We start from the raw sequence: 134,008 nt of genomic DNA, 5'->3' as shown, positions 1-134,008 counted from the left end.
ATACATTGAATGTATGCATAAGTGTGATTGGAGTTGAATAAGCAAATGAATAAATAAATATTGTGATGGATGATGGTTTGAATTTTTTTCTATTTCATGTACAGTTTGTGACTCATGTTAAGCCTGACTTTTCGTCCGGCTCTTTACGTAAACAGCCGGGAGATTCCTAATGGAAACGGCACAGAGTCAAAATCCTGACGAGACAACGTTATCAAATAGGAAAAATCATTTACTACAAAAGAACAATCACCAGATGTTAGATTTTCTGAAAAAATATTGAGTTTTTGTTGAAAAAAAATAGTGGAAGACCTGTCATTTTTTTCTTACAAGAAAGTGTTTTTTTTTTTTTTCACGAGAAAGTTAAGGTTTATTTTTCTAAACTGCTTTTCGAGGGTAATTCTTGACCTGAAGACGTAATCTTCCCAGTAACGGGTGATTAAAGAAACATGTATGCACATATGTAGCCAGCAATGTTTGTATAAATAAATTATATATATATATACATATATATATATATATATATATATATATATATATATATATATATATATATATATATATATATATATATATATATATATATATATATTGGGTTTTAAACGAGTAATGTGTTTTACATTTTATAAAACATTTTGTAATGTTAAAGGGTTATGGTTTCCAATTATTCCAAGAATTTGGCGGACCTGAGGAATCTTGCTTCCTCTATAATTATTTTTTATTCTCGTCTTTTTTCAATTTTTTCAACGGATTATTATCGAGTGAACACTATCCTACCATATCATCGAGAAAAATGAAAAAAAGTCAATATTTAAATATTTGTACAGTGTGCTTGCTTTCTAATCTAACGTTCCAGTAAATCAATATCTCAATTTTAGAATCACTCGACGGTTTTAGGCCCAAATTCGCGAATTTAGCATTTTTAAGTAGTTTAGCTTCTTTTTAAATTTAATTTTTTAAAATAAACTCCGAAAAATGCTAAACTGCTTTAAAAGGCTAAATTGGTGAAATTGAGCCTGAAAACGTCGAGTGGTTCTAAAATGGGGGATTGATTTACTAAAATGTTGCAATAGAAACTAAGCACCACTACTCATTTTTCTTGATAATTTGGTAGTGACCATTCGATACTAATCTGCTGAAAAAATTTTAAAAAAAAAGATAAAAATAAAAAAAATTAGAGAGAGGATAAGATTCTTCAGGTCTGCTGAGATTTTTTTTTTTTTTTTTTTTTTTCATTTTCCTAAATTTTGCAGATTTTCTGTTCACGTTGTGATTTACACAATTCACAATTGTAAATTGTCGCCAGTTACCTCGCAGTATGATTGGTTAAGGACCATATCATTTTTCCGTTGTTCATAATAATGCCGACGAAAGTATGTTTTATTATGAATCCCAAACTGTACGTACCACTGTTTTTTTTTTCTCCTTCTCGTTCTTCTATGTTTCCGTTCACTTTTACGTTGATGCTTCTGGTATTTCGCGCGACGATTGCTTGTTAATTGATTGTGTTGTTCTGAGGCTAAGTAATCACTGAATTGTGCCAAAGGTTTGGTTATGAAGAGAGAGAGAGAGAGAGAGAGAGAGAGAGAGAGAGGGGGGGACTATGAATTTTTAAGAACTCTTCTGTTTTAAATCTTCAAAACATTGCATTGATTTTTCTTTATTGTTTGAATAAAGATAATATTTTATATACTAAATTTTTGTCTGCATTTCTATGTTACTGTCACACATTTGGTTATGGGGAAGTGGTTGCTATCACAATGCAAGGGAGGACTCGCAAGAATGATGAAGATAACTCTGTAAATCGATGATGATGGTGATGATGATGATGATGATGATGATGATGTATCTGAATTGTGTGTGTGTGTGTGTGTGTGTGTGTGTGTGTGTGTGTGTGTGTGTGTGTGTGTGTGTGTGTGTGTGTGTGACATGACCGTCCCAGGGGAGATTGTGCTCTCCACGGGGAGAGGGCGAGGTAATGCTGGTGAAGCCGGGCAGACATGATTTCTTTTTATTCTTTAATTATTGTTGGTGTGCCCGGGCGACGGCAACAGCCATGCTGAGGGAAAGACTGGATTGTAATTTTCATTGTTATGAAAATCGTTGACAATATCATTTTTTTTTAATTGTAAATTGTTCTCCGAAAATGGAATGACTCAACATTGAGACTAAGGATATTTATAGTCTGAGTACAATATCCGTGACCCAGAGATCGCGGGAGTGAACTTTTAGGGGCATGAAAGCGTTTTCAGAATCGCAGGTGCAACCGGGGAAGATGGAGCTTCCCCTAGAGGTGATGTAATTAGTTGTGAGTGGTCCAGGAATCAGCCCCGGCTCACCCCTCACCTCACTATATAAACGGGTCCCAGCGTCAGAAGCGTCAGATTGAGCTGAGTTTTGGAGCAGAGTTAAGCACAGTCGAAGAGTCGCCCCTCCCTTCCCGCATCATTCCACCGCAATACAGAGAGAAATTAACCTATTTGGGACTCAGCGGAATCTGTCAAAATCGACATTGAACTACGGACAATTGAATATAACTATATATATTTATATATCTTGAATTTAATCAGTAGAATAGAAATTTCCGTTTGTTCTTTCTTTTGTGTGCATGAGATTGCTTCTTTTTCAGCACGACAGATCGACGAAGAGGCGACATATCAAACCGATCATGAAATCAAGACCAACCAAATCGATTGACGGGTAATGCCACATTGAGATACGATGCTGACCCACGAAGGACGTGTCACATTATCTGGTCCGGGACTCTTATGTGACAAAGGGATCCCCTGGGAAGGGATCGCTTCACAGGTTCATATCTATATCTATCTATCTATCTATCTATCTATATATATATATATATATATATATATATATATATATATATATATATATATATATATATATATATATATTAGGGTGCCAATGAAATGTACATAAAAATATATACTGTATAATATCAATAGTCTTACTCTCTATTTTGTTTATATATTTTTATCTCACTATTTAATGGTAGCTCAATAACTCCCAAAACGGAATTTTGGGAAGCAAGAAGACATATATTACTGACCAACCCTGGAATCATAATAGTCAAAATGTGATTTGAAACCCTAACTTTGACCTCTTTCAGCTACCGCTAAATTTTATTTGATCCTATCAAAATTTTATATGGATAATTTTCCCCTAATAAATGTCAAGCTCTCGCAAGATTTTTTGATTTGCATGATAATCAGAAACTCTCATATAAAGACACTGCTTATGCTACAACATCCGAATTGCTGAATCTGAGCTAAAGCTCGAATATCAACATGACATGACTGCAACATCATTCTCAAACTGAAAGACTTTCATAATTGCTGAAAAAGAATAGTTCCCGCTGAATTTGCAGATTCATTTGATGACATATTCCATGTTGCACATGCTGATATCATGAGTATGATCAAGATGGATGAAGATAAAAAGTTTCTAGAAGCACAGCATGAGAAAGGCAGAAGAGGTTGCATGGGTCCTGTTGATTCAAAGGTACACAAGGTTGAATGTAGACGTCTGGAGAGAAAACATCTTACAGAAATGTTAATGTAGGAGGAGGAACAAAGAAAGAGTTATTCCCCTTGAAACGCATTTTACTGATTATTTTTCCAAAGTGTAAACAAAATATCACAATAATAAATATCAATATTCAACATCCTAAGCTACTAGTATGGAATATAAATTTATTTTATTTTATTTTGTTTTATTTTATCTTATCTTATTTTATTTATTTTATTATACAGAAAACAATTATATTGCAGTAGATTTGTAAGAGCAATAAACTTCACAGGTTAAAATTAAAACCGATATGTAACACCGGAAAAGCAAAAGATACGAAACCTTCTTGTCGGGAGATTAGAACAGAGATTAAACGTGAAATCCAACCAAATTACTTTGAGAAGTTGAGAAACAAATAAAACAAAAAATAATAAATTAAATTAAGAAACTGTTGTAGGGGAATCACCCTCTAAATGGACTGCTCTATCCATTATATAAACCATAAACCTTTTGATCCCAGGTGTGGATTAAACAGCAGGGCGACCCTCGCCTGCTCGGTGACGTTTACTACTCTTTTCAGTTGTAACCTTTTTACGTTGTTGTTCCAGTAATACATTGTTTAAACTCTATTCCGTTGTTCTGTTTTCTTTGTGGCTTATTGCAAGCCATAACACTGGCGACATTCGGAGAACGTACTCACGTTTAAAAACAATGTTCTAAAAAACTAAACACTGACGACATTGGATTCAAGGAGCATACAAAAATCGAAACCAGTAACGACATTGAAAAAAAAAATACTCGCGTTGAAATAGTATTCTGAAAATACGAACGACGTTGGACTCAAATGCTATCAAGCCTAAGGAAGTGTCTAACATAACACTTCCAACTGAAAGGTTCACAGTAACTAAAAAAATAAACGGGATTCTTCGTCAATTGTGGCTCGGGTTCGATCGGCAATCGCCAGATTAAGCCGATGTTAAAATATTGAAACGCTAACTCGACATTTGTTTTTTTGTATGAAAAATGTAATGTTTTAATAACGTTTTTGGTGATGGGAGAGTATTTTTCTATTCATTTGTTGACAAAAAATAATTTGTAAATTTTCTTGTAAAAACTTTTGCTGTAACCTAAAAAGTTACGGTTTTCATAAAAACAACTTCTGTTTACAAAAAAAAAACTAAAAAACGTTTATTGCCAGTTTTCATGAAGAAAGCCCGTCAAAATTTAAGTTTTCTTGAAAAAATGTACTTTCACCTAATAATTTACAATAAAAAATATATTCATCTTTTCTTGAAAATAAAAACAAATATTGTTGATAAAAAAATTGCATAAAATAAAGTAAATAAACAATACAAAATGCAACTTTTCTTGATAAAAAATATATATGCAGTAAATTTACAGTAGATTTTTGTTATTATTTTATTTATTGTATTTCTATTTTTTCCTGTTTGTTTGTTTTGAAATTCGTCTGCGTCTGTTACTTTGCTTGGCTTAATCTGGTGACTGCTGGTCGAGCCTGAAGTATAATTGACGGTAAATCCCGAGGACCCGGGTCAAATTCTGCGAGAGTACCAAAACATAGGGTGCTTCTTCATTATTGTAGCGAAACCCGACAGCCGAAAAGTTGTTTTTTTAATTAAAAAAGCAATGGTAACTACTTGAATTTTTTGTCAATTTCAACAATAAGCAATGTTATCTACCTAATTGTCATGTCACAATTAGTAACCCTTATCCCTGAGTGGCTTCCGGGCCTTGATAAGTGGTGACCACCGTGTAAAAAAAAATTAAAGTTTTCTATGATTCAACAAAAATGATTTTGACTATGTTTTATCAATTATCAACATTTATTGTCGTCCTGTCAAATTTTGCAAAATTATGATTTTAAATAACGCATGAGTGCATTTGGTATGAGAGAAAACAAAAACATAACAACAAAACAAAAAAACTATCAGAATTAAAAAACCAAAACAAAAAAGTAACGAAGAATCGAATCGCTCCATGTTTTTTAATTTTTTTGTTTTGTTTTTATTATTGTTTTTGTATTACTCCAAAAAACATCGTTAAATTAAGAACAAAAAATTTTTTTTGTAATTTACTAATAAATTAAAAGCGAAACATTTTTTTGCCGCGAGAGATGCCATGTGCTAACAATCTCTTGTTAACTCATTTTTAATTTTTTTTAATTTTTACTTAAAAATTCTAAAATCAATCATTAAGAGAAAAAGTAATCACTAAATAAATTTATTAATCAATTTTATTGAAAACTCCGCTATCGTTTATCAAGAATCTTTTTAATTTCATTTTTTTTTGTTGTTGTTTTTCGGAGGGAGATATAGTTTTTACCCCCCTCTCTCTCTCTAAATTATATTTTAAAAAATATTAAAATTTATTATTTTCTTTTTAAAACCAAATCTCCCTCAGTAATTTCTTTAATTTTCTATTTTTTAGCGATTATCAAGACCCCTAAGATGTGATATACCCTCATGTGGGACATTATTTCTCGTTCTCACGTAACACTCGACATGTTTTTTTGTTTGTTTTCTGTGTTTTTTTTTCTTTACCGAATAAACGATTCCAAATAAATTAAACAACAAACAACATAGTCGGCGAGGTAGAAAAATCGATTTTACCCTTTTATAAACAAGAGTAAACAAGTAATTTTTTTTATATTGATATAAAAAAAATATGCGGTCTCGTTTATGAACATAATAAACGCTTTAAAATAAGTGAAACCACTAAGAACTAAGCCAGTTAGGTAGAAAACGGACACTTAGAAAATCGATTTTATTTAAAACAAAAAACAAAAAAAATATTAAACATGTAAAAATATTTTTTAAAAATATTATGGGGGGGGGTTATAGTCAATTTTAAAAAACAATATCTCCTTCAAGAACGATCATAAAATGTGTTTTCAATCGATATTTATTCAATAAGGGACCAGTTTTCCTACCTAGCGAAAGGGGATGAGTTTTCCGGAGCCGAGTTTTCCGGGTACGAGTTTTCCAGAGACGCGTTTTCCCGGGACGAGTTTTCTGGGCACCATATATCTCATACATTTTTTTTTTGTAATCGAGCGTGTATTTTATTTTTTTATTTTTTTATTTCTTTAATTAAATTTGAATCATACGTTGATTTCGTGCTTGTTTTTTATTTTTTTTTTATTTTAGTTTCATTTTATTTTAATTCATTTTTATCATTATATTTTCCACACTAAATATTTTGATTTTTTGTTACATTTATTTTTTCATACATATTCTGTTCGTAGTTCTCGAGAGAGAATAGAGAATTTCCTATTTCATTTCCTATTTCATTCATGTAAATTATTTACAGATAAAATGTTATAAATCAAACAAATAAAAACGTTAAGTTTTAAATATATTTCAAAGAAATAAATTACGACCAGTGCTAAAATATTGAATTCATCGATCGTTTTTGCTAAAAAAAATAAAATAAAGCAAAAAACTGTTGTGAAAAATGCTTCTAACTGTAAAATATTTGGAAATACTCAATGACAATTTTTATTTATTATTAAAAGAATAGGCTTAAAAATATTCTCATGTAAAAATTGTTTGTTTTGCAGTTTAAAAAATAAATTAAATTAAATATTCGACTTCCTTCGATAGAAATAAAAGTTCACAAATATATTTTATTAGATTAAAATTATCCCAATGTGCAATTATATTAACTGCAATTATATAATTATCCAAATGGGGAATTGTTTTTTCTCTTTAGGAGAAGAAAAAACATGCACGTTTGGACTACCTTCATAAAATTACCACATGCACAATCTAAGGTAGCGAAAAATATTTTTATTACCACATAGTTGAACACCGGAAACTTTAGGCACCCTTTACCTACATGTTGATCTCGTAATGACGTCGCGCTGTCATGTTCACCGGACTCCTCTCTCGGTAGCCGTGACTGAGCGCAGAAGCCAGAGATATATTTAGTTGTCGCAGTTCGCAGTTGAGACAAGCAAGTGACACACCTGGACGTACAAGCTTTTGGATTATCGATGACAACCGGTTCTGTATACGTACACTCTCACACACATATACACATAGTGCATCTTCATCACAAACGACCGTTGAAAAGTTAAAATAAGAATGCATGTAACTTTTAAATTGTGTGTGCCTTTTTGTGTGTTCTACTGGAAATTCTCTCACGATGACTGGATGAACAACAACAGCTGAATCTTTGAAAACTTGTTTTAATTTAGGGTTTGATCATACTTTATCCCTATTCGACAAGGTACAGAACTGTTCAATAATGTTATATTAGTTCAAAAAGTAAAACGTATTTAATAAACTGTGGAGTTGTCATTTTTGTTCAGTCGAAATGAAGCAACATGTTTTACGATTAATTTATTCTTTTTATATTCAGATACTCAGAGGATGGCTCAATTGAAGGTTCTCAACATACAAAGCGTTCTACTTTGTTTTCTGTTAACTTTGTTTCTATTAACTTTGTTTTCTATTAATTTGAGCTTTCCTAATTTTTTAATCATGTATTCACAGGAGTGACCACATAGAGGTTGCTAACATTTCTAATAGAAACATTATTTGCTATGGATACGACAAAATTCAAACAACACACAGAGTCGTTCGTGGATTTCAGAGACCCACTTGAGCATCATTATTTCTCTTTCAGTCGGTGAAAAGATCCTTAACAGTATTTTAAAAAAATCACATAGATATGGGGGAGGGCAGCATTTTTGCATAGTTATTTATATCTTAATCCCAACCAAACGAAAAAGCTCGATACATTCACTGACGATAGTAGAGCTTACGATAAATAATAAGAACAGAACTATAAAGTAGAAGTTTACAAAAGTCTTTATTATTCGGCAGAATTCACCGCGGATTGAGGAACACCTAGCTACTAGCTTCAGAGTATTCTGCCGAATAATAAAATTTTTTTGTAAACTTATACTATGTTTCTGTGTGTGCGTCTGTCTGTCGTTTGTCAGTCTGTCTCCATATTTTCAAACTCTATCTCTTCCGAAACTAAAGCCGCAAAGCGGAGCTAGGGGCCTCAAATTATTGGATTTTTTACAGGCCGTTATCTTATGAATCTTTAGCTGGTTAAAATAGTTTTTAATGGGGTCAAAAATGGGTAAAGAAAGTTTAAAAATCGTTAAACATTTTGTACATTCATCCTAATTTACAGAGTGTTTCAAAATAGTTGACCCCATTCTAAATGTCCATTGTTGAGTGGGGCATTTTAGTGGAATAGAGATAAAAATGAACAGGAATTAAAAGGAGGAAAATATGCACACGTGTTGTTGACTGATGAGAAGAACTCTTTATTAAGGAAAAGAACAAAAAAGGGATTATGGGATATGTACAGGAAAAGGGAGGTAATAGAGATACAAGAGTTATCGGACTTTCAACACCCCTTCTTGCTCTTAGAGTGTGAGCGTATTTTATTTATTTATTTATTTTGGTGTTTATAAAAAAAAAAGAATATGCGTATATATAAGAGCATCATATCGGCAAACAGACGAGTTTAAAGTCCGCATAAAAGTGGTTTGAATTTTTCTAGGTTTGCTCGAGTTGGGGGTTTGGCCATGATGTCTGCGAGCATGTCTGTTGTGAGGCAATAGATAATTTTTATGTTGCCGTTGTTCAAAGGTAATAGAGATACAAGAGTTATCCGACTTTCAACATCCATATCTCGGAAACTGCTTGATGGATCTTAATAAAACTAAACACACTTTATGTTGAAGGTCATAAGTTTTATTGCTTAAATTTACCGAGAAAAGTGCAAACATTTATTGGTTCTATGATAGATTTTCATAAATGTTCAATATGAGCGCCGCCTGTGACTCTGCACACGTCGAGTCGGTATTCGAGCTCATGCCAAACCCGCTATAGCATGTCTTCGGTAACAGTTTGAACGTATATACCATTCACTGGACAAAGCAGGAGAGTGCAGAGCGGTAGCTCTAGATATATCTAAGGTTTTTGACATGAGGGTCTCCTCAGGAAAATTAGATCATACGGTATCACTGGTAGAATACTTAACATAATTAAATCCTTCTTAGATAAGAGAAAAATCCAGGTTGTCCTCAAGGTTCGTACATCTAAATAATATAATATAAATGCGGGAGTGCCTCAGGGGTCTATCCTTGGACCTCTATTATTCCTAATATTCATAAATGGCCTCCCCGACAAAATTGCCTCTGAGATGGATTTATATGCTTATGACACCACACTCTATAACAGGCAAGACAGGAAAACAAATGAACATGTAGCTAAAGAAATGGCAAAAACACTAGAGGATGACCTCCAATCTGTAATGAAATGGGGACAAAAATGGATGGTCACATTCAATGCCACCAAGACTAAACTGGTTTCCTTCAATAATTACAAGAAACCTCCTCTGCCACCAATAGCAATGGCCAGTGACTCTTTATCTGAGAGTACATCTTTCAAACTGCTTGGCCTAACGTTCACAGGAAACATGAATTGGAACAATTACATTGAAAGCGTTGCCAGGGCCGCTGCGAAGAAGGTAGGCTCTCTCTACCGTGCTAGAAAACTACTAACACCCGAAAGTATCCTGTACCTCGATACGGCCACCATTCGCCTGACAGGCAGCTAAATCCCACCCCCACACAGTAGAGATACCTAGATGTAAAAGATCTTTCTACTCCAGTAGTTTCTTCCCCAGAACCGCTAAACTCTGGAATTCCATTCCAGGTCCCTGCTCCCCCAATTGTACTGACATGCAGAAGTTCAAGTGTAACGTGAACCGACATCTTGCTGCCCAAATCCCAACATAGTACTCCAGTAGTTGTTGCCCCTGATAGTAGCCTCCTACACCAAAGTGGCAATGTCCCTTGTTTGGGGTGAAAATGTAATAAAAAAAAATAAATTTAAAAAAAAAACAGTTTCCGGTTCAGCTGTAATTCTCTGTGTCAGTTCTTCAATGTAAGCTGAAAGAGGAGGTACGAAGACTAGTCCTTTCACATAACCCCAGAGGAAAAAATCACACGGAGAAAGGTCGGGTTATCGTGGTGGCCATTTCAGAAGCAAATCGTCTCCTTCACTACCTCGACCGATCCATCTCAGGCAGAACCTCATTGAGGTAAGCTCGTACAGTGAGCTTCCAGTGAGGTGGAGTCCCATCCTGCTGAAAAATGAAACGTTCGTCTTCATTTTCTATGAGTTGATCAATTAGCCAATTTTGAAGCATTTGGCGATTTAGGTATACATAAGCAGCCCTTTTCTTGAAATGTTTGGTTCCAAGTCCTGATTTATTTTGTAGTTGGTGTCTTCGCTGCACTGTCTTCGGTAACTGAGTCCGAGCATACTCTAATACGTAAAATGCCTTTTCTTTTGAAGTGAACGGCATTTCTTAACCTGAAAAGATAGAAATGCAAGGGTTACATACAAACACTTGAAACGTTTCTACACAAGCTGTGAAAATTTGAGGTTAGTCCAACGAAAATTATCAAAAATATTGACTTAAGAAATGGAATGGGGTCAAACATTTTGGAACACCCTGTATTTCTAATTTTTAATATTTAACCGGCAATGTGTGTTACGTTGGCACAGTGGTAAACTCACCCACTTTGAATGCTGCATTTTCGATTCTTGCTGATGCCACCGAAACATTTTCTTTTATTTTTTAAATCACGAATCTATAATAATATATACGAAATCTGGACAAATTAAAATATCATATTTAAGCGTATTTTACGCCCTGGCAAAGCCGGCGCCCCCGCTAGTATATATATATATATATATATATATATATATATATATATATATATATATATATATATATATATATATATATATATATATATATATACGAGTTCGAACCGTGTTAAAAAGGTTAGCCATGCTGATGACGGGTAAATCCAGAACGCGTGTCCATGGATAACTTTTATTATTGTAAAAATATTTAACAGATATTTGAATAAAATATTCAAATGTTTTAAAAATAAAATTAATAATAATAACAAAGAAATACGTTCCAAATAAAATGGGCGACGCAAATATAAACAAAGGACAGGTAACTCTCTCAAAACGTTCAGGTGACGTAACAATTAAATAACACATAATCACTAATAAAAAATGAATAAAAATTAACAATAGATCTAATATTTAAAAGCGATAAAAATTGTGCGTTAACTTTGACGTGGTAAACACCGTGCTACTTATCGAGCTAGCATGAGTTCGAACCTTGTTAAGTATCTATATATATATACCTATGAGGATAAAATGCACAATATATCATAAAATTAAATGTTTTGTCAATCAGATGTATGAAACAGACAAAAGGAAAACAAGCTAAAAAATCTTCAAAATCGAGCGATTTACCGTTTTCATTCAGATCAATGAAGGTCTGTGTTTAAATTTGTTTTGCTTTTTATATATATTTACCCCCTATATATATACAGATATATCAACACACACATATCAATATGTTGTAATACATAGCAATAAGCAGTAATATTAGCATGTCTACTCATCTAATACAGGAATAGTGTTAAGAATAGTTAAGGATTCTAAAATCATGCTAGTATTGTCCGCAAATTATTAAGTTGTTTAATGTAAGCAAAGTTCTAAAGTAATAATCAGTTCTAAGTGACAATCTTCTTAAAGGTTGAACGTTCAATCTCAGTGCGAGAAATACTACGAATACAATTACGAATTATTTAATACTTCTACCCAACCATGTCTTAACGGAACGAAAGCAAACTAATCCCGTATATTATATAAAGGTTTCGTTTCGAATTTTCGTATGCATTCCCTAATTCGACATACATATTCTCATATAATCTACATCATCAATCCCCATCTAAATTAATTCTTAAACTTAATAGCAGTTTATTTACTGTTCATTTTAAGTAGTTTGTGTGTATAGGAGAGGGGGGGGGGCTTAATTATTAAAGAGCACAAAACGTGCCTCGTTGCTAAGAACCTGGCTTAGTATGAAGATTCCGGTTAGTATATTTCAAAAATGTAAATGAAACTGATTCGTAAATATTCCTAATCAGCGATCTGTGTTTAACACTGAATTATATTTTAAGCGCGTGTTATTAATAGGCTGGGAATTTTGTTTTTATTCACGTGAGACAGATTTTTTGTTATCGTGTTTATTATCTTTTTGAATGAGAGTAGTTTCTTGCTTTCTCTTCTATTCGCAATAGATGCACGTTGCCAAACAAGGAATGGATCTGTTCTTAATATGCATCCATTTAACCTGCGCGTTTAGCTGTGTAAAATGTACGTAAAGCCATGGCTAATGATACATTACTTGAAAGTACTGCGTTTAAACTTCTCGGCTTAACGTTCACGAGGAACATGAATTAGAACAGATACACTGAAGGCATAGTCAAGGTTGCTGCAAAGTACGTGGGCTCTCTCTCCCATGGTAGAAAGTTAATTACGCCTAATAGTATTTTTGTTTCTACAAGGCCACCCATTCGCCCATATATGGAGTATTGTTGTCTCTCACTTTTAGACAGGGTTCAAAAGAGAGTTGCTAACCTAATAGGTTCCTCACTGTCAGCTAGCCTTCGACCTCTGTCCCATCGACAAAATGGTGCATCTATCTGTCTATTTTACAAGTATTTAATGGTAAATACTCTAACCAGATTATTCGACATTTTTCTGCGGTTTCGTAATCACTTCTTTTTTTTATTCTTTGTCTTTTCTTTTTCTTTCGTTCTTTTTCTTTTCTTTCTTTTTTCTTCCTTTTTTCCTGTGCCAGTCGTCGATTAAGCTTTCCAGTACGCAGACTTTGGACTATACTAAAAAAAAACACACACACACAAAAAAAAAAAAAAAAAAAAAAAAAAGCAGAAGATTTTGTTTAATATTACGGACTTTCACATATCTTTTTTCATACATTAACACTTCAATATACAGTTACATGAACATTTACCATCATTGCTAAGAAATATGGCCCGTTACATACACAGACACTACCATATACAGTTACATTTAAATTGGCCGTCATAGCTAACCAATAGGACTGTAACAGTATTCTGCAAAAGTACAAAATGCTCTGGCTTTGAGCAATACACCACATTCGCCATGTCTGACTTTGAACGAAGATACAAAATTTTTTAGATGAGGATTGATAATCTGTATTATCTGGAGTATTCGAACTACTACTATCAGGTTGGCGACTCTCTTCTGAACCTTGTCCAGGTGTGAGAGACAAGCAGCAGATGCACCAGCCCAAATGTGACAACAGTACTCCATACATGGGCGAATGGTGGCCTTATAGAAGTACAGGACTTTCAGGCGTCAGTAATTTTCTGGCAAGGTAGAGAGAGCCCACCTTCTTTGCCTTCTTTGCCTTGGCAATGCTCTCAATGTATATATTCCAGTTCATGTTCCCTGTAAACGTTAGGCCGAGGAGTTTAAAGGAAGTACTTTCAGGCAGTGTGTTCTTGGCCATTGCTACTGGTGGTAGAAAAGGTTTCTTGTAGTTATTGAAGGAAACAAGCTTAGTCTTGGCAGCATTGAATGTGACCATCCATTTTTTGTCCCAATTTCACTACAGATTGGAGGTCATCCTCTAGCGTTTCTGCCATTTCCTTAGATATGTGTTCATTTGTTTTCCCCTACTGTTGTAATGGATTATAAAAAGGTTTTCGTTCAAAATTCCACATAGATTTCTGAGTTTGATATTAACATTCCTGAGTTATGTAATCTATTTCATCTATTATATTAAGGTCAGTTATATGTGTGTGCGTGTCCAGCTAAAACTAAAACTCTACAAAACAAACAGTTACAATGTTTGTATTTTCTTGATCAGCGTTGCCCTAAATGAATAATTTCTAAAATTCAGAAAAAAAAATTTTCGTCAGGAGGTCGATTTTTCAGAGTTTTTATTCTAAACAAAAATATTCTGATTTTTTTTTATTAAGGAATTGCTTCCCTTATGTCGACTCATTTTAGGGGAAATCTATATATGAAACAGAGTTATCTGCGTGGGTGTGTGTGTGTATGTCCAAAGAGAGAGGATGGGCTGGGTAGAGGAGAAAGAGTAGCAGAATAGAGGTAGGCAAAAACGGGAAGGGTGAAAGGATGAAAAATGATGAGGGGTAAGTAGATAGAAGTTTTGATAGAAATACGTTACACTTTTCTCCTGCTAAGGTCGGGTAACCCTGTTAGTTATCAAATAAAAGAGTTTTAGAAAGTTATGACGATACTAGAAGTGGAAACAAGCTCATCATATAATTATATTGATACATCTGTTTTCATAAGATCACCCAAAAATCACGTTTAGTCTGAGCATTAGCTAGATGGGTGACTATTTGGAAATACCTGTTGTATATAAAAAACAGTTTGAATGATCTTTCAAACTAGTCATCATCATCATCATCATCATCATCATCATCATCATCATCATCATCATCATCATCACCATCATCATCATCATCATCATCATCGATTTAACGTCTGTTTTACATGCTGACATGTCTTGGACGGCTTTTCAAAATTCAAACTTAACTATCGCTGACCAGATCTTCATTTATTCCTCTATCTTTCGAATCTATTTTTATCACTTTGCGCCATGGTTTTCTTGGCCTTCCTCTATGAACTAGACATCTACCTTAACTGTTTTATATCTAGTGATTCAAGGACTCTCATTCATCTTTTCAATGTGAACATACCATAGAAGTCTCCTGGTCTGTACACACTCACCTATTCTGTTCAAATTTAATCTTCTTCTGAGCTCATCATATATAAGCCTGTCTTTAAGACTCCCATAGCACATCCACCACATAATTCTCATATTATTTCTCTCCAAACAACGCATGTCCTTAAATCCCAGTGGCCAGGTTTCACTTCTATAGGTTATCACACTGTATACACGTGTCTGGTAGGCTCTTTCCTTGGTTGATAGTGGTAATGCTCTGCTGGTTAGTAATGAAATAACTTCTATGAACTCATTCTATCAACTCATAACTCTTACAACTATCTGCGCTTTCGTTTTTGATCTGGACCGCCGAAATACTAATCGATGACAGGTTCATTTAAAAAATGAATTTATTTATTTATTAAGCTTTTAAATTATTTATTTATTTTTGTTTTTGTTCAATAATTAATTAATTATTTAATATTTTCTTTGTTCTCTTTTCTGTAGGCAAACTCAATTTGATCCAAAGGCGGTGCAGTAACGGGAGTGTAAACCTGACAAACAACCCTAAAATGCGTTTGCTCAACCCGAAGAGCAATGTCTTGCTCTGTGTCTATGAGAGTTCCTTGATCTGTGGCCGGCTTTGCGACACAGATCTCTGCAACGGACCACAAAATCGATCACTCACTGTCGACGTGAGTTCGAATCTCTTACTATGTTCGATCATTCTAAACTTTTTATTTCTCTTCGATTTCAAACGAACATTGCCAGTGGACACATGAGAAAGAAAAAAAAACATTAAACGCGTGCCGATTCGATTTACGTGTTTAAAGATGGATGAATATCTACAAAGGTGACAATTAGTTGAGTTACATATTAACATATGTGTGTATTGATCTGTGCATGTACATACGCGCGTATGTTGTTTAGAAGAGCAACAACACCGGGTGTGCAATATCAGCATTATTTGCATGTAATGATCATGTGTATATTGATGTGTGAGTTACTTCAAATATATATATATATATATATATATATATATATATATATATATATATATATATATATATATATATACACATAAAGAATAGCTACATTCCAAGATCCAAATATGTATTTCTCTTACCAAACAGCTCTTTCAGTATATTAAAATTTCGGTACATTTTTTTATACATCCGTTTCGTTATGCAGAAACAATCAATATTATTATTACGTCAATACCGAATTTTCTCGTGCATATCCTCATCCGACCTCCCCCCCCCCCCCTTCAGAAATTTTTGCTTAAAAAGAAAAAGTGCATGACACGATAATACCAGAAAAAAGAAAAAAAAAGAAAATTCATATAAGCTTCTTTCTTAGAACCGCCCGCCTGTGGAACTCTCTACCGCTTGCATGTTTCCCTCCTGACTTCAACGTGGATGTCTTCAAGCCCAACATAAACAAATTCCTGATGAACCGGCCCCTTAAATAATGACACTTTGTCAGGTCTCCAACACTAATGGATACAACAACGCTACCCTGTTGATTGCTTGTCCCCGAGTGGTTTCTGGTCCTTGTTGAATAGCGGCCTCCATATGGAGAAAAATAAATAAATAAACAAGTCCAATGTAAACAAATTCTTGATGAGCCATCCCCTTAAGTAATCCAATTTACCTAATTTCCACTACTAACGATTACTACGATATTGTCCCATTGACTACTGAACACTCATTAACCCTTACCCTCGAATGGCCTCCGGACCTTGATAAGTTGTGACTCCTTTGTAAAAAAAAAGACTCATCATCGCTTATTTGTTTAGGTAGCGATTCTGAAACATTTTGCAAATCTATTTCGATCAGTTAACGTTTGAATCAAAAATTTTCTAAAAATGTTCTGGTCTACAAAAAAATTATTTATATTTATCTAATAATATTACTTTATTTTTGTTTATACGCATTGCTTGTGATATGTTAACCTGGTTTATATCTAAAAAGGGTTTACATGGGCAGTAAATACAAAACTTTCAATAATTTGCATTTATTTTTTATGTCAAATAGTTTGGTAATTTACTAATATTTATAAAGTGTAAACACATACACATATATAAGCATAAGTATATATCAAATAAATACATACAGTTTAATTTTAAGTTTATTAGGACCCGATTAAAAAAATAAACTTAAATTAAAATATATTTTAATTTGCTATCAACACTAAAATTAAATATAACAATAGAAATAATATGAACAATAGAAGAAAAAATAGAAGCCGGAAAATTATTTGGTATACACCCGCGTACCATCTGCTAGTTAAATCCAAAATTAGACAAGCATTTCTTAATATTTTCAATCAGAAAATAAACCTATACATAAAGTATTTAATAAAAAACACAGTAAAAGGTACCTACAACTGTACTAATAATATAGAGAAAATAATTAAGAACTATAATAGACAAATACTTAACCGCAATGATAGAACTAGTATACAAATATAATAGATAACTATAACTACAGTAAGGAGTGTAGGTGTAGAAATAAGAATGGATATCCGCTACAGGGAAAATGCTAAAAGTATAGTTTACTTGGAAACTCTAGAAAGATACTACATGTACTGATTTTAAAGCAAGATATAGAAACCACAAAAATCATTCAGTAACGTGGATAGTGGTAGGGGTGCCTCATTATATAAACACACGTTATCTCCCAAGGAAAATAATCTATTACCCGTACTAGGATAGAGTTTTCTGTAGACATTTACTATCTGATTCAGCACAAACCCACAAGTTTTCTTTGTCTCAATAAAAAGTGAGACATTATTACATTTACAGATAAAAATAAATATTATACACATTATCGCTTTAGGAAAATCATATAATACCTGTACAAGGATGGAGTATCCTGGAGACAACTGCAATACCGACGCTTAACAACCCCATCTGTTTTCTTTGTTTTAATGAGAAATTAGCTACATTCACCGATAAAGATAAATTACTTAATTAAAGAGATGAACTAAATATTAACTGTAGGCTCTTGAAACGATTTACTTTGGATAAATATGGTAATAACTAGGGCTATGACAATAGCATATTCTTTTCATTGTTTTGACTCTCGAGTATATATCCGCCACAGACACAGTTAATCAACCAAGAACCACATCACCCTATATAAAAGTATATAAGATATCAACGGATACACACTCGAGAGTAAAAATAATGAAAAGAATATGCTGTTGTCATAGCCCTAGTAATAACCTAGTGAATCCACCATAATATCCCAAAAGAGAACTACTTAAAACTTCAAGTGTTTAGACCCAAAATTGGCGGAGGAGTTTGGTAGTGCCTGCAGCGGTCAACTCTGTAAACATTGACCTCTTGGCAGCCAAATTTTCGCCGGAAAACTGATTAAAAAGCTTGTTGCATATCTTTATATAAAATTTCGAATGTTTAGAGCTAAAATTGGCTGAATAGTTTGTTAGAGACTTCAAAGGACAAATCTTTTTAACTTTGACTTCTTGACAGGCAAATTTTCTGCCAAAAACCGATTAAAAAGCTCGCCCTATGTCTGAGTACCCTCTATGTAAAATTTCAAATATTTAAACCAAAAATTGGCTGAGTAATTTGGTAGAGACCACAGAGGTCAATTTTTTTAAAACTTTGACTCCAATCTTGACCCCTTAAGATTTGTTTTGGGCTCAAATTAAATTTAAAAGTTTGATCTATGTCCAAGTAATCTACATCTAAAATTTCAAGTGTTTACACCCAAAATTTGTAGAGGATTTTGGTAGAGTTTTCAAAGGTTAAATCGTTGAACTTTGACCCCTTGATAGCCAAATTTCTGGCCAAAAATCGATTAAAAAGATTTTTCCAAATCTTAATACCCCTTATATAAAATCTCGAGTCTGTAGACTGAAAATTGACAGAGTAGTTTTGTAAGGGAAATGTACACACACACACACACATACACACACACACACACACACACACACACACACACACACACACAATGTCACTTTTATAGATATATAGATATTTTCTCAACCATTGTCCCTCAACTAATAAATAACCTTCTCAACTAAGGATTTCTATGACAAATAACACTCTACCTGAGATCCTAACATCCAAACACTTCAGCCTTACATACACAGGTAACATGAATCAGAACAACTACATCGAGGACATTGCCAAGGCTGCTGCAAAGAAGTTGGGCTCTCTTTACCATGCTAGAAAACTACCTGCACTAAAGTGTATCTTATATCTCTACAAAGACACCATTAGCCCATGCATAAAATATTCTCACTGCATCTAGGTTGGTGCATCTACTACTAGTTTCTGATTCTTAAACTGAGTCCAAAAAAATCTCAAATTTAATGGGTCCCACCCTGTCGGCTAAGATCCAACCTCTGTCCCATCACTGGAATGTCACATTCCTGTGCCTGTTTTACAAGTACTTTAACGGAATGTGCATTGATGAACTCATAGCATTTGTTTCCCCTTGAAGTACATACCCCTGACTAACCTGACAAGCAGCAAAATCTCACTCCTTCACTGATGAAATCCATAAATGCCAGGTAACCTTCTATTCTAAAATTTCTTTCCTCAGACTGTTAGTCTTTGGAATTCTCTCCCTGTTTCCTGCCTCTATAAATGTATTGACCTGCAGAAGTTTAGATGTAATGTACAAAGTGTTTTCAATAAGTTTCCCGACATTTTTGTACAAGCATTTAAAATTGTTGTAGGCTCTTGAAACTTCAGTATGTTATTGCTATACATCCTATGAGATGACTGACTAATTTTTATGATTTCAGGTTCAAATGAACAGCTACAGAAGGAGTTGGAATACACCCTACGAAAGCCTGATTATCACAGCTGGTGAATTTCAAAAATGCAATCTTGATGTGAGAAAGACTTTAGAAAAACGATATGCAATAAAACTCTTTTTAAACTTGGAAAAATGCCACAGAAATGTATGGAATGCTTCAGACTGCTTTTGGACCATCATACATAAATCGAGCTTTAAATCAGTTTTTGAGTGGCATTGCAGCCGGAGGAGCTTACTTTAAAGGAGACTAGAGTTTCATATGTGTTCTATCAATAAAATTGCCCATACGAAAAAGTCTGAAAACTTATTGAGGGCACCTCATAAAAAGATACTTCCCTGCTCAGCTGCATGTAGTCACTTGTTAGACAGGATCCCAAGTGAAGCCCCTTATGTTCCAAGTGACAATATGGGATGAAAAAGAGTAAAACAAAAGGCAGGGGGGGGGCGATCGTTGAAATAAGTGAATGATTAAATTACGTTATATATAAATGAACCTGGAAAAATGTTTATTAATAAAGCAAACCTACCAAGATAGGAAAGCTCTACCCGGATAAAAGGAGCAATTCATAAATTAATTAAAATAGATAAGGAATAAAGTACCATAGAACTTTATAATATTATCATCCAGAGATTTTGTTGCTAAGCAGGTTTGTTGGGGATTTTACGTCGAGGGAGCACAAGTGCAACGAGTTCATCAGAGCACACACCATTAAAATACTTATAAAACAAGCACAGAGATGCAACATTGTAGTGATGGAACAAGAGTTGGAGCTTATTTTATAAAATGGGACCTATTAGATTGAAGACTCTTTTTTTTGGATCCTATCCAAGAGGGAGAGGCTAGTCGTAGATACATCAGCTAAGATGTGGCAACAATACTTGATGAATGGATGAATCGTGGCCTTGTAGAGGTACAGGATACTCTCAGGTGTGAGTAGTCTTCTAACTCGATAGAAGAAATCACCTTCTTTGCAGCAGTCTTAGCAATGTCCTCAATGTATTTGTTCCAATTCATATTTCCCGCAAATTTTAGGCCAAGGAGTTTGAAGGAAGAATTCTCAGGTAGGGTGTTATTTGTCATGGATATCGGTGGTTGGAGAGGCGTCTTGTAATTGTTAAAGGAGAGCAGTTTAGTCTTACTAGCATTAAATGTTATCATTCATTTGCAACCCATTCCACTAGTCTGGCAGTCATTTTCTAATGATTATGCCATTGTCTTAGATTTATGTACATCCGTTCTTCTCTCATGCATGTTATAGAGCACTGTATTATCAGCAAATATACCCATCTTGGACACAATATTATCATGGAGGTCGTTTATGAATATCAGAAAAAATAAAGTTACACTTCTCCACAAAAAATAAATTGAAAAGTTTAAAGTTGGTAAATATAAAGCATGCGGTGTAAAATTATATTCAATTAAATCTATTAGAGGAGGAATAAAATACGGGTAAAAGATTGTTAATAAGTACATTAGTAAAATGAGAATAAGAGAATGAAGAATTGGAGTATGATTTAAAATGGGATTAAAATTTTAAATTGTAGTTTTCATGCAAAACAGACTTAGCTTAAAGTCTCCAAGCTCAGTAATAGGATTTCTTTGTGGAAAGACCGGTTGGGCTTTACAATAAATTCTGGTAGGCATTCGAGTTTGAATCAATATAAGTATGACGTGGGCTGAGGGTACTTTTGGCGTAGCAATCAAAATTATATATATATATATATATATATATATATATATATATATATATATATTAAAACTTTTATTGAAAAAAAATCAATTCAGGTGATTTGATTATGTAGTAGACTTGTGGGCCGGCGCCGAGTCGAGCGACCACACCCAGGGTCTGCCAGCAGCCACCTGATTGCACCAGGGGATCACCACACTCTTCAGCACATCCAGGTACACTTTGGTGTTGACTTTCAAGTCGACTTCGAAGATGTGAGGTGGCATGATGTGGCCCTCACTTGAAACCACACCAAAGACCATAACCATGGCTGGAAACTTTGTTTTCATCACCCTGGGCACGTCCCTGTAATTCGTGGCAATCCAACAATGCATTTTGAGGATGCTGGCAATGGTCCTGTTGTCATGACTTGGATCGGTAGAGAGCATGAGTTGTACAACGGTACATCTCAGATCTCGCTCGTTGAACATTGTGTCACTTTCAGACATGATAGAAGACTTCTATCGCTCTTGAAATTTGTACACAACTGGTCAACTAATAGATGGTCTGCAACAAAAAAGAAAACGGAAATGGAACCATGTCGTCTTTTCTAAGGCGACAATTTTATTGTTCCACCTTATATAAAAGAAGGACACTTCCTTGTGTGCATGCCTGTCCTTAAATATATAAACATAGGTTTATTCACATGTACAATTTGCATGTGGACATAATAGAAGTAGTTCTGTGTTTCTGCCAGTTAAAAGACAGAATGATAGTTTTCTAATATGTTAAGCTTAAATATAAACATATATCCGAATAGATCGATAGGTAACAACGTGAAGATTGATGTTAAAGTATCTGCAATTTAGCTAGCTCGACTCTTTCTTCTTCTCTGCAACATCTCTTTCACCAACGTCATGTTTTTTTGTTTTTTTTTACATGGGGGTAACCACTTATCAAGGCCCGGAGGCCACTCAGGGATAAGGGTTATTGCGTGTACAGTAATCAATGAGATAGTATTGTAGTAATCATTAGTATTGGGGGTTTTGATAGAGTGTCTTACTTAAGGGGGCGGTTTGTCAGGAGTTTGTTTATGTTGGACTTGAAGGCGTCCAAGTTGTAGTCAGGTGGGAAACAGGCAAGCGGCAGAGAGTTCCACTCGCGTGCAGTTCTAAGAAAGAAGCTTTGCTCATGGAATCTACGTTTGGATTTAGGCACAGATAAAAAGTGGGGAAAATTATTGACAGTAGTTTCAGCCAGACGGGTGCTTCTCGTGAAAGATTGGCGAGGGGGGACGAGAGATTGGAGCTCAGGAAATAACGATAAAACAAAGACAGGCTTGCAACGTCTCTTCTGTGGGAGAGAGGTTTCAGGGAAGAGAAAAGGGCATCCCCCACTAAACCATGAAGTCTATTTTGTACTCTGTCAAGGCAGGATAGGCTGTTTTTAGCAGCTCCTGCCCAGATATGGCAGCAGTACTCCATCCTTGGACGTACTTGGCTTTTATACAGATAGAGAATTGCATCAGCAGTAAGATATCTTCTGGAGCGGTAGAAGGATCCCACCATTTTCCCAGCGTCCTTAGAACAGATTTCATGTACGTGTTCCATTTCAGATCAGGAGTAAAAGTCAAGCCCAGAAGCTTGTCAAAACATGGAGCCTCTCCAAGACGAGAGCCATCCATTTCAATTGATGCCAGATGGGGATCAGAGCGTTGATGATCTAAAGATAGAAGCTTGGTTTTGGATGAATTAAAAGTGACCAGCCATCCCTTCCCCCATTGTACCACGTTCTCAAGATCAGAGGAGAGAGAATTAGAGAGAACTTTGTCATTTACAGCCTTTGATGTGTTGCCATAGATCTCGTGTCATCAGCATAGATGTCAACGAATGATTTAAGTATGTGTTTTGAGAGATCATTGATGTAGATGAGGAAGAAAGTTGGGCCCAGGATGGACCCCTGGGGGACACCATCATTAATACTGTGGGCCGCTGATTTCTGCCCATCAACCGCTACTCTTATGAACCTATCAGAGATAATGATTTAATGATTGAGAAAACATTTCCAGTAATACCGTAGCTGGAAATCTTGTGAAGTAGGCCTTTATGCCATACCTTATCAAGGCCTTCGATATGTCAAGAGCAATTGCCCTGGAAAGGAAACCTTTGTCAAGAGATTCACTAATCCTATGTGATATAACCGTTAGCACATCTGCTGTAGATCTTGCAGAGTGGAAACCATATTGCATGTCACTAAGAAGGTTGGTTCTGTTGAGGTAGTTGACTACTTCTTTATTTAATATGGATTCCAGCAACTTACTCATGACACACAGGAGACTTATTGGCCTGTACTTAGAGGGAGATGACTTTTCACCCGAATTCTTAAATACAGGGCATACTGATGAGGTTTTCCAGGGTGTTGGAAAGCACTTCTTAAGGCAACGCTTAAACAGTTTTGTAAGTATGGGGGCAAGTTCTGGTCGGAGCTTTTTTAGCACTATAACTGGAATGCCATCAGGGCTAGTTGCTTTACTGGAATCAAGGTTCTTGATTAGCTTGCCGACCTCATGCACAGATATTTGTATGTTGTATAGCTTGTTGTCTGTTATAGGAGGAAATACAGGGAGTTGATGGTCAATGTTGCATAGGGTAGAATTAGCTGCAAAGTTCTTGGCAAATAGTCTGGCCTTGTCTGATGTTGTTATTATTAGTCTTTTCTATAGATAGTATTGTGCCATATGTTCTTCAGAAGGGTTTGATCTATTCTCTGCTTCTTTTGTTCCAGCTCGTTTGACTTGTTCATCTAGTGGGCTTCATTAACTCGCCATTTATAATAGCTTCCAGTAGCTTATTCCCAAGAACTGCGGACTTGTGAAACTCTCTTTCTGTTGACCTCGTTTATTCCAAGACCAAGGTTAATAGGCATCTCCTGTCTTTGTGTTCTTATTAGCTCTTTAGATCAAGTGGATTCATATCTTGTCTGGAGCGATTTCCATAAAAACTAATTGCACGTCAATATGATATTGTATATTTTATATGATGTTATCCTACACCCCTGACCCGAGAAACACTGAGTAATCTTGCCAGTTTTAATAAAAATAAATAGACAGTTTCTTTGTTAAAGCTTCACGACTGTAGAACACATTACTGTGGGGTTACTTTATTGTTAACTGCAATTTGATCTTCAAATCCAACATAAACAAATGCTTGCCCTATAAGTGATAATAATTTTGAATTGATCAATGTTAGTACTCCCATAGTGTTCCTCGTCTTTCGGCTGGTAATTATTTTCGTCTCATCCTAGAGTTGCTTTTTGGCCTTGGTGGATAGTGACAAAATAGGATAAAAAAGACACATAAGGCAAGTCTATTAGTTCTAAGTCATTTCTTTTTAACAGCAACAGACACTTTTGCGATGTATTTATGCGTAAATAATACCTATTTGTATTTAGACATTAGATACATTTCATTAAACGCGAGTTATTTTGGATTTTACCTTAGTAACAACTTAGCGCTCATAACTGCCACACTACAACTTATATATATATATATATATATATATATATATATATATATATATATATATATATATATATATATATATATATATAGTTCAAACACTACCGTGTTTGAATATATGGTTTAGTGGCAGTTTTAGTCATTTAGAACTGCTTTAAAGCTTCACCGCTCACTGATTTTTCAACCAAAGTTTAAACAATTGTTACAGTTTATAGATCACCTTCTCAGCTATATTGTGAAAAACTTTTTTCAATTTTCGTTCAGTAAAACAAAAGTTATGAATTTTCTGGTGTTCAAAATCGTAAAAATATGTAAAGAGCAGAACAACGCTTTTTATGAATGGTTTCCATAGAAACCACGTCGCTTCAGCGATTACTGATGCTACTAATTCGAAAAGAAAAGTAACAAGTGAAACAGAGAGAATGAAAACATGAAAGGGAGATAATTGGGGGATTTTATTGAAAGCAGACGAGTGCCGTACATCGTTATTACATATGTGTTTATGGAGGCAAAAAATAAGACTGAAATTTAAACAAAGAACAAGTAAATTTATTGGAAGCTTGGAAAGATCATGGATTATAATAGAAAAATATGAGCATGAAAAGTAATATAGTTAAGGACTAGCTGTTAAAACTGGAAAAGAAAAGGACAAGATATTCTAGTAAAAGATATAATAAATTTATAACTTATATGGCAACATTAAGAATTTTTAAAATTCAATTTATAACATTATGTAATCAATTTTTAATAGTGTAATATTTTAAGTTATAAATTTATTATATTTTTTACTAGAATATCTTGTCCTTTTCTTTTCCAGTTTTAACAACTAGTCTTTTACTTTTCCATGTTTAAGCTTAACCATATTACTTCTCATACTCGCATTTTTCTATTGTAATATATATATATATATATATATATATATATATATATATATATATATATATATATATATATATATATATACTTCAGAATAGTTTTTATTTAACAATCAGTTGTTATGGAAACGTGAGATTGTAGGTTTACAAAATATTACTGGCCGTAATATTCTATAAGTTATCCTATCTAAACAAGAATTGCTCGATATGCAAGATAGAGCAAATAAATTAAATTGTAATTCAATGAATTTCAAAAAACTCTCATTGAAATGAAATGAAGTGGTTGAGTTTCATATCAAAGAATTTTTATTATTCTAAGTAAGACAAAGAATGCTTTAGAAAATTGATCTCCTTAACCTATAGGGTTTCGATGTCTACCATCATATCAAAGGAGAGAAAATATTAGCAAATACTTATAAAGGGTTGAACCCTATTTGCTAAAGTCAGTGAGACATGGAAAGTCAAAATCAAAATAATAAATTTATCAGAAGTCCTGTAGCAGGAGGATTTGCAGAAATATCTACACATATATATCGGATATCTACACAGCTATGCGGATTACCCAATATATAACTTGGACCTTATTACAAAACGGATGTAAAGAACGCATAACATGGATTTTACCAAGCAAGCTGGATCTAAAAAAACTTTCATATCCATTTTCTGCAAATCCTCCTGCTACAGGACTTCTGATAAATTAATTATTTTGACTTTGACTTTCCATGTCTCACTGACTTTAGCAAATAGGGTGCATACCTTTATAAGTATTTGCTAATATTTTCTCTCCTCTGATGAGATGGTAGACATCGAAACCCTATAGGTTAAGAAGATCAATTTTCTAAAGCATTCTTTGTCTTGCTTAGAATAATAAAAATTCTTTGATATGAAACTCAACCACTTCATTTCATTTCAATGAGAGTTTTTTGAAATTCATTGAATTACAATTTTTTATATATATATATATATATATATATATATATATATATATATATATATATATATATATATATATATATATATTAGTGTTGGGGCGATTAATCAGAATAAGAAATCGGAAAAGTCGGAACATTTAGGGGTGACGGAATTGGTATCAGATCGGAAAAATTTAAGCGTATTTTCTGATGCCAAAACAGTCCTTTTGTTTTGTTTTTTATTTGAATGTGTTTAAAGCAAAATCTTCCTTTGTTGGTAATAATCATAAAATAATACATATTTACTGATTTTTAACTACTAGTATAAACTAAAATCGATAGATGATCCCTCACCAGAAAGTATCTCCACAGTTAGCATGCATTTTTACTATAATCGGGGGAAAATAACCATTCTATAGTTAAATATTTAGAGAGTTATAAAGAATCAGAATCAGAATTGGTAATTGTATCAAAATCGGGAATTTAGTACGTAATTGGTAATTGTATCGGAATCGAGAAAAAATTTGGAATCGTGCCATCACTGCTATATATGCTCTCTCTCTCTCTCTCTCTCTCTCTCTCTCTATATATATATATATATATATATATATATATATATATATATATATATATAGAGAGAGAGAGAGAGAGAGAGAGAGAGAGAGAGAGAGAGAGAGAGAGAGAGAAATGTACAAGTTTCACTACACTAGAATGAGAATGTTACGATGTGTAGTTATTAGTAACTAAGATCTTGTCAGACGAAAAGTCTGCTTTTTTTTCATATAGGTGTTCATATTGAAAGAAAGAGGAAAAAGGAAATAAAAACTTTCGGTTAAAAACAGATCATGTGATCCAATTAAAAATTTATTTTAAAAAAGCCGTTTATATTATCATAGCCTTACCGTCGTCACGGCAAACGACGGCGAGATCTACTCAAATAGAATAATGGCACGCAGCGCGTGTGTGCTCTCCAACTGTAAAACCCAGTGCACGCTTGCGGCTGTGTAAACCCACGCCTTTCTACACCCACGCAAATTCTATGGGCATAAAAACTAAAACTTTGCCTTTTCCGCGGACGTATTCCAAAGCGCCTTATATCACAAAGATGTTGTTTTTTTTTGTTTTTTGTTTGCTTTTTCATACAATCAGATTACGAAGAAAGCAATTTTCCAAAATATTTTTTCTGACAGCTTTCGTGGAGCCGGTTTGAAATCACATTTGAGCCCAGCTTTCGTGACTTAGTGAGGGGTGCCCTTTTCTCTTCCCTGCAACCTCTCTCCCACAGAAGAGACGTTGCAAGCCTGTCTTTGTTTTATCGTTATTTCCATGGCAGGTGCTCGTCTGAACTCCAATCTCTGGTCCCCCCTCGCTAATCTTTTACGAAAAATACTCGTCTAGCTGAATCCACTGTCAAAAACTTTCCACACTCTTTATCTATGCCTAAATCAAAACGTAGATTCCATGAACAAAGCTTCTTTCTTAGAACTGCACGCCTGTGGAACGCTGTTCCGTCTGCCTGCTTCCCACCTGACTACAACCTGAATGTCTTTAAGTCCAACGTAAACAAATTCCTGATGAACCGCCCCCTTAAGTAGACACTTTATTAAATCTCCACACTAACGTACTGTACTTACAATAACCCTTATGCCTGAGTGGCTTCCAGGCCTTGACAAGTGGTGACCACCTTGTAAAAAAAAAACAAAAAAAAAGCATGCAGTAAACAAACAACGTCGATTCCGTCGACAGGACGTTAAACGCGTGCGCACCCGATAATTAATTCGCCACGTGGAAACGGACATTTTACCCTTTTCTTATTCTTTGCTTAAGTAAGCAATTGACTGTTATGTTGTTTATTTATTTCTAAAAAAGGACTGGTTATTTTTAACCTAGAACTTTGACTTTTTCTGCTTTATTTCATAAGAACATTTTATTACCTCAGTCGCGGGAATAGATTCTCAATTAAGAAGAAACTTTCCGGTCTTCTCTTTCCACTTATTTACGATTTTGAGAAAATAAATTTTGTATAAATTTTTTTCTTCGCCTTGGTCATCTTTGTTTTGGTTGTTCAACTTCCTTTTATACATCATTTTCATTTTTTTTTTTTTTTTTTCGAGTTTGTGGGACAAACATCGATACTTGTAGTCCCCAACAACATGTTTAAGCTAAAAGGTTAAAAGGTGATAAATTTTTAGCATTGATTTGATGTGTTTTGGTCGCATAAGAAGAAGCGAAATCTATCTATCTATCTATCTATCTATCTATCTATCTCTCTCTCTCTCTCTCTCTCTCTCTCTCTCTCTCTCTATATATATATATATATATATATATATATATATATATATATATAATTGAACGTGTCTGTGTGTGTGTCCGTGTACATTTTCCTACGCAATAACTCTGTCAATTTTCAGTCTACAGACTCGAAATTTAATATACATGGTACTGAGATTTGGGAAAATCTTTGTAATCCATTTTTGGCTAGAAATTTGGCTGTTAAGAGGTCAAAGTTCAACGATTTGACCTTTGAGAACTCTACCAAACTTCTCCGCCAATTTTCGGTCTAAACACTTGAAATCTTATATATCGGTTACTTGGACATGGATCTAATTTAATAACTTGATCTGAGCTCAAAACAATAAAGGTTAAGGGGGTCATAATAGGGGTCAAAGTTTAAAAAATTGACCGCTTTTTTATGCTGAACATACACCTCCAAACACCCGGGCAATGCTGGGCTGAAATGCTAGTATATCTATAAAAGTGAAAGTGTCTGTGTGTGTGTGTGTGTGTGTGTGTGTGTTTGTGTGTCTGTCTGTGTGTCTGTCTGTGTGTCTGTGTACATTTCACTACACAATAACTCTGTCAATTCTCAGTCTACAGACTCGAAATTTGATATACAGGGTATTGATATTTGGGAAAATCTTTGTAATCCGTTTTCGGCCAGAAATTTCGCTGTTAAGAGGTTAAAGTTCAACGATTTGACCTTTGAGAACTCTACCAAACTCCTCCGACAATTTTGGGTCTAAACACTTGAAATTTTAGATATAGGTTCCTTGGACATGGATCTAACTTAATAAGTTGATTTGAGCCCAAAACAATAAATGTTAAGAGGTCATAATAGGGGTCAAAGTTAAAAAAAACATTTGACCTGTGCGATCTCTACCAAATTACTCAGGCAATTTCCGGTCTAAACATTTGAAATTTTACATAAAGGGTATTCAGAGATAGGAAAAGCTTTTTAATCGGCTTGGGTTGAAAATTTGAGCTATCAATATATAAATGTATGTATGTATGTTTGCATGCCTGCTTTGGACAGAGGCAACGGATTTTCACAAGATCAGTATTGTCTGAAGCTCGACCCTTCAGACGACAAATACCGAAAAGTTGGCTAAAAACATTAATTTCTTCACTCTCAACTGGGCACTTTTCTATAGGGAGGGGTCGCTTTTTTCACTGATATTTTCGGAAATCATACCCTCTTTTCGATTGTCTAGCCTTAATTTAAACCTACGTCACTTCCGGTTTGACGGTGGTCGTGACAGCAAAGACGTCACGTTTTTTCCCATTCTTTTCTTCCTTCACGATACGGGTTCGATCCTGCCTTCCTACTACCACTTTTTTTAGGGGGTTCAACACACACCTCCAAAAACCCGGGCAACGCCTGGCACCCATGCTAGTATATATATAAAAGTGTAAATGTCTGCGCATGTGTCTGTGTGTGTACATTTCCCTACCAAATAACTCTTTCAATTTTCAGTCTACAGACTCGAAATTTGACATACAGGGTATTGGATTGGGTTTCGGCCAGAAATTTGGTTGTTAAGGGCTCAAAGTTTAACGATTTGACCTTTTGGAACTCTACCAAACTCCTCCGCCAGTTTTCGGTCTAAGCACTTGAAATTTTATATATTGGTTACTTGGACATGGATCTAACTTAATAACTTGATTTGAGCCCAAAATAGTAAATTTGAAGGGGTCAAAATTGGGGTCAAAGTTCAAATAAATTTGATCTCTGTAGTCGCTAACAAATAACTCAGCCAATTTTTGATCATTTGAAATTTTACATAAAAGATATTCAAACATAGGGCAAGCTTTTTAATCGTTTTTTTTTTTTCTGAAAATTTGGCTTCCAAGGTGTCAAAGTTCAAAAGATTTGACCTTTGCGGTTTCTAGCAAACTATTAAGCCGATTTTGGGGTCTGAACATTTAAAATTTTACATGAAGGGTACTCAGACTTTCGTAAAGCTTTTTAATCAGTTTTTGGGCGAAAATTTGGCTGCCAAGAGGTCAAAGTTTACAGAATTAACCTTTGCAGACTCTAACAAACTCCTCCGACAATTTTAGGTCTAAAAAACTTGAAATTATAGATGTAAGTTTCTTAAACATGGGTTTAACATTTTAATATAATTTGAGCCCAAAACAATAAATGTTAAGGGATCAAAATTGGGGTCAAAGATAAAATTCTTTTTACGTCTGCGGTCTCCACTAACTTTTCTCAATGGTAATTAAGGAAGCCTATTATATAGAAAGGTATTACCGTACTTTTTAATATATACATATGCACATAAAGTTATGAATGGTACATAGGGCCCAAGCAAAGACGGGCGAAACTGCTAGTATATATATATATATATATATATATATATATATATATATATATATATATATATATATATTGGACTTCCAGTTTGTTCCTGTCCTGTCATGGCACTTGGGGGCTGCGACGTTATTTGGCTGTGGAAATATTATATCTATCTATGTATCTATGTATCTATATATATATATATATATATATATATATATATAGCCAGTAGAGTTTAGTTTCCTAGAAGTACATCCAATGAAACAACATGTGTCTACCAAAATAGTGCTCAATGAGTGAACAGAGCAGGTATATTAACGTGGGTGATTACAGAAACATGTATGCACATATGTAGCCATTAATGTTTGTATAAATAAAATTTATATATATATATATATATATATATATATATATATTTCCGTAGAAATATATTTTGTTATAATATATATCAATCCTTATTTAAGAAGCTCAATGTAATTACAGAGCAATATAGTTAATAAATGACAAAAAGTTATATTCCAAAATTCGTGATGTTGACCATCTTATAATTTATTCCTTTAATTCGGTTGACATACAATTCTTGACAGTATCTGAAATGAATCGCTCTCGTCTTGGGGAGGTCCCATGTTTTGACAAGCTTCTGGGCTTGACCTTTACTCCTGATCTTAAATGGAACACGTACATCAAATCTGTTGCCAACGCCGCTGGAAAAATGGTGGGATCCTTCTATCGATCCAGTAGATATCTCACTGCTGATGCAATTCTCTATCTATATAAGAGCCAGGTACGTCTTAGGATGGAGTACTGCTGCCACATCTGGGCAGGAGCTGCTAGGAAGGACTTGTCCTGCCTTGATAGAGTTCAAAATAGACTTCGTAGCCTCGTAGGAGATGTCCTTTTCTCTTCCCTGCAACCTCTATCTCACAGAAGAGATGTTGTGAGTTTGTCTCTGCTTTATCGTTATTTTCATGGTAAGTGTTTGACAGAGCTTCAATCTATGGTCCCCCCTCGCCAAACTTTCACAAGAAACATGTGTCTAGCTGAAAATACTATCAATAATTCCCCCCTCCCACTCTTTATCTGTGCCTAAACCTAAACGTAGATTCCATGAACAAAGCATCTTTCTTAGAACTGCACGCCTGTGGAATTGTCTTCCGTTTTCCTGCTTTCCAGCTGACCACAATATGGTTGTCTTCAAGTCCAACATAAACAGGTTCTTCATGAGCCGTTCCACTTAAGTTAACAGATTTACCGAATTTCCATTACTAACGATTACTTTATTACCCAATTGACTACTGTACATTAACCCTTATCCTCGAGTGGCCTCTTGTAAAAAAAAATCTGTTTCGTAGCGCAAAATCAATCACTTAATTATTATATCAATTAGTGAACCTATTATGCCCTTAACTCATCAGAAGAAATAGCAACAATCAATCCGTCAAAGGAAATGAAGGACATGATTAAAATCCGAAAATTGGAAGAGAAGCTGCAAATTCCTTTATATTTTCCATTGCGCCAGAATTGTATAACTCAACTGAATTAAAGGAATAAATTATAAGATGGTCAACATCACGAATTTTGGAATATAACTTTTTGTCATTTATTCTCTCTCTCTCTCTCCCTCTATCTCTCTCTCTCTCTCTCTCTATATATATATATATATATATATATACATATATATATATATATATAACTACTTCATTTACTCACATAAAATTAATATACGAAAGTATAGATTTATGCGTAAACTTAAAGTATTTACTTCAAAAGTGCTCAATATGTAGGTAGAGCTAGTTAGTAATTTATAAAATATATATGACGATTAAGCTACACTGAATATTCGGCGTTTCATCCACTCTAGGATTCGTCAGGCTTAAGCGCATAAGCCTGACGAATCCTAGAGTGGATGAAATGCCGAATATTCAGTGTAGCTAAATCGCCATATATATTTTATAAATTACTATATATATATATATATATATATATATATATATATATATATATATATATATATATATATATATATATAGGGTGTCCTAAAAAGATGTATACACACTCCTAAACTGGCTTTGTACTTCAACAGTGTTTTCATGCTTCCAGTAGCATGAGAATAATCAGAGCTTTGCCAATGAAAATGGGCTGAATTTGAGAATAGGGAATTTATTATTTTTGGATCAGGGAATGAAAAGTTTATGCTATGTCTATGAGTTTATGATCTAGTTACAAAGGATGCAAGCACAATATCTGTACACTGTATATATTTCCTCCCGGTGTTGAGTGGGTAGGAGGACTTAATATTTAGAGGGAAAAGTAGGAACTATTTGCTTTAAAGATGGTGTGATTGTGATGGTGGTGCTCCTAGGATGAAATGTAGAAATTTGTTATAATGACTAAATGTGTCTAAAATGTCGTTCTAAAGTTACATAAGATAGTGGCTAATAGTCTAGACATAACAAATTTGTATGTGGCATCTGTTATTGCAAACTTAAAGTACTTTAGTCCAGAGGGAAATTCCGGCAATCAAAATATTATATATGGCTATATATATATATATATATATATATATATATATATATATATATATATATATATATATATATATATATATATATATATAAATGATGGACTCGTTCGAAAGATGAGCGTCTCAAAAATCTTATTTCAGTTTCGGTGTTTCTGTCTTTTATAGAACTTGAACTCCGCCAGTTACTTGCAGATGCGACCACAAGCCATGCACGAAAATGTATTCGATGAAATGTCTCTTGGTCTGGCAGCCAATTCTTTTCTCTTGATTCTCTGAGTTTTTGTATTCTTCGTAATTCAAAGACTTTTATGGCATTGTGATATGTCAGTCTACATTGTTTCCTGTCTGAAGCAGTTTGTTCAAAAGTTGACAGTGGAATGTTAGTTGTTGTCAGATTGTGCTTGAGCTGATCCTTGTACAGCAACAGTGGGCAGCCAACATGCCTTTTACCAGTCTGAAGCTTACTGTACAAAAGTGCCTTGAGCATTCTATCATCACTCATTCTGACTACATGTTCGGCCCAATGTAAGTGACACTGTACAAAAAAAGTTTCAATTCCACTGATATCAGACTTTTCAAAGATATCAGCACTGGTCACCTTGTCCTTCAGGGCAAATCCACATATTATGCAAAGGCAGTGTTTGTGAAATGTGTCTAACTGCATGATATGTGAGCGGTAATGGGTCCAAGTCTCGGCACTGTACAAGAGAGTTGTCAGAAAAACAGTCTTGTACACTCTGATTTGAGTTTCTAGCATTATATCTCTGTCATTCCACAAATGATTCCCAAGTTTACCAAAAGCTGTTGTTACCTTCGCTATAGGATTTATAATTTCATCGTAATCCTTATGAATCGTCCGTGTAGCTGCTTCTCTTCCCATTTTTTTTTCTTGTCTTATCTACCTTCTCTTCTTTTTTCTTGTTTGTTTTTTCAGTGTCTTTTGCTGTGGTAATGATTCTATCAGTGTTCTGTATTATGTATTTTTCTAATTCTTTTTTCGTGTTATTTACAGTCTTCTATACAAACCAGCCCTCGTCCTCTGTCTTTTCTTTCCACATAGAGTCGATCAATATCGTCCTTTGGATGTGGTGCATTGTGCATTGTCATGAGTTTCCTAGTCTTCTGGTTGAGATTTCTCAATTCTTTTTAGTCTAACCTATAAGCGGTCCTAAGTACCACACTAGTGACAGTGCCCATGTGTTTATACCTTTAATTATGTTTCTATTATATAGTTTAGTTTCGGGGAGTTTTCTTGTTTTTTTTTAGGTATTCCTTTCTAATTTTCTCTTTCATTTCTGTTACTTTGATGGTGTCTGCTTCCAGAACTCCAAGATATTTGTAGCATCCATGTTCACCTAGTGCACTCATTTCAGTTTGGTTGGGTAATACCATATCTTTCCGTTGTTTCTAGTTTTCCCCTCCTTATGATCAGCAATGCACACTTTTCCATACCGAATTCCATTCGGATATCCTTGCTGAAGATTCTGGTTGTGCTTATTGGCGTCTCTAGTTCTGTCTTTTGTTTTTGCAAACAGTTTCAGGTCATCAATGTATAGTAGCTGGTTCATTTTTTTTGGACTTGTATCTGGCTTGACATTTTCTCAGTATATTGTTCAGGGGCACATGGCTATGATGAAGACTACTGAATATAATATATTATGAGGAATAATTTGCCTGGTGGACTGATTTGCAAAAAAATAATTAAAAAATAATAATGATAATGTCGTTCATCAAAATTCGTCTGTGTTTATTTACAATATCACGTCAGATGATATTTGAGCTTTGCGATGAATGCCATGGGAAATTCACTTCTGATTAATGTTTAGTTTTTAAATATGCAAACGAAGAAATGATTTGCGGCGATTTTAAATGGCACTTCTTCTTATATCGTAAATTGAGTTCATTAAATAAAAAAAGAAAAGAAAATGCCGAGGTACACCCGGAGTTGAACACGGGATCATGTGAACTGTAGTCGAATGTTCTACCACTGAGTTATGTTTCCAGATGTCAACAAATCCGCTTTTTTCTAAGAATAAATTTTTTGTTGAGATTTTATTATCTCCCTTGCCAGTGCAAACTAAAATATTTCCCCATAAAAATTCTTTTTTATCGATAAAAAATATTTCCCTATAAAAATTCTTTTTTATCGATAAAAAATATTTCCCTATAAAAATTCTTTTTTGTCGATAAAAAATGTTTCCCCATAAAAATTCTTTTTTATCGATAAAAAATATTTCCCTATAAAAATTCTTTTTTATCGATAAAAAAGAAAGACTATTTTTAGGATGGAATTTTTCCAATTTTCGATACTTATTAGACAAATTTCTGTACAAAACATATGTAAGAACACTACCAGAAATATAAATTACCTTTCTGTGAAATTTGCAAAAGATAGGCTCAGCCGTTTGGGAACCTATAAGAAAGGAACTCTCTCTTTCACACACACACACACACACACACACACACACACACACACACACAAAGTGACTTTTATATAATAATAGAAGATATGTTTATCTTTATATCTTGGCAGTACTTCACAAACGAAGATTCTATGAAGGGGGTTTTCCATATCGACTGCAGGCATGCTTGTGGCTGACGAGCCCGATGTGGGACAAGCAGGTTTGGCCACAGCGGCTGCAGTCAAAAGTCATGTTAGGTGTGGCTTCTGAGGCTTCCCGAATCTTTCTCCTGCAGCACTTCTCCCGCAAATTTTCTGTGCGGGAGATCTCAAAGGAGTTGCCAGGTAGCACGATCAGCAGCGAGGTAGTCAATGTGGCATTCAGCGAGGGACTTCTTCGGAGAGTCTTTATATTTTTTCTTCAGTGCCTCTCTGTCATGACGTCCAGTAGAGAGTTCGCCATATTGAGGTATCTTGCGCAGGCGATGATCGTCCATTCTGGAGACGTACCCAACCCAGCGTAGCTGTGACTTCAGCAGCATGGCCTCGATGCTGGTGTTTTCCGCCTGCTGAATGACCTCAACATTGGTGACATAGTCACTCCAGTGGACGTTGAGAATGGTGCGGAGACAGTGCTGATGAAAATGCTCGAGGAGTCGTAATTGGTGGCAGTAAATTGTCTAGGACTCAGAGCCATACAGGAGGGTGGAGAGTACAACGGCTCTGTACACACTGATTTTTGTGCAATTTTTTAAACGTCTGTTTTTCTAGACTCTGTTGTACAATTTGCCAAAAGCGCTGTTTGTTTTGGCCAGTCTGTTGTCTATTTCTCTATCGAGTTTGGCATTTAATGCGATTGTACACCCCAGATAGGTAAACTGGTGAATGATCTTCAGCTTAGTCTCGCCAATGGTGATGTGGGGAGGGCGGTACTCTACTCGGGGAGCTGGTTGTTGGAGAACTTCCGTCTTTTTCAAGCTAATCTCGAGTCCGAAGAGCTGTGCATATATATATATATAAAGAGAGAGAGAGAGAAAGAGAGGGAGAAGATAGAGAAGTGAGAAAGAGAAGGGGAAGGAGAGAGAAGCGAAGAGGGAGAAGCGAGATAGAAAGAAGGAGAAACACACATACACACACATTTTCACTTATATATATATGTGTGTGTGTGTGTGTGTGTGTGTGTGTGTGTGTGTGTGTGTGTGTGTGTGTGTGTGTGTGTGCATTTCACTACACAAATAACTCGAGATTAAACATAAGCAGTATTGAGATTTGGGAAAATCTTGGTAATCCGTTTTTGGACAGAAATTTGACTGTCAAAGGGTCAAAGTTCAACGAATTGACCTTTGAAAACTCTATTAAACTCCTCCGTCAATTTTAGGTCTAAACAATTGAAATTGTATATATTGGTTACTTGGACATGGATCAGACTTTATAATTTGATTTGATCCCAAAACAATAAATGTTAAGGGGTCAGAATTGGGGACAAAGTTAAAAAAAATTTGACCTCCGTGGTCTCTACCAAATTACTCAGCTAATTTCTGGTCTAAACATTTGAAATTTTACATAATGGGTATTCAGAAATAGGGCAAGCTTTTTAATCGGTTTGGGTCGAAAATTTGAGCTGCCAAGGGTCAAAGTTCAAAAGATTTGACCTTTGCGGTCTCTAGCAAACTACTCAGCCAATTTTTGGTCTAAACATTTGAAATTTATACATAACGGGTATTCAGACATGTGGCAAGCATTTTTATCAGTTATGGGGCCAAAATTTAGCTGGCAAAAGGTTAAGGTTTAAAGAGTTGACCTTTGCAGATTCTACCGAATTCCTCCGCCAAATTTTGGGTCTAAAGACTTGAAATTTTCGATATAGGTAACTTGGACATGAGTAAAATTTTGTATTTTGATTTGATGTAAAAGGGGACAAAATTGGGGTCAAAGTTAAAAAAAAATTACCTCTGCAGTCTCTACGAAATTACTCAAATTTCTGGTCTAAACATTTGAAATCTTACATAAAGTGTATTCACACGTAGATCAAGTTATGAAGAGTACATAGGACCCGAGCAAAGCCGGACTGAACTGCTAGTATATATATATATATATATATATATATATATATATATATATATATATATATATAAAATGAAAATTACAATTGAAATTACCAAAATGATCCAAGATGGTAAAATTAAAGTAAATTATAAATATTAAAAATTAATATTTATAAAATTATCAGATATAAAAGCTCGATAAAACCAAATAGGAAATAGAGCTTATAATATGAGCAAACAGTTAACAAAATATGCTAAAAAAACACTTTGAAATGAGTTAAAAACATATTTAATCTGAAAAGGAAACATTAGATAAATGGATAGACCTTAATCCGCGGAGTTTCGAAGAAATACTTTCCTTCTCATCAGAGGGTAGGAATTAGCAAAATAAAATAGGAAAGTATTTCTTCGAAACTTCGCGGATTAAGGACTATCAATTGATCTAATGTTTCCTTTTCAGATTAAATATGTTTTTAACTCATTTCAAAGTGTTTTTTAACATATTTTATTAACTGTTTGCTCATATATATATATATCTATATCTATATTTTTATAAAGTAATAGGGTTCGTGTGTTTCTGTCTGTGTGTACAGCTCTCCATCATCAACGAAATATAAAGGAGGTAAGAGGGTAGATCTCTCCGGGTAGAGAAACATTAGAACCCATTTTAGGATGTTTCTGTTATAGGAGATATAAGAATCTTTGCCTAATTTCTTTATATACTAGTCTACAAACCACCCCCGTATCGAATGACTTATGCTCATTTGCATATCACATTATATTAAATCTCTTTAACTAATTACCTCGACCTTATTACATATTGGAAATATTCTAATCATTTCAACTGTACTATTTACAAAATCTATTTAACATTTAATTATTTAATATATTTTCATTTAATTTTATATTCGATTTATTTCACTTTACGTATATTATCAAAACAATTCATTTGCGAGGAAAGCTTTATGTTTTGGGATTGTATTGAAAATGTAATGGAAATTTCAATTTCGTTCCGTTTTAATCTTTTATATTTTACTTGCCAATATTATTGAAAGAATACAATTCAACTATCGTAATTTTATATAAATAAACAAAAACAAATATTTTAAAATAAAACTTTATTAAAAAAGAAATAATTTTATTTTTAAATGAAAAAAATCAATTTAGTAAAATAATTGTATTAAACACCCCCAGCCTTGTCAGCAAACCTGTAAACCTATAAAAGTTAACATTTCGAATGTAAACAGTGATTTTTCGATTTTGTTAGCGCTTGCCGCAATTAAAGACAATTAAAACGGAACTAACTTTATTTCCATTCTATTTTTTAAACAACCCCCAAAACATAACGCTCTCTTCCAGTTATAGCCAATTTTTTTTTAATTAAATAAAACAGGTCAAAATAAACAGATAAGCGCATTTTCTTTTACATTTTTCTTACAACCAACGTTGTCATTTTAACCAACTGCAGGATACCGTTACTTTTGTGGGGTTGTTTTGAAAATGGCACGGAGATTATAATTTCGTTCCAATTTAATCTTTCTGGTCGAGCCTATTTCGAAAGCCTGTCTTATCATAGATTTGAACTACAAATAATTTATTACATTTTGATTATTACTATCTTAAGACTTAAAGCTTATATTTATTTCATTTTTCTATGTATTAGTTATTTCCAGTCTTATTTAAACTTAGTGCTTTCTTTAAACCGGATGAACCTTTTATAAAAATATGAGTTTAACGTAAAGAACACGAACAAGGTTTTATTCAACTGAATTTCTTCCAGTTTACTAACAAAATATATAAATTTAAAAGAGATATAAATAATAAAATAAAAAGGTTATGTAATTTAAAAGAAATACACGTACTCACAAAAGCAGAACTTTTTTACACATTTTTTTCTTTAAAACCATAACAATGAGACTAACAATTACCTAGATCTTAGTAATTATTTGTTTTAATAGAACTGTTTTAATTGTACTGTTTACTTAGTTAACCTAAGTTGGTATTACATTTATTTTACATTTACTTTTTTTTTTTTTAATTATTACTTTTAGACTGTGACGTTTACACCCGGAAGTAATGAGTCACACGTAGGTCGCTTTTATTCATTCCTTTTGGTCAAGATCAAAGTGTAGTATCTGTTCTTCAGATGCTGCACTTCATTTTCTTGTTCTCTTTCGGTGGAGGAGAAATCCTTCACGACTGAGACAATTTTTATTTTTGTACCTTTTCTCCACGTTAAAAAACGACCCTGGTGTCTAACTCTGTCCCGTGGGGAGGCATAGTAAATAGGTACAATATAATTGTTTATAATTGTACTATTCAGAAATATTATTTATAGTTCGTCCATTTCAGTTAGTATACATTTCCTTTACGCTTAATTAATTTACAATCATTAATATCGTTAAACAATTCCGTTTAAAACCGAAATTATGCCACCCAAACGAAGTAGAAACGAAAGTGAGGAAGAAAGAATGGAAAGATTGGAAGCTAATAGACTAAGAGTTGCTGCAGTTCGCTCCAATGAAAACAATCCAGATCGAGAAAGACGTCTAGAACTTAACAGGATACGTCAAAGAGAAAGGAGAGCAAGACTGTCAGATTTGGAAAGAGAAACCCAACGTGAAGCTGACAGAACTAGACATGCTGTAAGGCGGTTAAATTCATCACAAGATGAAATTCAAGAAAGGCAAAGATATGCACTGGAAAGAGAAGCAATATTACGATCGAATGAATTATATGAGGTAAGTAGACGTACACAAGGTCAGTTGAGAGTGGCTCAACGACATCAGAATGAATCGGAAACCCAACGAAGCTTTCGCCTATACCAAGGGCAACAACGAGAGGCTGCATGGAGAGAGAGTATGACTTTGCCCCAGCAATTGACAGAAAACGAGGCAGCTAGACAACGAATGACTGCTTTGAGACACCATGAAATAGAACACTGCAATAGAAAAGGATTGCTCTACAACAAAAATGACTCTCTCACTACAGCTGATATAGGAAAAATGGACAAAGTATGTCAACATTGCTCAGCTGTAAAATTTAAAGGAGAACCCCCTGGTTGTTGTTGTTCTTCTGGCAAAGTTGTGCTTGATAGCTTTCCACCACTGCCTCAGTTGCTTCAAGATTTGCTCTCCGGCAATGGTCCCATCTCTAAAGATTTTCTGCAAAATCTACGCAGTTATAACAATTGTTTGGCAATGACATCATTTGGTCACAAAATTGTGGCAGTACATGGGTGGAATCCTTCTTTTAGAATTCGAGGCCAGGTTTGTCACCAGATTGGGAGTCTTTTACCACCTGAAGATGAAACAGCAAAGTTTATTCAAGTCTACTTCTTGGATAGTCTGGAAGAGGAACTACATAATCGGGGACGTGACAGTAGACTCAATAGAGACATTCTCCAAAGTCTGACTGAATTTTTACATGAGAACAACAGCTTCATTTGTCAGCTGAAAACAACAAAGGAGAGGATTGAAGAAGAACACTTGGTAGAACATAAAGTTGTCATAAGGGAAGACCGAAGGCCGCAAGAAGAGCATCCACGGCGATTCAATGCTCCAACAACAACGTATGAGATTGGAATATTAATGGAGAATGAACCAACAGCTAACCGGGATATTGTCTTGCGTTTTAGAAATGATACATTAAAATGGATCTCCGAACTACATCCCCTCTACGATACTTTAATGTACCCGTTAATGTACCCCTATGGTTCTCCATCTTACAACATCTACATGAAGGCATCCAATGGGCGAAAAGTTACCCAACAGCAATTTTATTCGTACCATTTAATGACTCGGCCTGGAAACTATTTTCTCTGGTACCGAAGGCTATTTCAACAATGGCTGGTGGATGTGTACTGCAAGATTGAAACAGAACGTTTACAGTTCCTGAGGCGTGAGCAACAGACCCTGAGAGCTGACAATTATAGCAACTTGAGAGATTCAATTCTTAGGGAGGATGGGAATCCAGAACAGTTTGGTCAACGAGTTGTTCTTCCGGCAACTTATACAGGAGGCCCTCGATACATGTTTGAGCGTCAAAGTGATGCCATGGCATATGTTCGGCGAATGGGCCGAGCCGACCTCTTCATCACGTTCACAACAAATCCAAAGTGGACAGAAATTACAGAAAATTGTCTTCAAGGGCAAGACCCTCAGGATCGTCCAGATATTGTTGCCAGGGTTTTCAGGCAGAAGCTAAAAAAGTTACTTGAATTTATTAAAAAGGGAGGATTTGGCAGGTTGAGGGCTTTCCTGTACAGTATTGAATATCAAAAAAGAGGACTGCCGCATGCACACATCCTCACCTGGCAGGCCCCAGAGGACAAACTTCTACCAGAAAAAATGGATCTCTGCATATCTGCAGAGATCCCTGACAAAGAGGAAGATCCTGATCTTCATGCTAAAGTGATGGCACATATGGTGCATGGACCTTGTGGACCATTTAATCCAAAGTGTCCATGTACGATTGACAACAAATGTTCCAAAAAATACCCAAAAGAATTTCTTCAGTGTACCGAGCAAGGCCAAGACTCTTACCCCAAGTACAGGCGAAGAAAACCAGAAGATGGAGGCCAGACTGGTACAATAAGGATGAAGAGAAATGGTCGGTATGTTAATCAAGAAATAACAAACCAGTGGATTGTTCCGTACAACAAGGTCCTCCTTCAGCAGTTCAACGCTCACATTAACGTAGAAATTTGCAGCTCGATCCAAAGCATCAAATATGTCCTCAAATACGTGAATAAAGGATGTGATCAAGCAGTGTTTGAACTACAAAGAACTGATGGAGCAGCTAACCAACAAGGCCAAGTACAAAGTCACATTGTGGATGAGATCCAGCAGTTCCAGAATGCAAGGTATGTCGGCAGTTCAGAGGCGGCCTGGAGGATATTGGAACATCCCATCCATGAACATTTCCCCCCAATTGTACAACTTTCTGTTCATCTTGAAAATGGGCAGCATGTCATGTTCTCAGCTGATACTGCTCTGGAACGAGCCCAAGGTCCACCGCCTGCCACAACTTTGACAGCATTTTTTCAACTTTGCCATGAGGATGACTTTGCAAGGGGTCTCAAATACGTAGAAGTCCCTGAGTTTTACACTTGGAACAAATCGACAAAGAAATGGATGAGAAGAATGCGTGGGGTACAAGTTGAAGGTACTGAAAATGATGATGTATGGAAGGCACCATGCATTGGGAGAATCTACACGATTAGTCCAAAAGCAGGGGAGTGTTATTTCTTACGCCTGTTGCTCAATGAGGTTGCTGGTCCAACTTCATTTCAAAATTTGCGAGCATACAATGGTCAGGTGTTTGAAACATACAGAGCAGCGTGCCTTGCTCGAGGCCTTCTAGAAAATGACCATCACTTGCATCAAGCAGTAGGAGAGGCAAGTGCCACTCAATCACCTTCAAATTTGCGAAGCCTATTTGTGATAATTTTAACAGCCTGTGAGCCAAGAAATCCTCTTGAGATCTGGATGGCTTTTCGTGATGTAATATCTGAAGACATTCTTCACAGATACAGGCAAGAAGTTAACAATCCAGAAGCAGATTTTAATGAGGACATCTACAATAAAACTCTTTGTCTAATTGAAGAAAAAGTTCTCCTTATGTGCGGTCAACCATTGGCAAGCTATGGATTACCTGCACCAATGCAAGAGAGAGATGAAAGACTCGCGAGAGAGTATCAACGTGAAGTTACTTATAATCTTGAAGAACTTCCCTACAAGCAGAAAATATGCAAGAAAAACTGACCGATTCTCAAAGAGAAGTTTACAATTCATTCATGGCAATGTTGGAAGCACAAGGTGAAATGAACAAAAACATGATGTTTCTTGATGCTCCAGGTGGTACGGGCAAGACTTTTGTAATCAATTTGATCCTTGCAAAGATTAGATCCATGAGAAAGATTGTGCTTGCAACAGCATCCAGTGGCATTGTTTCTACTCTACTACAAGGTGGCCGCACTCTTCACAGCACTTTTAAAGTACCCTTGGATACTCATCGAATGGATCAGCCAGTTTGCAAAATTACTGGTAACTCAGCCTTGGCAAATGTAATTAGAGACACCTCTGCAATCATTGTAGACGAAGCCCCAATGACGCACAAGAGTGCTTATGAAGCAATTGACCGAACACTGCAAGACATCACAGGAAACAAGAATCCCATGGGTGGCATTCCAACCTTATTTTGCGGTGATTTCCGTCAAATCCTCCCAGTGGTTAAAAATGGCACAAGGGCTAACATTGTCAATGCAAGTTTGAAACAATCCTATCTCTGGAGGCACGTTATAGTGAAGAGACTGACTACTAATATGAGAGCCTATATCTCTGATAACACAGCTACAGCAGACTTCTCAAAATTGCTTCTCCAAATCGGTAATGGTCAGTTTCCTATCACTTCTTCACCTGACACAATTAAGATTCCAACTGCGCTTGGTAAATGTGTCGGTAATCAGAAGCAACTGAAAGACAAAGTGTACCCAGACCTGCAAAACAATGGAAAATCACCGGATTGGCTTGCTGAGAGGGCTATTATTTCGCCATTAAACAGCAATGTGAATCATTTGAACAATTCAATAATGAATGAATTTCCAGGAGACACAAAGCAATACAAGTCAGTTGATTCGGCTACTAATGAATATGAAGCTGTTCACTACCCTGTGGAGTTTTTAAACTCTTTGGAGATATCTGGAATGCCTCCACACATTTTAAATCTCAAAATTGGATCGCCAATCATGATTCTTCGATCCTTGGAACCGCCAAAAACAACAAACGGAACCAGATGTGTTATCACCAGATTGCACACCAATGTACTTGAGGCCACCATTTCCTGTGGTCCCTACAAAGGCGAAACCGTTCTACTGCCAAGGATCCCCTTAGTTCCATCGGACTCAGAACTTCCATTTAAATTCCGGAGACTCCAATTTCCTGTGAAGGTGTGTTTTGCAATGAGCATAAACAAAAGTCAAGGTCAGACATTTAACACCATTGGCGTAGACTTGACATCAGACTGCTTCAGTCACGGTATGTTCTACGTCTCCATCAGCCGGACAGGAAGTTCAGAAAAACTCTATATTCTGGCTCCAAATCAAAGCAGCAGAAATGTAGTTTACCCTGAGGCTCTTCAGTGAAAAGTTCGAGAAATGGATATGAGGAAAAACTGACATGATCTGATTGTGGTAAGTTTTTAGTATTGAATGTGCAAGATAAAATTTAAGCAAGAGTTGAAAATTACTTCAATGAAAAATTTACTATGTAACATCAAGTAACCTTCCTTTTTGATGAAAATGTTTTGTGAAGTTCCTGATTGAATTTCAGTCACTACAAGAGGTAGTTAAAATGTTAATCACCTTATGCAATCGTTGCTCTTACAACATCAACTTACTGGAAAGGTGCCCACAGATTTTGGTACCCGAGTGCGCAACAAAGCTCCGTGCGAAGCACGGGTATCTTTGCTAGTATATATATATATATATATATATATATATATATATATATATATATATATATATATATATATATATGCGTGCGTGTGTGTGTGTGCATGTGTGTGTGTGTGTGTGTGTGTGTGTGTGTAAATTTATATTACAGAGAGTTGAATAAAGAAGGAGGTAGGAAAAAGACATAAATCTGTCAGAAGTCTGATAATTTGTAAATAGACAAAGATATTTATAAATAGAAAGGGAAAAAGTGCATTCGAGTATAAAAAATTACACGGCAGGAAATCTTGCTTAACAAGAATTATAATTAAATCACATCTCACATCTCTAAGACGAACTTTCTCTATGCCCGAGACTTATAGTTTACGCCCAGACGCTAAAAAGCACGTACATACTTAACACCAGAAGTAACACATTTACAAAATAACACGAAAAAACACACGTGTATATTATATATATATATACGTATGCGCATGTATATAGATACATATATTCATATATGTATACATCCAAACTCATTTTTTAAACAAGTTGTCTATTGTAAATGATTAAAAACTACAATTATGAAAGGAACATTATCGGTGTGCATCGTCAGTTTTCTTATACTAATAACAGGTATGTAAACTTTATTTTTATAAAATTACATTAACAGAATATATATATATATATATATATATATATATATATATATATATATATATATATATATATATTATGTTTGGACGATTAATCGAAATTGAGACTCGGATAAAATCGGAATATTCTGGAGTATCAGAATCGGTATCGGAATCGGAAAAAATTGTGTCTATTTTCCGATGCCAACGATTCCTTTAATTATTTCTTTTCTTTTTATTTGATTTTGGTTTAAGAAAAATCTTCCATTGCTTGTAGTAATAATGAAATAATAAATATTTATTGATTTTAACTTCCAGTAAAACTAAAATCTACAGATCACCGCATCTCACAAATGTGTTTTTACATTTGAGAAAATATATGCACACTTAAGGAATTTAGGAAAACTCGTCCCGGGAAAAAAATTTTAATATTTTCTAAAATATAATTTAGAGAGAGAGAGAGGGGGGGGTAAAAACTATATCTCCCTCCGAAAAACAACCAACAAAAAATGAAATTAAAAAGATTCTTGCTAAACGATAGCGGGGTTTTCAAGAAAATTGATTAATAAATTTATTTAGTGATTACTTTTTCTCTTAATGATTGATTTTAGAATTTTGAAGTAAAAATTTTAAAAAATTAAAAATTAGTTAACGAGAGATTGTTAGCACATGGCATCTCTCGCGGCAAAAAAATATTTCGTTTTTAATTTATTAGTTAATTTTTGCAAAATTTGACAGGACGACAATAAATGTTGATAATTGATAAAATTATAATTTTAAATGACGCATGAGTGCATTTGGTATGAGAGAAAACAAAAACATAACAAAAAAACTATCATAATTAAAAAACCAAAACAAAAAAGTAACGAAGAATCGAATCGCTCCCTGTTTTTTAATTTTTTGGTTTTGTTTTTAATTATTGTTTTTATGACTCCAAAAAACATCGTTAAAATAAGAACAAAAAAAAAAAATTTGTAATTAACTTTGTATGAACATAATAAACGCTTTAATATAAGTGAAACCACTAAGAACTTAGCCAGTTAGGTAGAAAACGGACACTTAGAAAATCGATTTTATTTAAAAAAAAAAAAAAAAAAAAAAAAAAACATTAAACAAGTAAAAATATTTTTTTTAAATATTAGAGGGGGGGGCTATAGTCTGTTTTAAAAAATAATATCTCCTTCAAGAATGATCAGAAAATGTGTTTTCAATCGATATTTATTCAATAAGGGACCAGTTTTCCTACCTAGCGAAAGGGGACGAGTTTTACGGAGACAAGTTTTCCGGAGACGAGTTTTCCCGAGACGAGTTTTCCCGGGACGAGTTTTCCGGGCACCCACTTAAGTGGTGTTTTTACCGTAATCGGGACAAAATAAATATTTTATGGTTAAATATTTAGAGATTTATAAAGAATCGGAATCGGATCGGTAATTGTATTGGAATCAGGAATTAAATACGGATTCGGTAATTGTACGCCCTTTTCTCTTTACTAAAATCTCTTTCCCACAGAAGAGACGTTGCGAGCCTATCTCTCATGGCTAGTGCTCGTCTGAGCTCCACTCTCCAGTCTATGTTTCCCTCTTGCCAAACTTTAACAAAAAAAAAAAAAACTAGTCTAGCTGAAACCACTATGAATAATTTCCCCCACCCTGTATCTGTGCCTAAACCTAAACATGGATTCCATGAACAAAGTTTCTTTCTTAGAACTGCCTATGGAACCCTCTTCCGTTTGCCTGCTTTCTAGCTGTCTACAGTATAGTTGTCTTAAAATCCAACGTAAACAACTTCTTGATGAGCCGTCCCCTTAATAGTCCAATTCCCCAAATGTTCACTTCTAACGATGAGTACGATATTGTTCCCTTGGCTACCATACACTCATTAACGCTTATCCTCGAGTAGTGACTCTATCTTTGTATATATATATATATATATATATATATATATATATATATATATATATAAAACATTTTGCTGATTATTTCCCTAAGATGAAAGCTCATTTTTTAAAGTCCACAGAATAAGGAAATAATTAATCTACTCTTATTAATAATAAATTTTGTAAATGTTAATTTGCATTGTAATGTATATATGTAAATGTTAATTTGCATAATTTGATTTTCCTCGTATATTTATTATACAAAAGTCGTATTCTTGTCTGTTTGCTTGATTGTTCACAATTTGATAAGTATGAATAAAAGGTAAACAGCTTGACAAATTAATTTTTATATTGAAGAGATTCTGTTCTCTCCCACTGCAAGAAATTTAACACCAGAGTCAGGAAGTAGGAATGAGAAGTCAGTGTCCTAGAAAGCAAATATATTTTAATAATGCTCTTCATGTTATTAACTGTTTATCGTAATAGAATTGTTTTAATTGTTATGTTTAGAAATATTATTTATAGTTGATTTATTTAATATGTGTTTAAATTTTATTTAAATTCCATTAAATTTATTTTCAATTGCTATAAACCGACACCAGTTGCCTTTAAAAACGAAAGTAAGTTTATTTATTTAAGCTGTTAAAGTTATTTCTAAACTATGAGAGTTTTCCCCGTTTAATTTTCATAGACGAAAATGAATGTTTTCTGCTTCCATAAATCCAAAATGTGGTCTACTTGCAGAAGAATCGTAAGAAGTTAGGATATTAAGTGTATCGTAAATACTGTCACTCAACCTTCTGTCTGCCAATATGTTTCAACCTAGCAACGCCGAGCATATACAGCTAACACACACACACACACATATATATATGTGTGTGTGTGCGTGTGTGTAGAAATATATTTTCTTATAATATATATCAATCCTTATTTAAGAAGCTCAATGTAATTAAATTCTCTCTCTCTCTCTCTCTCTCTCTCTCTCTCTCTCTCTCTCTCTCTATATATATATATATATATATATATATATATATATATATATATATAAATGAACAACAGCATAGTTACATTCCAAGATCTAAATATTTATTTTCATACAAACTCTCCTCCAGCATGTTAAAATTTCGGATATTTTTACAGATCCCTTTCGTTATACAGAAACAAACAGTTAATGTTATACTGCACTTCAATTTTTTATTCTCGGTTAGTAAATAACTCCTTCATGACTGAAACAATAATGTTTGTTTCTATCCAGCTGAATTTACCCAACATTAAAACGACTTTGTGTCTAACTCTTCTCTCGTAAGTAAACTTTGTGTCTAACTCTTCTCTCGTAAGGAAACAAAAAAATTGAAAATTCTTTGCTTAGATAGAAAAACTGCATGACAATATAATACTGCAAGAAAAAAATTAATGTACATTGAGCTTCAAAACAAAAAGGATTGGCAAACTGAAAGACTGGTATAATGAAAATTAAAAGAGTGAAATATACTTAGGAAAAAATATTTTACCAAAAAACATATATATATATGTGTGTGTGTGTGTGTGTGTGTGTGTGTGTGTGTGTGTGTGTGTGTGTGTGTGTGTGTGTGTGTGTGTGTGTACGCGCATGCGTGTGTGTGTGTACATATATGATTAAATATATGTCCTGAAATTATTTTCAAATACTATCCTTTCTCGAATTCACAATGTTATTTCAGGGATAATCAGTTATCTACCGTGAAGCACTGTTTCGAGGATTTATTGTATTGACCAAACACCACCTCTTAATCACAAAAACAAACAAATATTCCGAATATTGGATCTAGTTTATATAATTATCAAATACCTACAGACATCCTTTCGGGAATCATCAGTGCAGGGTGTTATGATTAACACAAGTCGATAGATCTGAATCCCTCGCTTCATTAGCAAGGATCAATTCCACACACACACACACACACACACACACACACACACACACACACACACACACACACACACACACACACACCCATATATATATATATATATATATATATATATATATAATTCTAAGATCTAGTTTATATATATATATATATATATATAATTTTAGGGTCTAGTGTATATATATATATATATATATATATATATATATATATATATATATATATATATAGTACTCATCAGTGCGACTAAACATGCGACTACCTCAAGCCAGGATCGAAACCCAATCGCCCGTACGACAATCAAGTTATCGAACCATTACGCTATTCAGTATGCTGTGCGGGTAGTGAATTAACGATGTTTTGACATCGTCTGAATACCTTAGCTCGATTTGTTTAAATAAAGAGCATCACTTAATACCCTAATGGTATATCGTGTATCACTTCCCAATATTCTCAACTCAAGATAAGGAGCATTATAGTCATCCACATACAGTACTGTTTCGCTGTATCACAGCTCACCAGTGCGGCTAGACAGGCAACTACTTCAAGCCAGGATAGAAACCCAACAGCCCGTACGACAGTCAAGGCTTCAAACCATTACGCTATTCAGTAGCTGCTGTGCGGGTAGGGAATTAACGATGTTTTGACATCGTCTGAGTACCTAAGCTGAATTTGTTCACACAAAGAGCATTGCTTAATACACTAATGGTATATCGTGTATCACTTCCCAATATGCTCAACTTAAGATAAGGAGCATTATAGTCATCCACATGCAGTACAGTTTCACTGTATCACAGCTCATCATATATATATATATATATATATATATATATATATATATACTATATATATATATATATATATATATGATGAGCTGTGATACAGTGAAACAGTACTGCATGTGGATGACTATATATATATATAATTTTAAACAATATAATTCTTTTTATTTTTAATTTTAAACAATATAAATAGTTTTTTTATAATTTATACGGTCTCACCGTTATATATTACTTCATTATTATTTCCCGATATTTTTAAGGTTGTTAACACACAAACACACACACGCAAAAACTAGGGTGGATCTGTACAATGCACACGGTATTTTTTTTTTATTTGTTTTTTTTTTTTTTTTTTTTTTTCATTTTTTTTTTCAACGGATTACACCCGTCTTATATAAAGGATTTTTCAGAATCCTCCCCGCTTTTGTTAACATGAATTCACGTGTAATTACTTTTAAAAAAAGGTACTTGTATCGACTCGCGCTGAAATGATAACGTTAATTTTAGAAACCTATTATTTAACATTGGGAGGTTAGGGTGTTTTGTAACTATTCTGTACTTTCACCTAACAATTTACTGAAAAGAGATATCGTAAAACTTGAATTTAACTTGAAAATACTATTTAAAAATAGCGCGGCAAATGCAGTTTTATTGCAATATTGACTTGCATTAATCGTCACCTTGCACTGATGATTCCCGAAAGAATGAAACACTAGTGTCTGTAAATAATTAAATGCAAAAACACCTTTTAAAATCGTAAATAAATAATAAAAAATGATGACGGAGGGAGGTCAGACCGAACATTTCTGAAAGTGAAAAGTCGCAAAAAATAACAAATAAATAACAATAATTGTCAGGGGGGATGAAGAAGCTAAGGTTAAATCGGTTCTGAAATGGGGGATCGATTTACTAGAACATTGTATGTGAAACTTCCAAATCTTTAAATATTGATTTTTTTCGATTTTTTCTAATCTTGTAGATTCGTGTTATAATAATTCACAGAAATAGTTGAAAAAAGACGGAAAGGGAAAAATTGTAAGGAGTGCCGATTGTTCAGGTGCACCTACATATTTTTAAAAAATATTTTCTCTACCCAAGTTTTGTTGTATTAAAACTAGAAAACGATTTTAAAAAAAACTGTACGTTTTTCATGTCCGAAATTATTTATTTACGATTGTTTTATTTGTATTTTTCATTACAAGTTGGAATTGTTTTGAAAAAAAAAAAAAGAAGCAAAATTGATTTTTCTAATGTAAAAAAAACTACTTGATCAATTTATATATTAAAAATATATTTGGTTATTTTTATGACCTAACACAGCATAATTTACCTCCTAAAAAGAAATAAAAATTTATTTTGGGGGCTAATACGATTCAACGACTTTTAAAGATAATATAAAAAAAGGATTTTTTTATAATTACAATTTAATATTTTAGAGTGGAGGATCACTTTCCTACACAAATTTAACGTAAAATGAGATCACACTTCTTGGAGACGTAGCGAGACATGTAATCATTAGCATTGTTTTCAAGTTTGGTGACGTGGGGTAGAAAGAGGAAATGGGGTGTTGGGGGTGGGGTCATAAGTTCTAGACATTTTAAAATGCGTAGAAACAATTAAAAACGTACGTGTGGGAGGACTTTTTATTTTATTTTTTAAAGATTTGTTTTAAAAAGTTCTCAAAGTTAAATATTACTTAATCAACTAATTATTATTTCCTGATATTTTAAGGCTGTTAACACACAAAAAAAAAAATTAGGGTGAACCTGTACAGTGCACACTCCATCCTTGTATTTTTTCTTTTTTTTTTTTTCAATTTTTTTCAACGGATTAGCCCTCTCTTATATAAAGGATTCTTCATTTAATCCAAGAGCAATGATGTTAAGACCTATATTAACCAATGTCTTCCATATTGTTTTCATTAGTCGTCATGGTTTTTGTGCTTATATGCATTCAATTTTTTTGTGCACGAGCGAAATTGCGTATAGTTTTCACCGGTCGTCACGTTTGCTTTTTGCTCTCACGTGCATTCAATTTTTTTGTGCACGAGCGAAATTGGGTATAGTTTTCACCGGTCGTCACGTTTGCTTTTTGCACTCACGTGCATTCAATTTTTTTGTGCACGAGCGAAATTGCGTATAGTTTTCACTGGTCGTCACGTTTGTTTTTTGCTCTCACGTGCATTCAATTTTTTTGTGCACGAGCGAAATTGCGTATAGTTTTCACCGGTCGTCACGTTTGCTTTTTGCTCTCACGTGCATTCAATTTTTTTGTGCACGAGCGAAATTGCGTATAGTTTTCACTGGTCGTCACGTTTGTTTTTTGCTCTCACGTGCATTCAATTTTTTTGTGCACGAGCGAAATTGCGTATAGTTTTCACTGGTCGTCACGTTTGTTTTTTGCTCTCACGTGCATTCAATTTTTTTGTGCACGAGCGAAATTGCGTATAGTTTTCACTGGTCGTCACGTTTGTTTTTTGCTCTCACGTGCATTCAATTTTTTTGTGCACGAGCGAAATTGCGTATAGTTTTCACTGGTCGTCACGTTTGTTTTTGCTCGCACGTGCATTCAATTTTTTTGTGCACGAGCGAAATTGCGTATAGTTTTCACTGGTCGTCACGTTTGTTTTTGCTCGCACGTGCATTCAATTTTTTTGTGCACGAGCGAAATTGCGTATTGTTTTCACTGGTCGTCACGTTTGTTTTTTGCTCTCACGTGCATTCAATTTTTTTGTGCACGAGCGAAATTGCGTATAGTTTTCACTGGTCGTCACGTTTGTTTTTTGCTCTCACGTGCATTCAATTTTTTTGTGCACGAGCGAAATTGCGTATAGTTTTCACTGGTCGTCACGTTTGTTTTTTGCTCTCACGTGCATTCAATTTTTTTCTTGCACGAGCGAAGTTGCGTATAGTTTTCACTGGTTGTCACGTTTGTTTTTGCTCGCACGTGCATTCAATTTTTTTGTGCACGAGCGAAATTGCGTATAGTTTTCACTGGTCGTCACGTTTGTTTTTTGCTCGCACGTGCATTCAATTTTTTTGTGCACGAGCGAAATTGCGTATTGTTTTCACTGGTCGTCACGTTTTTTTTTTTGCTCTCACGTGCATTCAATTTTTTTGTGCACGAGCGAAATTGCGTATAGTTTTCACTGGTCGTCACGTTTGTTTTTTGCTCTCACGTGCATTCATTTTTTTTTTGTGCACGAGCGAAATTGCGTATAGTTTTCACTGGTCGTCACGTTTGTTTTTGCTCGCACGTACATTCAATTTTTTTGTGCACGAGCGAAATTGCGTATAGTTTTCACTGGTCGTCACGTTTGTTTTTTGCTCTCACGTGCATTCAATTTTTTTGTGCACGAGCGAAATTGCGTATAGTTTTCACTGGTCGTCACGTTTGTTTTTTGCTCTCACGTGCATTCAATTTTTTTGTGCACGAGCGAAATTGCGTATAGTTTTCACTGGTCGTCACGTTTGTTTTTGCTCGCACGTGCATTCAATTTTTTCGTGCACGAGCGAAATTGCGTATAGTTTTCACTGGTCGTCACGTTTGTTTTTGCTCGCACGTGCATTCAATTTTTTTGTGCACGAGCGAAATTGCGTATTGTTTTCACTGGTCGTCACGTTTGTTTTTTGCTCTCACGTGCATTCAATTTTTTTGTGCACGAGCGAAATTGCGTATTGTTTTCACTGGTCGTCACGTTTGTTTTTTGCTCTCACGTGCATTCAATTTTTTTGTGCACGAGCGAAATTGCGTATTGTTTTCACTGGTCGTCACGTTTGTTTTTTGCTCTCACGTGCATTCAATTTTTTTGTGCACGAGCGAAATTGCGTATTGTTTTCACTGGTCGTCACGTTTGTTTTTTGCTCTCACGTGCATTCAATTTTTTTGTGCACGAGCGAAATTGCGTATAGTTTTCACTGGTCGTCACGTTTGTTTTTGCTCGCACGTACATTCAATTTTTTTGTGCACGAGCGAAATTGCGTATAGTTTTCACTGGTCGTCACGTTTGTTTTTTGCTCTCACGTGCATTCAATTTTTTTGTGCACGAGCGAAATTGCGTATAGTTTTCACTGGTCGTCACGTTTGTTTTTTGCTCTCACGTGCATTCAATTTTTTTGTGCACGAGCGAAATTGCGTATAGTTTTCACTGGTCGTCACGTTTGTTTTTGCTCGCACGTGCATTCAATTTTTTTGTGCACGAGCGAAATTGCGTATAGTTTTCACTGGTCGTCACGTTTGTTTTTGCTCGCACGTGCATTCAATTTTTTTGTGCACGAGCGAAATTGCGTATTGTTTTCACTGGTCGTCACGTTTGTTTTTTGCTCTCACGTGCATTCAATTTTTTTGTGCACGAGCGAAATTGCGTATAGTTTTCACTGGTCGTCACGTTTGTTTTTTGCTCTCACGTGCATTCAATTTTTTTGTGCACGAGCGAAATTGCGTATAGTTTTCACTGGTCGTCACGTTTGTTTTTTGCTCTCACGTGCATTCAATTTTTTTCTTGCACGAGCGAAGTTGCGTATAGTTTTCACTGGTTGTCACGTTTGTTTTTGCTCGCACGTGCATTCAATTTTTTTGTGCACGAGCGAAATTGCGTATAGTTTTCACTGGTCGTCACGTTTGTTTTTTGCTCGCACGTGCATTCAATTTTTTTGTGCACGAGCGAAATTGCGTATTGTTTTCACTGGTCGTCACGTTTTTTTTTTGCTCTCACGTGCATTCAATTTTTTTGTGCACGAGCGAAATTGCGTATAGTTTTCACTGGTCGTCACGTTTGTTTTTTGCTCTCACGTGCATTCATTTTTTTTTTGTGCACGAGCGAAATTGCGTATAGTTTTCACTGGTCGTCACGTTTGTTTTTGCTCGCACGTACATTCAATTTTTTTGTGCACGAGCGAAATTGCGTATAGTTTTCACTGGTCGTCACGTTTGTTTTTTGCTCTCACGTGCATTCAATTTTTTTGTGCACGAGCGAAATTGCGTATAGTTTTCACTGGTCGTCACGTTTGTTTTTTGCTCTCACGTGCATTCAATTTTTTTGTGCACGAGCGAAATTGCGTATAGTTTTCACTGGTCGTCACGTTTGTTTTTGCTCGCACGTGCATTCAATTTTTTCGTGCACGAGCGAAATTGCGTATAGTTTTCACTGGTCGTCACGTTTGTTTTTGCTCGCACGTGCATTCAATTTTTTTGTGCACGAGCGAAATTGCGTATTGTTTTCACTGGTCGTCACGTTTGTTTTTTGCTCTCACGTGCATTCAATTTTTTTGTGCACGAGCGAAATTGCGTATAGTTTTCACTGGTCGTCACGTTTGTTTTTTGCTCTCACGTGCATTCAATTTTTTTGTGCACGAGCGAAATTGCGTATAGTTTTCACTGGTCGTCACGTTTGTTTTTTGCTCTCACGTGCATTCAATTTTTTTGTGCACGAGCGAAATTGCGTATAGTTTTCACTGGTCGTCACGTTTGTTTTTTGCTCTCACGTGCATTCAATTTATTTGTGCACGAGCGAAATTGCGTATAGTTTTCACTGGTCGTCACGTTTGTTTTTTCCGCACGTGCATTCAATTTTTTTGTGCACGAGCGAAATTGCGTATAGTTTTCACTGGTCGTCACGTTTGTTTTTGCTCGCACGTGCATTCAATTTTTTTGTGCACGAGCGAAATTGCGTATTGTTTTCACTGGTCGTCACGTTTGTTTTTTGCTCTCACGTGCATTCAATTTTTTTGTGCACGAGCGAAATTGCGTATTGTTTTCACTGGTCGTCACGTTTTTTTTTTTGCTCTCACGTGCATTCAATTTTTTTGTGCACGAGCGAAATTGCGTATAGTTTTCACTGGTCGTCACGTTTGTTTTTTGCTCTCACGTGCATTCATTTTTTTTTGTGCACGAGCGAAATTGCGTATAGTTTTCACTGGTCGTCACGTTTGTTTTTGCTCGCACGTACATTCAATTTTTTTGTGCACGAGCGAAATTGCGTATAGTTTTCACTGGTCGTCACGTTTGTTTTTTGCTCTCACGTGCATTCAATTTTTTTGTGCACGAGCGAAATTGCGTATAGTTTTCACTGGTCGTCACGTTTGTTTTTTGCTCTCACGTGCATTCAATTTTTTTGTGCACGAGCGAAATTGCGTATAGTTTTCACTGGTCGTCACGTTTGTTTTTGCTCGCACGTGCATTCAATTTTTTCGTGCACGAGCGAAATTGCGTATAGTTTTCACTGGTCGTCACGTTTGTTTTTGCTCGCACGTGCATTCAATTTTTTTGTGCACGAGCGAAATTGCGTATTGTTTTCACTGGTCGTCACGTTTGTTTTTTGCTCTCACGTGCATTCAATTTTTTTGTGCACGAGCGAAATTGCGTATTGTTTTCACTGGTCGTCACGTTTGTTTTTTGCTCTCACGTGCATTCAATTTTTTTGTGCACGAGCGAAATTGCGTATTGTTTTCACTGGTCGTCACGTTTGTTTTTTGCTCTCACGTGCATTCAATTTTTTTGTGCACGAGCGAAATTGCGTATTGTTTTCACTGGTCGTCACGTTTGTTTTTTGCTCTCACGTGCATTCAATTTTTTTGTGCACGAGCGAAATTGCGTATAGTTTTCACTGGTCGTCACGTTTGTTTTTGCTCGCACGTACATTCAATTTTTTTGTGCACGAGCGAAATTGCGTATAGTTTTCACTGGTCGTCACGTTTGTTTTTTGCTCTCACGTGCATTCAATTTTTTTGTGCACGAGCGAAATTGCGTATAGTTTTCACTGGTCGTCACGTTTGTTTTTTGCTCTCACGTGCATTCAATTTTTTTGTGCACGAGCGAAATTGCGTATAGTTTTCACTGGTCGTCACGTTTGTTTTTGCTCGCACGTGCATTCAATTTTTTTGTGCACGAGCGAAATTGCGTATAGTTTTCACTGGTCGTCACGTTTGTTTTTGCTCGCACGTGCATTCAATTTTTTTGTGCACGAGCGAAATTGCGTATTGTTTTCACTGGTCGTCACGTTTGTTTTTTGCTCTCACGTGCATTCAATTTTTTTGTGCACGAGCGAAATTGCGTATAGTTTTCACTGGTCGTCACGTTTGTTTTTTGCTCTCACGTGCATTCAATTTTTTTGTGCACGAGCGAAATTGCGTATAGTTTTCACTGGTCGTCACGTTTGTTTTTTGCTCTCACGTGCATTCAATTTTTTTCTTGCACGAGCGAAGTTGCGTATAGTTTTCACTGGTTGTCACGTTTGTTTTTGCTCGCACGTGCATTCAATTTTTTTGTGCACGAGCGAAATTGCGTATAGTTTTCACTGGTCGTCACGTTTGTTTTTTGCTCGCACGTGCATTCAATTTTTTTGTGCACGAGCGAAATTGCGTATTGTTTTCACTGGTCGTCACGTTTTTTTTTTGCTCTCACGTGCATTCAATTTTTTTGTGCACGAGCGAAATTGCGTATAGTTTTCACTGGTCGTCACGTTTGTTTTTTGCTCTCACGTGCATTCATTTTTTTTTTGTGCACGAGCGAAATTGCGTATAGTTTTCACTGGTCGTCACGTTTGTTTTTGCTCGCACGTACATTCAATTTTTTTGTGCACGAGCGAAATTGCGTATAGTTTTCACTGGTCGTCACGTTTGTTTTTTGCTCTCACGTGCATTCAATTTTTTTGTGCACGAGCGAAATTGCGTATAGTTTTCACTGGTCGTCACGTTTGTTTTTTGCTCTCACGTGCATTCAATTTTTTTGTGCACGAGCGAAATTGCGTATAGTTTTCACTGGTCGTCACGTTTGTTTTTGCTCGCACGTGCATTCAATTTTTTCGTGCACGAGCGAAATTGCGTATAGTTTTCACTGGTCGTCACGTTTGTTTTTGCTCGCACGTGCATTCAATTTTTTTGTGCACGAGCGAAATTGCGTATTGTTTTCACTGGTCGTCACGTTTGTTTTTTGCTCTCACGTGCATTCAATTTTTTTGTGCACGAGCGAAATTGCGTATAGTTTTCACTGGTCGTCACGTTTGTTTTTTGCTCTCACGTGCATTCAATTTTTTTGTGCACGAGCGAAATTGCGTATAGTTTTCACTGGTCGTCACGTTTGTTCTTTGCTCTCACGTGCATTCAATTTTTTTGTGCACGAGCGAAATTGCGTATAGTTTTCACTGGTCGTCACGTTTGTTTTTTGCTCTCACGTGCATTCAATTTATTTGTGCACGAGCGAAATTGCGTATAGTTTTCACTGGTCGTCACGTTTGTTTTTTCCGCACGTGCATTCAATTTTTTTGTGCACGAGCGAAATTGCGTATAGTTTTCACTGGTCGTCACGTTTGTTTTTGCTCGCACGTGCATTCAATTTTTTTGTGCACGAGCGAAATTGCGTATTGTTTTCACTGGTCGTCACGTTTGTTTTTTGCTCTCACGTGCATTCAATTTTTTTGTGCACGAGCGAAATTGCGTATAGTTTTCACTGGTCGTCACGTTTGTTTTTTGCTCTCACGTGCATTCATTTTTTTTTTGTGCACGAGCGAAATTGCGTATAGTTTTCACTGGTCGTCACGTTTGTTTTTGCTCGCACGTACATTCAATTTTTTTGTGCACGAGCGAAATTGCGTATAGTTTTCACTGGTCGTCACGTTTGTTTTTTGCTCTCACGTGCATTCAATTTTTTTGTGCACGAGCGAAATTGCGTATAGTTTTCACTGGTCGTCACGTTTGTTTTTTGCTCTCACGTGCATTCAATTTTTTTGTGCACGAGCGAAATTGCGTATAGTTTTCACTGGTCGTCACGTTTGTTTTTGCTCGCACGTGCATTCAATTTTTTCGTGCACGAGCGAAATTGCGTATAGTTTTCACTGGTCGTCACGTTTGTTTTTGCTCGCACGTGCATTCAATTTTTTTGTGCACGAGCGAAATTGCGTATTGTTTTCACTGGTCGTCACGTTTGTTTTTTGCTCTCACGTGCATTCAATTTTTTTGTGCACGAGCGAAATTGCGTATAGTTTTCACTGGTCGTCACGTTTGTTTTTTGCTCTCACGTGCATTCAATTTTTTTGTGCACGAGCGAAATTGCGTATAGTTTTCACTGGTCGTCACGTTTGTTTTTTGCTCTCACGTGCATTCAATTTTTTTGTGCACGAGCGAAATTGCGTATAGTTTTCACTGGTCGTCACGTTTGTTTTTTGCTCTCACGTGCATTCAATTTATTTGTGCACGAGCGAAATTGCGTATAGTTTTCACTGGTCGTCACGTTTGTTTTTTCCGCACGTGCATTCAATTTTTTTGTGCACGAGCGAAATTGCGTATAGTTTTCACTGGTCGTCACGTTTGTTTTTGCTCGCACGTGCATTCAATTTTTTTGTGCACGAGCGAAATTGCGTATTGTTTTCACTGGTCGTCACGTTTGTTTTTTGCTCTCACGTGCATTCAATTTTTTTGTGCACGAGCGAAATTGCGTATAGTTTTCACTGGTCGTCACGTTTGTTTTTTGCTCTCACGTGCATTCATTTTTTTTTTGTGCACGAGCGAAATTGCGTATAGTTTTCACTGGTCGTCACGTTTGTTTTTGCTCGCACGTACATTCAATTTTTTTGTGCACGAGCGAAATTGCGTATAGTTTTCACTGGTCGTCACGTTTGTTTTTTGCTCTCACGTGCATTCAATTTTTTTGTGCACGAGCGAAATTGCGTATAGTTTTCACTGGTCGTCACGTTTGTTTTTTGCTCTCACGTGCATTCAATTTTTTTGTGCACGAGCGAAATTGCGTATAGTTTTCACTGGTCGTCACGTTTGTTTTTGCTCGCACGTGCATTCAATTTTTTCGTGCACGAGCGAAATTGCGTATAGTTTTCACTGGTCGTCACGTTTGTTTTTGCTCGCACGTGCATTCAATTTTTTTGTGCACGAGCGAAATTGCGTATTGTTTTCACTGGTCGTCACGTTTGTTTTTTGCTCTCACGTGCATTCAATTTTTTTGTGCACGAGCGAAATTGCGTATAGTTTTCACTGGTCGTCACGTTTGTTTTTTGCTCTCACGTGCATTCAATTTTTTTGTGCACGAGCGAAATTGCGTATAGTTTTCACTGGTCGTCACGTTTGTTTTTTGCTCTCACGTGCATTCAATTTTTTTGTGCACGAGCGAAATTGCGTATAGTTTTCACTGGTCGTCACGTTTGTTTTTTGCTCTCACGTGCATTCAATTTATTTGTGCACGAGCGAAATTGCGTATAGTTTTCACTGGTCGTCACGTTTGTTTTTTCCGAACGTGCATTCAATTTTTTTGTGCACGAGCGAAATTGCGTATAGTTTTCACTGGTCGTCACGTTTGTTTTTGCTCGCACGTGCATTCAATTTTTTTGTGCACGAGCGAAATTGCGTATTGTTTTCACTGGTCGTCACGTTTGTTTTTTGCTCTCACGTGCATTCAATTTTTTTGTGCACGAGCGAAATTGCGTATAGTTTTCACTGGTCGTCACGTTTGTTTTTTGCTCGCACGTGCATTCAATTTTTTTGTGCACGAGCGAAATTGCGTATAGTTTTCACTGGTCGTCACGTTTGCTTTTGCTCTCACGTGCATTCAATTTTTTTGTGCACGAGCGAAATTGCGTATAGTTTTCACTGGTCGTCACGTTTGTTTTTTGCTCTCACGTGCATTCAATTTTTTTGTGCACGAGCGAAATTGCGTATAGTTTTCACTGGTCGTCACGTTTATTTTTTGCTCTCACGTGCATTCAATTTTTTTGTGCACGAGCGAAATTGCGTATAGTTTTCACTGGTCGTCACGTTTGCTTTTTGCTCTCACGTGCATTCAATTTTTTTGTGCACGAGCGAAATTGCGTATAGTTTTCACCGGTCGTCACGTTTGCTTTTTGCTCTCACGTGCATTCAATGTTTTTGTGCACGAGCGAAATTGCGTATAGTTTTCACTGGTCGTCACGTTTGCTTTTTGCTCTCACGTGCATTCAATTTTTTTGTGCACGAGCGAAATTGCGTATAGTTTTCACTGGTCGTCACGTTTGTTTTTTGCTCTCACGTGCATTCAATTTTTTTGTGCACGAGCGAAATTGCGTATAGTTTTCACTGGTCGTCACGTTTGCTTTTTGCTCTCACGTGCATTCAATTTTTTTGTGCACGAGCGAAATTGCGTATAGTTTTCACTGGTCGTCACGTTTGTTTTTTTGCTCTCACGTGCATTCAATTTTTTTGTGCACGAGCGAAATTGCGTATTGTTTTCACTGGTCGTCACGTTTGTTTTTTGCTCTCACGTGCATTCAATTTTTTTGTGCACGAGCGAAATTGCGTATAGTTTTCACTGGTCGTCACGTTTGCTTTTTGCTCTCACGTGCATTCAATTTTTTTGTGCACGAGCGAAATTGCGTATAGTTTTCACTGGTCGTCACGTTTGTTTTTTGCTCTCACGTGCATTCAATTTTTTTGTGCACGAGCGAAATTGCGTATTGTTTTCACTGGTCGTCACGTTTGTTTTTTGCTCTCCCGTGCATTCAATTTTTTTGTGCACGAGCGAAATTGCGTATAGTTTTCACTGGTCGTCACGTTTGCTTTTTGCTCTCACGTGCATTCAATTTTTTTGTGCACGAGCGAAATTGCGTATAGTTTTCACTGGTCGTCACGTTTGTTTTTTCCGAACGTGCATTCAATTTTTTTGTGCACGAGCGAAATTGCGTATAGTTTTCACTGGTCGTCACGTTTGTTTTTGCTCGCACGTGCATTCAATTTTTTTGTGCACGAGCGAAATTGCGTATTGTTTTCACTGGTCGTCACGTTTGTTTTTTGCTCTCACGTGCATTCAATTTTTTTGTGCACGAGCGAAATTGCGTATAGTTTTCACTGGTCGTCACGTTTGTTTTTTGCTCGCACGTGCATTCAATTTTTTTGTGCACGAGCGAAATTGCGTATAGTTTTCACTGGTCGTCACGTTTGCTTTTGCTCTCACGTGCATTCAATTTTTTTGTGCACGAGCGAAATTGCGTATAGTTTTCACTGGTCGTCACGTTTGTTTTTTGCTCTCACGTGCATTCAATTTTTTTGTGCACGAGCGAAATTGCGTATAGTTTTCACTGGTCGTCACGTTTATTTTTTGCTCTCACGTGCATTCAATTTTTTTGTGCACGAGCGAAATTGCGTATAGTTTTCACTGGTCGTCACGTTTGCTTTTTGCTCTCACGTGCATTCAATTTTTTTGTGCACGAGCGAAATTGCGTATAGTTTTCACCGGTCGTCACGTTTGCTTTTTGCTCTCACGTGCATTCAATGTTTTTGTGCACGAGCGAAATTGCGTATAGTTTTCACTGGTCGTCACGTTTGCTTTTTGCTCTCACGTGCATTCAATTTTTTTGTGCACGAGCGAAATTGCGTATAGTTTTCACTGGTCGTCACGTTTGTTTTTTGCTCTCACGTGCATTCAATTTTTTTGTGCACGAGCGAAATTGCGTATAGTTTTCACTGGTCGTCACGTTTGCTTTTTGCTCTCACGTGCATTCAATTTTTTTGTGCACGAGCGAAATTGCGTATAGTTTTCACTGGTCGTCACGTTTGTTTTTTTGCTCTCACGTGCATTCAATTTTTTTGTGCACGAGCGAAATTGCGTATTGTTTTCACTGGTCGTCACGTTTGTTTTTTGCTCTCACGTGCATTCAATTTTTTTGTGCACGAGCGAAATTGCGTATAGTTTTCACTGGTCGTCACGTTTGCTTTTTGCTCTCACGTGCATTCAATTTTTTTGTGCACGAGCGAAATTGCGTATAGTTTTCACTGGTCGTCACGTTTGTTTTTTGCTCTCACGTGCATTCAATTTTTTTGTGCACGAGCGAAATTGCGTATTGTTTTCACTGGTCGTCACGTTTGTTTTTTGCTCTCCCGTGCATTCAATTTTTTTGTGCACGAGCGAAATTGCGTATAGTTTTCACTGGTCGTCACGTTTGCTTTTTGCTCTCACGTGCATTCAATTTTTTTGTGCACGAGCGAAATTGCGTATAGTTTTCACTGGTCGTCACGTTTGTTTTTTGCTCTCACGTGCATTCAATTTTTTTGTGCACGAGCGAAATTGCGTATTGTTTTCACTGGTCGTCACGTTTGTTTTTTGCTCTCACGTGCATTCAATTATTTTGTGCACGAGCGAAATTGCGTATTGTTTTCACTGGTCGTCACGTTTGTTTTTTGCTCTCACGTGCATTCAATTTTTTTGTGCACGAGCGAAATTTCGTATAGTTTTCACTGGTCGTCACGTTTGCTTTTTGCTCTCACGTGCATTCAATTTTTTTGTGCACGAGCGAAATTGCGTATAGTTTTCACTGGTCGTCACGTTTGTTTTTTGCTCTCACGTGCATTCAATTTTTTTGTGCACGAGCGAAATTGCGTATAGTTTTCACTGGTCGTCACGTTTGTTTTTTGCTCTCACGTGCATTCAATTTTTTTGTGCACGAGCGAAATAGCGTATTGTTTTCACTGGTCGTCACGTTTGCTTTTTGCTCTCACGTGCATTCAATTTTTTTGTGCACGAGCGAAATTGCGTATAGTTTTAACTGGTCGTCACGTTTGTTTTTTGCTCTCACGTGCATTCAATTTTTTTGTGCACGAGCGAAATTGCGTATAGTTTTCACTGGTCGTCACGTTTGCTTTTTGCTCTCACGTGCATTCAATTTTTTTGTGCACGAGCGAAATTGCGTATAGTTTTCACTGGTCGTCACGTTTGTTTTTTGCTCTCACGTGCATTCAATTTTTTTGTGCACGAGCGAAATTGCGTATAGTTTTCACCGGTCGTCACGTTTGTTTTTTGCTCTCACGTGCATTCAATTTTTTTGTGCGCGAGCGAAATTGCGTATAGTTTTCACTGGTCGTCACGTTTGTTTTTTGCTCTCACGTGCATTCAATTTTTTTGTGCACGAGCGAAATTGCGTATAGTTTTCACTGGTCGTCACGTTTGTTTTTTGCTCTCACGTGCATTCAATTTTTTTGTGCACGAGCGAAATTGCGTATTGTTTTCACTGGTCGTCACGTTTGTTTTTTGCTCTCACGTGCATTCAATTTTTTTGTGCACGAGCGAAATTGCGTATAGTTTTCACTGGTCGTCACGTTTGCATTTTGCTCTCACGTGCATTCAATTTTTTTGTGCACGAGCGAAATTGCGTATAGTTTTCACTGGTCGTCACGTTTGTTTTTTGCTCTCACGTGCATTCAATTTTTTTGTGCACGAGCGAAATTGCGTATTGTTTTCACTGGTCGTCACGTTTGTTTTTTGCTCTCCCGTGCATTCAATTTTTTTGTGCACGAGCGAAATTGCGTATAGTTTTCACTGGTCGTCACGTTTGCTTTTTGCTCTCACGTGCATTCAATTTTTTTGTGCACGAGCGAAATTGCGTATAGTTTTCACTGGTCGTCACGTTTGTTTTTTGCTCTCACGTGCATTCAATTTTTTTGTGCACGAGCGAAATTGCGTATTGTTTTCACTGGTCGTCACGTTTGTTTTTTGCTCTCACGTGCATTCAATTTTTTTGTGCACGAGCGAAATTGCGTATTGTTTTCACTGGTCGTCACGTTTGTTTTTTGCTCTCACGTGCATTCAATTTTTTTGTGCACGAGCGAAATTTCGTATAGTTTTCACTGGTCGTCACGTTTGCTTTTTGCTCTCACGTGCATTCAATTTTTTTGTGCACGAGCGAAATTGCGTATAGTTTTCACTGGTCGTCACGTTTGTTTTTTGCTCTCACGTGCATTCAATTTTTTTGTGCACGAGCGAAATTGCGTATAGTTTTCACTGGTCGTCACGTTTGTTTTTTGCTCTCACGTGCATTCAATTTTTTTGTGCACGAGCGAAAGAGCGTATTGTTTTCACTGGTCGTCACGTTTGCTTTTTGCTCTCACGTGCATTCAATTTTTTTGTGCACGAGCGAAATTGCGTATAGTTTTCACTGGTCGTCACGTTTGTTTTTTGCTCTCACGTGCATTCAATTTTTTTGTGCACGAGCGAAATTGCGTATAGTTTTCACTGGTCGTCACGTTTGCTTTTTGCTCTCACGTGCATTCAATTTTTTTGTGCACGAGCGAAATTGCGTATAGTTTTCACTGGTCGTCACGTTTGTTTTTTGCTCTCACGTGCATTCAATTTTTTTGTGCACGAGCGAAATTGCGTATAGTTTTCACCGGTCGTCACGTTTGTTTTTTGCTCTCACGTGCATTCAATTTTTTTGTGCGCGAGCGAAATTGCGTATAGTTTTCACTGGTCGTCACGTTTGTTTTTTGCTCTCACGTGCATTCAATTTTTTTGTGCACGAGCGAAATTGCGTATAGTTTTCACTGGTCGTCACGTTTGTTTTTTGCTCTCACGTGCATTCAATTTTTTTGTGCACGAGCGAAATTGCGTATAGTTTTCACTGGTCGTCACGTTTGTTTTTGCTCGCACGTACATTCAATTTTTTTGTGCACGAGCGAAATTGCGTATAGTTTTCACTGGTCGTCACGTTTGTTTTTTGCTCTCACGTGCATTCAATTTTTTTGTGCACGAGCGAAATTGCGTATAGTTTTCACTGGTCGTCACGTTTGTTTTTTGCTCTCACGTGCATTCAATTTTTTTGTGCACGAGCGAAATTGCGTATAGTTTTCACTGGTCGTCACGTTTGTTTTTGCTCGCACGTACATTCAATTTTTTTGTGCACGAGCGAAATTGCGTATAGTTTTCACTGGTCGTCACGTTTGTTTTTTGCTCTCACGTGCATTCAATTTTTTTGTGCACGAGCGAAATTGCGTATAGTTTTCACTGGTCGTCACGTTTGTTTTTTGCTCTCACGTGCATTCAATTTTTTTGTGCACGAGCGAAATTGCGTATAGTTTTCACTGGTCGTCACGTTTGTTTTTGCTCGCACGTACATTCAATTTTTTTGTGCACGAGCGAAATTGCGTATAGTTTTCACTGGTCGTCACGTTTGTTTTTTGCTCTCACGTGCATTCAATTTTTTTGTGCACGAGCGAAATTGCGTATAGTTTTCACTGGTCGTCACGTTTGTTTTTTGCTCTCACGTGCATTCAATTTTTTTGTGCACGAGCGAAATTGCGTATAGTTTTCACTGGTCGTCACGTTTGTTTTTGCTCGCACGTGCATTCAATTTTTTTGTGCACGAGCGAAATTGCGTATAGTTTTCACTGGTCGTCACGTTTGTTTTTGCTCGCACGTGCATTCAATTTTTTTGTGCACGAGCGAAATTGCGTATTGTTTTCACTGGTCGTCACGTTTGTTTTTTGCTCTCACGTGCATTCAATTTTTTTGTGCACGAGCGAAATTGCGTATAGTTTTCACTGGTCGTCACGTTTGTTTTTTGCTCTCACGTGCATTCAATTTTTTTGTGCACGAGCGAAATTGCGTATAGTTTTCACTGGTCGTCACGTTTGTTTTTTGCTCTCACGTGCATTCAATTTTTTTCTTGCACGAGCGAAATTGCGTATAGTTTTCACTGGTTGTCACGTTTGTTTTTGCTCGCACGTGCATTCAATTTTTTTGTGCACGAGCGAAATTGCGTATAGTTTTCACTGGTCGTCACGTTTGTTTTTTGCTCGCACGTGCATTCAATTTTTTTGTGCACGAGCGAAATTGCGTATAGTTTTCACTGGTCGTCACGTTTGTTTTTGCTCGCACGTGCATTCAATTTTTTTGTGCACGAGCGAAATTGCGTATTGTTTTCACTGGTCGTCACGTTTTTTTTTTGCTCTCACGTGCATTCAATTTTTTTGTGCACGAGCGAAATTGCGTATAGTTTTCACTGGTCGTCACGTTTGTTTTTTGCTCTCACGTGCATTCATTTTTTTTTTGTGCACGAGCGAAATTGCGTATAGTTTTCACTGGTCGTCACGTTTGTTTTTGCTCGCACGTACATTCAATTTTTTTGTGCACGAGCGAAATTGCGTATAGTTTTCACTGGTCGTCACGTTTGTTTTTTGCTCTCACGTGCATTCAATTCTTTTGTGCACGAGCGAAATTGCGTATAGTTTTCACTGGTCGTCACGTTTGTTTTTTGCTCTCACGTGCATTCAATTTTTTTGTGCACGAGCGAAATTGCGTATAGTTTTCACTGGTCGTCACGTTTGTTTTTGCTCGCACGTGCATTCAATTTTTTCGTGCACGAGCGAAATTGCGTATAGTTTTCACTGGTCGTCACGTTTGTTTTTGCTCGCACGTGCATTCAATTTTTTTGTGCACGAGCGAAATTGCGTATTGATTTCACTGGTCGTCACGTTTGTTTTTTGCTCTCACGTGCATTCAATTTTTTTGTGCACGAGCGAAATTGCGTATAGTTTTCACTGGTCGTCACGTTTGTTTTTTGCTCTCACGTGCATTCAATTTTTTTGTGCACGAGCGAAATTGCGTATAGTTTTCACTGGTCGTCACGTTTGTTTTTTGCTCTCACGTGCATTCAATTTTTTTGTGCACGAGCGAAATTGCGTATAGTTTTCACTGGTCGTCACGTTTGTTTTTTGCTCTCACGTGCATTCAATTTATTTGTGCACGAGCGAAATTGCGTATAGTTTTCACTGGTCGTCACGTTTGTTTTTGCTCGCACGTGCATTCAATTTTTTTGTGCACGAGCGAAATTGCGTATAGTTTTCACTGGTCGTCACGTTTGTTTTTTGCTCTCACGTGCATTCAATTTTTTTGTGCACGAGCGAAATTGCGTATAGTTTTCACTGGTCGTCACGTTTGTTTTTTGCTCGCACGTGCATTCAATTTTTTTGTGCACGAGCGAAATTGCGTATAGTTTTCACTGGTCGTCACGTTTGTTTTTTGCTCTCACGTGCATTCAATTTTTTTGTGCACGAGCGAAATTGCGTATAGTTTTCACTGGTCGTCACGTTTGTTTTTGCTCGCACGTGCATTCAATTTTTTCGTGCACGAGCGAAATTGCGTATAGTTTTCACTGGTCGTCACGTTTGTTTTTGCTCGCACGTGCATTCAATTTTTTTGTGCACGAGCGAAATTGCGTATTGTTTTCACTGGTCGTCACGTTTGTTTTTGCTCTCACGTGCATTCAATTTTTTTGTGCACGAGCGAAATTGCGTATAGTTTTCACTGGTCGTCACGTTTGTTTTTTGCCCTCACGTGCATTCAATTTTTTTGTGCACGAGCGAAATTGCGTATAGTTTTCACTGGTCGTCACGTTTGTTTTTTGCTCTCACGTGCATTCAATTTTTTTGTGCACGAGCGAAATTGCGTATAGTTTTCACTGGTCGTCACGTTTGTTTTTTGCTCTCACGTGCATTCAATTTATTTGTGCACGAGCGAAATTGCGTATAGTTTTCACTGGTCGTCACGTTTGTTTTTGCTCGCACGTGCATTCAATTTTTTTGTGCACGAGCGAAATTGCGTATAGTTTTCACTGGTCGTCACGTTTGTTTTTGCTCGCACGTGCATTCAATTTTTTTGTGCACGAGCGAAATTGCGTATTGTTTTCACTGGTCGTCACGTTTGTTTTTTGCTCTCACGTGCATTCAATTTTTTTGTGCACGAGCGAAATTGCGTATAGTTTTCACTGGTCGTCACGTTTGTTTTTTGCTCGCACGTGCATTCAATTTTTTTGTGCACGAGCGAAATTGCGTATAGTTTTCACTGGTCGTCACGTTTGCTTTTGCTCTCACGTGCATTCAATTTTTTTGTGCACGAGCGAAATTGCGTATAGTTTTCACTGGTCGTCACGTTTGTTTTTTGCTCTCACGTGCATTCAATTTTTTTGTGCACGAGCGAAATTGCGTATAGTTTTCACTGGTCGTCACGTTTGTTTTTTGCTCTCACGTGCATTCAATTTTTTTGTGCACGAGCGAAATTGCGTATAGTTTTCACTGGTCGTCACGTTTGCTTTTTGCTCTCACGTGCATTCAATTTTTTTGTGCACGAGCGAAATTGCGTATAGTTTTCACCGGTCGTCACGTTTGCTTTTTGCTCTCACGTGCATTCAATTTTTTTGTGCACGAGCGAAATTGCGTATAGTTTTATCTGGTCGTCACGTTTGCTTTTTGCTCTCACGTGCATTCAATTTTTTTGTGCACGAGCGAAATTGCGTATAGTTTTCACTGGTCGTCACGTTTGTTTTTTGCTCTCACGTGCATTCAATTTTTTTGTGCACGAGCGAAATTGCGTATAGTTTTCACTGGTCGTCACGTTTGCTTTTTGCTCTCACGTGCATTCAATTTTTTTGTGCACGAGCGAAATTGCGTATAGTTTTCACTGGTTGTCACGTTTGTTTTTTTGCTCTCACGTGCATTCAATTTTTTTGTGCACGAGCGAAATTGCGTATTGTTTTCACTGGTCGTCACGTTGGTTTTTTGCTCTCACGTGCATTCAATTTTTTTGTGCACGAGCGAAATTGCGTATAGTTTTCACTGGTCGTCACGTTTGCTTTTTGCTCTCACGTGCATTCAATTTTTTTGTGCACGAGCGAAATTGCGTATAGTTTTCACTGGTCGTCACGTTTGTTTTTTGCTCTCACGTGCATTCAATTTTTTTGTGCACGAGCGAAATTGCGTATTGTTTTCACTGGTCGTCACGTTTGTTTTTTGCTCTCCCGTGCATTCAATTTTTTTGTGCACGAGCGAAATTGCGTATAGTTTTCACTGGTCGTCACGTTTGCTTTTTGCTCTCACGTGCATTCAATTTTTTTGTGCACGAGCGAAATTGCGTATAGTTTTCACTGGTCGTCACGTTTGTTTTTTGCTCTCACGTGCATTCAATTTTTTTGTGCACGAGCGAAATTGCGTATTGTTTTCACTGGTCGTCACGTTTGCTTTTTGCTCTCACGTGCATTCAATTTTTTTGTGCACGAGCGAAATTGCGTATTGTTTTCACTGGTCGTCACGTTTGTTTTTTGCTCTCACGTGCATTCAATTTTTTTGTGCACGAGCGAAATTGCGTATAGTTTTCACTGGTCGTCACGTTTGCTTTTTGCTCTCACGTGCATTCAATTTTTTTGTGCACGAGCGAAATTGCGTATAGTTTTCACTGGTCGTCACGTTTGTTTTTTGCTCTCACGTGCATTCAATTTTTTTGTGCACGAGCGAAATTGCGTATAGTTTTCACTGGTCGTCACGTTTGTTTTTTGCTCTCACGTTCATTCAATTTTTTTGTGCACGAGCGAAATTGCGTATTGTTTTCACTGGTCGTCACGTTTGCTTTTTGCTCTCACGTGCATTCAATTTTTTTGTGCACGAGCGAAATTGCGTATAGTTTTCACTGGTCGTCACGTTTGTTTTTTGCTCTCACGTGCATTCAATTTTTTTGTGCACGAGCGAAATTGCGTATAGTTTTCACTGGTCGTCACGTTTGCTTTTTGCTCTCACGTGCATTCAATTTTTTTGTGCACGAGCGAAATTGCGTATTGTTTTCACCGGTCGTCACGTTTGCTTTTTGCTCTCACGTGCATTCAATTTTTTTGTGCACGAGCGAAATTGCGTATAGTTTTCACTGGTCGTCACGTTTGTTTTTTGCTCTCACGTGCATTCAATTTTTTTGTGCACGAGCGAAATTGCGTATAGTTTTCACCGGTCGTCACGTTTGCTTTTTGCTCTCACGTGCATTCAATTTTTTTGTGCGCGAGCGAAATTGCGTATAGTTTTCACTGGTCGTCACGTTTGTTTTTTGCTCTCACGTGCATTCAATTTTTTTGTGCACGAGCGAAATTGCGTATAGTTTTCACTGGTCGTCACGTTTGCTTTTTGCTCTCACGTGCATTCAATTTTTTTGTGCACGAGCGAAATTGCGTATTGTTTTCACTGGTCGTCACGTTTGTTTTTTGCTCTCACGTGCATTCAATTTTTTTGTGCACGAGCGAAATTGCGTATTGTTTTCACTGGTCGTCACGTTTGTTTTTTGCTCTCACGTGCATTCAATTTTTTTGTGCACGAGCGAAATTGCGTATAGTTTTCACTGGTCGTCACGTTTGTTTTTTGCTCTCACGTGCATTCAATTTTTTTGTGCACGAGCGAAATTGCGTATAGTTTTCACCGGTCGTCACGTTTGCTTTTTGCTCTCACGTGCATTCAATTTTTTTGTGCACGAGCGAAATTGCGTATAGTTTTCACTGGTCGTCACGTTTGTTTTTTGCTCTCACGTGCATTCAATTTTTTTGTGCACGAGCGAAATTGCGTATAGTTTTCACTGGTCGTCACGTTTGCTTTTTGCTCTCACGTGCATTCAATTTTTTTGTGCACGAGCGAAATTGCGTATTGTTTTCACTGGTCGTCACGTTTGTTTTTTGCTCTCACGTGCATTCAATTTTTTTGTGCACGAGCGAAATTGCGTATAGTTTTCACCGGTCGTCACGTTTGTTTTTTGCTCTCACGTGCATTCAATTTTTTTGTGCACGAGCGAAATTGCGTATAGTTTTCACCGGTCGTCACGTTTGCTTTTTGCTCTCACGTGCATTCAATTTTTTTGTGCACGAGCGAAATTGCGTATAGTTTTCACCGGTCGTCACGTTTGCTTTTTGCTCTCACGTGCATTCAATTTTTTTGTGCACGAGCGAAATTGCGTATAGTTTTCACCGGTCGTCACGTTTGCTTTTTGCTCTCACGTGCATTCAATTTTTTTGTGCACGAGCGAAATTGCGTATTGTTTTCACCGGTCGTCACGTTTGCTTTTTGCTCTCACGTGCATTCAATTCTTTTGTGCACGAGCGAAATTGCGTATTGTTTTCACCGGTCGTCACGTTTGCTTTTTGCTCTCACGTGCATTCAATTATTTTGTGCACGAGCGAAATTGCGTATAGTTTTCACCGGTCGTCACGTTTGCTTTTTGCTCTCACATGCATTCAATTTTTTTGTGCACGAGCGAAATTGCGTATAGTTTTCACTGGTCGTCACGTTTGTTTTTTGCTCTCACGTGCATTCAATTTTTTTGTGCACGAGCGAAATTGCGTATAGTTTTCACTGGTCGTCACGTTTGTTTTTTGCTCTCACGTGCATTCAATTTTTTTGTGCACGAGCGAAATTGCGTATAGTTTTCACTGGTCGTCACGTTTGCTTTTTGCTCTCACGTGCATTCAATTTTTTTGTGCACGAGCGAAATTGCGTATAGTTTTCACCGGTCGTCACGTTTGCTTTTTGCTCTCACGTGCATTCAATTTTTTTGTGCACGAGCGAAATTGCGTATAGTTTTCACTGGTCGTCACGTTTGCTTTTTGCTCTCACGTGCATTCAATTTTTTTGTGCACGAGCGAAATTGCGTATAGTTTTCACTGGTCGTCACGTTTGTTTTTTGCTCTCACGTGCATTCAATTTTTTTGTGCACGAGCGAAATTGCGTATAGTTTTCACTGGTCGTCACGTTTGCTTTTTGCTCTCACGTGCATTCAATTTTTTTGTGCACGAGCGAAATTGCGTATAGTTTTCACTGGTTGTCACGTTTGTTTTTTTGCTCTCACGTGCATTCAATTTTTTTGTGCACGAGCGAAATTGCGTATTGTTTTCACTGGTCGTCACGTTGGTTTTTTGCTCTCACGTGCATTCAATTTTTTTGTGCACGAGCGAAATTGCGTATTGTTTTCACTGGTCGTCACGTTGGTTTTTTGCTCTCACGTGCATTCAATTTTTTTGTGCACGAGCGAAATTGCGTATAGTTTTCACTGGTCGTCACGTTTGCTTTTTGCTCTCACGTGCATTCAATTTTTTTGTGCACGAGCGAAATTGCGTATAGTTTTCACTGGTCGTCACGTTTGTTTTTTGCTCTCACGTGCATTCAATTTTTTTGTGCACGAGCGAAATAGCGTATTGTTTTCACTGGTCGTCACGTTTGTTTTTTGCTCTCCCGTGCATTCAATTTTTTTGTGCACGAGCGAAATTGCGTATAGTTTTCACTGGTCGTCACGTTTGCTTTTTGCTCTCACGTGCATTCAATTTTTTTGTGCACGAGCGAAATTGCGTATAGTTTTCACTGGTCGTCACGTTTGTTTTTTGCTCTCACGTGCATTCAATTTTTTTGTGCACGAGCGAAATTGCGTATTGTTTTCACTGGTCGTCACGTTTGTTTTTTGCTCTCACGTGCATTCAATTTTTTTGTGCACGAGCGAAATTGCGTATTGTTTTCACTGGTCGTCACGTTTGTTTTTTGCTCTCACGTGCATTCAATTTTTTTGTGCACGAGCGAAATTGCGTATAGTTTTCACTGGTCGTCACGTTTGCTTTTTGCTCTCACGTGCATTCAATTTTTTTGTGCACGAGCGAAATTGCGTATAGTTTTCACTGGTCGTCACGTTTGTTTTTTGCTCTCACGTGCATTCAATTTTTTTGTGCACGAGCGAAATTGCGTATAGTTTTCACTGGTCGTCACGTTTGTTTTTTGCTCTCACGTTCATTCAATTTTTTTGTGCACGAGCGAAATTGCGTATTGTTTTCACTGGTCGTCACGTTTGCTTTTTGCTCTCACGTGCATTCAATTTTTTTGTGCACGAGCGAAATTGCGTATAGTTTTCACTGGTCGTCACGTTTGTTTTTTGCTCTCACGTGCATTCAATTTTTTTGTGCACGAGCGAAATTGCGTATAGTTTTCACTGGTCGTCACGTTTGCTTTTTGCTCTCACGTGCATTCAATTTTTTTGTGCACGAGCGAAATTGCGTATAGTTTTCACTGGTCGTCACGTTTGCTTTTTGCTCTCACGTGCATTCAATTTTTTTGTGCACGAGCGAAATTGCGTATAGTTTTCACTGGTCGTCACGTTTGTTTTTTGCTCTCACGTGCATTCAATTTTTTTGTGCACGAGCGAAATTGCGTATAGTTTTCACCGGTCGTCACGTTTGCTTTTTGCTCTCACGTGCATTCAATTTTTTTGTGCGCGAGCGAAATTGCGTATAGTTTTCACTGGTCGTCACGTTTGTTTTTTGCTCTCACGTGCATTCAATTTTTTTGTGCACGAGCGAAATTGCGTATAGTTTTCACTGGTCGTCACGTTTGCTTTTTGCTCTCACGTGCATTCAATTTTTTTGTGCACGAGCGAAATTGCGTATTGTTTTCACTGGTCGTCACGTTTGTTTTTTGCTCTCACGTGCATTCAATTTTTTTGTGCACGAGCGAAATTGCGTATTGTTTTCACTGGTCGTCACGTTTGTTTTTTGCTCTCACGTGCATTCAATTTTTTTGTGCACGAGCGAAATTGCGTATAGTTTTCACTGGTCGTCACGTTTGTTTTTTGCTCTCACGTGCATTCAATTTTTTTGTGCACGAGCGAAATTGCGTATAGTTTTCACCGGTCGTCACGTTTGCTTTTTGCTCTCACGTGCATTCAATTTTTTTGTGCACGAGCGAAATTGCGTATAGTTTTCACTGGTCGTCACGTTTGTTTTTTGCTCTCACGTGCATTCAATTTTTTTGTGCACGAGCGAAATTGCGTATAGTTTTCACTGGTCGTCACGTTTGCTTTTTGCTCTCACGTGCATTCAATTTTTTTGTGCACGAGCGAAATTGCGTATTGTTTTCACTGGTCGTCACGTTTGTTTTTTGCTCTCACGTGCATTCAATTTTTTTGTGCACGAGCGAAATTGCGTATAGTTTTCACCGGTCGTCACGTTTGTTTTTTGCTCTCACGTGCATTCAATTTTTTTGTGCACGAGCGAAATTGCGTATAGTTTTCACCGGTCGTCACGTTTGCTTTTTGCTCTCACGTGCATTCAATTTTTTTGTGCACGAGCGAAATTGCGTATAGTTTTCACCGGTCGTCACGTTTGCTTTTTGCTCTCACGTGCATTCAATTTTTTTGTGCACGAGCGAAATTGCGTATAGTTTTCACCGGTCGTCACGTTTGCTTTTTGCTCTCACGTGCATTCAATTTTTTTGTGCACGAGCGAAATTGCGTATTGTTTTCACCGGTCGTCACGTTTTCTTTTTGCTCTCACGTGCATTCAATTTTTTTGTGCACGAGCGAAATTGCGTATAGTTTTCACCGGTCGTCACGTTTGCTTTTTGCTCTCACGTGCATTCAATTTTTTTGTGCACGAGCGAAATTGCGTATAGTTTTCACCGGTCGTCACGTTTGCTTTTTGCTCTCACGTGCATTCAATTTTTTTGTGCACGAGCGAAATTGCGTATAGTTTTCACCGGTCGTCACGTTTGCTTTTTGCTCTCACGTGCATTCAATTTTTTTGTGCACGAGCGAAATTGCGTATAGTTTTCACTGGTCGTCACGTTTGCTTTTTGCTCTCACATGCATTCAATTTTTTTGTGCACGAGCGAAATTGCGTATTGTTTTCACCGGTCGTCACGTTTGCTTTTTGCTCTCACGTGCATTCAATTTTTTTGTGCACGAGCGAAATTGCGTATAGTTTTCACCGGTCGTCACGTTTGCTTTTTGCTCTCACATGCATTCAATTTTTTTGTGCACGAGCGAGATTGCGTATTGTTTTCACCGGTCGTCACGTTTGCTTTTTGCTCTCACGTGCATTCAATTTTTGCACGTTTATACATTATTTCTGTATACTTACTATTCTTTAGCAAGCTATAACATATACTGACCCACCGGTTCACGGGTAGTATAGTATATCTATATAAATCTATATAAATAAAAATGTAAAATGCTTGTCACTAACCGATAATCTAAAAACTACTGAACCGATTGCCTCAACATTTTTCGATAGCGTTTTTATCTGATATTTTATATATATTATATATATATATATATATATATATATATATATATATATATATATATATAGTCATCCACATACTGTAGTGTTTCGCTGTATCACAGCTCATCAGTGCGACTAGGCAAACAACTACCTCAAGTCAAGATCAAAACCTGACTGCCCAAAACGACAGTCAAAACTTCTCACTACTACGCTATTCGACTGCTGCTGTGCAGGTAATGAATTAACGATGTTTTGACATAGTCCAAATGCTTAAGCTGGATTTGTTTATACAAAGAGTATTGATTAATATGCCTAATGGCAATTTGTATATCACTTCTCAATATGCTCAACCCAAGATAGGGAGCATTAGAGTCATCAAGATACAGTATTGTTTCGCTGTATCACAGCTCATTGGTGCTGCTAGACAGGCAACTACCTCAAACCAGGATCGAAACCCGACCGTGTGTGTGATTTTATTTCTGTAGGTTTATAGAATCCAACGAAACTCATGTGTTTATAAAATAGTGCTCAATAGTAAGTAGAGTTGTTCGTACTGTTTGATTTATTCGATCTACTGCTCTCACTTTGAGTGCTATTTTCACAACAGTCAATGTAACCTTCGACCTTATTCAGGTGTATCTTATCCAACTCGAGTATTTTTCTGTCAACAGAATCCTATATTTAACTCATGGGTTTGCATGCTCGCGCCCCGTCGGCCACAACTGGGTAGAACATCTATGTAATTAAAAAATAATCCAAATAATACCAATCATAAATCTTCATCTAAAACATTCAAAAACACAAGTAGAGCGGCATTGTTGCATGATTTTTTTTTTGTTTATATGTACATTATTGGCTAGATATGAGCATATATGTTTCGGTTGTAATTTCTTTCGAAATCTAGCGATATCATATCTTATAGTTTCAATTAGTTTCAAATGAGTTTGAAACCAGTTGAGACTAGAATACTCTCTGTCTCCCTCTCTCTCTCTCCCTCTCTCTTTCTTTCTCTCCCACTCTCTCTCTCTCTCTCTCTCTATATATATATATATATATATATATATATATATATATATATATATATACGAGACAAATTGAAATGATGAAAAAATAAAATTCCTATATATAATAAAAGAGGCACAGTTTTCCCTTATTCCCTTATTGCTGGACTCCTGTTACTGGTCCCCATAAACACCGCAGAGATTTATACACATGGTATGGCGGTTGTGGTTACACCCTTCTTAACTGATTCATAAACTAATAGCCCAAACGTTATATTCCCGTCCGTCTATTCGAAAAATAATAAATTCTCCCTTATAAGGTTTCCGCTATTCTAATTGGCTTAGATCAGACGAATCCCTTATTCCAGAATGCAATTTTGTTAACTAAACCGAATATGCAAGCCGTTATCCAACATAGCGTCTACCGATGCAGGAGGCCGACATTCTAAATGTGTTTAGAGAGAGAGAGAGAGAGAGAGAGAGAGAGAGAGAGAGAGAGAGAGAGAGAGAGAAAGAAAGAAAGAATGAAAGAAAGAAAGAGAGACAGACAGATAGACAGACAAAGACAGAGACAGATCAGAGCGACAGCTATATCTGTTTTGTTTACATTCGACCATTGCACTGGAACGAGAGAGAGAGAAGGGAGAGAGAGAGAGACAGAGATAAAATCATGGTAATGGCATATATATATATATATATATATATATATATATATGAGAGAGAGAGAGAGAGAGAGAGAGAGAGAAATTTACTAATTCACGGATTGGCCTCATTACATTACGGATTGACCTCATTACATTACCATGTCCAGTTATTTGGTTTAAATGGGAAAAAGCACAACGTTAGTTCGATGCGATCGTGGTGGAACAGTCAATAATGGATCTACGTCGCAACCAAGGGGTTGCACGTTCGCACTCATATAATGAAAGTATACTGTTTTTTGTTTTTTTTTCATTTTGAAGTTTTGACATTTAAAAAGCGTTACGCCATGCGATAAATAATATAACTTTTCGCGTTTTTTTCTCCATTTTTCTCAATTATTTATCTTTTTTTTTTTTAATTAAAACATTTTATTGCTTTTTCCCGCTTCTTATTTGTGTATGTGTGTGATTTTTTTTTGTGTGTGTGGTATCGGAATGAAGCGATAAACCTTCATTTATTTTTGGTGTGTTTTCTTTCATTTGTTTTTTGGAGGATATTTTATTTTGGTTTTATTTATTATTTGTTACGGTGATAGGTGAACTATTTGAAACCAAGTACTGCAGTAATTAATAATTGGCAATAAGACTGACTCTGTATTTGTTGTATTAGTCTTTCTTTTCAATGTATTTCATTTCTACTAAATACGGAGTTGTCTTTATTCCGGGCTCTTATCGGTCTACAACATTGACGAAGAGCGTTGTAATATTTTTTCTAATCGAATAAAAGAGTTTATACTTTGCTTGCTCTTTTACGTTAGCAGAGTAATATTTAAACTTCTGAAGTGGTACTTTATCAGACACATTTAAACATGGAAGATTTCAAAGCAACTATGGTAAAACTTGTTAAATAGCAAATGGAATAACAATACAAATTAAAAGAAAAACTTCTAGAAAGGCTACTAAAAACGAAGAAATATTTCAAAATCTTCTTCAGAAGTAACAAAAAAGAAACGAAGAGAGACAGGAAAAAATGACGGCAAAAGTTTACAGAATTAGTAATAGAAACATTTCTTATAAGGATTTAAAATACTCAGAACTAAGATGGGTTTAGGAAAATGCTATTTGGAGTGCAATTGATGATTTCACTTATATCCCAGACGAGGATAAAATCTTTAGTTCATACTTCAGAAGATCTAGAAAAATATTGTTGTTAAAAACGGACAGACTCCATAAAAGTTCACCTATTACTCTGAAAATCACGAACCATTGAACATAAGGAAATAAAAGCCGGGTTAAATCCACAAGAACAGTCGAAGAAGACGACAAAAATATAAGAAAGTATGTAGATGTAAAACTCCTTAATAAAAATGTCAAGTTACAACTAAACTCTGGATTCGACTTATTCGTAATCAGCTTTCATACACGAAAAAAAAATTAAATAAACCAACCATACTAAAATCCGATAAAATATTTAGCTCCGTGATAGGTACAAAAATTAAATTCGAGGGTGAAATTATTGCGGACATTAAAATAGAATTACAAAACATAAAAATTGACGTATTTAAAATTCCAACCCAGTAATTGTTTGGTACAGACTAGATGCAACAGCTTAATCTCTCGAATTTACCAATCAGCATTTTTTACCAGAAAATATAACTTCGGACGATCAAATGAGCAAAACTAAAAACGGAATTGAAAGGAAATTTTCCCGAAGTTTTTTCACCCAGCCTTGATTGATACAAAAATATATTAGAAAATTTTGAACTGAAAGGTAACATCTAACTATTATTATTTTGCACCGATAGGAAAAAATAAACGAGAAACTAATCAGATTAGTACAGGACGGCATGTTATCTAAAGTGGAGTATAGCCAATTGACAGCATCTACTGTCTATTCATAAAAGAAATCTAAAGAAATTAGAGTTTGTACTGATTTTTCAACAGGGTTAAATGCAGCACTTAAGGATTACTATTATGCACTTCCAAGCCCAGAAGTTTTTATGGCGGTAAATGGCACCAGATTCTTCCAGAAACATCGACCTTAATGATGATTACTTCCAAATACCCGCAAAAGAAAGTTCTAAAATACTATATATAAACATATATCGTGAATTATAGAAGATTGAAAGTTATTCCGATTAAAAGGCAAAGAATCTTTTCAGTCGTTCCTCCAAATTTATCGTGACTATGCTTAGCATTTTGAATGACAAGAGATTAGAAAACGAACCTTTGATTTATTTTCGTCAGCCTCGTAATTATTGCTGCCTTTCCCTTGCTTTTTAATCCTCACATACCATAAACGATGTTTCTTATCAAGGGAGAAGAATTGCTGTTTTCTGAGGTGCAATCTATATATTCAACACGCATTGTTGACTAGTTTTTGACCTTGAATAATATTTTATCTCTTTATATCGAGTGGCTTCATGTCCTGTTCGGGTCGATTTTCATGAAAAAACAGTTTTTTTTTTTCGCTCCTTTCCCATCAATTAATTTCGGAAGGGAGAGGGATTATTGGTTCTCTTAATTTTTACGGATAATGACTGGACATTTCATCAAATATTTGTAAAAGCATGAATTGAATAAAGTCTACACATATACATTATATGACCACTTCTCGTGTTGTTGTGCAAATGTGTTTCTCGTTCCTATGTTATTTACATGTTGTTGTTGTTGTTGTTGTTGTTGTTGTTGTTGTTGTTGTTCCTTTTGTCAAATTTTGTGTCTGGCAGTAATTATTGCCATTTTATGCTAATAGGCAGATAATAACAGTACTTTTTGCAAGATTCTGCCAGTTCCCAACATGGTAGTCTTCTGAACCACTCCAACGTTTCAATTGATACCAATTGTATCAATGCACTTGTCATATTCTTTTCTCACACTCCTCAGGGTTCCCATCATAGCAGGTACAACTTTTACCTTCTTCAACTTCCAGAATCTTTTTATTCCCCTTTTCACGTCTTGGTAATTTTCAACCTTTTCCTTTTCTTTTTTCTCCACATTCACATCGGTTGGTACTGCTGTATCAATGATTATTGTCTTACGTTTTTTTTCTAACAAGACTAAATCTGGTCTCCTTGCTGCAATCAAATTATCATATTGGATATTCATATCCACAATAATTTCAGATTATAACTCTCCGCCTCTCGTTCTGGAACATGCTTGTACAAGTTTTCACTACATCCCAACCCTCGTTTCTTACATATATCCGAATGGCCCTTTCTCACAATATTGAGATGACGCCTATTGTACTCCTTTTGGGCTAACATCTCACAACTACTGACAATGTGTTGTATATTCTCACCTTTCTGTCCACACAGTTGACACAGAGGACTTTTAGCAGTTTTATGTGTGATATTTTACATAATTTCTCCCGGGTGCTTGCTCCAGTGCGGCACATATTAGGGCTTCTATACCAACCCTTCAAGCCACATTTTGACAAACATTGCCAGGTTTATTCCCTGTCCACAGCCTCTGGTATATCACGACTGAATTGACGATGCATTTTCTTCTCAAACAACTTGTCTTTCGCTTTTTGTTCATTTATTGCCTTTAAATTCCTTGTTCCTCACTAGGTCACTCTTTTGAATTTTCACACGCCCTTTATAAGCTTTTCCTTACAGTTGGAGATGTAAATTTTTAGAATTTTCTTTCATTTCACGCATCGTTAGTTTTTGTTCTCTCCTTTTTTTCACATATAACCTATCGACATCACTCTTACGGTGAAAAACTCCATTCATTGTCATTGTTTTCCTTTTCATGTTCATATTTTTAGCTCGTTTTATTTTTCAATTGAATAATATCTGTTCCATATCGAAATATAACTGCTGCCCATGTGTTTACTGTAGACATTTTTCCCATTCAATTTTGACTTAAGAAACCATCATAGTTTTCTCTTGTATTCTTTTCCTATTCTTTCATTTCAGCTTTTTTATATATATTTTATCTAATTCCACAATTCCTTAATAGGTGTATCCTTCTCCAAACTCTTTTATCATTTCCCCATTCAATAGTTTTATTTTTTTTACTTCCAACAGTTTCCCTCTCTTCAATTTCATCGCACCACACTTTTTCATGCAAAATTCCATACCTATGTCATCACGGAACACGTGAAAAGTCTTCACAAGTTGGTTTTCATTCTTTGCATACAACTTTAAGGCATCCATAAATAATAAATAGTTTAATAGATACTACTTCTTTCCCCACTCATAACGCATTTACCTTTCGTAATATGAACGACAAGAGTACCATACTCAAAACAAACAATGGCGATAAGCTGTCCTCCTGAAAAAATCTTTTCTTAACATGAACTTTTCCAACATCTTCTCTGCTTGATGTTAACGATACTTTCCATTGTTTCGTGCTTTTTTTTTCAAGAAATCTCGCACATTAGCCACTATTCTAAATATCACTATACATTCCTTAGTCCAGCTATGTTGAACCGTTTCATATGCTTTGCAGTAATCTATTCATGACATGCATAGATTTTGTGAATCTTCTCTTACAATCACGAAATATTGTCCTGTCAATAAGTAATTGATCTTTTGTCCCTTTACTGCCTCGTCTACAACCATTATGTTCCTCCAGTAAGATCTCTTACTATTCCAGATATTTGTAAATCTAATCTGCCAAAATGCCCGTAAGCAGTTTCCACATCAATGGAATGCAGGTGATAGGCCAATAGTTATCAACCACAGTGTTCTTTGATGTATTCTTCTGGCAGAGAACTGTTCATCCATGCATGCTCCATTCAGGAATTACATCTCCTGTCAAAATTTCGTCAATTTGAGATGCAATCCTTTTATGCAAGTTGCTAATATTTTTTTTATTCAATATCCCTGTACATCTGGTCCAGGAGCTTTCTAATTTGGAATTTTCCTACATTTTTTTTAACTTTCTTATTTTGGGTTTGCTTTAACTTACTTTCTATTTCATTCTTCACATCTTTCAGTCACAAAGCACTTCCATTATATTCGTTTAAACACTAAAAATATCGCCCCAAAACTTTGTGCATTCTTCTGAATTTGGTACTTCATTTACAAAAATTATCCTTCATAGAACTTCTGGTCTAAACCAAACAACTTATCCTCTCCAAACTGTTTGTTTCTTTTATCGTAATTCTTCATCTTTGCATATTTTTTTTTTTTTTTTGCTAGTATTCTTTGTTTTATTTCTTATAGGACAGTTTGAACTCCCTTTTTTCCATCCTATACTTTTCGTGCAGTTGTCTAAATTTCTCTATCTTATTCGCACTCAATTGCCCTTTCAACCCTCTTTCAAGCAAGTTCACATCCTGCTTTAATTTTTTTTATATTATCTTTTATTCTTTTCTGCCTCGGTTAATTTCTTCTCTGGCGTCCACCTCTTTTCACTCTAAATTTTTCTATGACCCAAACACTTCCTGCTACGATCAAATTGCTTGTTTGTGTGACGGTCCTGCATTTCACTTATTTCATTGCTTCATTTACTTTGTCTATCTGAACCTTCAAAGTTTTTCTATCTTGTTTCTTAAACATAATTTCATCACTTCTCTTTCCTTCTATTATAATGTCTTTCAGTCTTTCAAAAAATCCTAATCAATTTCCCCATCATTGTCAGTTACCTCGCCTTTTGTTTCCTCTCCATTTCCTGCTGTTCAGCCACTCCATCCTCGGTCTTAATGAGGACATTAACTACATACCTCCTTTGTTTGCCGTGTCATTCCACTCCTCCATTATTTCAACGTTCTCATATCTTTTTATAACCTCCAATTCCAGCTCTGATAACCATCCAATTTTCTGTATTGCTCTTGCCTCGTCACACACGCGTTGTTCCGTTGATTTACCCTTGTGAACTTTAGGTTACGCGAACACCGGGGGGGGGGGGACACCATCTCTAGTGGTATGAAATATATGAAAGTTTTCCTTCTCCTAGATATTTGGTCTTACCAGACGACAGCATCACCTAACCAGAACCACTCGTTTTAAGGCGCTAGTTATTTGTCTAATGCGCCCCTTCCTATCAGTAACAGTAAATCGTCGAATAGATGGTCAATTAAATTGGTTTTAAAATTCTTAGCAAATCCACGTTTACTTAAAAACATTAAAAGTATGGAAGCTATTTTTAGCACACAAAAATTTTATTAAAAGAAATTGAAACCACATTAACTCAAGAACAATTAGTTATAGTTTTATAACAATTGGATTCAATTAATAATTAACAAAATGCCTAAACGATACCATGACAATAAAGTTTAATTTGCAGAATCCTATTTAAAAAAAAAAAAATAGTGGACATACGCCATAGTTAAAAGGAAAAGCGAAGTAAATAAGTGCAAAAAGATAACGATTTTCAAACACCAGCCATATTAATCAATTATTGGCGAAATTTGTGCCATTTTAGCTAATAACGAAGACAATAAAAGGAAGTCTCATTTAAACATTTGAAAAACAACTTTATTTGTCATCTTCGTTAGTAGCGTGTACAAGAGAGAGAAACGGGTTAGTAGGAGAGTTCAGTGTTCATGCGCGCTTGTATTTATAATAGTCGTGAAAAGAGTTTCTGATATTGGGACGTAGATTAAATATCCGACAGGCTTGTTGAAAGAGAGAGAAAAGTGTTTAATGTGTTTACGTGTTGTAGGAGCGTGCGTCCGATAGTAGAGACGGGACAAAGGATTAGTGTCTCGTGGTAGGGAAGAGTACATATGTGAATTGCACGTGGAAGCAAGTTTTGACGATAGCCATGTTGGCTTGTTGTACTCATGTTAGCCTGGGGTCAAAGGCCCAGGCAAATGTCTACTGCCAGCGAAAGCCAAGGAGAAAGAGAAGGAAGAGATGCCGATTTCGCCTTTTATGTACTCGGTCATGTGATTGAGAGCTGGCTTATGTTTGAACAAGCCAGGGATAAAATGGATTTCAAATCTCGAACCGCGAGAATTAACGCCTGCTACTGTGCTTGTTGCAAGTTCGTCTGCTACAAATATCCCCTTGTTGGATTGGTTTTCTTCTGAAAACCAAAAATGTTTATTGAAATAAAAGAAAGGTTCTTTTATGTGTGTAAGTTGTAATTTAGAAAATTCGAAGTAGTGAGGATTTTGAATATGTCCGTCCGTGACAGTTGCTTGTAAAATTTGTTTTTTTTTTGTTTTTGTTTGTTTGTTTGTGTGTGTGTGTGTGTGTGTGTGTGTGTGTGTGTGTGTGTGTGTGTGTGTGTGTGTGTGTGTGTGTGTGTGTGTGTGAACATGAGGTTTGATGCTTGTGACCGTGTTCAAATCTGTTTCGTAGAATTGTATAAAACTTCTTTAAATTTAAATTTAAACTATTTCCGTGTAAAAATAAGTCGTTAAGTTGCTCATTTCTAAACGTCGGTGACAAATTGTTTTGTTGACGAGTTTATTTCGGTGGAGGTTGTGAAAAAATAAAGGTTTCGAGTGTGTTCTTCAGTAAATAGTGTTTTGGGTGGCTAGTCACTAGTAACACGTTTTTGTTGGACTCGAATGTTCAGTGAACAGTTATTTATTTTTTCTGTGGAAAAATAATTGTTGCTTTTCGGTGAAAAGAATTTTTATTTTTTGTGAGATAATTTTGCGAGGTGAGTGTTTCTTATAGCAGAGAATATTTACGCGGCGTGTGTAAATGGAATCGAGTTGACCCATGTTGTTGTTGTTGTGGTGGTGGTTGTTTAAATATCCGAGTTGAGCGTTTAAGGTTTTAATAGAAGAAGGTAGCATGAAAACAAATAAAAGTCAAGTGTTAAGAGTGTTTTCGTACACGAAGAAAGTGTTCACCCTTTTTTTTTTTTGTAGATGAATGCTGAATGTCTGCTGCCGGCGAAAGCCAGGGAGAGAGAGAGAGAAGGAAGAGAAAATGAATTTCAAATCTTGAGGCGCGAGAATTAACTCCTGCTACTGCGTTTGTTGCAAGTTTGTCGGCTACACCATTATCCATTTCTTAATTGTAGTAAATTTTATTAATAAATGAAGCAATGACCATAGCAGAACTCGAGCCTAGCATGCTAAGCTCAAAGTTCGGATTCGTAACTATTACAACACGCAACTCTGTTTCTTTATCTATCTATCTATCTATCTATCTATCTATCTATATTTATAAATATATATGTATATAAGTTAAGTTTGGAAACTATATATGGCAATTAATTGCCATATATATTTTCCAAACTTACTACGTAACTCTACCACCACCACTGAGAGACAAGGCCCGTTAACTGAAAAATGACGCCATGCAAAATAGGCAAAGCAAGGAAGATCTGTCGAGCAGTCAGACTGGCGATAATGAATGAGAGCTTTTTGAAAAACAAAGTATGGAAAAACTTTTTTAAATATACTGAAAAAGAAAAAAATAACGAACACGATTTATACTTAAATTTAACTTTATTCAATATTAATTTAATAAAAAAAAAGAAAAACAAGAACTAATTCAAAAAGAAAAAGTATTTTGTTCCTGCGTAAAAAGATAAACTTCGTTGTTTATCATAGACCCAAAGACAATAATTCGTTTATTATTTTTATTGTGAATAATTTGAAATTTTTTTTTACATATTTATCAAATAAAAACAAAAAATCAAGCAATGACAATTATGTGTGTGTGTGTGTGTTTGTGTGTGTGTGTGTGTGTGTGTGTGTGTGTGTGTGTGTGTGTGTGTGTGTGTGTGTGTGTGTGTGTGTGTGTGTGTGGTTTTCCTTCTCTTAGATGAAACCGAACTTTTGGAAGCTAATCCTTCTTTTTTTTTTTTATTACATTTTCACCCCAAACAAAGCACATTGCCACTTTGGTGTAGGGGGCTACTATCAGGGGCAACAACTACTGGGGTACTATGTAGGGATTTGGGCAACAAGATGTCGGTTCAGGTTGCACTTAAACTTCTGCACGTCAGTACAGTTGGGGAAGCAGGGACCTGGAATGGAATTCCAGAGTCTAGCGGTTCTGGGAAAGAAACTACTGGAGTAGAAAGATCTTTTACATCTAGGGATCTCTACAGTGTGGGGGTGTGATTTAGCAGCTTGTCGGGTTTGTCGAGGGTGTTCACGTCGTGGGGGCACAAGTGCTTGCAGTTTGTCAGAGCATTCACCATTAAAATACTTGTAGAACAGGCAGAGTGCCTTGTGTTTCAACCTGGGGCTGCGAGGTATCCAGTTTCCATGTGTCACAAAGTGCATGTAGGCAGCACATAGGGCTTGCTGACAGAGAGGTTATGTACTTACAGGGTGAACTTACACACATGGCACTCCTTTTTGAGGTGTTGTTAGACAACAGTGAGGGCTGAAACAAGAGGTGACAAGTACACAGGCACTTTGCCAACACGCTAGACACATCTTGTTAGCCATATAATACACATCCATATGACAGCTGTATATATATATATATATTTATATGTGTGTGTGTGTGTGTGTGTGTGTGTGTGTGTGTGTGTGTGTGTGTGTGTGTGTAATGTATGAGTGTGTATATGTATGTGTATATATATGTGTGTGTTTGTGGAAAATATGCTTATTCAATTATATTTCATCCTTTATTCATGCCAATCCTTTAATTTATTCAATTATTTTATTGTTTATTTAAACCGGGATATTTTAAAGCAATTTCAATGTAAACTAATCCATATTTGTATACATGTTTTTACTAATTACTAGTATAATTTTTAATATTTATTATATTCAACTCAATAATTACCTTATATATATATTAAATTAAGAAATCGCAGTTTACTTCAAATTATAATATTTTGTCTAATATAATATATTCAACTCGAATATACAAAATTTCATCCTTATACGTATTTTTGAATACTCAACTTATGTCCAATATATTTACTTATTCAAATTTGTTTTATGAATGTATACCGTTATAACTAAATAATCAATACCAGTTAAACTATCATTATATTTGGATTATTTCGTTTTGGTCCTATTAAGAAATATTTCAACTCACCTCTATCATATTTTTATTTATTTTTATCTTTCTATTGTTTTTTTAAGAAATCTTAAGCCTTATTCAAGGTGAGCTATTATATATTTATATCCGTGTTGTTTGTTAATTCTTTGAAGTCTAACCCTCAAATTTATTATTTTTCCCATGTAATTATTAGGTATAAACACTTCAATCAAAATTTATGATTAGCTTCAAACAAGTATATATTAGTATAATTTATTCCACTTGAATAAATTAAATTCCTACTTGTATTTATTTTTAAATACACTTATCATTTACTATAAATTTCTTATTTTAATTAATTAAGTGTATATATAAATTTGCATCTAAAGATTTAATGCCAACCATTCTATTATTATATTTGGGTTATTTATTTAGTCATTCTAACTAATCCCCATCTGGCATCAATTGTGATGGATGGCTCTCGTCTGGGAGAGGCGCCGTGTTTTGACAAGCTTCTGAGTTTGACCTTTATTCCTGATCTGAAATGGAACACGTACATCAAGTCTGTTGCCAAGGTCGCTGGGAAAATGGTGGGATCCTTCTACCGCTCCAGAAGATATCTCACTACTGATGCAGTTCTCTATCTATATAAAAGCCAAGTACGTCCAAGGATGGAATACTGTTGCCATATCTGGGCAGGAGCTGCAAAAAACAGCCTATCCTGCCTTGACAGAGTACAAAATAGACTTCGTGGCTTAGTGGGGGGTTCCCTTTTCTCTACCCTGCAACCTCTCTCCCACAGAAGAGACGTTGCGAGCCTATCCTTGTTTTATCGTTATTTCTATGGCAGGTGCTCGTCTGAACTCCAATCTCTGGTTCCCCTTCGCCAATCTTTCACGAAAAATACCCGTCTAGCCGAATCCACTGTGAAAAATTTCCCCCACTCTTTATCTGTGCCTAAATCAAAACGTGGATTCCATGAACAAAGCTTCTTTCTTAGAAGTGCACGCCTGTGGAACTCTGTTCCGTCTGCCTGCTTCCCACCGGACTACAACTTGGATATGTTCAAGTCCAATGTTAACAAATTCCTAATGAACCGCCCCCTTAAACACTTCATCAAATCTCCACACTAACGTAATGTACTTGCAATAACCCTTATCCCTGAATGACTTCCGGGCCTTGATAAGTGGTGACCACTGTGTAAAAAAAAAAAAACTTTATATTTCAGTCCCCCACCCCACCCTTCCTATTTTTTTTAATATAAGTTGAAAAATTTATCATTTTCAACTAATAATTATCAGGTCTTCTATAGCAAACCCTACTATCCCCAATGGTTTACGTCTACTTCTGTAGCAGTCATTGCTCAAAGGCAGCATATGTACCGAAGATTTAACTGACATAAGTCCAGTTCTAACAGACAGAAGTTTATAGAAGCTAGAGGTAATTGTAAGAGAGAAATAGCGACAGCTAAGAGAGAATACACTGAAATCACCAGAAAACGCATCAAAGCACAGAAATTAGGAACCCGTGATTTTTGGAAAATCTACAACAGTGTAGTAAATAATGGGCAGTCAATTATTCTCCCATTATCAAACAATCATGATGTTCTTTGCACGGCAACCGAGAAGGTTAACATGCTTGCCAGTTGGTTTGTCTCAAACTCCACATTGGACCCAGCAAACCATTTCCTCCCTGACTTTCCTTTACGAACAGACGCTACACTAGATGATCTGAAAATCATCCCTTCTCAGGTGCATGCTATCATAAGAAAACCTAGACATCTAGACGCCTAGACACCGGGATGAGATTGGGTCCACATGCTTATATGGACCCAGTCTCATCCTGGCTGTACTATTAAAAAATGCTCCGCTGAGGTTGCTCCAATTCTCTCCAAACTTTACAACAAATGCCTTAACGAATTTTGCTTTCCTGACTGTTGGAAAACTGCTTCTGTGGAACCAGTTTTCAAGAATTCTGGCGAAAGAACTGACCCATTAAATTATCAATGGTCGTACATCTAAACAATACGATATAAATGCGGGAGTGCCTCTTTCGTTCCAACTAGCGTGATCCAGCAACAGGATAGGGTCAAGACAGCTGGAGACCAGGTGGCATGCAGGAGTTGCTGGAAGTATGGGCATTATCCTACATACAGCGCTGGACTTCCAAAGTAGTCACCCATCTGATACTGTTCAAGCTCACTGTTGCTTAACTTCGGTGATCTAATGAGAACCGATGTGTCAACGTGATTATGTCATATACATAAGTTTAGTAAAATAAGGTGAGATGGCAAATAAGCTAAATGAACATTTTTTTTTTAATGTGGACAGTTGTGTTTGTCTTGTTTTTGTTTTCTTTAAAAAATATCTTGAATTTTGTCATCAAGATTATGCATGTTTTAAAGTAGGCAGAAACAATTTTTCAATTAAAATGTATTTCTTTAACAAATTCGGAATATCTGCTTTTCCCTGCTACTACGAGCCACCGTACACACACATATTGCTCAGTGCACTGAGGAAGGTCCAAGATAGCTGAAAATTTGTAATGGATTTGTAAATAAATAAAACCATAACAGATAAGATAAAAACTCCCGGGTGAGTCAGGGCAACCCTGTTGTATATAGACGTAATAAAATAATTATTCAGACGAGTCAAGGCACGATTTGTTTCGTTGGCATGTTCTTGGTGTTTACACCATATTTGACAAAGGAGTGGTCTCCTTCAGAAAGTTGTTTAACTATTTAGAAACTTTACAGAAAAAAAACATTATATTGAATAGGATAAGTAGCGATACGTTGTAGTCCATGACTCAGTATCTGCCACCCTAGCACATGAAATGTCACGACACACTCCCAAAAATGTTAGACATTAGACTTGTAATAAAGAGCAGCTTTAAATAAAACGGCAAAGAGACTAACGATAAAACACTGTGTAGATATGTTCGTACCGATTGATAATATGTCCTCGACAATCAGACCGACAGGTTGTATTGTGTGCACACTAATCTTAGTGCACTGACTTTTGAAAACCGCACCTGAACTTGTGTTTAACTTACCCTAGGCAGTAGGAACATAAAATAAAACATGGGAATCCCGAATATGCGTCTATTTAATCTACAAATTTAGCGATAGAAAAATGCCCTTTTTAACTTCAGCAAGAGAAATTCCACTTCAAACTGAAGTGGAATTTCGCCATGGGCATGGAATATGTGCCTACATTAAAGATGGCTTCCCATGTTGCAGGGATATCTCCAGAGAAGACTCTAATTTACCTTATATGTGCTTCTGGGTTGCACTTGCTAACACCACTGCATTTATATTTGCCCTCTATCGCCTCCACAACAGTGGAGTTACTATCGTTAAGAGTATATCTGAGAAAATAAACCACATCCTGTCTGAACATCCCTTGGCTAACATTCACATTTGCGGTGACTTCAATGTCCATAATGTGGAATGGCTGACCCACTCAAATAAGACAGATGATGAGAGGAGGTTCTTTCATGATTTTTCCATTGCATGACCTCACTCAGATTGTTCACGAACCCACCCCTGTGCCCAATACTACCGGTCATTATGCAAGCCTTCTAGACCTTTTTCTTTCAACTTCCCCTGAGCTATGTTCATGTTTCGTTCTATCTCCTCTAGGATCTTCCGACCACTTGGTTGTATCAGTTAAGATAAAAATGTAATGTAATAAGTCCCCAGACGTACCTCTCCACCGTACTGTATACTGATACTCTATGGCTGACTGGGATAGCTTCCGTACATTCATATCTGATCTATCGCTACATTCCATGTTTAAAAAGGATGTGTCCTCTATAGTATGAGACCTGACCGAATGGTTAATTGTAGACATAGATCGAATCATACTATCCAAAAAATTCCAACAAAAACCTCACAGCCAGCCATGGTTCTCCCCAGAATGTGCTGCTGCCATCGCGCACAGAAATCACTTTTTCCATAGCTACCAACGTAATAGATGTACTGAGACTAAAGCTGCTTTCAGGAACTCCAGCAACCACTGTAAAAGAGTAATAAAAAATGCAAGAGAGCTATATGCTCAGTCTGTCAAACCCAAAGTAGCTGAGCAGCAGCTTGGTTCCAACCAGTTTTGGCAAATAACAAATAGGATCCTGAACAGAAGCGTGTGTTCTATCCCAACCATCATCAATGGACCTGAGGTCATCTCGTCAGCATCAGACAAGGCTAAACTATTTGCCAAGAACTTTGCAGCTAATTCTACCCTATGCGATGAAGGCCATCAACTCTCGGTATTTCCTCCTATAACACAGAACACGCGAGGTAATATACAAATATCTGTGCATGAGGTCGCCAAGCTAATCAAGAACCTTGATTCAAGTAAAGCAACTGGCCCTGACAGCATCCCAATTATAGTGTTAAAAAAGCTTCAACCAGAACTTGCCCCCATACTTACAAAACTGTTTAAGCGCTGCCTTAAGGAGAAGTGCTTCCCAACACCCTGGAAAACCTCATCGGTATTCCCTGCATTTAAGAATTCAGGTGATGTCAACTTCCTCTCAGTACAGACCAATAAGTCTCCTGTGTGTCATGAGTAAGTTGTTGGAATACATATTAAATAGAGAAATAGTCAACCACCTCATTAGAAATAACCTTCTTAGTGACATGCAATATGGTTTCCGTTCTGCAAGATCTACAGCAGATGTGCTAACGGTTATATCTCATAGGATTAGCGAATCTTTCGAGAAAGGCTTCATTTCTAGGGCAATTGCTCTTGACATATCAAAGGCCTTTGATAAGGTATGGCATAAAGACCTACTTCACAAGATTTCCAGCTACAGTATAACTGGAAATGTTTTCTCAATTATTAAATCATTTCTCTCTGATAGGCTCATAAGAGTAGTGGTTGATGGACAAAAGTCAGAGGCCCGCAGTATTAATGCTAGAGTCCCTGACGTGTCCATCCTAGGCCCAACTCTCTTCCTGATCTACATCAATGATCTCTCAAAACACATACTTAAATCATTCGTTGACATCTATGTTGATGACACGACCATCTACGGCAACACATCAAAGGCTGTAAATGACAAAGTTCTCTCTGATTCTCTCTCCTCTGATCTCGAGTGTATGGTACAGTGGGGGAAAAGGTGGATGGTCACCTTTAATGCATCTAAAACCAAGCTCTTATCTTTACATCATCAACGCTCTGATCCCCATCTGGCAGTAATTGAAATGGATGGCTTTCATCTAGGGGAGGCCCCATGTTTTGATAAGCTTCTGGGCTTGACCTTTACTCCTGATCTGAAATGGAACACGTACATCAAGTCTGTTGCCAAGGTTGCTGGAAAAATGGTGGGATCCTTCTACCGCTCCAGAAGATATCTCACTGCTGATGCAATTCTTTATCTATATAAAAGCCAAGTACGTCCAAGGATGGAATACTGCTACCACATCTGGGCAGGAGCTGCTAAAAACAGCCTATCCTGCCTTGACAGAGTACAAAATAGACTTTGTGGCTTAGTGGGGGATTCCCTTTTCTCTTCCCTGCAACCTCTCTCTCACAGAAGGGACGTTGTGAGCCTATCTTTGTTTTATTGTTATTTCCATGGCAGGTGCTTGTTTGAGCTCCAATCACTGGTCCCCCCTCGCCAATCTTTCATGATAAACACCCATCTAGCTGAAACCACTGTCAATAATTGTTTCCACTCTTTATCTGTGCTAAATCAAAACGTAGATTCCATGAACAAAGCTTCTTTCTTAGAACTGCACGCCTGTGGAACTTTCTACCGCTTGCCTGTTCCGCTCCTGACTTCAACATGGATGTCTTCAAGTCCAACATAAACAAATTCCTGATGGACCGCCCCCCTAAGTAATCACACTTTATCAACTCTCCAACACTAGTGAATACTGCAACACTATCCCATTGATTACTGTACACAAAATAACCCTTATCCCGAGTGGCTTCTGGGCCTTGGTAAGTGGTGACCTTTATGTAAAAAAAAAAAAATGCGACAGACCTACAGAACGAATATTGGACGCATCTAATGAATGAACACATTATTCAATAAGTTTTTGGCCTAAGTAATAAAACAATTTTTAGGCAAAATTCAACTTTATACACCAGTATAGTCTCCTTCTTACTTGATATATTTGTCCTTTGTAGACAACAGAAAAGTCTAGGTTTTCCGCGATGACCGTACACGTAAACAACAGTCTAGTAATGCAAGTGTACCTTAAGGTTCGATCCTAGCAGCTTTATTATTCTTGGTATTCAAAAACGACCTCCTTGATAAAATTGAGTCTAAGATGGATTGCTGAAGACATCACTCTCTATAATAGACATGAATGAAAAATGAATATACACATATCTAAAGCAATTACAGAAACCCCTAAAAATAACCGCCAGTTCATAATGGAATCAGAAATAAATGACAACATTTAATGCTACTAAGACTAAGCTTATTTACTTGAACAACCACAAAAAACCTTTCCAACCAACGATTGCCATTACAAATAACACCCTACCTGAGAGCTTATCCTTCAAACTCCTCAGCTTAAAATTCGCAGGTAACATAAATTGGACCAGATACATTGAGGACATCGTCAAGGCTGCTACAGAAAAGGTGGAATCCCTCTACTGTGCTAGAAAATTGCTCACACCTGACAGTCTCCTATATCTTTCCAAAGCCACCATTCGTCCATGCATAGAGTATTGTTACAACATCTGAGCTGATGTGTCTGCAATTAATCTCTCACTCTTAGGCAGGGCCCTAAAAATGTTTCCAAATTTAATAGGTCCCGCACTATCAGTGAAGGCCCAATCTCTGTTCTATTGCCGCAATGTTGCATTCCTGTGTCTGTTTAACAAGTACTTTAATGAAATGTGCTCTCATGAACTCATGGCACTTGTGCCCCTCCCTCTCGATGTACATACTCGAAACTAATACAACAATTCAGCAATATCCTACCTCTTCACTGTAAAGATACCTAGATTCATGAAATTCTTATACTAATAGTTTCTTCCCTTGGATCTCTAGATTTTTGAATTCCTTCCCTATTTCCTACTTCCTTAGCTTTACTAACCTGCAGAAGTTTAAATGTAATGTGAACATACATCTCGTTTCCCAACTCCCCACAATTCCATGAGGCTCAATCCACAAATAGTAGCCCCAGTTCCATGAGGCACAGTACACAAAAAAAACATTATATTGAATAGGATAAGTAGCGATACGTTGTAGTCCATGACTCAGTATCTGCCACCCTAGCACATGAAAGGTCACGACACACTCCCAAAAATGTTAGACAACATTTCTAAGTGAAATACACCTGTGGATATGCAGGTAAAAAGAGTATTAAAAAAACTGATTCCAACGATTCTCTAATAATTCTATGTTGACTTTTAAAACGATTCATATTTGGCCTTAAAATATGCCTCAATGGCTGATATCAGTTCTTCAATTGGAGTCAAATCTTTTTTATTGGTGCATCCTTCTGAGGAAGACAAACAGCCAATAGTTGCTGTGGCCAGATCTGGAGAGTAGGTCGAGTGCAAAAGCAATTTGAAGTACAATTTATGAAATTCTGTCATCATTGAGATCGACTTGTGACATGGTGCATTGTCTTTGTGAAATAGCACTTTTCCTTTTCATTTCTAGCCGTTCTTTTTCTTCTTTCTCTTTATTTCTAAATATCTTTTTCCGGGTAGAACGATAAAGTTGTTGCTCTAAAGAAAACAACACTACAGCTTTATTTTAAAACTTTTATTGAAAAAATCAATTCAGGTAACTTGATTATGTAGTAGAGCTGAAATCTAATCAGTGGAGCCGCCTTCAATCACCAGCTTCAATCACCGTCTTGCTATGGGTCCAGAACTGTGAGTATGCCTTTTTCACTAGTGTCGGTGGATAGCAGCGATCAGGCTGGCTTTGATTTTGTGGGAGGTCATGTTGGTGATGTTCTCGCCGTATGACAAAAGGAAGTAGTCCAACAGGTCCAAGTCAGGGGAGGAGGGAGACAGTGAGAGAAGGGTGCAAAGTCGTAGCATCCTTCTGAAGCCAAAACTGGATCTAGTTGGCCTTGTAGGCCGGAACCGTCCTGCTGCCACACCCAGAGTCTGCCAGCGGCCATCTAATAGCATTAGGGGATCACCACGATCTTCGGCACATCCAGGTTACTTTTGGTGTTGACTTTTAAGCAGACTTCGAAGATGTGAGGTGGCATGATGTGGCCCTCACTTGAAACCATACCAAAGACTATAACCATGGCCGGAAACTTTGTTTTCATCATCCTGAGCATGTTCGCGTTATACATGGCAACCCAGCGACGCATTTTGAGGGTGCTAGCAATGGTCCTGTTGTCATAACTTGAATCAGTAAAGAGCATTTGTACAGCAGTGCATCTTCAATCTCAGTCATTGAACATCATGTCACTTTCAGACATGATGTAAGGCTTCTGTCGCTCTTGGAATTTGTACATTACTGGCCAACTAGTAGATGGTCTGCAACAAAAAAGAAAAGTGGTTTTCATGAAACGGAAATGGAATCATGTCACCTTTTATAGGGCGACAATTTTATATCTATACCCTCCTCTCTTCCTCTCGTCCCCTCTGTCGCTTTTTCTCAAGAATTTTTAATCGTGTGTAGTCGACCCGAAATGAGCCAGCCTTATTTTACTTCACAACGTTGATTTAATCACAAATATTTTATGTTGGGGATTACTTTTGGCAATGCTTTATGACTACCATAGATTTTTAACACTTCATGCAATAAATCCCGGGCCTAACAAATAAAACAATAACTTTTAGGCAAGATTCGACTTTATTCATCAACGTAGCCTTCTTTATATACGGCATAATCACGTTGACACACCGATTTTCGTCAGATCACCAAAGTGCAATTCATGTAATTTTGCTATCGTTGCAATTGACTTGTGACACGGTGCATTGTCTTGGTGAAATAGCATTTTTCTTCATTTTTGCAATTTTAGCGATTTCCTTTTTAAATAGAAATCGACGAAACAAGTCATGAAGCCACTTGAAGTAAAAAACTAAAACAATACCATCTCAAGTGAACAACCAACCAACGATAAGTGCTAGATGGATAGATGCAATTCTTCCCACTTTATCAGGAACATCAACTATGGAATCTGAGGACTAAGGGATAAAATAAACGAAACAAAGAAAGTTACAAAACCAATAATGCTATAAAATATTTTCTATTGAAGGTTCTTCATTTCTTAAGATAATCGATGAACAAAATTGAAAAATTCCAAAAAATGGACGCCAAAATTTTGCTTCTGGATGTTTACACTTTTGTTTGGCTTTCACATGCTCAGTGGTCCACCGATTTCACTTCGGATTGAAGTAATGGATGAATAAATACTAAATTCCTAACATCAAGGATGAGAGTTCATAAAGAAACGTTGTTTTAATTTGAATCAAATAAAATACACATCAAGTGCGCACAATTCAAACATTTCAAAATACAACCGCTAGATACAATGCACGGCTCTTTACAAACAGACTTCTTTCTCCAACGTTACAACGTGGCAAGGAAGAAGAAAAGGAAAACAAAGAAACAAAACAACACACTGAAGATTAAGTATACCTCTGGAATATATTTGGGATAAATTTCAAAATATCTGTTTATTTTCCTATTATTACGCTGTGATTTGGCTTTCAAGCGTACTTGATTTGTATTTTATTTAAATTAAATTCCTAACAATTTTAAGGCGGATGTCATAACTGAAAATCGAAACTGAAACCTTGGGAACTTCAGTCTGACATTCTATCACCTGACATATTTGGACTTCTTAAAATATTATCTTAATAAAATAATTATAACTTTGGCGTGATGTCATAGATTTATCATTTACATCATGTTTAAAACCTGAATTCAAATATAAGCGAAAGTATTAGGTTGAGAAGAAAATTATTGCGGAATTTATTATTTTAATTTCAAAGGATATATTTTCAAATAAGTTTTCGTAATAATACCTTCACTTTATATATCATTTTAAAGAGTGTTTGTCGCGCTCTCTAATCGTTTAAATTACAATCGTTTTAAAACGATTATGTCTCTTTTTCAGAACGTTGAATACAAGATGGAAAAAAAAGCAAATTCGCACAATTTACTTATTTAAATTCGAGTTAGGCTTAGAAGTTGCTGAAACAGCTCGCGATATCAAGGAAGCGTTTGGGCCAGGAACCACTACTGAACACAGAACAGAATGGTCGTTTAAGAAATTTCGTGGCGGCCGTGAGAGTCTTGAAGGTGATGAGCATAGTGGTCGGCCATCGGATGTTGACAACGATCAATTAAGAGCTTTAGTCGAAGCTAATCCATACACAACTGTTCGAGAACTTTCTTCTGAATTAGACTAACGTATACGATGATTTCCAACCACTTGAAAGAGATTGGAAAGTGAAAAAAACTTGATAAATGGGTACCTCACGTATTGGACGACAACTAAAAGAAACGCTGTTATGAAGTGTCATCTTCCCTTCATTTACACAATATAAACGAGCCATTTCTCGACCGAGTTATGACCTGCAATGAAAAATGGGTTCTTTACAACAACCGGCAACAATCAACTCAGTGATTAGACATCAATAAAGCTTTACGACACTTCCCGAAAACAGAGTTGCACCAAATAGAAGGTCATTCTCACTGTTTGGTGGCCTGCGACCAATCTTATCTGTTACAGTTTTTTAATACAGGCGAAACCATTTCGGCGGTGAAGTACTCTCAACAAATGGATGAAATGCATCAAAAACTTCGACAACAATGCCCAGCATTAGCCAACAGAAAATGTCCAATTCTCCTCCATGACAATTCCCGACCATACGTTGCTGAACCGACTCTGCAGAATTTGAATGAATCGGACCACGAAACTCTGCCTCATCCGCCATACTCTTCAGACCTCTCACCTACCGACTACCACTTTTTCAAGCATTTCGACAACTTTCTGCATGAGAAATGCTTTAAAAACCTAAATGAAACGCCTTCAGCAACTTCATCGCAATCAGAACGCAAGATTTTTACGTTATTGACAAATACACTTTGCGTTGACAAAAGTGCCTTGATTCTGATTGTGCTTGTTTCGATCAATAAATTGTTGGTTGAGCCGAGATATGTTCACCTGAATTTAAAAGTTAAAAACCGCAAGAACTTTCTTGTCAACCTGATAAAAAAGAAATATATGAATTGGTAACCATTATCAAAAGCGTGGTAAATTAATTTAATAGTCAGAAACAATTGATTCTGCTTTAACTGTGTGTTATGTAATTATTTCACAATTATATAATCCTTCCAGACTAGCAAAACATATTTAACTAGAGGGATAATATATTTACTAGTATTACTACATTTACTCAAAATGAATACATGTGCTTATTAATATGTCTTAACTATTAACTTCATAAAATCTTAAGTAGAACGGGCTTGCCTGAATCCATACTGACGATCAGAAAGAAATTTAGAATTTCCAAGACGGTGGATTAGCGTCAGATTGATTAACAGTTCAAAGATTTTAGCGAAGGAGTATGATAGGGCGATAATTGAGCAGGTTATCTCTGGGCCTGTTTTACAAGTACTTTAATGGGATGATCTCTAATAAACTCATAGCACTCGTGCTCCTTCAACTTTAATAGCCTTGAACTCGACATACATTAAAATCCTACCACTTCACTGTAGATATCTTTAGATGTTAGAAAGCTTTCTACTCGAATAGTTTCTTCTCTTGGACTGTTATACTTTGGAATTCCTTCCCTGCTTTCTGCTTTTCTGACTGTACTGATATGAAGAAATTTAAATGTAATGTGAACAGACATCTCACTGCTCAACTCTTACAACAATCCACCTGTAGATATGGTCCCAAATAGTAGCCTCTCACGTCCGAGTGCCAACATGTTTGTGGTAAGAGGAAAATAAATTAATTTTTGGATTTCATGAACTTAAAAGATTAACATTTTTTTTTTTGTCATTGTAACTGTAACATTTTATGCCTAACGATTTAATGAAGTTGAATATTTTACTTTTTTATTTGTCCTTTTTAACTCAGTTCGACTTTTTATGTCTAACGATTGTATGAAGTTGACTTTTTACGTTTGATTTGTTCTTGTTAGCTCGGTTCGATTTTTATATCTAACGATTTTATGAAGTTGAACTTTTTACATTCTTATTTGTCCTGTTCAACTGTGTATGACGTTTTGTCTAACGGTTTCAAATTCATGCTCGTCCATAATGCCAGTTTTCTTTTTTTTTTCTCCGGGTTGTCTTTCGATTTCTCTTCCTTTCAACTTTCTAATGAAAAAGGATCTTAGAGTAAGCAACGCAGATTACCTAATATGTGTGCATTGTTTTTCAGCCGATTCTGTTTTGGCACTTCACTGTTTCCACTGCACCAGCAATGTACCAAGCTCTGACTGTGAAACTGATGTTAAAGAGTTAAAAGAGGGGGTTTTCTCTAAATACGCCATAAACTGTTCAGATTATAACATCGTCAATCCCGTTTGTGCCATCGAAATACACAAACAACAGGCTACAGGTACGTATCCAGTTTTCTTTTTTCTTTCAAACCACACTCTCTATCTCGCACTAGTAGTTAGGCTTCAACCGTTATACCATAGACAAAATGTTGTTTCACAAGTATTTTGATTCCCTCTCCCAATGTAAACATCCCCGACAAACCTACACGCAACAAAATCCCACCCCTTCACAGTAGAAATCCATAGATGTAATAAAGCCTTCTACTCTAATATTTTCTCATCTAGGATTGCTAGACTTCCGGGTTCCTGCTTCCCTGACTGTACTGACATGCAGAAGTTCAAGTGTAATGTAAACAAAAATCTTGCTGCTCAACTCCCTACTTAGTACTCCTGCAAATTATGTCCCAGATAGTAACCTCCTACATCAAAGTGGCGCTATACCTTGTTTTGGGATGAAAATGCAATAACAAATTGATATGCGAGCCAGACAAACATTTAAAATATGATCGTATCAGCTATCCTCTTTTTGTTGCTTGTTCGACTCATGTTTTTCCTTTTTCATTTCTTTCTTCGGTTCTGAGTGAATGGGGACTCACTAAACATGTATCAGAGCGTGCACAAGCTTATGGCAGCAGCAGTAGTAACCATGTGCAAATGATCAAACTTGTTGCATGATGTGACATCAGCGATAAAAAGGACATGCGCATTTAGAGAAACAGGTATTCGAGACGTGTTTGAAACATAGAGGATTCGAGACGTGTATGAGAGACGAGAGAGCAGAAATAGATGTGTTACACATGTAGCCTGTAAGTAACAGGGACAGACATGTCCTAAACATAGTCAGACAAAGACAGAGTAACATGTGTTTGATACAGCAGAACCTTAAGCACATTGGAGTATGAGAAGACTTTTGAACAGGAGAAAAGGCGTTATTCTGGAATCACCTGTAAATAAATCTCTGTTGTTTCAATTGATTTTTTTCCTTGTCTTTGTTTCTTTGCGACTGTCTGCATGCATACAACGTGTTGGCCCCAAGTGTTGACGTGTAACGTTGTGTGTCATGAGTAAGTTATTGGAATCTGTGTTAAATAGAGAAGTAGTCAACCACCTCATCAAAAATAACCTTCTTAGTGACATGCAATATGGTTTCAGTTCTACAGAAGATGTGCTTACAGTTATATCTCATAGGATTAGTGAATCTTTCGATGGAGGCTTCCTTTCTAGGGAAATTTCTCTTGACATAACAAAGGCCTTTGATAGGGTATAGCATAAAGGTCTACTTCACAAGATCTCCAGCTATGGTATAGCTGGAAATGTCTTCTCAATTATAAATCATTTCTCTCTGATAGGTTCATAAGAGAAGTGGTTGATGGGCATAAATCAGAAGCTCATAGTATTAATGCTGGAGTCCCCCAGGGGTCCACCTGGATCCAACTTTCTTCCTGATCTACATCAATGATCTTCCAAATCACATCCATACATCATTTGTAAACATTTATGCTGATAACATTACCATCTATAGCAACACATCAAAGGCTGTAAACGACCAAGTTCTCTCTAATTCTCTCTCCTCTGATCTTGATCACCTGGTACAATGGGAAAAGAGGTAGCTAGTTACTTTTAATGCATCTAAAACTAAGTTTCTAAGTTTACATCATCCACGCTCTGATCCCTATATGGCATCAATTGAAATAAATGGCTCTCGTCTTGGAGACGCTCCATGTTTTGACAAGCGTCTGAGCTTGACCTTTACTCCTGATCTTAAATAGAACACTTACATAAAATCCGTTGCCAAAGGCGCTAGAAAAATGGTGGGATCTTTCTATCAATCCAGTAGATATTTCACTGCTAATGCAATTCTCTACCTATATAAGAGCCAGGTACGTCCAAGGATGGAGTATTGTTGCGACATTTGGGCAGGAGTTGCTAGAAGCAGCTTATCCTGCCTTGACAGAGTTCAAGATAGATTTCGTAGCCTAGTGGGGGATGCCCTTTTCTCTTCGATGCAACCTCTTTCTCACAGAAGAGATGTTGCAAGCCTGCCTCTGCTTTATCACTATTTTCATGGTAAGTGCTCGTTTGAGCTCCAATCAATGGTTTCCCCCTCGCCAAATTTTCAAGAGAAACACTCGTCTAACTGAAAATACTATCAATAATTTCCCCCACTCTTTATCTGTGCCTAAACCTAACATAGATTCCATGAACAAAGCTTCTTTCTTAGAACTGCACGTCTGTGGAACTCTGTTCCGTTTTCCTGCTTTCCAATTGACTACAATATGATTGTCTTCAAGTCCAATGTAAACAAGTTCCTGAAGAGCCGTTCCCTTTAAGTAATCCAATTTACCAAATTTACACTACTAACAATTACTATGATATCGTCCCATTGATTACTGTACACTCTTTAACCCTTATCCTCGAGTGACCTCTGGGCCTTGATAAGTTGTGACTCCTGCGTAAAAGAAAGAAAAAAACTAATTGCTTTCAACTAGATATGCAGTGAAACTAAAAAACAACAAACCATTATTTGATATAAAATGTTAACTCAACATTTTTGACCAGTAAACATCATCCTGCTCATTTGAAACAATAAAATTTAAAAGCCTGTACAAAAGGGAAAAAATTGAGTAAAACTTCCACTTTGAGTTACACTCAAGGGCAATGTTGCCACATGTGGGCTGGTGCATCTACTGCTAGTCTCTCCCTCTTCGATAGGATCCAAAGAAGTCTCCAATCTAATAGGTCCCACTTTGTCAGCTAAGCTCCAACCCCTGTCCCATCACCGCAATGTTGCATCCATGTGCTTGTTTTACAAGTATTTTAATGGATCTAGTGCTTGATGAACTTATTGCAGTGGTGCCCCTTCAGTGGCTATACTTCCAACAAACCTGCTTAGCAACAAAATCACACTCCTTCATTGTTGAGGTCTCTAAATATCAGAAAGCTTCTACTCTAATAGTTTCTACCCTTGACCATCTAGACTTTGGAATTCCTTTTCTGCTGCCTGCTTTCCTGAATGTACTGATATGTAGAAGTTCAAATGTAATGTAAACCAACGTCCTGTTAACCATTCCTAAATATGATCCCAAATAGTAGCCCCTTACGTCAAAATGGCGATATGCCTTGTTTGGGGTGAACGTGAGTAAAAAAAATGTTGCGTATTTACCGATCTGAATGCGTTCTAGTTTGGAAAGTCATCGAAAGTAAACGGTGGTACGTAATTTGAAGACTCTGTCAAATTATGTTCTTATAACTCATCTGAAAAGTTATTAATGTATCACGATTTTTGTGTCCTTATTATGCCGAATTAAACATGTTTTTTTCGCCAATATGATCAACTGAATTCGGATTTATTATGTAGTGTAATTATGTTTGGAAAAAAACACATTTTCTTTTACTTACGTTTACTCTGTTAAATCTTTTATGTGTGAAAATTCATATGGTCGTTTCTCTTGCCCCCCCCCCAAAAAAAAGAAAAAGTGCCACCTAATTTAACTTTCACTATTCGTTACCTAAATATGCAGTATCTTAGCTGTGATACTAGAGCTATTCTTCCTGAGTGGATGCTATGCTCCGTGCGTTACTTTAATGTCTTCCTATAAATACAAAATACGAATTTACGATCCGCCATGAACTAGTTCTTGTAACTGGAACAAACACCTAACTGCTAGCTACGAAATCCCAATATACATTTTACCTCCAAGACGATTACCTCTGTCTAGCCTGCATGCGCAAAAAAAAAAAAAAAGAAAAAAAGAAAACCTTACCTGCCACTCTAAATCCTAATGTAGATCTGTTTCTTGTAAATTAATAACCCCTATCCCTTGAAGGCTAACTATCTGCTCCTTCCCACCAAACCGAACCGCCACTTAACTCCTACATTTCACTCCGTTTTGTACTGGAATCTTTAACTTCCAGCCCCTAACCCTCACATGCTAACTGCTTAGTCATCACTAAACATCTATATAATTCTACCCTCTAGACATGCATTGGAGTTCATTCCTATTCCAGTTGGTATTAAACAGCCAAAGTACGTACTCGGAAGCAAAGCACACCGCACTGCATTATACAACTATGTCTCCTCTTAGATAGCTTTGCAACGCTAATACGAAACTGAACCAATGCTCCTTGCTATGCTAAATGCCCATAACTCTTACTTGAAAGCTGAAAACATCTTCTCTCAATAATAGAAACTCACCTTGTACCTTCAACTTTATTCGCACCTACTAAAACCAGCCCATATATCTATTTACCAAATTACACATGACTCAAAACTTACTGTTTTACCCGTACTATATTGCACTCGCATCTCATGCCCTGCTGTATAATATATAGTTTGGGCACAACTCGTAGTTCAATTCTTAACACCTACTCACACTTTAATATTATGCTAGACCCAAGCTCATATGAATAAAAAAAAAAGAAAAGAAAAAAAATAATAAAAAATATATATATATATAAAAGAGAAAGCCTCAAACCACATTATCTCCTCCTAACAAGCCTCCTTACAATCATAGTTGCTTACACTGCACTGCTTACACTCAACCCCTTTATCCAGTAACAATGAAATAACAATGTCCCTAATCCACTTTGAGGAGTGTAACTATTTAGCAGATATAACCTCTACAAACTAACCCAATAACATTAACTAACCATGCGGAGTCGCAGAAATACCTGGATTAGAACCCAGGCACGGAGCAAACCCTCTCAGTGGTGACGGAGCCAGTAGATCTTTCCAGATCATCCGTCTAGGAGAAGGAAAACTCTGAAACTAAACCAAAGAGGAGGGAGGCCTCTTCAGTCTTGGATGACAACCTTCCTAGAGCTGGTGACTCAAACAAATTACCAGTTTGCAAACCTAAATTGCTTAAGGAGTAGATAGGTCCTGCCTATCGCCCGGCTTCCATACTCCTTCTTTGCCTATTAGTCAGGCGCAGAGATACTATCACAGTGATTCGACAGAAACACCCATTGGTAGATCTTGTTTCTTGTCTAGGGCAATGAACGCCGTTTCCCCACTCCCGAGACACCCCACCCCTAAAGCTGGGCACTTGAGAATGCTTGTGTACCACATATGCCTGAGCAATTAGATTGGGTTGACTTTCCTCTGATGGGTTGAGGGTACCGGATTGACAGTTACTGGCTGCTGTTTCCGACTGGTAGTACAGGAGTCCTAACTCTTTGGTAGCGCTTAGAGCGCTACCAAAGTAGCGCGTATCAGAGATGCCCCATAGGGAAATATTTTTTCTCTTCCTGCTGAACAGTGTGCAACCGAGACCACTGAATGGTTCAAAACTGCAATCGAAGTGCATGTTCCCATGCGGAAATTCTATAGCAAGCCCCACTCGCCCCAATGGTTTACTTCGACTTGCGCAACTGCCATTGCTCAAAGGCAGCATGCATTCCGCAGGTTTAACCGACATAAGTCCAGTTCAAACAGACAGAAGTACATAGAAGCTAGAAGTAACGTTAAGAAAGAAATAGCGACAGCTAAGAGGGAATTTACGGAAACCACTAAAAAACGCATCGAAGCACAAAAAATAGGAACTCGTGACTTCTGGAAAATCTACAACACTGTAGTAAATAATAGGCAATCAACAATTCCCCCACTAACCAACAATCACGAGGTTCTTTGCTCAGCAACCGAGAAGGCTAACTTGCTTACCAGTCGGTTTTCCTCAAACTTCACACTGGACCCTCTAAACCACCCCCTACCTCAATTTCCTATGCGGACAGACGCCACGCTAGACGATCTGATAATCACCCCTGCTCAGGTGCATGCTATCATAACAAACCTTGACACTTCCAAAGCATGTGGACCCGACCTCATCCCAGCTGTGCTATTAAAAAAGTGCTCAGCCAAAGTAGCTCCAGTTCTCTCCAAACTCTACAACAAATGCCTTAATGAATCTTGCTTTCCGGGCTGTTGGAAAACTGCTTCTGTGGTACCAGTATTCAAGAATTCTGGCGAAAGAACTGACCCATTAAATTATCACCCTATTAGCCTCCTCCCACTTTTTGCCAAAATATTTGAGACCTTAATTAACCATGCTCTAGTCCAGCACCTTACAGATGCTAAACTTCTGACCGACCAACAATATGGATTTAGACAAGCCCGTTCCACGCCAGACATCCTCACTGTAATCTCTGAACGCATATACCATTCACTGGACAAAGCGGGAGAGGGCAGAGCGGTAGCTCTAGATATATCTAAGGCTTTTGACAGGGTATGGCATGAGGGTCTCCTCAGGAAGATTAGATCTTACGGTATCACTGGTAGAATACTTAACATAATTAAATCCTTCTTAGATAAGAGAAAAATCCAGGTTGTCCTCGACGGTCGTACATCTAAACAATATGATATAAATGCGGGAGTGCCCCAGGGATCTATCCTTGGACCTCTGCTGTTCCTGATATTCATAAATGACCTCCTCGACAAAATTGCCTCTGAGATGGGTATATATGCTGATGACACCACACTCTATAGCAGGCACGACAGGAAAACAAATGAACATATATCTAAAGTAATGGCAGAAACACTAGAGGATGACCTCCAATCAGTAGTGGAATGGGACAAAAATGGATGGTAACGTTCAATGCCGCCAAGACAAAACTGGTTTAATTCAATAATTACAAGAAACCTTCTCTACCACCTATAGCAATGGCCAACGACTCTTTATCTGAGAGTACGTCTCTCAAGCTCCTTGGCCTAACGTTCACAGGAAACATGAGTTGGAATAATTACATCGAGGGCATTGCCAGGGCCGCTGCGAGGAAGGTGGGCTCTCTCTACCGAGCTAGAAAACTTCTAACACCCGAAAGTATCCTGTACCTCTATAAGGCCACTATTCGTCCATGTATGGAGTATTGCTGTCATATTTGGGCCGGTGCATCGGCTACTAGTCTCTCGCTCCTTGACAGGGTTCAAAAGAGAGTTGCAAATCTGATAGGCCCTAAACTGGCATCTAAACTTCAGCCTCTGTCCCATCATCGAAACGTTGCATCCCTCTGCCTGTTCTACAAGTATTATAATGGTGAATGCTCTGAAGAACTGCAAGCACTTGTGCCCCCACGACGTGAACACCCTCGACAGACCCGACAAGCTGCAAAATCCCACCCCCACACTGTAGAGATCCCTAGATGTAAAAGATCCTTCTACTCCAGTAGTTTCTTCCCCAGAACTGCTAGACTTTGGAATTCCATTCCAGGTCACTGCTTCCCCAACTGTACTGACATGCATAAGTTCAAGTGCAACGTGAACCAACATCTCGCTGCCCTAATCCCTACATAGTACCCCAGTAGATGTTTCCCCTGATAGTAGCCCCCTACACCAAAGTGGCAATGTGCCTTGTTTGGGGTGAAAATGTAATAAAAAAAATAAAAAATAAATATTTTTAAACTATGTTCAATTAGCATTCGCTTATTTTCTTTTCCACTTATTTAAACACACAAAGTGCCTCAATAAATTTCCAGACTTTTTCATATGGTCACTTTTATTGATAATATACACATAAAACTCAAGTTCCCTTCAAAGTAATCTCCTTCAGCTGCAATGCACTTGTTGTACTGTTCCAACAACTTCTGGAAGGCCCCGTGGAAGTCCTCTTGTGTGAGCGTGTCAATGACCCTCAACACAACCTCTTTCATCTCCTTAATTGTCTCATAACGACAGCCTCTAAAGTTTTCCTTGAGCTTAGGGAATAACCAAAAGTCACAGAGAGCAAGGTCTGGACTATAGGGAGGGTGAGGCACTGTCGTGATGCCCATCTTAGTCATGATAACGTCATTTTTTCTGATCTTCTCTGAACATTCTCAGAACAAACTTTGTGCGAATCTTCTGTATCTGTAGTTTTTCAAAATTAATTATGTGTACAGTTCTCACGCTGACATCAAACTGTGCACTTATTGTCTCTATACACATACGACGGTCCTTATCCATGAAATTCTTTATTTGGCCAATCAACTCTGATGTTCTGACTTCTTTACTCTTTCCACACCTCTTATCATCCCTCACAGATTACCGGCTTTCCTTGAATGTCTATAGCCACTCAAAAACTGATGCTCGATTCATGTAAGATAATCCAAAAGCAGTCTGAAGCATTCCACGCGTTTCTGTGGCATTTTTATCACGTTTAAAATAGAATTTTATTGCATATCGTTATTCTAAAGTGTCCTCACATCCAGATTGTGACACATACTGAATTTTCAAGACGTATATGACAATTTTAAATGCTTATACAAAAATAGTTTGGAAACTTACTGAAGGCATTTAGTACATTCAATTTCTTTTCCATATATTTAGTTTATTTTACTTTTTATATTAAAAAATATTTTACTTTCACTATTATTTCGGTAAAAATGGTTCTATGGTATAGCTGGAAATGTCTTCTCAATTATTAAATTATTTCTCGCTGATAGGTTCATAAGAGAAGTGGTTGATGGGCAGAAATCAGAAGCTCATAGTATTAATGCTGGAGTTCCTCAGGGGTCCATCTGGGTCCAACTCTTTTCCTGATCTACATCAATGATCTTCCAAATCACATCCTTAGATCATCATCTAAGTAATGATACTTTATTGTAATACAGCTCTTTTAATTCTTCTGCATATCAGTAGAATCAGGAAAACAGGAGGCCGGGAGGGAATTCCAAAGTCTAGCAGTCTGATGAAAGAAACTAAGCCTTTCCGGCATCTAGAGATCTCAACAGAAAAGAAGGTGGAGTTTCTACTTGTCAGGTTAGTCGAGAGTATATACGTCAAGAGGGCCACAAATGCTATGAGTTCATCAGTACACACAGTACTCCCTCAACGTACATAGTCCGACAAACATGTCAAGCAGAAAATCTCACCCTTTACTATAGAAGTTTGTAAATGCCGGAAAGTTTCCTACTCTAATAGTTTATTTCCTTGGATTGCTAAATTTTGTAATTCTCTCTCTGCTTACTGCTTCCTGTTACTCTAACTGTACTAACATGCAGTAGTTTAAATGTGATTTGAACAGACATCTCACTCATTTCCTTGCAGAGTCCCCTGTATACATGGTCCAAAATTATAGCGCCTTACGATTAAGTAGCGATATGCCTTTAGGTGTGAACAAGAGTAGAAAAAAAGGAATCACCTAGCTACAATTACAGCAGAGCTCTCTCTCTCTCTCTCTCTCTCTCTCTCTCTCTCTCTCTCTATCTATCTATCTATCTATCTATCTATCTATTCATCTACCTATCTATCTCCATACCAAAGACTAAGCAAAACTGCTATGGATAAATTTATTTCCTAAAGCGTCCTACCTATGGACAAGATATCACACCAACTACATAGTCGAGTTAATACTGATGTTATATTTGAAATGATAAATCTCTGTCCTGTTTAAGAATTCTTGATAAATTGCAGAAACGTATTTGTAATTTTATTGGCTACTCTGCAACCTCTAACTCACGAACGTGTGTTGCTAGTCTCAATATTTTCTATGAATACAGGGTAGAAATATAAAATTGTTGCCCTAGAAAAGACGACATGATTCTATTTTCGTTTGAACAAAACCAGTTTTCTTTTTTTGTTGCAGACCATCAATTAGTTGGCCAGTTGTGTACAAATCCCGAGAGTGATAGGAGCATTCTATTATGTCTAAAAGTGACACAATTTTCAATGAGCGAGATCATAGATGCGCCGCTGTACAACTGATGCTCTCTACTGATCCAATTTATGACAACGGGAACATTGCCAGCATCGTCAAAATCGCATCACTGGATTGCCACGAATAACGGGGATGTGCCAAGGGTGATGAAAACAAAGTTTCCGGCCATAGTTATGGTCTTTGGAATGGTTTGAAGTGAGGGCCACATTATGCCACCTCATATCTTTGGAGTCTGCTTAAAAGTCAACACCAAAGTGTACCTGGATGTGCCGAAGAGTGGGGTGATCTCCTAGTGCAATCAGGTGGCCGTTGGCAGATTCTAGGTGTAGCAGCTGGACGGTGCCGACCTACAAGGCCAAAGAGATCCAGTTTTGGCCTCGGAAGGAGTGCTATGATTTTGTACCCTTCTCTCATTGCCCCCTCCTCCCCTGACTTGAACCTGCTGGACTACTTTGTTTGGTCATACGTCGAGAACATCACCAACATGACCTCTCACAACATCAAAGCCATCCTGATCGCCGCCATCCACTGAGTATTCACCGAGTTCCCGTCGGCGCTTGTGAAAAAGGCATGCTACCATTCTGCATCTGTATCCAGACAGTGATTGAAGCTGAAGGTGGCTACATTGAATAGGTGTCAGCTCTACTACATAATCAAGTTACCTGAATTGTTTTCTTTAGGGCGACACTTTTATCGTTCCATTCTGTGTTATTATGATATGTGTCCTTCGAAATTATTTAATCTATTGCCTGCTTCATTTGTTCCAGCTCGTTTGACTTGTTGGTGTAGCGGTCTCCATCAATTTGTTCCAGCTTGTTTGACTTGTTGGTCTAGCGGTCTCCATCAATTTGCTGTTCTGATATACAGCTTCTTATTCCAGTAGCTTAGGAACTGCAATCTTGTGAAACTCTCTTTCTGATAATTGTTTTTCTCTTACTCACGGCTTAGTCTTTTCAAGAATAAGGTCGGTAGGCATCTTATGTTTTGCGATAATCATTTTTTTATCTTGTTAGCTCCTTACATCAAGTGGTTTCACAACTTGCCCGGGACGATTTTTATAAGAAGGAGAAAATTATTTCGACATTTTTTATTTAATTAAATTTATGTTACTTTTGTTTTGTTTTGATTTTTTTAGACGCTGCCCAGAGAATTTTTCGATCATGCAGTAATGGGAAGGACTTCAATTTTGACCTGAAGCTATCTGCTCTACAAAAATTCTCCCAATTGAACGCCAAAAGCAACGTGACTATTTGCGCCCATTACCAGCACTTGATATGCATTAGCATCTGCGATAAAGACATGTGTAACGGCCCGTTAGGTGCCATAGTGGATTTTAACAGAACAAGTTCGTGTGGAAAAGTGGCCTTCTCAACGATGCCACTTATTATTGGTACTGGGATTACGTTGGCAAATATGAACCCATGAAATAAAAAAATATCTTCTTCTCTTTCTTCCTCACTCTTTCTTTCTCTCTGCACCTTTCTCTTCTTTCCTACCTGTTTCTATGTTTCTTCTTCTTTTCTCTTTCTCTCTCTCTCTTTCTCTCTCTGTGTTTCTTTTCTCTCACTCTCTCTCTCTCTCTCTCTCTATCTATCTATCTCTCTCTGTACATATATATATATATATATATATATATATATATATATATATATATATATATATATATATATATATATATATATGCCCAAGATGGCTGATATATAGCAGCGTGGCGGTAGAATTTCTTTTTCCCCCCGAACACCAGGTTCATCAGTAAAAAATCAACTTTTTGTTGGTAACATCGATTGGAAACATCATCTGACGAATTGGTGACCACTGGATATTTTTATGGGCACATAAATCATAAAATTGCCATCCCATTAACGAAACGGCTGTAATGAAAAAATCCAGGATGAATTAAACAAAAGTTATAAAAAAGAAAGAATGTAAGTCTTTGAATTTCACCAAAGTTTTGAACTATATATATATATATATATATATATATATATATATATATATATATATATATATATATATATATATAAAAAATGTTTATTTTACAAACATTATCGGCTAAATATGTGCATACATGTTTCGGCTGCAATTCCTTTAGAAAACAAGGTCCACCGACCCGGACCTTTCACGATGAAACTAGATTTTTAAATAGTCATTCTTTTATACCATGTCCTTCATTAAAATTTGGTTATCCTTTTTTAAATCCGACCTGATGAGGTGACATTTCTGAACAAATCTGAACAAAAACATGTATACCCATATATATTTAATAACGCTAGTATAAATAAATAAAATAATGTAATAACGCTCTGCTGTCATTTAACACTTTGACAAACAGCGGAATTTCAATAGTTTTATATCTAGCAAACTATAGCGATGCAATCAGTCTGTTTGTTATACAAATATTATTGGTTACATATGTGCATACATGTTTCGGTTGAATCCCTATTTAAAGAGACCAACCTCGTAAGACCAAAGAAGAGTTTCTTTCTTTCATTTGCCGAGGTGGGCCTTTTTAATAGGGAATCCTCCGAAACATATATGCACGTATATAACCAATAATATTTGTATAATCAACAGACTATACATATATACTGTGCCTAAACCTAAACATAGATTCCATGATCAAAGCTTCTTTCTTAGAACTGTACGCCTGTGAAATTGTCTTCCGTTTTCCTGTTTTCCAGCTGTCTATAATATGGTTGTCTTCAAGTCCAACGTGAACAAGTTTCTGATGAGCCGTTCCACTTAAGTTAACAAATTTTTTATTTATTTATTTTTTTTTTTATTACATTTTCACCCCAAACAAGGCACATTGCCACTTTGGTGTAGGGGGCTACTATCAGGGGAAACATCTACTGGGGTTCTATGTAGGGATTAGGGCAGCGAGATGTTGGTTCACGTTGCACTTGAACTTATGCATGTCAGTACAGTTGGGGAAGCAGTGACCTGGAATGGAATTCCAAAGTCTAGCAGTTCTGGGGAAGAAACTACTGGAGTAGAAGGATCTTTTACATCTAGGGATCTCTACAGTGTGGGGGTGGGATTTTGCAGCTTGTCGGGTCTGTCGAGGGTGTTCACGGCATGGGGGCACAAGTGCTTGCAGTTCTTCAGAGCATTCACCATTATAATACTTGTAGAACAGGCAGAGGGATGCAACGTTTCGACGATGGGACAGAGGCTGAAGTTTAGATGCCAGTTTAGGGCCTATCAGATTTGCGACTCTCTTTTGAACCCTGTCAAGGAGCGAGAGACTAGTAGCCGATGCACCGGCCCAAATATGACAGCAATACTCCATACATGGGCGAATAGTGGCCTTATAGAGGTACAGGATACTTTCGGGTGTTAGAAGTTTTCTAGCACGGTAGAGAGAGCCCACCTTCCTCGCAGCGGCCCTGGCAATGCCCTCGATGTAATTATTCCAACTCATGTTTCCTGTGAACGTTAGGCCAAGGAGCTTGAGAGACGTACTCTCAGATAAAGAGTCGTTGGCCATTGCTATAGGTGGTAGAGAAGGTTTCTTGTAATTATTGAATGAAACCAGTTTTGTCTTGGCGGCATTGAACGTTACCATCCATTTTTGTCCCCATTCCACTACTGATTGGAGGTCATCCTCTAGTGTTTCTGCCATTACTTTAGATATATGTTCATTTGTTTTCCTGTCGTGCCTGCTATAGAGTGTGGTGTCATCAGCATATATACCCATCTCAGAGGCAATTTTGTCGGGGAGGTCATTTATGAATATCAGGAACAGCAGAGGTCCAAGGATAGATCCCTGGGGCACTCCCGCATTTATATCATATTGTTTAGCTGTACGACCGTCGAGGACAACCTGGATTTTTCTCTTTTCTAAGAAGGATTTAATTGTGTTTACCGAACTTCCATTACTATCGATTACAATATTGTCCTTTTGACTACTCTACACTCTTTAACCCTTATCCTTGAGTGGCCTATCGGCCTTGATAAGTGGTGACGCCTATGTAAAATATATATATATATATATATATATATATATATATATATATATATATATATTATTCTTTATGTAAATACAGTCATATCTTGCTACGATGTGCAGACTGTTTCGCTCATAATTGATCTCATCAGGCAAGAAGATTTAAAAATTCGCAAATTGAAAAGTGGTTCAAGACCATTTTCAATTTTAGAGGAGAGAAAATATACTTTGTCCTGTCCAACAAAATTGAAAGTACACTTTTTTCTTTTTTTTTTATAGAAGTTGTTTTTCCATAAGAAAATATGAATGATTTTTCTTTATTAAAGAAATTGGGTACTCATGCACTTATTGATCCGTGCTGAAATAAGAACGTTATTATTTAAAAAGCCATTCCTAACATGAGGAGGGGAGGGTGTTTTGTACCTAATCTGTACTTTAACCTTACAATTGAATAAAAAACATATAAAATTTTAATTAAACGTGGAATTACGATTTAAAAATAGTGCGCATCACTCTCTGCATTAGCACCAAATATTATTTAAGCACGTTACCAATCCGTAAATTTCCTTTGAAAAAAAACTATACTTTCACCTAACAATTTATAGTTTTAATAATAAAAAAGGTCATATTTTCTTATATTGAAACAACTGTTTAAAAAAAAATAAACACAAAAACAAAAGCAAAAAAACAAAAAAACAACTCGACTTCAACTTTTATGCTTCAACTCAAACGCAAGTGAGCAAGTTTTTTTTGCCTGATATAATAAAGAAAAAAATGTTAAATTACAAAATTTGGAAGATAAAAATTTAATTTAAAATTTTAAAATAGGGAATATTTTTTTTTTATCGAGTAAACAGAAAATGAAATCTAATTCGCCTCGTCATATCGTGGTGTATGGAATGAATTGAAATGGAAGTCCAGTTCTACCAACAAAAACAGGTCCGCAGTATGGGCTTATGAAAAATATTTTTATTTTATTTAATATTTTTATAATTGGTGATGTTAATTTATTTTAATAGCATAGAAACATCCCTCGACTTTAAAGATGGATTGTCTGAAAATTTCAAATAAATTGGTAATGTAGAAATATGGTTTTATCGACTTTGAACGAACAAAGAATTACAATTTTATATATATATATATATATATATATATATATATATATATATATATATATATATACATATATATATATTGCATGTGCATAAAAGTGCGATTGGAGTTGAATAAGCAAATGAATAAATAAATATTGTGATGGACGATGGTTTGCATTTTGCCTCTTTGATGCAGTTTGTTTACTCGTGTTAAACCCGATTTTTCGTTCGGCTTTTTACGTAAACAACCGGGAGATTTCTAATGTGAAAGTCAAAATCCCGACAAGACGACGTTATTAAACAGGAAAAATCATTTAATGCAAACGAACAGTCACCGTATGCTAGATTTTCTAAAAAAAAAAATATTGATTTTTTTGGTTAAAAAAAAAGTAATTCAAGAACTGTCATAATTGTTTTTTCTTACAAAAAGGCGTTTTTATCCATCTCGAGAATGTTGAAGTTTGTTTAATTATCTTATAGATCGCTTTTTTTTTCTTTTTACTGGTACAACTTTTGAACAAGGCCAACTACTTTAATTTTCTAGGTTAATGTTACGTTGGAAAAAATCAACAGTTTTTTTTTCTTGTTTTTTAAGTCATTTTTAGTGTTAGCGTTAGGATTAGGGTACAAAAAAAAAACAAGTTTATAACATTTTTTAGGGTTAAGGTTCCCTTAAATGTTTTTTGTTTTCAATAATTTTTCAAATTTTTTGTTGGCATTACGATTTACTCAATTCACAATTTAAAATTGCTGCCTGCTGTTTCATCTGATTGACTAAGTCGCATATTGCCACTTTGTTGTAGGGGGCTACTATCAGGGACATGGGCATCAGGGGTACTGTGTAGGAAGTTGGGCAGAACAAAGTGGCAATATGCCTTGTTTGGGGTGAAAATGCAAAAAAATAAATTTTTTTTAATTTTTAAAAAGTGCCAAATTATCTTTCAGTTGTTCACATAAATGATGCTGACGAAAGTAGGTTTGGTGTTTGTTAAAATATGGTCGGCAAATCGATTTTTAAAAATATTACGTACTTAATTGTCATGTCAGAAACACTAATATATCCAAAAATTACAAAAATCCATCGTGTAGAACAACTGCTATCGTGTTTTTAGTAAAAAAAAAAGGGGGGGGGTCTATCGTTATAGACAACAAATAGTGTAGCGTGTATCAGAAACCGCTATTAAAAATCCATGATAAGAACTTGCACAATTCAACTTACTATATTTCGAAGCTTATAACTACTTGAAAAGTGTAATTCAAACCCTAATTTTTTTCAATTAAAGGAGCAAAAACCAAATTTAAAAAAAATAACAGGTTTAATAGCAAATTATGCAATATTTGTTTTTTATCGGTATTCTTTAAAAAATATTTAAAGAAAATCAACGAAATTTTACTTACTTCGATTATAAAAAATATATATAAATTCCAAAAATCACTTATTTATATAAAATACTATTCAATGGGTACTTTCATTGTTCATTATTTATACTTATTTTCCATGTCCTTATTAAATAAAATACTTTTTTAAACAAGGATTCAAAAAAAAAAAAACGCGAACTCAGATGTTTTCCACTGTTCAAATAAAGGGCGATAAACGTCTGCGTTGAGCCTCCTATTGCCTACTTTATAACTTCTAAGAAAAATGCGATTTTACCCAATTTCCCGTAAAAATAATTTTTTATTAGAAATAACTTTCTACTTGATGATTTTTCCTAATTTTTGGATATATTACTATTTTCGGCACGGCAATTATGTACGTAATATTGTGTTTAGCTTAAAACGACATATTAAAAAGATTGTAGGGGACTAGCTATATATAAATACCCCAATCCCGTTACAAGAGAATAATGAAACGAATGAGGAATTGAAGGCTACAAAGGCTCAGTTAATGGATAAGATAAACGTTGTTTATTTGCTATTGAAAGAAATGAACGTTTTAGTTACAATATGTCCGCGCGTATGTGGCCAATGTTCGTTACAGGACTGGTGTTGTTGCAAGAAGGGAAATGTGTTTTCATCTGAAGTTCGGGTCACTATTGTTTGTTCGCGCGTGGGAAGAGAAATAATTGTTGTAGGAAAATTGAGAATAGTAGTCCAGCGTGTGTATGCATTGATAAGGAATTAACTTCTGTGGGGGTAGTATAATTAAACAAAGCGTACTTATCTTTTCAGACGACGGGGGTGGTAAGTGGCGGCCAGCCGTGCTACTTCGGTGATATGTGTCAGGCTTTTAACTGGAGAGCGATGACTACATTTATCAAGCTAGCAGCGCGGCGTTTTTGCCTCCTGTGTTTTTCTTCTTTTTCTTCTTTGGTTTGTGTAAGATAGGCATTGTTAGAATTGAAGGCGTCTCGGCTTATAACGTGAGAGCGGAGTTGGCTTCAGTTCACTGGTGCCTTATTTCTTCTTCTTCTTCTTCATCTCTTTAGGTCGGGTGGAAGAATGTCTGTGCGTTCACTGACGCAGCTAGGCGAATCTCCTTTTCTTTTCTTTTTCTTCTTCATTTCTTTAGGTCGGGTGGAAGACTGTCCGTGCGTTCACTGACGCAGCTAGGCGAATCTCTCCTCTCTTTCTTTCTGGTCCCCTCCTTTTATAGTCGTAAACCGGCTTCCAGCGGCCGTGATAATTTAGGCCTTTATTTTCGGCGGGGAGCTCTGCCATTGGTTCATAATTCTTTTTATGGTTTCTTATTTTTCTTTTTCCAAACGGAAGCGATGCGTGGAGCCATGTGCAAACGACGATTTTTTATTTTATCTCTTATGCTGGAGACGTTAGCATCCGGTTGGCATGTTCCCACACACATCGCCACCCGAAATAGCGGAGCTATTCCGAGAGTGCCCGAGAGGATTTTGGTGGATTGGTTGGTTGGTTGGTTGGGTTGGTTTGTTGGTTGGTTCGTTGGTTTGTTGGTTGGTTGGTTGGTTGGTTGGTTGGTTGGTTGGTTGGTGGGTTGGTTGGTTGGTGGGTTGGTTCGTTGGTTGGTTGGTTGGTTTGTTTGTTGGTTCGTTGGTGGGTTAGTTCGTTGGTTGGTTCAGCATTTATGACTCGGAGGGTTTTTTTTTTTTTTTTTTTTTTTTGGAGGTTGAGGAGGTTTTTTTTTTTTTTTTTTTTTTTTTTTGGATAGTTTCATTTAGAAGAGGTAAAGTGTTCCTAGAATGTTTGTAGGTGTGTATGCATGCTTCGTTCAACCTCATCCATCTCATTTAAATAAAGGGGCGGGGTCACCATATTTGTAGGGGACTAGCTATATATAAATACCCCAATCCCGTTACAAGAGAATAATGAAACGAATGAGGAATTGAAGGAAACAAAGGCTCAGTTAATGGATAAGATAAACGTTGTTTATTTGCTATTGAAAGAAATGAACGTTTTAGTTACAATATGTCCGCGCGTATGTGGCCAATGTTCGTTACAGGACTGGTGTTGTTGCAAGAAGGGAAATGTGTTTTCATCTGAAGTTCGGGTCACTATTGTTTGTTCGCGCGTGGGAAGAGAAATAATTGTTGTAGGAAAATTGAGAATAGTAGTCCAGCGTGTGTATGCATTGATAAGGAATTAACTTCTGTGGGGGTAGTATAATTAAACAAAGCGTACTTATCTTTTCAGACGACGGGGGTGGTAAGTGGCGGCCAGCCGTGCTACTTCGGTGATATGTGTCAGGCTTTTAACTGGAGAGCGATGACTACATTTATCAAGCTAGCAGCGCGGCGTTTTTGCCTCCTGTGTTTTTCTTCTTTTTCTTCTTTGGTTTGTGTAAGATAGGCATTGTTAGAATTGAAGGCGTCTCGGCTTATAACGTGAGAGCGGAGTTGGCTTCAGTTCACTGGTGCCTTATTTCTTCTTCTTCTTCTTCATCTCTTTAGGTCGGGTGGAAGAATGTCTGTGCGTTCACTGACGCAGCTAGGCGAATCTCCTTTTCTTTTCTTTTTCTTCTTCATTTCTTTAGGTCGGGTGGAAGACTGTCCGTGCGTTCACTGACGCAGCTAGGCGAATCTCTCCTCTCTTTCTTTCTGGTCCCCTCCTTTTATAGTCGTAAACCGGCTTCCAGCGGCCGTGATAATTTAGGCCTTTATTTTCGGCGGGGAGCTCTGCCATTGGTTCATAATTCTTTTTATGGTTTCTTATTTTTCTTTTTCCAAACGGAAGCGATGCGTGGAGCCATGTGCAAACGACGATTTTTTATTTTATCTCTTATGCTGGAGACGTTAGCATCCGGTTGGCATGTTCCCACAAGATCGATCTGTCGACTAAACCACAAACTGTACGAGTACCGCTTCCTTTTCTTTTCTTTTTTTTTTTTTCTCGTTCTTACATATTTCTGTTCACTTTTACGTTGATGCTTCTGGTATTTCGCATGACAATTGCTTGTAGTGTTGTTCTGAGGCGAAGTAATCACTGACTTATGCCAAAGATTTAGTTATGGAGAGAGGGAGAGAGAGAGAGAGAGAGAGAGAGAGAGAGAGAGAGAGATGAATTTTTAAGAACTGTTTTGTTTTTAAATCTTTGAAACATTGTATTCGTTTTTCTTTACTGTTTGAATAAAGATAATATTTTATATACTAAATTTTTGTCTTCATTTCTATGTTAATGTCACACATTTGGTTATGAGAAAGTGGTTGCTATCACAGTGTACATGACAATGATGAGGATAACTGCCATGGGTGTTTTTGCGGATAATTCTAGTATGAACTTGGGGAATCTTAAACCTATTCTTGTTTTTATATGTACAATCTTGCTACTTAGCACTATTGATAATCACTTATTACTACATATATATATATATATATATATATATATATATATATATATATATATATATATATATAATTACATTTTCACCCTAAACAAGGCACATTGTCACTTTGTTGTAGGGGGCTACTATCAGGGACATGGGCATCAGGGGTACTGTGTAGGGAGTTGGGCAGCAAGATGTCGGTTCACGTTATACTTGAACTTCTGCATGTAAGCACAGTTGGAGAAGCAGGGACCCGCAAGGGAATTCCAGAGTCTAGCAGTTCTGGGGAAGAAACTGCTGGAGAAAAAAGCTCTTTACATCCAGGGATCTCTACTGTGAAGGGGTGGGATTTAGTGGCTTATCGGGTTTGTCGGGGGTATTTACGTTGAGGGGGCACAAGTGCTTGCAGTTCGTCAGAGAATTCTCCGTTAAAGTACTTGTAGAACAGGCAGAGAGATGCAATATTTCATCGATGGGACAGAGGCTGAAGTTTAGATGACAGTTCAGGATCTATCAGATTGGCGACTCTTTTTTTAAGCTTGTCTAGGAGCGAGCGACTGGTGACAGATGCACCAGCTCAAATATGACAACAATACTCCATACATGGGCGAATGGTGGCCTTATAAAGGTATAGGATACTTTCGGGCGTTAGTAGCTTTCTAGCACGATAGAGAGAACCTACCTTCTTCGCAGCGGTCCTGGTGTTACAAGAAAAGGTCCCCTATTCTTGTAAGAAAAACATTAAATAAGTAAAAATCAGATAGGATAGATCAAGATTTGAACTTGGTAAGCTAGGTTCAGAAATGGATTCGGAAAATGAAATATAGAATTACCCATTGTTTAGTTTTCACATGAAATAGTTTAGATATGTTGTTTGAAAAAGAATTTAATCATTCAATTCTTTTTATGAAAACTGAATTAAAATAAGGCCATCTAGAAAGCGAACAATAGAAAATTAAACACATATTGACAAATGAGTTAGCTCCAAAAATAGGTTAGTAAGAATTTGTGTCTGGAGACCTGAGAATCACGCATGTTCAGGCCACGGGATCGAGCACGTTTTTGGCCATACGTATGACCTCATGGCAGGAAATGAATTCTCAATATAGTTTGCTAGTTTTAATGAGACAGGAGCAGTCAGAGGGTCGGACACACAGAGTCAGAGTCGGTTGAGACAGGGTCGAAAGTCGAGTCGGACGGGTCCCCCTTTAGAAGCGAAGGGTTAGAACATTAAACATGTAATTCAACTTTGAACTACTGGATGTGAAATCATTGCGCCCAGTCGAATGGAATAAACGAACATCATCATATTTTTGTAACTGTAGTCTTCGTGTTGTGTCATTCTTCAACAATTAAAGGTAATGTGAAACATCCTTTATATGAACTTGTTCACACATTGTTATAATGAACTTTGTTGTATAACCCATCCAAGTAATGTGTCCCCTCTCTATCATAAGTAATGATTGTCTCCTCTTTTGTGTTATAAGAACTGATAATCATCCTCTCTAAAATATATGTTATGGCAACATTCACATAACTGTATAAATGTCTCTCTTCTATCTCCCCCTCTCACTGTTATATACATGTCCGCCGTATCTCTCACCAATATGAATGTCCTCATGATGTATCTTAAAAAGACCCCGTCCCCTATCTAACACTGGCAATGCTCTCAATATAATTGTTCCAACTCATGTTTCCTGTGAACGTTAGTCCAAGGAGTTTAAAAGATGTACTTTTAGATAAAGAGTCATTGGCCATTGCTATTGGTGGTAGAGGTTTTTTGTAATTATTGAAGGAAACAAGTTTAGGCTTGGAAGCATTGAATGTGACCATCAATTTTTTATACTGTTATATACATGTCCGCCGTATCTCTCACCAATATGAATGTCCCCATGATGTGTCTTAAAAAGAACCTGTCCCCTACCTAACATATTGCGTTTTGATGCCCATGACCACTTTTATTCTCCAAGAATAATATAAAAAAAACGAAACTTGGTTACCACGAATACACAATGTAAGGGTCCATTGAAAAAAAAAACAAAGAAAAAATACTAGACGAAAAGAAAAAATAATTAAGAAGAAAAAAAGAAAAAAACACACACAGACGCGCAGAGAATAAGAAAAAAAAACTAGACGAAATACACACATAAACAATGAAAAAAGTATACACTTTCACAAGAAGAAAAATGTGTTGATATGCCGCAAAAGAAAAACAACAAGTCGTAATGAATGAAAAAATATATAAGGAACAGTTGTAAAAAAAAAGTCACCATTCATAATTCATTCATAAAGGAGTTGTTTATGTTACAAGATATACACGCGCGCACACACACAAGTAAAATTTGTTTTCATAAATGACTTTTCAAAGATTAAAATGCAGGTCATAAATATTTTCATTGTTTTGAAATTTACAGACACACACATACACACAGAGAAAATTTGGGTCATCCTTTGTTATTTTGATTCGTTCAGAGTGTCTGTCTGGACGAATTGTTTTTATTTGTAAATCAAACACAGCATGTACCAAAACTGAAATGTACTTTAATTCGTGTTTGTTATTGTCAGAACGAAATACTTTTTATTGTCAAAAAAGATGCAGAAATTAAAAGCATTTTTCTGTTAATAGTTGAACTTTTCAGCTTTTAATATGTTTTTTTTTCGAAAAGAAAGGGACAATTTCGTTTGACGGACTTTGTTGTTGTTGTTACAGAAAAAATGTTTTCCTTGAAAAAAGTTATAATTATAACTGTTTGTGTAAATCATAAATGTATAATGTATTAATGTATTTGGAAATGTTTTATGATATTGTAAATGGTCTTAAATGTATGTATACTATAATTGTATTTTTACGACAGGAATTCAAAGTCATAATTAGGGATAAACATTAAAATGGAAAGAAACAAGTCATAGGAAAATAAAATAAAACGTTATTTGAGACGGATGGTTGGCCTAGAAATAAGTTAGAATTTTAGAGAGGGACAAAATAGAAAATTACGTAAGCGGGTATTTTGAGAGTTTTTCAGATGTGATAAGCCAAAAGAGAGATTTTCTATTTTGATATTTGCTTTTTGTATTTTTTAAAGTCCATAAACATTTTTTCGCAAGATATGTAGCTTGCCAGGTAAGCATTAAATGCCCTGTTCGAAAAAATAATGGATCTCGCAAAATTGGGTGCTTATAAAAGCAGGTCGCATGTGATGGCTCCAAGCAGAGTGATAAGTCTTGGCTCAATAGATTAAAAATGCAGGCGGTGGAGGATACGAGAAATCCTTAGGGTACAAAAAGGAATATGAAAGTCAGTACCACAGGCAAATCACATAGATCATAATGAGGTGAGAGAAAAGTAAAATATACCGTAATTACGTAGGAAGATATAACCTGATATTTTTATTTAGAGATGCATGCATGTGGGATATCTCTGCTGGATCTTGGAAGCTCTGATGAGAAAAAAGACAAATCACAGAAATCGGGCCATAGTTAGAATTTAGAGCGCAAATAGGAATCGTGGCGCAAGGGATAGGGATTAATTAGTTAAGGGTTACATTTTCTAAATCTTCATCAAGTTCCAAGAGTCCAAGCAAGGAAATCCAAGTGAATCAGTGTGATGAAAAGGTATATCTTAATAATTGGAAGCCAACCACAAAGATGTAAGTAAATAACCTTTGAGTATGTCCCGAAAAAGATAAAATAGTTACAAAATGAAACAAAGCCATACTTAATAGAACAACTAAGCAAAAGAAACGGTCAGGACATTTTGGACGAAAAAAGTCGTCGATTTCGAAAGAGGTAAAATGAGACCTCGAGTTTACGGCATGAAGATGGCTGGATGAAGCAGCTGACGTGGATCAGAGGAGGAATACCCTACACCCAAAAAGTAAATGCCAAGAAGATCTGAGAGAGTCTGATCTAATAAAAATAAATAAATAAAATTGTGAAGTTAGTTGAAAAGGGCTGACTAAAGGAGTTTGGGGGCCTGATCTTTCTTAGAGGAGTAGTTGTGTAGATATAGAGAAAAATGTACTAGAATTTAAAAATGTGTACATTTTTTGAAAATGGGAAGGAAAGGGATATTACAAGAAAAGATCCTCTTTTCTTGTAAATAAGAAAAATATTCAATAAGTAAAAATGAGATAGGATAGATCAAGATTTGAACTTGGTAAGCTAGGTTCAGAAATGGATTCGGAAAATGGAATGCAGAATTACCCATTGTTTAGTTTTCACATGAAATAGTTTAGATATGTTGTTTGAAAAAGAATTTAATTATTCAATTCTTTTTATGAAAACTGAATTAAAATAAGGCCATCTAAAAAGCGAACAATAGAAAATTAAACATGTATTGACAAATAAGTTAGCTCAAAATATAGGTTAGTAAGAATTTGTGTCGGGAGACCTGAGAATCACGCATGTTCAGGCCACGGGATCGAGCACGTTTTTGGCCATATGTATGACCTCATGGCAGGAAATAAAAACTCAGTATAGTTTGCTAGTTTTCATGAGACAGGAACAGTCAGAGGGTCGGACACACAGAGTCAGAGTCGGTCAAGACAGGGTCGAAAGTCGAGTCGGACGGGTCCCCCTTTAGAAGCGAAGGGTTAGAACATTAAACATGTAATTCAACTTTGAATTACTGGATGTGAAATCATTGCGCCCAGTCGAATGGAATAAACGAACATCATCATATTTTTTTAACTGTAGTCTTCGTGCTGTGTCATTCTTCAACAATTAAAGGTAATGTGAAACATCCTTTATATGAACTTGTTCCACACATCGTTATAATGAACTTTGTTGTATAACCCATCCAAGTAATGTGTCCCCTCTCTATCATAAGTAATGATTGTCTCCTCTTTTGTGTTATAAGAACTGATAATCATCCTCTCTAAAATATATGTTATGGCAACATTCACATAACTGTATAAATGTCTCTCTTCTATCTCCCCCTCTCACTGTTATATACATGTCCGCCGTATCTCTCACCAATATGAATGTCCTCATGATGTATCTTAAAAAGACCCCGTCCCCTATCTAACACTGGCAATGCTCTCAATATAATTGTTCCAACTCATGTTTCCTGTGAACGTTAGTCCAAGGAGTTTAAAAGATGTACTTTTAGATAAAGAGTCATTGGCCATTGCTATTGGTGGTAGAGGTTTTTTGTAATTATTGAAGGAAACAAGTTTAGGCTTGGAAGCATTGAATGTGACCATCAATTTTGTCCCCATTCCACTACAAATCGGGGGTCATCCTCTAGATTTCTTTAGATATGTGTTCATTTGCTTTCCTGTCGTGTTTGTTATAAAGCGTGGTGTCGTCAGCAGATATACCCATCTCAAAGACAATTTTGTTAGGGAGGTCATTTATGAATATTAGGAATTATAGAAGTCCAAGGATAGACCCCTGAGGCACTCCCGCATTTATATCATATTGTTTAGATGTACAACCGTCAAGGACAACCTGGATTTTTCTCTTATCTAAGAAGGGTTTAATGATGTTAAGTATTTGTCCAGCAATATCATATGATCTGATTGTCCTGAAAAGGCCATCGTGCCATACCCTATCAAAAGCCTTAGATATATCTAGAGCTACCGCTCTACCCTCCCCTGCGTTGTCAAGTGAATAGTATATATGCTTGGAGATTACAGTTAGGATGTCTGCTGTGGATCGGGCTTTCCTAAATCCATATTGTTGGTCAGTCAGAAGTTTAGCATCTATAAGGAGATGGACTAGAGTTTGGTTAATTATGGTCTCAAATATTTTGGCGAAAAGTGGGAGGAGGCTAATTGGGCGATAATTTACTGGGTCAGTTCTTTCGCCAGAATTCTTGCAAACTAGTATTACAGAAGCAGTTTTCCAGCAGGCAGGAAAGCAATATTCATTAAGGTATTTGTTGTAAAGTTTGAAGAGAACTGGATCTACTTCGGCGGCGCACTTTTTTGATAGAACAGTCGGGATAAGATCAGTTCCATATGCTTTTGCAGTGTCAAAGTTTTTTATGATAGCATGCTCCTGAGAAGGGGTGATTTTCAGATAGTCTAGTGTGGCGTCTGTCCGCAAAGGAAAATCAGGGAAGGGGTGGTTAGAAGGGTGGAGTTGGAAGCAAACCGACTGGCAAGCAGGTTAGCTTCTCAGTTGCAGAGCAAACAACCTCATGATTGTTTGATAGTGGGGGAACTGTTGATTGCCCATTATTTACTACACTATTATAGATTTTCCAGAAGTCACGGGTTTATATATATATATATATATATATATATATATATATATATATATATATATATATATATATATATATATACACACACGACGGGCGTGCAATGAGTAATGCCCCTGACCTACTTCCAGTAGTCTGATCTAGCTGAGATTTTGCATGTGCAATGATTTATATCTCTACGGGTTATGTGGAAAATTACAGCTCTGAACTAATCGGGGTTTCTGTTTTACAGATGTTTGAACTGAGTCAGGTGGGAAATGGAGCCTGTTGAATGTCGAGCAGTGATCCGGGTTTTTTTGTATTTGAAAAGACGCACACCACAGGAGACTTTTAATGAAATGAAAGAAACTTATGGTGATAATGCCCCATCATATGACCTTGTAAAACGCTGACATCGTGAATTCAAACATGCCGGGAAGTCTGTGGAAACAGCTCCCAGACATGGTCGCCCTCAACTTCTGCCATTGATGAGGCATCTGTCCGTCCAGTTGAGGCTGCCATTTTGGAAGATCGGCGCATTACTATTCGCCAAATAGCCCAAGATGTCAAGATTAGTACAGGGTCTTTGGAAACTATCATTCATAACCATTTGCATGTGCATAAGGTGTCTGCCAGATGGATTCCCAGGTTGTCACACCATTCCAGAAACGAGAACGCGTCGAGTGCTCGAGGATGAATTTGGAGATGTGCCAAGAAGATGAGTCAAAGTTTTTCAAAAGACTAATTACACAGGATGAAACCTGGATCCATCACTATGATCCAGAGATCAAAGCCCAGTCAATTCAGTGGAAGCAATTGGACTCACCACCTCCAAAGAAGGCAATGGTGCAGCCCTCCGCTGGCAAGGTCATGCTCACAGTCTTCTGGGACTAGGACGGACTAGTGATGACAGATTTCCTGGCAAAGAGTAGCACAATTGCAGGAGCATATTATACTTCACTTTTGAGGAAATTAAGGGAAGCTATCAAAATCAAGAGGCGGGGCACGATCAGCAAAGGTACCTTCCTCCTGCAGGAAAACGCTCTGGTCCACAACTCGCATGTCACCAGATCAGAAGCATGGGCGTGTGGTTATGAAATCCTCCTCCATCCTCCCTACTCTCCTGACCTTGCACCCTCCTGCTTTAACCTCTTCCCAGCCATGAAGTTGTTTTTGAAAAGAAAGCGTTTCCCAGATGATGCAGCCTTGATTTCTGAAGTCACGTCGTGGTTGGAGGACACATCTGGGGTGTTCTACAAAAATGGTCTCCAGAGCTGCATCAAACGATGGGAGAAATGCATAACTCTGGGTGGTTCCTATGTAGAGAAAGACTAATAACTGTGCCAAGTTTCGTTTCTCTACTGCTATGGGAAGTGGGTCAGGGGCATTACTTACGCCCTCGTATATATATACTAGCATGGATACCCAGTGTTGCCAGGGTCAACATGAAGTTCGGTTTGGCCACACCTGCTATACTAAGAATAATGACTAGTTTTTCATTATTATATGTCAACTCCATCGTTACCCCAACAAAAACTTCAAAAATAAAAGAACGAATGAAAACACGAAAATGCCCCCCCCCCTCTAAAAAACAGAAGTACGTGACAAACTCTCCACCAGATATTTCGACAGAAGGGATACGAAGCGGAGTTATTCCCCTGATATTGGGCACCTTTTATGACTATATTCCAGTTTAAGTGAATTTCTTTTATCGTCCCTCAGTCTAGAAAGATTTGTTATACGGTTCGTTGCAACGAAAACAAACTGTAAATAATTCAGTTTCAAAAATACCAAAGTAGAATTTGTGTGAACCGAAATACACGTTTTTATGCGATAAACATGATGAGTTTTGATTTATTGTGTTATTAAAAGAAAAAAATTAGCAGTTACGATGTTAAAAAATGTAAAGAAAAAAACTGTCAAAAAAACGTAAATGAAAGTCTTTTTTTGTTTTGTTTGTTTTTTTTTTGTTTTTTTTTCGTTTTAAATAAAGAATCGTAGTTGAAGTAGATTGTTTGTTTATTTTAAAATAAACTGGATTGCGAAAGCACGGAAATTATTTTATTTGAACTGATTTTAAAAATAATACTTGAAAGTTTGTATGAATTATTTTTGGTTTTATTATCCGCCGAAAAAGAAAACAAAAGCAAAAAGAAGAAAGTTATCGTCCAAGGGAAATAACTCAAAACTCAAATATTTCAATATCGGTTTCAAGATCGGTTTATAAAAAAAATCGATGTTGGTAAAAATAAATGAAATTAAATATGTTCTCAATATAAATCAAATTTAAATAATAAACTTAAATAGAACGCTTAAAACAATCCTCTCACTATAAACAATAAGTAACACACCGCTATTTAATAAATCGATTTCCCTTAATGTAATATGCAAATGAGGCCATCTCTTAATCGTTTGCAAGAATAATACTATATATAGGAATGAATAACGTATTAAAGTAATGGACCTTTAAGATCTGATCGCTTTCTTTAAACACCAACTACGGGTGAAGATCAGATGTGATAGAAGAAGGCTGCATCGCGCGGCATTTGACAGAAGATGGATACATGTGGCAAGTCTGTGTGTACGAAGAGGAGCCAAATTTGAATACGTGTTCTCCGCCTAGGTGTGGAACGTGCAGTTCTGTAAAGTAAAATTAAACAAGTAGCCTCTCAGCTAGCTGAGTGTGTGTTCCATCCCTCCCCGAGTAGGAAGCCTCCAAGATCCCCATCCCCTCTCACCTACAATTTTTGTTTTACCCATCTTGGAGAAAAAGAAATACAAACTAACCTCCATCCCTTACCCACAAAAATTTCTTTTCTCCATTCACCCCCATCTAGAGGGCATCCCCACCTAGAGACTGACCCGCAGAAGCGAGGTTCCTTTTACAAACCTAGTGGAACGGGCAGTCTATCAACTAGACGGGGTTGGGAGGATCCTACTAATCACCTTTTTTTTTTTTCTTCCCCCGCCCTCGACACAAATGAATTATTGTTACCATTTTATTGTTATCTTTTTTGTTTTTGCACGTCAATAAAAATGTTTTAAAAATTGGGAGTTAAGTAGGACGTCCCCAAATATGAAAGGGTGAATGCGGTATTATGGTGAAAGAAGATACTAGCTGGGAGAAACTTTTGACCTTGTTTAGTTCTGGAGTGACAAGGATGACCAACGACCCCCAAAATCCCCCCTTTTGAGTTGGCCATGTGCCTAAGTTTTTTGTTCATCGTTGATTTTGACTGTATTTTTTAACATGAATAAAAGATTTTATATCTCAATCAAATTGTGAACAAACAAATAAACAAACAATCAGACAGGAATACGAATTTATATATATACATATATATATATATATACATATATATATATATATATATATATATATATATATATATCAATAAAGAAAGAAAATTATATAAAACTATTTATGATGAAAGTAATGGAAACAGTATTCCGACAAAATAGAGAACTAAAATGGAACAAACCGTGTTATGTGTTCATCAACATTTCGTCTTTATTTCGAGACTTCCTCTAGATGAATGAGATTAAGAAAAAAAAACACCAGTTCAAATATTTGAAAATGTTTCATGTGCAAAGTGTGACGCTGTTCTATTTCAGAAACCGGAAAAAGACGTCGGGAATTAAAAAAAGGAGGGGGGGGCTTGCACTGTTAAAGAGAGGGAAATTTGAATAACGTCATATAGTCGTTAATTTGTTTTTAAAAGATATAAACGCAGTTATTATTCTTTCTGGAGAGAATATATCTGTTGAAATTCAAATATAGGTTTGTAACAGAAATGAAATGAGTGTGTTATTGTTATGTAATTTATTGATTCAGATTATATATATTAATTATTACAGGAGGTGTTTCTATGGTGTGAGAAGGTTAACCGGTGTCTACAATTAAATTATGTTCTTTTAATAAAAGTTTACTTATTAATGACGCTACATTATAGAAACCTGCACGTTGTTTAATTTTGCTTGAATTTGAACTGCGCCGGAGACTTCTTGAATCTGCGCTTATCGCAAATTTAAGCACAATTAAACAACGTATTGTATAGTATAGTAAGTATAGCTTTTATTGAATAAATTTAATGTAAGTGTGTAGCATATTTGTCATGGTGAGTTTAATATATGGACAATATGTGTGATTAAACTCTCTGGGTGAATATAGGGCAAGTTAATTGAGAGAGGGTGCTTATTTAATCATATGTATTTATGGGTTACAGCTATTGAATAGATTTACATGAAATAGGGGGTTTATGTTATGTCGGTGTATTTTAGAAGAGTATCTGAAATTATAACACTACTTAATAGAAATATAAATTATTGGGAATAATAATGATATAATAAATATGAGGGGATAAATTATAAGGGATACAATATAGAAAGATTTGATTTTTAAGTGAATAAGATAGAGGATAAACAGATGGTAGAATAAGGGGATAAAAATACAAAGAAGTACAGGATAAATAGATAAGAAATAAATAATTAAATCCCATATATATATATATATATATATATATATATATATATATATATATATATATATATATATATATATATATATATACTAACATGGGTGCCCAGCATTGCCCGGGTGTTTGGAGGTGTGTGTTGAGCAAAAAAAAAAAAAAGAGTGGTAGAATGAAGGTAGGCTCGAACCCGTATTGCGAAAGAGGAAAAGAGCGTGAAAAAAACGTGACGTCTTCTCTGTTACGACCATCACCAAACCGGAAGTGATGTAGGTTTAAATTAAGGCTAGACCATCGAAAAGAAAGGATGACTTTTGAAAATATCGGCGAAAAAAACCAACCCCTTCCTGTAGAAAAGTGCACAGTTGAGGGTGAAGAAATTAATGTTTTTAGCCAATTTTTCGGTATTTGTCGTGTGAAGGGTCGAGCTTCAAAACGATTTGATCTTGTGAAAATCCGTCGCCTCTGTCGAAATTTTTAGGAACACGCAAGCATACATACATAGATTTATATATCGGTATCTCAAATTTTCGACCCAAATCGATTAAAAAGCTTGCCCTATCTCTATATACTTTTATGTAAAATTTCAAATGTTTAGACCAGAAATTGTCTGAGTAATTTGTTAGAGATCGCAGAAGTCAAATCTTTTTTAACTTTGACCCCTATTATGACCCCTTAACATTTATTGTTTTGGGGCTCAAATCAAGTTATTAAGTGAGATCCATGTCCAAGGAACTTATATCTAAAATTTCAAGTGTTTAGACCCAACATTGTCGGAGGAGTTTGGTAAAGTTCTAAAAGATCAAATCGTTGAACTTTGACCCCTTAACAGCCAAATTTCTGGCCGGAAACCGATTACAAAGATTTTCCCAACTCTGACTACCATGTATATCAAATTTCGAGGGTCCTGGATATGACCTTAAACTATATCCGATGGTGAGGCCCCAGCTTGCGGGCTCTGGGGAGTGTGGAGCCACCCTTTAATTGCCATTGTTCCCAGGTCCACTCTGACCCGGAGTGGTAGTACCTGTTAGGGTCCTAACTATGGGTTAAATAGAAACTGACTTGCAAAAAACAAATATATTCTATTAAATTGTCTTCCGAATCACCGGATTCGGCATGAAATAACCTGAAAAGGGTTGATATGCCGTAAAACAAAAACAACCAATCAACCAACCAAATTTCGAGCCTGTAGACTGAAAATTGACAGAGGTATTGTGTAGGGAAATGTACACAGACAGACAGACAGACAGACACTTTCATATATATATATATATATATATATATATATATATATACTAGCATGGGTGCCCGGCGTTGCCCGGGTGTTTGGAAGTGTGTGCCGAGCAATAAAACAATTTAAAAAATAAAAACAACGATCAATTTTTTTAACTTTGATCTCTATTATGACCCCTTAACATTTATTGTTTTGGGCTCAAATCAAGTTATTAAGTGAGATCCATGTCCAAGGAACTTATATCTAAAATTTCAAGTGTTTAGACACAAAATTGGCGGAGGAGTTTGGTAGAGTTATCAAAGGTCAAATCGTTGAACTTTGACCCCTTAACAGCCAAATTTCTGGCGGAAAACCGATCATATAGATTTTCCCAAATCTTAGTACCCTGTATATCAAATTACGAGTCTGTAGACTAAAAATTGACAGTTTTTCGTAGGGAAATGTACACACCCACACAGACAGACACACACACAGACATGCTGACACACAGACACGTTCACTTATATATATATATATATATATATATATATATATATATATATATATATATATTATTGTAATTATTCTACGATTTAGTTTTGTTGATTGAGAAACGAAACCGGTCAGTTGACTTTTTCACTCTTCATTTCTTAAACTGATTACGATTAAAACAATTGGTCTTTATTTAGCTATTATTAAATTCTGTAACCCCAAAAAGATTTTCACACACACACCCATATATATATATATATATATATATATATATATATATATATATTTGTATTCCAACATGTCAACAAATAGGAAATGAATACAGAAAAGATATAAATATTTATGTTTTTCGTATTGATTTTTTATTCATACATATTTACACACACACATACACACACACACATACACACACACACACACACATAAGCATATATATATATATATATATATATATATATATATATATATATATATATATATATATATATATATATATATAAGTAGAGCTCAATGATTGTTGTGGGCGTGTCTTAAAAGCACACAAATGCTCTAGCGTCATATATAGCACTCCCAAGCTAATCACCCCACATGCACGTCGTGAGTTCTGCCATGGGGCTCTGGTAAATGGCGAGTGTTCACCGCAAGAAAACTGAATCCCCACTGCCATGTGGGATAAGTTTTGAACCAAAGGTTAAAAGTGAGGTAACCCTGACAGAAACCTCCAGAGGCATTCATGACCTACCGGCGTGTGGACCATGCTCTGGTGCCTAGCTATCTAAGTCCAGTCATTGATAAATGACATTAGCGGGTAGAAGGAGCTTCTGTAAGCCGTGGTGGAGGCAATCCTTCTAGGAGAGGACAACTCTTACGAGAAATCTGCGGTCAAAGCAATTACCAGTCATCTTGCAATGACTTGTCACTGGGTTATTGTTGCTGAGACTTAGAGAGTGGCACTCATGTCGTACAAGCGCTTGTCACTTTAATACAACGATGTACAGACGTTACTTGAGATCTATCTTTTATCTTTTATCTTTTTCTATCTTATCTTTATCTGTCGTCTATTTCTATTGCAAGTCCTATGGCGATGGAGGAGTGGCAACGTGACCGACTTGACCAGTTGGAGGTACACAGTCACAAATCTACACAGAGGCGATAGGAACCCTATCTTAACATCGTTGCTGTGCCTTCACATGACAGAGGCCAACTCCGGTGGGGGTTCTGTGACTGAGCAGCCCTATTCAGGGAGAGCACTGCTAGCCCAATGTCTTGGGAAAGTGCTAGAAAAGGTGCACTAAAAATTTTCTGTCATACTATCACTGGTTAATTTCCTGCAGTTAACGGTGGTTCATGTGAGCAGGAAGAAAACAAAAATGTATCTCCAAAAAAGGAGTAAAATTCAATTTATGCTGTTGGAATGTATGCACTCTTCTTGATAAAACGTCATCCAACCGTCCAGAGCACAGGACAGCGCTCGTCACTGCAGCGCTATGGAGACTTGATATAGATATTGCTGGTCTGTCAGAGACCCGTCTCTCAAGAGAAGATCAAATGACAGAGGTATCATCAGGCTACACTCTCTTCTGGATTGGTAAACT

The 134,008-nt window shown here is 36.6% G+C and overlaps 1 protein-coding gene across 1 annotated transcript; it reads left to right on the top strand.

The window, feature by feature from the left end:
• Positions 1-46,083: 46,083 nt before the first annotated feature.
• LOC145261023 (uncharacterized) lies at positions 46,084-119,875 on the top strand. Its single transcript, XM_080119152.1, has 3 exons — positions 46,084-46,518; positions 100,519-100,698; positions 111,404-119,875. Exons 1-3 carry the CDS (start codon positions 46,467-46,469, stop codon positions 111,691-111,693), a joined length of 522 nt encoding a protein of 173 aa, XP_079975278.1. The 5' UTR covers positions 46,084-46,466; the 3' UTR covers positions 111,694-119,875.
• The last annotated feature ends 14,133 nt before the right edge of the window (positions 119,876-134,008 follow it).

The sequence above is a fragment of the Euprymna scolopes genome, chromosome 37 (genome assembly GCF_053919585.1).
Source record: "Euprymna scolopes isolate OS-2025 chromosome 37, ASM5391958v1, whole genome shotgun sequence".
Lineage (NCBI taxonomy): Eukaryota > Metazoa > Mollusca > Cephalopoda > Sepiida > Sepiolidae > Euprymna > Euprymna scolopes.
This window is presented reverse-complemented; position numbering and strand designations above follow the sequence as displayed.

What these genes read in the sequence shown, in the direction of transcription:
- LOC145261023 (XM_080119152.1), top strand. Translation starts at nt 46,467, where the DNA reads ATGAAAGGAACATTATCGGTGTGCATCGTCAGTTTTCTTATACTAATA. An exon ending in TTTTCTTATACTAATAACAG is followed by an intron (nt 46,519 to 100,518) that starts GTATGTAAACTT and finishes ATTGTTTTTCAG; the next exon opens with CCGATTCTGTTTTGGCACTT. An exon ending in ACACAAACAACAGGCTACAG is followed by an intron (nt 100,699 to 111,403) that starts GTACGTATCCAG and finishes TGATTTTTTTAG; the next exon opens with ACGCTGCCCAGAGAATTTTT.